The sequence below is a fragment of the Hetaerina americana genome, unplaced genomic scaffold, assembly GCF_022747635.1.
Source record: "Hetaerina americana unplaced genomic scaffold, ioHetAmer1.1.p SCAF_9, whole genome shotgun sequence".
In the NCBI taxonomy this organism is placed as follows: Eukaryota; Metazoa; Arthropoda; class Insecta; order Odonata; family Calopterygidae; genus Hetaerina; species Hetaerina americana.
Genome location: NW_027287538.1, coordinates 50391376 through 50535554, shown reverse-complemented (window position 1 = coordinate 50535554; position 144179 = coordinate 50391376). Strand labels below are relative to the sequence as shown.

The window sequence follows — 144179 nt, the reverse complement described above, 5'->3', positions numbered from 1 at the left end:
TTGGAGTTTCTTGGTTGTAAAATGTCACATGATTGGGGGCTTTAACTTCAAACATTCTTACTTGATATGGGAAGATTTGGCATTAACAGATTCCTAAATGATTCCCAGATCAAAAATACGACTATCAATTAGATCACAAAATGAGTGCATTATGCCCAAATAAAATTATTCAGTTTCATCACACATGCTGGCAACCATAATACCAAATTTTTCCAGATACATTCATACATTTTCCTCCAAATCTCTTTTGTCATTCCACCGTCATGTGATATAGAGAAGCTTGTGGAAAAGAGGGTCGAAAAGAATTCGGAGGCAGAAATTTGGCACAAAATGTATTGAGGTAGAAAGTACATGCTGCTACTTAGACGTGTACAAAAATTTGAGGCACAAATCAGATGTTAAAATTTTAAAAAAATGCCCAGAAGTGCAAACTTTGTCGAAATGACTTTGGCAAGTTTTAAGCAATAGTTTCGGGGTCCGACTAAGGACAAACTTAGACCATTAGGTTTCCACAGATGAAAATAATCATCATTAAACTTCCAAATCTAACTATTTTATCATTACAAATGGTAAATCTATGTCAACGTGAAATGAATTGAAGAGCAAATAAAATGAGGAAAACTTCCTTCACATCTATTTAAAATTTTCTCAATCTTATGAGGTGAACGTACCTGAACATGAGCGTTCACATGACTTCACATCTGTAGCTGCCAGTTTTATCGAAAAATAATTCCAGAAATTATTAGCAGGAGGCAGGAGACCCAAAGAATCTCGCCTTGTTTCGATTTTAGCTGTGGAATCCACGTTGTAACAGATGTTATTTCTCCTCATATCTATTCTCCATGGGAACTATCGCGCAGGACCAACATGGCGATATCTGCGGGGCGCGTTTATGTTAAAATTACTGGTGCTATTACGGGTGGACAGAGTGGGATGGAATGGGAAGGGAGAACAGGCGAAGATAAAGCGCATTAAGCGGCATACTCCCTCGTCGCGGACTCTGCCACTTCGTCGGATGTTTCCCCTAATCAGGTGCAGGCGTACTCTTGAAGGATTAATACCCATTCACTGTGCTCCACTTCACCACAGAACGATCTGAAGCAAATTTATTGGCATTGCATTTTCAATTTTTAGAGGAAAAATAGACGAGATGAATACTTATGTGTAAACACACACACATACATACATACATGCATATATGTATATATAAACCATAAACACAGTAATCAACCCGAAGGTCGGTGTATATATATATATATATATATATATATATAAACAAAAAAATAATATATGTATTATATATATATTTTTTTTCTATATATATATACATATATTAATTTACCTTGATTCAGACATAAGGAAAATGGATAGGAACACACATAAAGGACAAACACAGGAGAGGTGGGGAAGGCGGGATCGAGCAGATCACAAGTGAAAAAATGTTCCTCGACCACGACTTGAACCACGGATATTTCGACTTTCCGGGCCGGTGCTCTTGCCGGGCCAATGATCTTTCTCTTCCGTATCCCTGATGAAGGTATGAATTAGTTCTTCATTATTAGACGACATCCGAGGACTTAGAGAAGGCCTTCGACAAATGTCGAATGGAACAAAATGTTCAAGTTACTAGAAGAGCTTGGAATGGATTAAAACGACGGAAGAATAATCTATCGCCTCTACAATAACCAGATAGCAACCAAGCAAATGTAAAGCGGAAGGAAAATAGAAGCCAAAATAAACAAAGGAGTTTGACAAGGATGCAACCTCTCGCCAGCACTAATCAACGTATATCTAGAAAAGGCAATAAAGGAAACACAAGAATTGGGCATCAAAGGAGTCAAGGTGAATGACGAAAAAATTTAAATGCTGCGATTCACAGACGACAACGCAGTGGTAGCAGAGACGCGAGAGAACCTGCCAGCATACCTGAAAACTATGGACAAAGTACTTCTGGAATATAATGTGAGCATCTTCAAGAATAAAACAAAAATCCTTGTGTGTGGAAGAGAGAAGCTGAATGCAGATATCACAATTCGAGGAGTGAAACTAGAACAAGTGAAATCCTTCATCTGCTTGGGCAGCAGTATAACACAGGATGGATGAAGCTTGACCGACATCAAGCAAAGTATTCCCCAAGCAAATAAGGCGCTCATTCAGAAGACACGATTCACAAGAGCATAAGATTTCAAACAAGGAAGCAATTCGTCAAAACGTTCGTGTGGAGCATGGAACTCTACGGATTGGAGACATGGAATATTGGAAAAGTGGACCAAGGAAGAATTGAAGCAATTGAAACATGGTGCTGGAGGGGAATTCTGAAGATTAAATGGACAGACAAAGTGAGGAACGATGAAGTATATAGAAGAGCAGAAGAGGAAAGGACCATATAGAGAGCTCTACGGCAAAGAAGAACTAGATGAATTGGACATACCTTGAGACACAATAGATTAGTTAGAAATATAATAAAGGAAATATTGAAGGAACGATACCGCGAGGAAAGCCAAGAGACAAGTACATAGGGCAAATTAAAAGGGACGTAAAACAGGGATCCTTACAAAGGGTGAGGGAATTAACATTAAATAGGTAAGATGGAGGGCTGCAATAAACCAATCTTAGCATTGAAATAATGATGATAATATTAGATGACATTATCTTCATAGAATCCACTGAGTGTTCAGGTGAGTTTTTCAATAAGGCAAGTCAGAAAAAATTCTTTTTTCATGGAATCCGTTAATCAGTAATGTCATAAGCGTTTTGAGTTACGTGCACAAGTTATGAGTTTTCCGTAGAACTAGCTTTCACACCCGTTGAAAATGATTACTTTATTGTTGCAACATCCAGATCGTGGTATTCAGTCGTTTTTTCAAGTTTCATCACAGAGTTTATCCGAGTCATTTACGCGGGAACGGCATTGATATCTTGCTAATCAAACAAATAGTTGGTCGTCACGGTAACGGAGCTATTACAAATAGCTCGCTTGTAACCTGGGAAAGAATGAGATAAGAAAATCGTGGTGTGTGTCCAATAAGGATGGAAAAGGTTTCACATGAGAATATGAGTGTGTCGATCGGTACATACAGCAATAAGGACCCTGGAGATTGTAGTGTTGTTTCTGATAACTTAGGGTATTTATTTTTATTACATTTGGTTTTATATTGTTTTAAGCCCTTCAACAGATTTATGAAATTGATTTCCCAGAAACTTTTCTGTCCTTTCTCAAGATAAGTTGTTTTTAATTGAGGATGTTCTAAAAACCTTTTTGAATTGATGTCTCATCTTTGATGAATTAGCGATTCAGTTTTGAATGGAAAAAGTCTATGTAACGGTACAGCAATACTTTTACCTGCCATTCCTAGATAAACACAACCTGATACCGACACTGCAATACACTCCTCTTCAATCCTGCGTGCTTCCTTCCTCCCTTCATTACGTTCCAAGAGTATTCTCACCAGTTATCCAAGCAACAATAAATTCGCTGAATATTCAATGCCAGTGGATAACTTTTTCATTCGGCGTTTGTATTAAAATTGTAATTATAGCATTTTCTATGTATCTTAATATATCGTTGCAACATAAAAATGGAGCCAGCGTTGTTCCAAATCGCTATATTCTTATTCCTATTTGTAAAGAGGGAGCATCACTACGATATTATAAAAAATAAGCATTGCAGCATTTGAATTTAGAACTAATTATAGTGCCTAACTGTTAGCTTTTAAGGTGAAGGCGTGGATTTAATAAAATGAGAAATTTATAGACAAGAATACTACATAAAGACTGTTTCAAATTTAAGTACCGGCCATTAATGAAAGCTCTTTTCAGGACATTGTCATCCAAACATTTCTAGGCTCCACCGTCCGAGTTATCGTTATCGTTATCAGAATCGTTTATCATAATGTTCGCACTATACGTTGAAGTTAGCTATATTTTTTCAAGGTTACCGCCATACACTCTTATCTATCAGAATTAAACTTTTTTCCTGTGTTCGCTCGGTGTTTTTCGCAATTTTTTACTCTTAGAAACATATCACCAAAACAATAGATGGTGGGAGAAACTTCATATCATCTAAACTACCCAACTTGAAGATGAACTGGACATATAATTTTAGGAATGTATTGGTATACAGAAAAGTAGTGCAGAGAAGTAGGAAAAGTGAAAGAGGAACCAGGTGAACTTGGCACAATTCGAGAATATATTTATATTTTCATCTGCCAGCCACCATTAGATTGCATGGTAGGGATTTATTCCACACCAGGCACTCAATGTCAAAATTGAGTGGTGTTTAAATATTTGATGCAAGCAATTGTGTGAAATAACTCAAAGTATGTAAATATTTGCTTTAAATCTACATGGACTACGGCATCTAGACGTAAAATAACTTTCTACGAATGCGAGATAAACAGTTACTAAGTTGTGCAACAAGACAAGGATTAGATAAATTACTTAGCTTAAAAACCTTTTCCTATGTGCCATGGTTTGCAGTTAATAATCGCATTTCAATCAAGATAATGTATTTATTTAGAGCATTATAGAGGTGAAGGCGACACGAGGAAGATCAAGATACTAGCGTGCATACCATGTTTAGAGGAATGTTAGACGGCACACCCCTTGGGGCGCATCAAAGGGAATTAGCAATAGAAAAGAGAAAGCGAAGAGCTGCGGTGAACCAATTTTCGCATTGAAATACTGACGATGACGGATATATACCAACCTCATCCGTGTCCCTACTTCGGACGCGTTCGCGTATCATTACCCAAAACACCTGACCTCTCCCTGCCCTCATTCCAGGCTTCATCCTTCCCCCAATCCCTCAATCCCCCCGCCGATTCTTCCCGGAGTTCCAATCTCAAGGAAAGATGGAAGGAACAAGGGGATGAGCATGAAGAAAGTGGTATTCCTTCAGCGGAGAGGAAGTAAAAAGAAGCAGGCGGATCAAAGGAACCAAACGGAGAGGAGAAAAAAGGGGGGGGAGTGCGAAGTCCTTTGGAACCGGATTTGGATAGATATCTTTCGTTTTTTTGGGGGATGTTGGGGGTGGGTCATGAGGTGTATGTGGGGGGGGAATGGGTCGATTAATGCGGTATGGCAGAGAGGAAGGGGGTGGGGATAAGGCTTCTGGAAAGGGCCCGACGAAAACGGGTGAGGTGGGGGGGGGTGAGGACGAAGGAAGGGGTCGAGAGAGGGACCACGGGGGTGTTGAAAAGAAAATATTGGATGGAGAAAAAAATATATGTATAGGTGAACGAGAGGGAGACGCTGAGGACGGGTGACAAAAGGCAGAGCACTAGCTGGAGGAAGGCCGTCTCATTCGCCGAGGAGAGGGACCCTTTGGCCGTAGGTAATCCAGTCGCATGCAAAGAGATCCCATAAAAAGGCCAATTTCCAAGGGAGGAGGAGAAGGCGGATAGGGAGGGGGGTTTGATGGGTGATGACGGAAATGCGGGGAGATATGATTCGATATAAGGGTTCGTTGGATTCGAGAGAGAGGGAGGGAAGTATTTGGTTGTCCTGGGAGCGTGGAGGGGTAAGGGGACGGAAAGGGTCCGCCTGCACCCTTGGTTGAATCTTCAAAAGTTTTGATGGGGAGGCGGAGAGAGAGCTAAGGGAATGGTCGACGAAGCAGGGTGCGAAGCGGAGATCGGGATGCCTTAGAATGGAATTGACTTATTATACGGACTGTGAATGAAGGATTGAATCTAATATTTTTTTTAAGGATACCAAACAATTTCCCTTCCAAGAGTACCGGCGGGAACCCTCATTCTCTAGGGGGGGATTGGCTGGAAAATAGGTATTCGCACTCACGTTTAAACCCAAGAGAGAGGGGTTCATTATAGTGAAACCCTCCAACAATGCTCACTTCAGCCACTTCCCTCTCTGAGCCTCCACCTGTACCCATCCAGTCGTCACTCGGACAATTAGCATCCTTCTATCTCACCGTGTATATGTTAGGGATACGTTCAAAAAGTAAGGTGACTTTATATTTTTATGTATAAAATTTATATATTCTTCAATATATGAGTTGCCCCTTTAGAAATTATTCCCCCCCCCCCAGATATAATACACTTGTGGCAACGCCTTTTCCAATTCTTGGAGTAATTCTGATAAGCACTTTAGGCATAGCCTTGAACTCTTCCAGTAATGTAGTCTTTATCTCCTCAAGCGTTGAAAATCTCCATCATTTCATCGGTCTCTTTAGTTTTGTGAACAGGAAAAAGTCGCAGGGGGCCAAATCCGGTGAATATGGAGGCTGACGCATGATTGTGGAGTTGTTTTTTGCCAAAAGTTCTCTCACAAGCAACGATGATTGAGCAGGTGCATTTTCGTGATGTAAAAACCAAAAACCATGCATTATTTTTCCACAATTCCGGACGCATTTTTCGTATTGCTTCTCGCAAACGGCGAATAACCTCAGCGTAATACTCCTTATTGATCATACGACCTTGTGGTAAGAACTCCTGAGGTACTATGTCTCGGTAGTTGAAGAAAACAGTAAGCAAAACCTTGACATTTGATCGAACTTGGCGTACTTTTTTCGGTCTTGGTTCTCCTGAGTTATTCCATTGGTACGATTAGGCATTGATTTCCACGTAATAACCATATACCCATGATTCGTCACCAGTTGTGATCCTTTTGAGAAAATCAGGATCATCATTGACGTCTTTCAACAGTTCCTGAGCGATGCTCATGCGACGGTTCTTCTGGTCAAAATTAAGCAGTTTCGGAACGAACTTCGTTGACACACGTCTCATACCCAAAAGATCCGGAGAAACTGCATGGAAAAAGCCAACCGATATGCCAACATCGTCTGTAACTTCTCCAATAGTGATTTGACGATTTTTCAAAACAATTTTCTTCACTGATTCAGCGTTTTCATCTGTTGTTGACGTGTTGGGGTGCCAAGAGCCAGGTACGTCATTGGCATCTTCTCGTCCATCTTGGAAGAGCTTGTACCACTTATTAACATTTTTTAGTCAGAATAGACTCACCGTATGTCATTGCTAACATTTCAAGTATTAAGGAGCACTTAGATCGATTTTTTACACAAAATTTGATGTGATAAACAGTTGTTAAAGACAGAGCTAAATTCTGTCCTAAGTATTGAGAAATAACGTGTTAGTATTCTGTTTTTGTGTTCTTATATTGTATGTTGCTGTCCAAGTTATATATGTATATATATATATATATATATATATATTTATTTATTTATATTTATACATTCAATTTCGAAAGAACCACCATATGGTGAACAAATATTCATTCACATGGAAGAAACAAGGAAAAGGGATAGGAACACGCTCATATAAGACAAAGGAGAGGCGGGGAAGGCGGCGTCTGACGTATTTTTAAGGCGACGAATTGATGTCTGGTCTAAATTCCTTAAGTACTGCACGTTGTCTGTCGATATTTTTATTTCTCTGTAAATAACCATGTTTTCTATCATTAATCTAAGATTACTGCTTAAGTGGGAATTTAGATCGTCAATGTATAACAAGAAGAGTAGGGACCCTATAATAATTCCCTGCGGTACTCCTGTTCATGTATCTGCCTCTAATGAACTGATCTCGTCGTTGGCTACGTTTTGTTTACGGTAGATATATATATGGAGTCCCTCATCCAGTTAGTCACTTATTCGTTAGTAACAAAATATGTTTGTTGTTTATGCAGCAATATTTTTAAGAGACCCGGTCTAAATCTTTCTTAAAATTCCTAAATACAACATTCTCGTTTATATTTCCCTCCCCATGTTTCAGGATATCATATATAAAAACCCCTTGTTGTATTTCATATGATCTGCTTTTCCTAAATCCCAGATGGTTATGGTAGAGTTTCCTACTATATGCAAACTGTCTGCATCCTTCATGAAGTTTTCTCGGGTCTTCCACCGAGTCAGGGGTTCCATATTGGCCGATGTTTCGACGCTCGACTCGAATATCGTCCTCAGAGCAGATGAGTGACTCAACAGATCATACGTACTTAACGATGCCTACATCCTACGGTCGTGAAAGGCTAGTATACTGCTAACAATGGTATGCCCTGATATATTGCATGTTATTGGTCTGTAATTACCGGAGTCCTCCTTATCACTGACTTTACTGAGAGTGTTTATGTGGGCTATCCTCCAGTCTCGTGATAGTGAACCCTTTTCTATCGACTTGGAAAAAACCGCTTTTTAATTAATTTGCTATGTCTTCCGCAATTCTTTCAGTATACTAGCAAGGATTACTACCCAGCTTAATTTATTTTTATAGTTTAGTTTTAGTATTTATTCACTCCTCGGACCTAACTTAGTTTTATGTTTCGAAGCTGTTTTTCTATTTTTCCCTCGAACAATAATACTTCGCTCATGGTCTCTTCGGATGTGTGGGGTTTATGTTTTCTTAACATTCGGCCATAATTTATTTAGCTTGTATTTACCAATTTGCGAAAATATTCCCGATATTGGCTAAGGTGTTGCAAAATATGTAAAATACAGAGGCTGGCAGAGTAACGTCCTTGCAAGTTTACCCAGAGGTTATCAGTTTTGGAGTGTTTTATGTGGATATGAGGCTTGAGTGTTGGCTATTGCCGTAGTTCTAATTGCTTTTAAAAATTCAGTAAGCAAAACAACTAGGTTGTTTTGTATTAGTAGCTTAATATATTAACAAATAAGTATATTTATATGGTTACAATATAACAAATTGGCAATGCGTAGGTGGTATATGGATCAAATTGGGTGGCATATAGCGTTGATTTTGCAAAATGGCATGTGGGCATCGAAGCATACGTGACTGAAATGGTATCATTAGTTGGCGAGTGTGTCTGGTGACCATGCATTTCGCATTTGACCTGTTGGAGTGAGCATCAAAAGTTGCACGTATCGTTATTAATAGTCCACGCATGCAGACTTTAGTGTTAAATATCATTTATCGATTACATTAAATGCCGCTCAAATTATATAGTACAGGCGATATTTAACGTCAATTTTTTTAGCATCAATTTTTTTATTCTTCTTTAGCTTCTTCTTCTACTTCTTCATGTTACCCTGGAGGCCAACGCTAGGGTGTGTGGCAGGGGGTGGTGGAACAACAAAAACTAAGTGTTTTTTCATTTTTAGTTTTGACATATATTTTAGATAATTCAAATCATGTTGATCATTTCAATACACGTAAATAAAATACGGTATATAGGTGATATATACTTCTCTAAGCTAGATGAGCTATCAGTAACAAGGACTAATGGAACCCGCTCTGTTATAAGGATTGAGGTTAGATGAATTAATGACAAAATGATAGGCCATTTAAAATGAAAAAATATCCCCCCTAGACCGGCTTGATAGGGTATATAAAATACTGCCCACTGATAGTACATCCACAGATACGGTATATAACATGTCGGGTTGAACAACGGTTGAATGCAGTTAAGATATACCGCTCAGGCTTATTGGCTCCACTTCTTTGTACGAAGCCTACCTGTACAACAAAATGAACCTCTACATTCAGCAGATGAGTATAAAGGATTACAAATATTTTGGTACCTTTAATCTCTGTTATAGAACCCTAGTGGTAGTATGAGAGGTTTGTTAAAGAGTTGAGTTTAGCAACAGAAAGCGTCACATAACTATTGAAAATCCTGAGTTGGGAAGAAATTTTAATGATGGAGATTACACGGACGATTTAAACTCATAAAAAATGGAAACCATGTGATATTTTTCTTTGGCATTGCAAAACTGATTAAATCCCCACATTATTTCGAGTACTTAGGTTGTCGGAACCGCAGCTTAGAGTTGAAAAAAGGGAAGTTGCGAAGGAAAAAAAGGGAAAGAAAAAAATCAAAATTGACTTTTTTCCCTTGCGCCATTGTTGACCAAAGAGTTGGAAATATCACTCACGACAGTCCAAAATATCCGAAACTTCAATATATTTCTTCCAAAATTTTATATTGAGTCATTAATTTACTCTCTTTTTAAATGATTTTTGAAGTATAAAAATCTAATTATTCGGAGGGTCATTCTTGTCATCAAAATACATTTCAAACCCCAGGCATCCCTACCCATCTCAAAGAAGAACAATTGTACATTTAAAAAAATACATAAAACCATTTAAATCTAATATGGAAAAACTTAAAAGGCGAGTGATTAAATACAAAAAGGAACACAACACAACATTAAAGTAAGTTTAATAAAAATTAATATCAAAGAGACGCGGAATACTAATAATTAATCGGCAATTATCCTAAAAGGTTGAAGACCTAATACACACAGTCACTACCCTTGAGGAGACTTCACAGTAGTACGTAGTCATAAATAGATTCTGAAAAATGTAAATGTACACATAATGCCATTTGCTTATCATTGGTGAATAAACATGACTCACAAAACTCGGTATTCCTTGTGTTGGGGTTGGTGTGCGTGGCGTAATACGGTGTCATATGTGGGTCGTATTTCATAACCTTGCCCTCACCCTCCTCTATCTCTCTCGTTTTCACGTTCTCTCGTACCCTCTGCCATTCACTTTTGGACACACGCCTGTTATTAACCTGTAGAATGGAGTGGCAGACCACAAACATGAAACAGACACCCTTTCGTATGAAAGGCATGTGGATAATATATGGGCAACTATGGAACGACACTCCTTCTTCGAAACTCCAGCCAGGCTACGAATGCCGATGACGATGCTGAAGTTCGGAATGTGCGTCGGCCTTGTAGGTGGGAGGGGGAAAGCAGAGTTGAGAGCCCTGGGCTACCGGATGGCCCGGATTCGATTCTGAGTGATGGATCCCTACCACGCCTGGTTCACACAGCATCATTTGTCTGATACAAGAGCACCCTTGGGAATCGAACTGTGGAAAATTGTAAAGGACAGACTCCTCAAACGCCCTTTCAAAGTGTTTAATTTCACACGCATAGCAGGTGGTGGTTTACTGAGAGCATGAAGTTAAGATTCTTGATTTAAACTTCTATATAAATTCAAATAATTTGAGTTAAACAATAGCTTAGAGGGAAATATTACAGATCTACATTGAAATGATAAGTGATATAATAACGAGAAGTTATAAAGGACTTTGGCTCGGGAAGATACCTCACTAAGGAAGTCATTTTTCCTTGCACAATTAGTGATTGCAAAAGTAGTAAATATCCCATGTTTTCCATTATAAATGATGTCCAATACCATAATCATCTATTCCCCCACTGGTCGGTGATGGAGTACTTACTGCCACACGCTCTCATAACGCCTTGGACGATTCGTAATGCTTTAGAGGTGGATGTACTATTACGAAGTTTTTGAGCAATGAAAATAAAATGTAATCTTCACCTACACAAAAATGTTATTACCAACGTATTTGTTTAGGGAAATGCAAAATTTGAATCATGTTGGTTCGTGAACAACATTTAAAATATCTTTTATAATTTTCAATTTTCCTATTAATGCTGTTTATGGAAAAATGTTTTAAATGTTTATTGAACAATACGAACAGTATTCAAATACCCTAACAACTTCAAATACTCCCACCTAGGTTTGACCACAAATTTCCTTAATTAGTGGGCCTGTTACTTGACTTACAATTGTGAAATAATTTACATGCACTACAACTACGTCCCTTCAGTCAATCATTTCAGACTAGAGCAGTTATCTACATTGTTCCAATCTTAAAATATTTTCATCTATAATTGTATTAAAATTCTGAAAACACGAATATTTTATGTAAATATTAACCTTAGTTGCTATCTTTTAAATTATTTTTATCATCTCGGTGATTATATTTCAGAAAATAAATAAATACAAAAAAACAGCAAGAAGATAACATTGGTAGAGGTGGGGTATGAAAAAACAAAAGTTGTTTAAATGAAAACCGTATTTAATTGAAGTAACCAATTCATTAAGTAACATTTTGAGTAACAGATGCATAAGCACCTCTTCAATTTCGGTTAGAATCAGAAGTTCGTCGTGCTTCACCAAACACTAAATATTGGTCCCAATTTTCTATGGTGTTGTTCATAAAAAATAATCATTTATTATTGATGACACCATTCATCCACAGTAATCAATTCGAATTTTGAGACTGGTGGGTGACAGTAGGTCTCACCCCATACAAAGCTCCGTAGCGTAACAATGCTGAGGGGAGCCAGTCCTTTTTCATCTGCCACCTGCGATTTCCCACACATTATATCAGGCAAAAAAGTGCACCACTAAGATTTTAGATGGGGTCATCGACAGGCAATACCTCGGATTTGAATCCTGGACTTCCGGTCTGTAGCCAAGCATTCTATCCACTTGACTACCGCACCATCCTAGGGGGAAAACATTCTTTCAATTTCAAAGCAAATACATTTTATATTTTTAATTATAAATGTACATATATGAAATAAATAATATGTCAAAAATGACAGTTTTAAATGTGAACCAAACTTGAAAATCAAGCTACAGAGACGGTGGTAAGAGTAAATATTACGGATAAAATATTCCATACCAACTTTGCATCGAAAATTCAAATGATACGAAGCCGTACCCAGATATAAATATAGAAAATATTTACCATCGCTGAACAGAAATTGAAAATTTTAAACATGATTTTGATATCACTAAGCAGTGAAGTGAGCCTATGAAATAGGAAATTAACCCCGGGTAACGTTGAATCATTTTCATACCTCGGTTCATTAAACATATTCCTCTTCCTCGTTAATTGTTTACGAGGGGGGAGTCATGCACCTGACGCAAAATTGCTTCATCCCCTACAACTGATTCACCGACTTGGGGAATACCACCTATAATTAACCCACCCGACTAGTAAGGTTCAGCGGCACTTCTTGCAGCCCCACAAAAGAAAATGCCGAAACGATCTTCTTCCCCACCCGGGTCCGAGAATACGCATTCCGCCGCGAGGACCTCGGGTCTCTCCCGGGGACCGTATAATCGTCGGCCCGGGCCCCAAAATACCGGCCCCACCCCAATCAAATCCACACGCCCCGGCATCGAAGCACCGGAGTGCAAAGCGCTCCCCCTCTTTCTTCCGACCCCCCTCCCCCGAAGCTCTTCTTCATCCCCCTCCGTGTGCTCTCGCCACCATCCAACCCCCCCCCACTCTCACCCCCTTCCTCCTTTGTCCCCTACAACCCCACCCCCCTCGAAGGCAGTCGACAACAAAGCCCCGAATCCCTCTGCCCGCACCAGGGGGTCGCGGCGGGGCGGGAAACGGAGGTCCTAGACGGGGAGTAGGGGGGGATAAGGGGATCGGACAACTGCAGCTGCATCTCCAAACCCCCCCGGGCAACCCCTGTCGGCCCACTTCTACCCCCGTTACTTCTCCTGCCTCCCCTCTCCCGTTATGGTCTCGCCTCTCAACTCCCCCCCCTACCCGCGTCCCTTCCCCTCTGCGTCCCATCTCCCGGCGACCACGCTCGTCGACCGGGGAACCATCTGTCCCCCCACTCCCCCCTCCTTGCGAAGCACTGGCTGTGGGACAGTGACGTCACCGAACAGCTGTCCTGTCTCTCGCTCTCCTTCTGTCCCTCCCTCCACTCCTTCTTCCCCAAGCGCGTGTGTATACACGCACACGCGCGCACGCGGCCCAGCTCATTCGATGGGCCCCTGCGATGCGATTTGGGGCCCATCAGAGCAGCCACCCCCATCCCCTGTCAGACACGCCGCTCCTCTCTGCCCATATCTCTCCTTCGCATCTCTCCACCCTCTCGCCCCGCGCCCGGCCCCTCGGCTTCCCTTATGGTGCGCCGCACGTACGGCGTGGTGTGGTGCGTGCGTGCATATAAAAGCGCCCATGCATCTACGTTCGATTGCAGATGCCATTGTGTTTATGCGTTCGGGGTCAATAAACGCCGCTTCAGTTCATCGGCTGGAGGAAATATTTTATTCTCTTCTCCCCAGTTAGACCCGTTTCTGAAAACCTGCGAGTCAGTCCACAAGCCCTTGTAGTTAGTACACCAAGACAAGACCTGTGGTGTTAATGACGATTGACCAGCTATAACTCATATCATCACGTCTTCATTAAACATGATATGTGCTATAGCACACTTCATTTATCATTTATTTTTGTCTTCATAGGACTTCTTGGTTTAAACTGTGACCTTTGAACGTTTTGGTAAAGTTTTTCACCGGTTATCTACGTCTTTATCTATTTTATCCCTCACAAGTCGTCGCGAGGAGGTGTGGCGGGGGGTGTTAATAGGGGACAGAGTCTATTCATGCATAAAGAAGCGCTTATAAAACTATATGTCTATATATATATATATATATATATATATATATATATATATATATATATATATGTATATATATATATATATATGTATGTATATATGTATATATATATATATATATATATATGTATGTATATATGTATATATATATATGTATGTATATATGTATATATATATATATATATATATATATATACACACACACAAATCACGTACATTCATTAATGTTTATCTAATTGGCGTGTTTCACTTAAAGATAATGTTCTTTTCCGTGTGGCTATAACTCACTAAAACATCTCTTTCTCTCTCCTTAATAATCATTAAAATCTATCATATAATTTCGAAGTTTGATTTAGTATAGTTTACCCCATCCATTTTTTTCTTTCCAATTTTCTTGAGTCAAAATTATTCAGTCCTCCCCTGAAGTAATTCTGTGCATCGACGTGACGTTGCTTCGCACAGTTCCATAGCTATCTAAAGGAATCCAGGAAAGCTAGATACGTATATAACACCTCCAATTATTATTGTGGGATAGAGTGTTTCATCTGATGGATTAAAGATATCTATTAACATCTCGACCGGATACATCTCATTGAGGTTTATCCCTGAGCTTTCCATGGACATGTCAACGTGAAAATGGTTGCTTGGATATACATTTGTCCGTTAAATTTCCTCCAGACGGAAGTGATTCAACGTGCTTTACGATAAGCATCATTAAACAAGGGAGGAAAATTATTGATTAATTACAAGTATTTCTTCCACTCGAGAATAAATACAAGTTCGCATTTATTTGGTTAATTTCACCCCCTTACCGTTTGGAACTTATTAAAACGAACAAATAATTATCTTTTTGAATTACCGAATAAAATTTGGCGGCAGGGAATTTTCATTCCCCGAGACGATAATTCATGAAGTGTAGTACTTAACTGTTTGAGAAAACAAAGGCTCATTTTTCAGGAATCAGAACCCATAGAAACAGATTCATTAGGATAATGGAGTGCTATATATTCTCTTGAATATTGCTCCCAGAAAACAATTTTAGTCTGTCATGAAATTAAGATTACTTTGTAATTGTTCTTTTGTCATAATTTGAAAAATATTCTTTGTTATTATTATCCGCGTCACCTAAAAAAAATAAAATGAAAATCACTTAACCAACTCAGTGCAAATATTCTATTGTCCCGTTCTCAAAGATCGCCCAGAGCATTTATTACGTGAAATCGAGTAGGAATGATTTCTTATCTAGAGACCCTCGAATTTTAAGGCTCAGAATGTCCAGAATGTGCATGCGGAAGCAACTAGTGTTTGCAAAGTCCGGCCGGACGAGATGATTCCCTCATTTTGCATGGCTCCACCGAAAGTGAGCTGCAGGCCCGCAACTGGTTATACCAGATGTGGACTTGAATACCATCTCGCTCCGACAGGTAGGAAAACCGGGTTGCCGTGTAGCAACAGATGCTGGAAATCAAAATCTTGCTTATTGAATTCAAAATTGACGAGGAATCCAGGCGTAAATCTTTCTTTTGATATCACCTAGGCCTTATTAATTTTAATATTTAATCAATTGATACAGGACCTGTATATTTAGAAAAAATAATTTCACCTTTTGAAATACCAGTTTTTCTAAAAAATATAAGACCGTCTTTCCGAGGCCCCTTCATAAAATGAAGTAAACCTCCTAGAAAATAGTTCTCAATCAATATTTTTCTTGATTTATAGTGCACATAATTGGTGGAAATTCTTTTTAATGACTGTTCAGCGTGTTGAAGAAATTTTTAATATTATTTTCTTTCTGTAATTTGAAAATTGATAGAAAGCATCATTGCAGCATTGGCCCCTTTTTAACTGTGCGTCTTTCATTCGATAATCCATTCCATTCCATGTTTTAAAGACCTTGAGTAAAGGGATGACTTCGTTATGAGAGGCCAATCCGATGGCAAAGCAGTCTTTCTGGGCCATAACCGGATTCTTACGGAATAGTTCTCGCCTAGGTCTTCGCGTTAATAATTTTCCAATATTGAATATTCGTATAAAATAAATATCAAGGTGGTGAGGATATATCGGTATTAGGATAACTTTTGAGAATACGGAATAATATCCACCATATTGAGGATATTTCGATAATATTGTCATCTGAGTGATATCGCCCACGCCGCCTTAACGTGAATATCGTCTATGTCATCATAACGGTGAAAATTATCGACCCTGGATGCATTGATTTCTCGATATTAAGCTAATCGATCGATTTTGTATAAAATATATCGACAAAATGACGATGGATCGTCTTATCGCAAAGTTCTACCCTCACCCTCGGAGAGGTCTCGCGGATACGGATAACCACGTCAAGCGGGTTGGGCACCGTCCATATCTCTGCGGGGACCCTTTACGCTCGGACGAGAGTTTCAGTGATGTCTTCCTCCTCGGAAATTGGGAGGAGTCCATGACATCCGGCAACAAGTAAAGCGGCCTACTTCCCCTTCCATTCCCTTCTCCGCCCCCTCCTCCCTCCCCCAAATATCCAGAAATCCGTCTCGGGATTCTCTCCAAACTTACCCCTCCACACGTCTTTTCTCCCCCAGCGTAAAAATATTGGTACTTATTCATTTTATAGGGGAGACGTGTAGCTAAAGGTTAGGTTCATTACTCTATGTTAGTTACGTTATGTTGGGGTAATTGTAGAATAATTGACTTTGTGTAGTATTGACGCGTAGAAAATGAACCACTTCGTCATATTTCACAATTGTATTGAAATATGTAGATTTGTTTCTACAAAAAATCACGTCGCTTTCAAGAGGATTCGGCAATCTTCTTACTTATGTATGTACAGTCAATTCGTATTTCACCCTGAATTATAGAAGCATTATTATTACAAAAATGCAACAGATAAAATAAAAAAGTAACATATCAGTAAGCTAAGAAACTTCTTAAGTTTTGAACCGCCCATTATAAATGATCGATGCGGGGACTGCATGTTCAATGCTGTCTTGCACTTGGGGCAAATCGGGTTCAGTGACAAGATCTTCAATATAAGCCCAAATGAGAAGGTCATGTGGGGTTAGGTCAGGTGATTGCGGAGGCCACAGGGAAAGATTGCCATCTCCAGAAACACGTCCAATCCAGCGACCAGGAAGTCGAACATTAAATTAATAATGGACATTTCCATGAAAATGTGCGCCTAGCATTTTCATCTCCTCCAAACATATGAAAAACATCGCATTTGGTCTTCCACTCTACTGAACTTATTTTCACTATTCAACATCTTAAAAATGTCAATAATCTAATCTAATCCTCTTACCTTGCATACCATTTTTCAAATCCTCTACACATCAGATTGACGTCTTTAATAATCGTTTATTTAATTTTTTTCTGACTTTTATTAATTCCCTGCTGCTTTTGAATCGCTTTTTCACCTTGGCTATTCTTTTTCTTGTCAATTATAATCAAACGAAGGTAAAGAGAAATTGAAGAAATAAGAAGACTAAGATAGATGCCAAAGTTGAAGCGATTAAACTATTAGCAGGGATAACAATTTACCAATTTAGGAAATGTTTTAGAAGGTGAGCAAAATAGGAAGGACCTTTGAAAGAGAATTTATTTAAGTAATTGAGCTTTTTTATAAAAGACGGGGGTTGATGACTGGAACTTTAAAAGAAAATGTAAGGGAAAAAATGTGAAATGTTCAAATTGGAGTGTAGTTTTTTACGGCTCGGAAACTTGGTCGTTAATTAGATAAGTTTAAATGTGGGGCTGTTTAGATAAGGGCAAGGAGAAGAATTGAAACTAAAATAAAGAGAAAGGAAAACAAAATATTAAGTCTTCCAGGCATGGTAGTGGAAGAGAGGCAGCTGTTGGGAGATATACGAGAAGGGCGGGATAAGAGGATGCGGGAGATACTAAGAGGCAATGGGATGCCGAAAGCAGTAATAAAAAGGGGTAACGTTTTGAAAGCGAGACACAGGGGTGGAAAATAATAAAATTTTTAATGGAGTAAAGAGAGGTAACATTAGTCAGAGATAAAGAACTAGTTATAGCAACATGTACTGTGGGCTTTGATGGAATTTTCATCTTGTTAGCCAGGATTTAGGACTAGAGCAATTTGTAGTTCATGGGCCCATTGAAAACCCACATTATTCTGGTAGATTACTGCTGATGATAATGATAAATGTCCTCATGTTTTCCCCATTACGCTTCTCTTCCGCCAAAATAAAAACCTAACTGCCCAAATATGTAAACTGCTCCAGGTGGACCAGTTAATGTATCGCTAGTTTTTTTCACGTATCAACGTGAAATATCCTACCTTATTGTTTAAATTTTGTCAGTACTTTCATAAGAAATACGCACAGGAGTAGGTGATAACCTACTATTCCGTTTTCTGTTGTCTGATAAAACTATTCGGTTTTCATTAGGGAATTATTTCCCATGCAAACGTAAATTTATTCATTAGCATTCCTCGATCTGGGAACCTTATTAATTAGATAATACTCCGAGGTAATACGAGAGTGATTTCATAAGCCAATAACCCGTGGCGTTATCCTGTAAATTGCAAGATTCCATTAATCTGACTCGTACGTCCAGCCCTCGCTGAGGATTGTAAGCGCGACAATGGAATCTCTCCCGAGAAAGTCACCGGAGTTCGAAGGAATCAGTGGATGCAATTGCTACGCTTTTCGCGGGGCTTCCCGGAAATCCTTCCCGTTCCCAATATCTCGTATCTCCCCCTACGATGACATCGACGCGCTCTGCAGCGAGGGCCTCCGAGGGTAGCCGTTTCCATCTCGTTTTGACGAGCAATATCCGGATGAGAACGGCGGAAGGAGGAAGAGGAAAAAGCGTCTGGGAGTGCTGGGGATGTTTATCGTATTTCGCCACCTACCCATCATATGACTCCGTCCCTCATGCCTCTTCTCTCTCTATCCCTCTCTATCTCTCTCCGATTTTCCACTCAATATCCCTCCATTACGTCACTACGAAGACTTCCGCTCCGTCTTGTCTCCGTCGGTCTTGTCAGAATGGGAAGAGACGCCTGTTGTGCACGACATGGCTTCAATTTCCTCTTGGAATAAAATAATGGTATGTTGACATCAAAAACACACTGGCATCCACCTTACGTCCTTAGCAAGAGTTGCTACGATCGACGTGAATCTCATTTCACCGCCTAAAACAGTGGAGAATCAATTTCATTGCAAATAAAGACGAATTAGATTTTTTAAATTTTTGTCTACATTATGAACTATTGTCGCCTAATTCAACTTATTTTCATGTTTTTTTCCGTAAGATGTCTTTATGAAATTTATTGGTTTGAAGTGTTGGGGTAGAGCTCATCAAATATTAATTAATTATTGTGAAATTCACACATCAGGGTAGGGACTGGTGTTCCCTCTTCTTAGTCACAAGTGGTTCCTCAGAAAGGTCTTATACCAGAAAAAATCAATCCGTTTTGGTGAAGCTGAGGGTGTCTAGAAGATGTCCCATACTCGAAACTTCGAGTCAATAACCCAGTAGTCACTCTACCTCTACTCACTAGACTACTAAACCCTCGTTTTTATGCCAAAGTGATATTAAACTGTATTATAGTATTGTAATATTACAATCAGGAGCAGAAAATCATCTATAAAGCAATGAAGTTATTTGAGGGAGGTGTTAGATATATACAGTAACAGGGCACAATGGATGATATTTCTAAATGGGAAATACTTTTCCCCTCATGATGTAAAACCAAGCTTTTACGGACAGAATATGCACCAATATGAAACGGCGTGAAAGGTAATCTTCTTTCGTGTAAATAACTTTGCTCGAAGGCATGATCGAACTGATATCTGTGTAGAGGTTTAACGATTGCGAATGTGCATGCATAGCTCGTGACCGAGTAACCCCCGCCGCACGCCTCTGCGGCGGCTTGCGTGGCATTATGTAGATGTAATGGGTTATCCAACCAGCATTACATTTGATCTTGATGTCTCAGATATCTTTATCGATAATATTTGGCGTATTATTTGCTCCCATGGTTTACGTGAAGAATCAGGATTATAAATCATTCAAGTAATTAGTATTTTAAATAATTTAAAAATTCAAAAATCTAAAATTTGATCGAATTTTGATATGCCAATAAAAGATACTGTAACTCTCTGAACCTTTATTATTGAGCTCAGTTTATCTTGAACTCATTTTAAAGGCTTTCAAACATTTTTTTCCGAGTAACAACAAAAAATGCAACTGTTAAATATATCCAAATCACTATTTTTTTATTTGCATATAAAGGTTTAATTGACTAAAAAACCTACTTAGCCTCTTGTAAAATTGTAGAATAGGGCAGCAATAAAACCATGCATAAGAATGTTTTTAAAATTACCGCCACAGTGTAAAGAAGCAAATGAAATGGTTAAAGGCATGCAATGGATAATTTATTATGTAACTACACGTATATTTCTCTAGTAGACCCAAATAAGCTTTCAGAAATATCGAACATCTCCCAGCCGAGGTTTCTCACATCAAACGCGTATTTTCTTCGTGTTCTGAAATCAAAGGAAATTGATTAATTACACAGTATGGAAACCAATAGTAATACACATATATACAGATTTCCAGCTTTCAGTATCGTTGTCTATCCATCTTTGTTAGTACATAAAACAAACTAGCGCATCTTATTTTATTAAATGTTTAATTATATGAACTAGAGCTTTAAATAACGATTCCGTTTTACAAATTAAACAACTTTATTTGGATCAGGATGGTTCTATGGGTAATGTACTCGCTTCCCTCCGATTGGGCTCGGGATCGAGTCCTGAAATTGAAAGATTATTTTCAGTGGTATCCCGATCTGAGATGTTTTTTGGAGAGCACTTTAAGTTAGTACGCCGTCCGTCAGATGGGAAGTTGTACAGTGGACCCCTTAATGCCTTTCGTTAAGAGTAGGCTGATGCCGGCGCCGAGTTTCTCTCCACCCTTCCTCCTTTCTTATCCATCCCTAATGGAGCAAATGACCTCAGCTGTCGACCGTCTCCCCTAAAGCTACTGCTACCACTAGAATATCTTTATTACTTAAGCTGCCTTCTAATTAATTACATATAGTATGACATTCTCTAATCCTTATTGCCATCTCCCGATTAGCTGACTGCTATTGATAGACCAGAATCAAAGATTATTTAATGTCTTCGATTTGAGCATGCAATTAGGTAATTAACAAAATTATACCGTTGTTATATTATTTTTGAGGGAATGATCAAATTAAAGCCTAACTACAGTGAATATTCTATATCCCTTTTGTGTGTTATATTAATTTTTTAGGCTTGTCAATGATTAGCATAATAGTTTCAGGTTTAACTTTGTACAATTCCTTCATGATGGGGGTAAAAAAAGAAACTTTGCACTTCCACATAAAGATTTGATATTTCACGACTATGGTTTCTATGCTGGCATCACCTGATGATGATGCGAGACCATGGTCGTGAAATATCAAATCTTTATGTGGAAGTGCAAATTTTCTTTTTTAACCTTAACCTTGCCAATGATTATTGTGCTTCACGCATTCTCCAAATCCATGTACCAGGTAAATACATTATTATTAATGGTATCCAAAGAATTCTTTATTCTATGGTCTACACAAGAGTATTTAAGGAGGCTATAGTTGTTGATATGGATTCTCTTTAATGCAATGACAAAACAATATATTTTATTTACGAGAAACCCAGTTTTCTCATTCTTTGCAATACGATAAGCCATGAGACAGCTGACATCATGATGGAGAACGGGACGTCAATTCACGTCATGCATTGCTATCAGATCATGTTCAAAATGGTTCTTTCGATCTCAATGAAACACCATCACGAAAAAATTAAAAAACTCAATGCCAAGATCGGAAACATAATCGAATCATTACAACTAGAATTAATTTTAAACCATAAGTTTTCTTTTATTATTGGTAATTAATAGCAAGTCTGAAAGGAAAACTAACGAATAAAATTTAGATTTCGTTTCCTTTAACGGTGACATCACAATTTTATTTTAAAAAGAGTGCCCAATAGCCTAACCGATATTGCGAGATACGCGACACGTACCTGCGCCTGTGCTAAGATTTTGTTATGCAACCCGCGCAACGTCTTACCGCGCGGTTTGCCAGACCTCACGGCGCTCTGAGACGGTGCCTCCTCGAGATCTCGAAGGAACAAAATGGCGGATCCATCCACGCTGTTATTTTCTTATGCCCATTTATTTTGCGAAATAGCTGCATAATTATCAATTATTACAAATCAATTTGGCACCCAGATTCATCAAAATGTTTACACTAAACTATTTTCATTAGAATCTAAAGGGCGTCCTTGCTATTACATCCGAACCATTTGCGGCAAGTGTCATATTAATTTAGACCGGGTGACGTTTTCTTTTACAGTTGCAGTAGCGGGCGTCATCCGGATAGACTCAGCGTCAATACGTCTAACTATATCTTTAGATTCGAAAACTACTGAAGAAAGATGAAGAAGCTTAATATGCGAAGTATAGATAAATTTATACAGAGGAAAGTTTTCTTTAGGGTGTATAATTGTTTCTCAAAAAGATTTCACTCCCTACCCAGAAAGGAAAAAGGGGTCGAGGTAAAATTTGGCGATTCCTAGCCCAAGTCTCAACAGAAATGACTGAATACAAAATCCTGGATATAATAAAATAGTTCGCTGACTTATTTAAGGTAAGCTCGTAAATTTTATCGATTTCGTGTTTTCATGTTTATACAAAGTACTTTTTTCTCCCTACTTGAACTTCTGATGGTTCGTGAGAGTAAAATTTAGCATTATATGAATCGATCAAAACAAACGGGAAAATCCGACTGAAGGTGAAAGGAAGAAGGAAGGAAAATAAATACAGAGTATCACTCAGCAGTACACCACCTTATTAAATGAGTAATGGCGGTTACCAAAGCAAAGATTATGAATAGGTAAACAGATAAGGGAAATGAGAGCTGCATCAAATCACTGAATGATCGATGGCTAACGACGGTGATTAGTGCTTTTATGTAGCAAATAAATACCTCACACACTCCCTCTTCTTAATTTGGCTAAATATGTATATTTGTACTTACCCGTTTGTGCTCTAAATTCCAATAATTTGTTTTCACGAGTTGAGTAGAACTTAATTTGAGAAAAATAGATTTTTGAATTATTTTAGTTGGAGACAAACAGAGCCGTGGGCGATAAAGATTAAAGAAGAGTATATCAATGTTTTGAATTTTTATTGTGAAAAAAGAAGAGAAAAGCAGAAAAGCAGAAAAAGTGGAGGGGTAAAATGAGAAATGGAGAAGTGTTGAGAAACATTGGAGAAGAAATATGTGTGTTAGTCTGTATAACAAACTGCAAAAACACGGTTTGTATACATTAAGAAGGAACTACACACATGGACTAGGTTCTGAAGGGAATTTAGAATACATGTAGAGTAGAATAGGGAAAAAAGATTGAGCATTTTGTCAAACACAATAGGAAAAAAGGGTTTTGAACGGATGAAAATGGATTCTCAAAGAAGATTCGATTCAGTTAATATGTGTCTTCGAGCAGTTTTAAAAATGAATAAGCACGAATCAAAAAGTGAGGAACTAATTTTTTAGCAGTCAAAAATATTTCAAAGCATCTAAGAGGAACTTGGCTATCATATAGCTATTTAAAAAATAATAAAAATTTTATAAAATTTGAGCTCTAAACAGTTGTGCGCCAGGAAATGACATTTTTAGCAAAAGAAGCGTCTCTTATATAATATTACCTTCAGGTAGGATAAATCTCTCCCTGATTCTGCTGTAAAAATGATATTTCATTGAAATATCTGCCCTCCGACCACATAAATATTTCACAGCTTTACGAAACCATTTCCCAATCTCTCGGAACTATTCCTTGCGACATTAATCACTTCTGAAATTTCCAACCCCCTACGTTTTCCCTCCCCATTATATAGATACGACTCCCCCATTTCAGAGGAGCGAGGACATTTTTCCCATCCCCCGTACCTACCCCACGTCCACGCGGGAATGTACCTCGAGAGTCTCCATATAACATCTCAATGTCCGGCCGGGCCATCTGGCGATCCAAGGCTAATGGGAAAATTCCGACCCCACTCCGCAGCAGCCGCGACAGAGAAGAGCGAGGAGTAGGAGAGGAGGTGATGCATTATGCTCGGATCGATTCCCTCCTCACTCCGGCCCTGCCCACGCCCACCCACCGCACAACACTCCTCTCCCCCGCCTCCGTCTCCCCTCCCCCTTCATTCACCCTTTCCCCCCCTTCCCGACAAATTGAGAGATTCCTGGTGGGGAGGAAGAGGGGTAGATAACTCGACCCCTTGCTGATCCCCTTCGATCCGCCACCCCGCGGAACGAAGATAAAGTAGTGTCGTGTGGGGAGGTACGAAATTCGGGAAGAATTCGGGAGGGAAATTGTGACCCATTTTCCTCCTCCCCAGCCTTAAAGGTCCCTCGTGTGGCAAAAGAGTCCGGCGTTCATCTTCGTCACATCGTAGGCTTTCGTTCCGAAGACTGGTATGCCGTGGACCTCCAGGCTCACGCATCGCCTACCAATCTCCTCATTCCTCCGGAGTGCCACGCGCTGACGTCTTTCATCACTCGATTCTCGTGAATCAACCTTTCGGCATTCTCTTGTAATTCTTCCTCCCTTAAGGTTTCTTCCATTACGATCGCCATGAAACTATTCTGCTTCGAGGTGCAGAGCAAATTAGTTGTCCTCTTCTTGGTGTGATTTTACTCCATAGGCGTTTCTCTCGACAGACTATTTTTAAGATCTTCTTCCTTAGCTGGTCGATTTAAGCATGATCGTAACGGAAGACAATTACTCTAGTTAACACGGGCCACTTTGGGCATATTGGTGTAGAGATTAAAATTTATTAGGCAGACGCATTCACGCTAAGGAACTTTTCATTGTCTACACTCTTGAGAAAAATAACATGTGATGAAGTATATTTTTAATACTATTGTGTATTTCATTCCTCACTCAGTGAGCCTAAACCAAATTGATTGGATAGTTCAGTGAAACTCGTCGTTTTTGAACCCTCATAGCAGTTTAAATTTCAGATTTCTCATAGAGATTGGGCAAAATGATCATTACCTCAGAGCAGAATAAATATCAGTGCTTTCATCTAAACATTCTTGCTTATCAGTCAAAAATTCTTGTTGAAAAAACTCTTTAATAGTACGTTGTTGTAGGGTCTTTTATCACACGTGTGATCCTGGGGACTGGATCCCTGCATGGTGTGGTATATTTGTGGGTCGAGAAATTTAAAGTATGAATCACGCTTCGAAAAATGTTGGATATCTAACATTTTGCTCTCTCCAGTTTGAATTTCTCTCAAAATTTAAATATACGGTCGTGATGATCAACCTACCGAGAACGTATCAGTCCCAAGAAGAGACGGATAGGAATTTTATTTGATCCATTGTTATAAAATTAAAAAAATATACCTGAATCAAAAGCGCGGAAATCAATAAATCTGGGATAAATTTCGAGAAAAATTATTATACTACCTTGATCAAAAAGTTCCCGGAATAACCACCGTGTGGCGCTCCCATCGTTCCGATTTGAGTTCTGTTTTTGTTGTTAAATTGGTACATCTGTTGTTGATATTCCCTTTAAATCTTAGTGTCATAACTTGACATTTGCAAAAGTTACGTAGCCAAGAGTACATCTATCTCTGTGTGTGTTGGCGATTTTTTACAATTGCAGAAATGGATTTAAATTTGCAACAACGAACTTGTATTAAATTTTGCGTAAAAAACGGATTTAGTGGCGCACGGACGTTGGAAATGTTGGAAAAGTGTTTCGGCAACGATTCTCTAAAAAAAACGGTCGTTTACCAGTGGCACGAGCGGTTCAGAAGTGGTCGTGAGTCAATCGAAGATGATGAACGCAGTGGCAGACCATCGACATCGAAAGTCGGTGAAAAAATTGATAAAGTAAAAGAAATGTTGGTCAATAACCGCAAATTAACCATCAGAGAAATAGCGGAGGACTTGAACATTGCCTATGGATCCGCCCAAGACATTGTGGTTAATGATTTGGGTTTCCGTCGTGTAGCAGCAAAGTTGGTTCCAAAAGACCTCAATTTCATGCAAAAAAGAGACCGTGTTGACGTCGCAAAAGACATGATTTGCGAGGCTGAATCCGATCCCACATTCATCAAAAGGATCATTACTGGAGACGAGACGTGGGTTTATGAGTACGACACGCAATCCAGACATCAGGCAAGTGAATGGCGTTCACCAAATGAGCCGAGACCAAAAAAACCACGTCGTTTTCAGTCAAAAAAGAAGGCAATGCTGACGGTTTTCATGGATTACAACGGTGTAGTGCATCATGAATTTTTGCCAGACAGTAAACAAAGAGTATTATTTGGGCGTTATGAGACGTTTGCGTGAAGCAATTCGCCGAAAGAGACCAGAAATGTGGGCAGAAAACTCGTGGATTTTGCACCATGATAACGCACCGTCGCACAGTGCTATCATTATTCGTAATTTTTTGACGAAAAATGCAACAAATACCATCCAACAGCCACCGAATTCACCTGATTTGGCTCCCTGTGACTTCTTTCTGTTCAATCGAGTTAAAAAACCATTACGGGGAACGCGTTTTAGCAGCCGAGAGGAAGTAATGGAAAAATCGCAGGAAGCACTGATGGACATACCGAAAACCGACCGTAACTTTTGCAAATGTCAAGTTATGACACTAAGATTTAAAGGGAATATCAACAACAGATGTACCAATTTAACAAAAAAAACAGAACTCAAATCGGAACGATGGGAGCGCCACACGGTGGTTATTCCGGGAACTTTTTGATTAAGGTAGTATATTGGAGTGTAAAAAAATTAGAAATTTGCGATTTATGGATGTCTCATGCATTTATATGTAAATTCTCGTTAAAAGGGATTTTAATTAGGTATATATAAAAAATACGATTGTTTTGAATATCCTTCGTGGGTCGCCTTAATAAAATCTCTACTTCTTTGCTCTAAATAATTTTTTTGTGATTTCGAACGATAACGAAAATATTCAAAACAAAAACAAACGGCTGTTTTCCTAAGGCGGCGCCCGTGTCGATTCAAGTAAACTGCTCAAGTGTTTTTAATTACCCGAGGAGAAGGGCAGATGCCATGGGAGCCCACGGATGATTTGGCAGTTGCGCAAACTCGCGGGCGGAGAGGGGATATGTCCCCAGACGGAAGTGCGCTCTTGTTTAGTTTGCTTCCTGCCATCCAGTCGCACCCTTGCCCAACTCCTAACGGTCCTCCCGCAACAGGGAGGGGGCGTAACCCTGCTCGGGGGGGTGGGGGGTGAAAATAAAGCTCACGAATAGTCGGGCGGGACTGCGATTGGTCAGTCAGATTTTTGAATCGGCACGGAACAACGGTCTGCTCAACCTCTCCAGCCTCCGCCTCCCCCTACCTCCCCCGCCTTCCCCCAACTCTCCCACCCCATCCACTCTTCCCCTCACTCCCACACCCGCCGCAAACAACGCTCCTCTATACACACCCCGTATACCCTTTCACGTACGCACGCCTGGTGTGTCGCTGTTCATTCGCCGGCCGGCCCTGCCCCTCCCCTTCCCCTGCTCTCTGTAGGGAGCACATGCCTTTCTGCAAAGCCTCTAAGGATAACGGATTACAGAAGTCGAAATAAACGTTAGTAACGGTCTAGAGCGTGGCCTACATTGGGCCGTGAGGATTATTATAAAGGTTTTATTGGAAAATTCTGTAGCAATACGAGGTCGAATTTTGTCCGACGAAACGACTTAGGCGGTAAATAAAAAATTCAAATGATATGACGGTTAGTTAAAATAATAAAATATATCGCGAGTTTCGCAATTAAAAGGAATTCTGTTTCGTTTTTTTATGCTTGTCATGCTTTCAATGATTAAAGGATTCACAATTTTTGAAAACTTCATGATGGCTGATAATTAGCTCTTTCATGCGTTCGACGCTTACGTTTATCGGTACCATTATTAATCAATATTAGCTGAAGTTAATAATGAATATATTTATTTGTTATTTGAAATGAATCTCCGTCCACTTCTTTAAAATTTTGTTAACCCAATGGACTTCGACTTCCATTGTGCTCCAAAGGTACTCACTCGCCCAAAGGCTTTATTTCTGGTTCTCGTAATATCACTTCAGAACCGTTGAAACTGTTATGCTATTTCATCATTTTGTTTTTCTTTGTAACTGTTGAAGATGGTTGCATAATTTTAAAGTAAAATTCCATAATACACCTTATTTTTAAAAAATAGCGCTATCCCCTTCTTGAGCTAAGCTTGACTAAGGGTGTATTCTAAAATTTTTATTTTATATTGCTTTCATGTTACTATTACTTGCTCCATTATTTCAAATTGACTCATGGCTCTTGCTCATTATGCTACTCTATCTGCAAATCCATATTAAAAGGTTTATTAGGTTCCCTATTTACAGAATGATTTCTCTTGTTATAATTTTTAATTTGGTATGTTTTTAGTATGTCGATTATCAAGGACTCATTCTGTCGCTGAATATTATTTATCACTGAAGCAATCGTTGAACGCATTTTTCATGACATATTCTTCTTGGGATTTCCACTGGTTGTTATTTTCCGTTGCTGCCGATGTTTCAACCGACGACTCGTCGATCAACTTCAGGGTTGAATGCAATATCGCTGATTCTGGCAGGTATGCACGCATGATGCTGAAATCGATGATCTGATTACTCTTCGGAGTTCATCAATGATAACTGAATGCTTATGAATTTATCTTTAATAATTATTCCTAGAATTTTTAATATATCAGAACGAGAGATATAAGATAACTTTAAATTCAAAGTTTCTGTTCATATATGTGCCTTGTTCAATTTGATTGGAAATTAACGTACGTTGAAAGGATTTCATGTCGTTCTTGGACGTGTTTAAACATAATTGTTTCCCTCTTTACTCCATTTCGCGTAGTATTAACATCAAAAAAATTTTTTCGTGAGATGGCTGCTCAGGAACAGAGTCATGTGAGGAGCAGCTGCCCCCTAAGAGTGCCCATATTCACCGCTGATATCGCTCGCTACGGAAGACCCTATCACCATCCCGATCGGAGTGTACTGTCAATATACTTGCCCGACGCCCACGTCCATCATTCTGTTGTGATCCAATATTAAGTAATTTTACTGTTGCCGCAGCCGGATCCCTTTGCGTCAAAATGTTATCTCTCATCAGACCGCAAGCTCTTTCTAGGTTTGCGTTACCTGAGTTACCCGTGTAGTCCCATGTCATCCAACCAGCCGATTCCATTGAATTCGAAACACCTACATATCAGGCTAAGGAAGGTTGTATTTGGCCAATAAAAAACTTTAAAAACACCTGATCATGTATCACTCCTCCACAAATCTCAGTTCAATCCGATATGTAATCAATTCGAAGGTTAATCGTAGGTTATAAACACAATCCGGGCGATAGATGAGGTTAGAAATCACATTTTACTATTGCCGAGTGTGAAAAACACAGGGTCACAGAATGGAACCATTAACCTCCCTTATATGTTACCTGCGATTTCTGATGAAGGTCTGGTCTACAGAAAGAATCACACAAGGGTTGGGTCAAGTTATGAGGGTTCAGAGATACGTACCTCTAGGGATTTGAATTTAGCGACTCCTCGGAATGTAGCCGAAACCTTTGCCCGCTGACCTAACAAGGCTCTACGAGATAAAATTATATGAATTTTAGATCTGATGGTCACGTTAATAATATTCATTATGTGACATCCGAGCGTTACTGAAGAATCACTTTGATATCAAGTCTACCCCGAAATTTGTTTCGTTTTCTCATCTTTGATTGTGTCTACCAACTCTACCAATGAAGGTAGGTTCTTGACGAAGCACTTCTTCTTTTATAAGATTCGCCTAACAGGACTATAAACATGGCATAAATGACACAGTTTCAGGCATAGAATGGTGGAAATTCTTCGTGGTGAAAGAAGACACTGCTTTTCCACATAGATTTTTTTATTACGACTTAGGTTTCGTTACAGCGTAACATCTTCATGAAAATTTACCTGAAGATGATACGAAGTGACGAAACCTAGACCGTAATGGAAAACTTCGATGTGAAAAAGCAAAGGGTCCTCTTTAATCGACTATTAACATCTTAATGACCATTCAATAAAATAACCCATACATCAAATCCGAGCACTTTCTACTTCTTTCCGTACCGACCAACGTGGTGGCCATTCCTTTTTGTCTCGAATAAGTATATACTGATGAAGATGTTTCCTTAGATGAAAAATGATTGTATGGCAATTTTATTAGCTGTTTCATAAGTAATTAGGTGCTCAAAATATAGCTCTTTTCCACGGATACAAGTAGATATGCGGAATATGTGGTGTAAGTTGTCTTATATTTCATCTCGCTGCAATTTAACTCATATTACCATTGCAATTTAGCATCGCACGTTCGCCTCGACGTGGGCGGTGGGGTATCCAACAACCACCCCACCGTCATAAGTGGCATCCGAAAAGCTTTGGGCTGGGACGATGGCAACCCAGACGGATATCAAACACTTGGGTGCTTCGTTAGCATGACAATCCCGTGGATAACGAAGATTAACGATGAATAATCGAGAAGGAGAGTAATCAGCGCCTTTCCCGCCGAATCAGAGGCGACCGCACGCCATCGGAGCCAAACGACTCGTGAAAAAGGACTCCGCAGTCGATGATGGTACTACGGAGGGGAGAGGAGAGATGGGGTGGCGGTATCGGCAAGGGAGGATTTTTTTTCCTGGGAGGGTGGTTCGTGGCTAGGGTAGATGGTACGGGTGGAGAGAGATTGTGGAACCCTTGGGTTGCAAGGGTGGGGACAGGTTTCGCAGAGGGAGTGGGGGGCAGAGCGCCGAGGGTGTTAAGGACGGGAGGGGAGGTTGCAGGGGCAGCTGCCACGCGCGACCCCCTCCCTTCCTTCTTCCCCCCCTCCCCTACAAGAGGCGGGCCGGCCCTCGCGTTCATTCCACCCGTCCCGCCCCCCTTTCTTCTCGCTCGCTCTTCAACAAGCTCCCCCCCCCCCGGGGTACCCCTACCTTCCACCTTGCCTGGACGCGGCGGGCTGGGCCACGCGACGGCGACCTGACCCCGACGCGTGCCCTTAACGGCGCCGCTCCATCTCTGACGATCCCCCGGCGGAGGAAGGGTTGACTCCCTGCAACTTCCTGACCTCCCCTTCCCGAGTTTTGCTCGGGTTGCCCTTGGAATTACTTGACAGGGACCCAGAGTAAAGATGTAAAGATTAGTGAAATCTTCAATATGGAGTTCAGTTTTTTATGGTTCCGCAACTCGGTCGATGAGCCAGGAGGATGGCTGTCGATATAGCCGAAGCTTTTGAGATGTGTGTGAAGTGAAGAATGGGAAAAATATTATTAGCCGAAACAAAAATGAATGAAAAGCTTTGCATGGAAGAGAAGGAGAGTTATCCAGTATCTCTCTCTCTTATTTTTTACCTGTTACAGAATATATCGATATAATTTGGGGCCATAATTACTCCCTCTGTGTTACCAGAAAACTTAAGTGCCCTGCAACTTTCTAAAATTCAAAGTCTTGCCTGCTCTCATCGAGAATCGAGAGGCTCTCAGCCTAGATCCTTCCGTACAACAGTGACACATTCTTCTCGTAGCGATTTTTAACATGTCTAGCGAATTTTCCTTCGACCTAATCCTATTTCTTAAATTTTTCTCCCATAGACCTCAGATACTTGCCGCGTATTCCGAAGATGAACTACTCAGAAGTGTATTCCTCACAAGACCATGACATATTTTACTCATCTCAAGCTATCTTTGATCATTCCTCCAATCTATAAAATATGACTCGTCAACAAATAATTACCTTACAAAAATATATGGCATGCTAATAAGCACGTCATGTATATTTGCCGACCCCGGTGGCGGCGGGGTAACGTCCTCGTCTGCTATTCCAAGGGTCGCGGGTTCGATTCCCGCCTGGGTGAGTTTTCCTCCACCTAGGGCTTGGGTGTTTGTGAATGTGACCATTGTTATCGTTGTTAATAGTTCGATGTATAGGCCAAAATGTGCTGTTTTCGGACTTATACTGAATAAATAAATAAAAAAATAAATATTTTCAACTCGCATTTCTTAAATATAGACCGGATATTCTGGGTGAATTAATTTTAATTTTTTAATGATTATGGATTATTTTTTAGCAGGAGTAGTCAGGTTCGAAATGGTTAATGGTTCGAAAGTACTCCTTTTGAAGTCTGATGAATGTTTAATGTCTAAGTTTTTTGCATTGAGTATGTCACGGTAATTAATTTTTAATGTGCTAATTCGTAGGGGGTTCCACTTATATCAAGCAGCCTCCCTCTTTTCAAATCAGATCCTTGATACATCCTCTCAAATCAGATCTTAGGAGTTCATAAACTAGAGCAGGTGAGGTAAGTTTACCCATCTTAAAAGTGTCTTGGACCGAAATGTTCAGAGAATTGGGAAAATAAGGATTGCGTTAGTTACAGAAGCTTTCACAAGTTGTAGGGAATTGATGGCAGGGACGTTAAGTGAGGATGTTAAGCAACAACATGTAAAAATATTGATGTAGAGGGTAGTTTTGTACTGAGGGGAAAATGGTCATTGAGGCAAGATAATAGACGTAGGGTAGGAGACGTTTTGAAATATACGAGGTGTAGAAAAGGATAGAAAAGGTAAACAATGACTGAAAGGAAAACAAACGAAGAAGTGCTGGGCATTGTGGGGTAGGATAGGAGATTGTTGGGAAAAAACCAAAGGAGACAATATGGAGGCTGGGATAGAGGGTATAACGTTAGGCAAACGAGGAAGGGGTCGAAATAGGATAGGTATGTTGGACGGAATGGAAGGTGGAAGGAATGTGGGACTGAAGAGAGGCTTATTATGGTATCGGATGTGAGGTTCGGTTTTTTAGGAGAGTCAAGGAATTGTATCGCTGTAACGCAGTAAATAATGTGTGTCCATCCAAAAACCTATCTTAAATGGTAGACTAATAATAATAATCCTTGGAAATGTATTAAAACCTACCAAAGGAGAAATTGCAGGGAATCAAGTGATATTTACGGGATGAGGGTTTTCCATTACATACGGGTTGAAATAAATTGTCACGGAAAGTCTTGCTAAAATTAAAAACATGAAAGTATTATTGCATTTATTGTATTGAATAATTTACCACTAAAAGCTTAGCGTATTGAATAATTTACCACTAAAAGCTAAGCAGGTTTTATCATTATTGGGTCTACCGTTTGAGGTAGGTTTTGGACAGACAACAGCTAAGCATCGCCACATTTCTTAACAAGCCATACGAAAACATTTAAAAAAAGAAAATGAGTTCACAATTGCTGCTGATGCAAAACAACAACTCCTAGATGATTTATTTTTTAAAAATCTGTTAAGAGTTTGATGCTCGCCTTCATTTGGATTCGAATGACTGACTCATGGATAAAATATGCGTTGAACGCTTTCAGTTTTCACGTTTCACGGCTTCTGTCTTTCAGACGAGTTTTATCAAGAAATGAAACTTTTGTTGACTGCGAGTTGATTGTATTCTGTTATGCGGTACTATAATTCCAAAATTTACGAAATTGAAAGGTATCCTTAATTTTTAATATTCCGCCTTTGATAGGTTTCACCAAACGAATATCCTCTATTTCGTCGCCGCAAATACGCACCACACGGTCGTGCATCGATTTATTCAACTCCCGCGCCGCTTCACTGTCCTTCCGTCAGAAGTGCACCCCACACAACCCTCGCCCTCCCTCCATCGACGCCGGATATTAGTCACCGCCTTTCACCCCCATCCTCCACCCACCCTCCGCCGTCCCCACAACCCCCGACTGGCGGAGAGAGAGAGAGCACGCATCTTGGCCTTTGGACGGCGGGGAGGGGGGCAACAATGGTGCACGCGCGAACTCATAAAATGTATTCACAAATCGGCCCCAGACACAAACGGTAGGATTTCCAAACGGTGGTCCGAAGCAGCGGAAGCCTCTGCCCACCCTTCCTCCTTGCCCATTTCCCTTCATTTTCCCCTCCCCCGCAGTCCTCGCTGGGGGAGGGGGTGGGTTGCGGGTGAGAGAGGGAGGGACAGATGCTCCTGGTCCGCCGCCGAGTCGACCCGCAAAAATGTGGTCACACGATTTTTACGATCAGGATGCAATCACGATAAGACTCACCTAAAAAACCCGATGCCGCCACGTCACGTCACGTCATGATATGAGTCCAATACATTCACGATACGATGACGATACTGCCGCGATACTATCACGAAACCCTAAATGTTCGATCAAGATAACTTCACGATATGATCGCGATACCTTCACGATACAATCACGATACCTTCACGATACGATCACGATACGATCACGATACTTTCGTGATATTATGAAGATGCTATCACAATTCGATCATGAAAGTATCGCGACACATCGTGACACAATCATGATGCGATACGTCTCGCTGCAGTCGTGGTCTACAACCATTTACGCTTGACAGTCCCATTTCGTGAAAGTCATGGTTCAGATGATCAATTTTTCTTGGCCAGAGGTTTCAAAACCATGATATAAACAGACGTTCAATCTCCAAGACCGCCATTAAAATCAGTGTTATGATTTTAATTTCTCTTCGATAAATTTTTTGAAAGATAAACTTCAAAGGTTAAGAAAAATCTGAATTCCTTGAACGCAAACATACAGGTGTGATCTGTATATTTGTGTTCGTATGATCTGTATGACCAATTTACCAGATGACTTGTACATTATCAAAAGCGTATCTGTGTATAGAATTAATGCTTATTTTTTATTTTAACGAACGTCATTTACATATTATAACGTACTTTTACTCTGCTATTATAATGAATTCTCTTCTTAATGGCGAATCCTTTTAATGAGCCATACACATTAACCAGAAAACCTTCACATAATCAAAGGTAACAGAGTAGCAGCGAAAAGATAAAATATCGAGGTTAAAATGTACCTGCTTTTATTGTTGATGTATTGCTTCAATACCATAAATCTAAATCTAATCTTTGAAAGTAGAACCTTCTCCATTTCTCACAATATGAGAACCTTCTCCATATCTAAACTAGATCTAGGAGCAAAATTGTATCAGCTAATTTATTAGTAGCCGAAAGTTAATCGACACACGAACCTAAATATTTCCTTCATTTACATTCCCACGTAATTTATGTTTTTTTCTCATTTTCCCCGGATTTCTGCATACTTCAATACGAAATACATTCGGTTTATCTTGAAAGTTATACGTTTTATTTTGATATAAATATATTTAGTATTAACCGGATATCAGTCGCTATTCTATCGAGCATACGTTTTGAAAAAGAAACATACATCACAAGAATTAGCTCTTTCCGAGAATGCACCTACTTATGTTACTTACTTCATTCCGTGCTCACGATTCAATGGAGTTTTTTAATGTGCGTTGGGTGACAGAGTCAATGCGGAAAATACAAAAAAAACCGCGTGGGAGTCTCGCAATTCGCAAGGGGAAAAAGATGGAACATGAACTCCCGAGGTATTCCTCCTCGGAATTTTCATACTCAAAGTTAAAAAAAACGGTTAAAAAGAGGGAAAGGGGCACTTCGTTGACTGATGACTGTATTCGCACTTCTTTCACGCAATCGTTAAGAAAAATGGAACTCAAGCGCTATTGAATTCATTAATAAAAAAATAAAATTTAAAGATTTACTCAAGCATATCGATCCATGTTGTACGAAGGCATGTTAGTTTTTTGTGAGCGCACGTGTGATGATGAATGTGTGCAAATATACATCCATACCTATGTACGCGTGCAATTTTATGCATGGTCGACTGATGCCCAGATACCCTACGCGCCTGCGGAGATTTGCGGCGTTTCGCGCAGGTGAAGGTGCATTTCGCGAAATATTGGCACATGGATGCTGAGTAAGGTGCGGGGATGAAGACTGTCGTAAGAGCGCTTCAGACCGTCTTAATGTCGGGCTCGTCGACCTCCTCGCCGAACACGCGAGGCGTCGGCTTCTCGGGAAGAGCGCGCGGGAATTGAGAGCGTCACCATGGGCGCGCAGACAACTTTGGTGGGATTCCGACAAAAGTTCGGGAGGGCGCATTTTCCCGCCATACTCAGGAATCGTCCCTGCCATTCTCGCACGAGTCACCCAAGCCCACCCAAATGACCCCCCCCCCCCAGAATAATACTGGGTAAACCCCCGCGATCGTTGTTTAACCCCCCCCCTAACCAACCCCTCCACTCCTCCCCCACCGCAGCCCAAAGGAAAGGAAAACTCCCGACGCAACAATGCCTCATTTCCCTGCACACGCACCCACTAAGACCTTCCCTCCACCCTTTCCGTCTCCCGGGCCAAAACAAATCCTCTCTTTCTCTCCCTTTTTTTTACAGCGACCAAAGAGAAAACGGATAGGGAGAGAGAGAGAGGGATGCGAAGCCGCGCGCTCTGGAGATGCACGCATCACCTTCCCGCGCGCCCAATCCCCACGCCGTCCAATCCGCTTCCTCCCCCCCATTTCCCAGAATGCCACCACTCGCCTTCGTGTTCCGATGGGCGGGACTTTAAAAGGGAACGGTTCCCCATTGGCTCGCAGCCGCCTTCCCTCACTTACACACACACATACCGAGCACACACGCACCCCCACCCTCACCGTGCGAGGAGGGGTCGTGGGCGATCTGTGGAGTGCGCGGAGGGGGTGGAATGTGTGCGTGTGCGTCAGTGTGCTTGGCGTCCTCCCCTTCCAGCCACCCTTATTCCCTTCCCCCCTCCGCCGCTTGCCGAAGGGGGAAGCGTCGACTGATCCCGCTTCCCCTCTCCTCAGCCCCTCCACTTGTATACTTGCGGGGCGGGCAGGGTTGGTTTCGTGGAGGGGAGAGTGGATGCCCTCGAACCAGAAAGGTAGGGGACGAGAGGGGAGGTAGTTGAAGTAGAGGGGGGTCCTGAAAGGGGGGGGGAAATGGAGGGGCCGCGTCGCAGCCGGCAAGACGTTCAGTCGATGTTGGGAGCGCGAGTCGGACGGAAGTCATGCCTCGAGGCTTCCTCGTCAAGAGGCACAGCTCTCCCGCGGAAGTTGTAACCGCGACCCACCACCACCGCATGGAGACGGGCGGGGGACTCATCTCCCGGGCGGCGGCTGAGGAGCCCGGCCTGGCCGCCGCGAGGATGGCGGCCAAGAAGGCCCGACTGCTTGGTCCCCCTGCTCACTACTACGTGGTGGATCACGGCGGGGGCCTCTCGCCCTTCGCCCCCTCCGCTCCCAGGCCTTCCGCCTTCGACTTCCCTCCTTGGCACACATCTCCGGCGTCCCATCCCGGGCACTTCTTCCGCCGACACCGCCCGGAAGACCTCCACCAGCACCACCATCACCACCACGCTCTTCCGCTAGCGCTCACCGCCCCCAGGGGAGCTCGGTCCCCCCCGCGAAGTTACGATGAGGAGGAAGAGGACGATGAAGATGCTCACGACACCCACCAGCACGGCCTCCTCCTCGACCTGTCCATCAAGACCACTTCGGCGCCCATCACACCTCCTCCCACCCCGTCCCCCTCGTCACCTTCCCGACGGGCCAAGCAGCCCCCGCCCTCGACGGGACCACCGCCTGTCCAGAAGGACCCGGAGGAGGACTCCCTGAAGAAAAAGGCCTCACGGCAGCTGGCCTTCGGGGCGGAGGACGAGGAGGAGGGTGGCTGGGGGGTCCTAGACGACGATGAAGACGACGTGGACATAACATCACCAGTCTCCGGCACCCTAATCCGGCCCTACAAGGAGGCCCTTGTGGTCCGAACCGGGGACATCGACCCATCCCTCAACGTAGTCGAAGCCACCCCGGAGGCCCGCGCCGAGCTGGCCAAGATCGAGAACCGCATCGGGGCGTACGTTTGTCGACTTTGCCGCCGGCTCTTCGCCGATGCCTTTGCCCTCGCCCAGCACCGCTGCTCCAGGATCGTCCACGTGGAGTATCGCTGCCCCGAGTGCGACAAGGTGTTCAACTGCCCCGCAAACCTGGCCTCGCATCGGCGATGGCACCGGCCGCGGGCCCCCGCCGCCCCCAAGGGCCAGAACGCGGGGGAGGAGGGTGAGTGTCCAGTGGGCGGCGGCGAGGAGGGAGAGGATGGTGTTGTCAGCGGCGGAGGAGGAGAGGGGGGCGCGAAGCAGGCCCCTTTCCCCTGCTCCATGTGCCCCAAGTCCTTCCGGAGGCAGGCGTACCTCAGGAAGCACGAGGCGACACACCGGAAGGGTCATCTGGAGAAGGGGGTGGTGGACGCGGCGATCCGGCCTCCATCGGTTGCGGCGGCGGTGGTGACGGCGGCCCCCACACCTCTCGGGGGTGACCTGGCCCCGGCGCGGGTGGGGATCGTGGCCTCCGGGGGCGTGGACTGACGACGGCCCCAGGCCCCTGGGGGGCCCCCGACCCCGCGCTCCGATCCCGTGCGACCCCTAGCCGTGCTGTTGAGGTTCTAGCGGCAAAGTGGGGGCGGTGTCCACGATGCCGCCCCCGCGGAGGTCTGGAGGCCGTGGGGGCTCCCCTGATGGTGATGGACGGAATCAAAAGAAAGAAAAGAGTACGCAGCTTAGGTATCTATGTATATACCTACATATATATATTATATATATATATATATATATATATATATAAGACATTTATATATGTTCGCCCGATGTCTTTCTCGAGTGTGTCGCGAATGTTGTTTGTTTGTGTCCAGGCACAAACGTGGGGGGGGGGGGGGGGTCGCCGGCATCTGTTGCATTCATGTATGCCCATGTTCATTTTTGTTTCGTGGTGCTGCAGCGCCGGTTCCGTCCGGTGAGCCGGCACCCGGTTGTTTAATTTTTGGTGTATCTAGTCGTCCCGGTGGGTCAAGTCAAATCCACCATTCAATCCAGCAGTCTTTGTGGGTTCCGGTCCCTGGTCAGCTAAACATTTCGGCCACGTTCACGTTTCAACTAACGTGCTTTGTTCACGACCATTGTTCGAAAGGTTTCTCCATCCATCCTTGTCATGACAATATCACTCGTCAATTCGTCATGGATACCGTTCAGTATTTTGTGGGCTTCCGATTAAGATTCTTTTTTTTTAACATTTGGTAAAGTAATATGCATTGTAATAACCATTGTGCTTTTGGAAAATTCTAATTAGTGTCTTTGAGTGGAGAACATGTTCATTATTGCGGTGTAAACAGTTTTGTATCGCCATTCCGGTGGTGGGGTGCTTAAGCCAGAGCATTCCACTGCTGCTCCATGCGCCTAAGTCAAACAGTTGAATTATATTTCTATTTTATAACGCTGAAAGTCATTTCTATCGGCTCCATGCCCCTTTGCCACCTAAAATCAATTCTTTTTCTATTGAAATAATTTCATTTAAATTTTTTTACACCCCACTCATCCCGTACTCAGCATAAAATTAATTGTTCTATGCTCAAGAATAAATTATTTCAGTGTTTAATAGCGCATCATAACTATTCCTTGTCACTTAACGGCAAATATTATGGGTGCACAGTATTTGGCAATGCATATATGTTCCAAAGAAATAGTATGTAGCCTCACCTGGTTTCATGATTTGTTATTATTCTTAAACTCTTAGTTGTCCGAATATCTTTCCAGTGTTTTCTAATTCTTCTGAGGTCCTTTTGAAACTAGTCAATCCCAAGTAGTCTTGTTGTACCGATTTTGTTTACTGCTACTTATATTCTAGTCACTCAATCTAGTCATTAAAATAGTAAAGTAACTATGTTCATTTGATATGATTAATTTTCCGTTCAATTGCAAATATTATATTAAACTTTATTAAGGGTCTAGTCATGTTTCCAAAGTTTAGGTTTTTAAATTAATTTTAGTTGAAAGGTAATTCAAAGGTCTGTCTAGTCATTAAAAGTATTCCCCAAATTATCTATTCGTGTCTAGTCAACATCGGTGGCATTTCAAATGTAGCTTACCATCTATGTTTATGGAAACTTCCACCTGATGACATCAATTTCCAATTGCTAGTCCTTGTGAAAATGATTTCATTTAGTTTGCATCTAGTCAAGCTTGCTACTATGAAGCAGGTAGCTACTCGATGAAATCATCCTCATTCAAATCTAGTCATTTTAATGGGAACTAAATAATATTCTCATCTAGTCATGCATAGGCCTATTTTATTGTGTTATGAGGTACATTCTAATTTCCAGATGGCTCGGTTATTAATTATTCGATTTACGGTATAAACTCTCATAATTAATTTTAATCTAGTCATTTAACCTAATCATAATCATATTTTTATTATCCTTCGTCTGGTCATGTTTATTGCCGCGTATTATCTTTCAATCTAGTCAATGTAAATTAACAATCGTTTAATCTAGTCAACAAGGCTCGTCTAGTCATGCCGCGTATTATCTTTCAATCTAGTCAATGTAAAGTAACAACAGTTTAATCTAGTCAACAAGGGTCGTTTTATTCAAGTGTAATAATAACCTAAGGACTTGAAAATTGTCACTGGTAATTTCTTTACAGAAGCTTTTATTAAACATTAATCTCGGAACAGTTTAATCTAGTCGCATGGAAGTCTAGTTGGACAATTGATTTCCAGTCGTATATTATAAGCTCAGTGGTAAATTGTCGCCAATTTGAAATGAGTGAATTAATTAGTCAGAGCAATTATATTCTTTACAACCATTCAGGCATATTTTTTAGATTTTTCCGTCAGAATCAAAATTGAAGAATTCTTCTTAGAGATTATTGCCTATTTCCCCGATTTTTCTTCAATAATTACGTTTATATTATAAATCAGTTTCGCGCCAATGATAAAATTTTCAATATATTTCCCTGGCAATGATTAAATTCATCGTTACCGTGTTTCAAGTACTTCGACGACATTTAACATCAAGAAATACCCAAGCGTAGAAACAAGTTCATACTCACGTTTTCCAAAATTCACAGTCAAAATTCACATCAATTCCATATATATTCATATAATAATTCAATCTAGTCATTAAAATTTAACGAAATCTAGTCATTAAAATTAGTCTTTGTTTCAAGTGTATTGCTAACTGCAGGAAGTTTGCAGGGGAGGTTTGCTAACTTCATGCGAAATATCTTGCCATGCCATAGCAAGCTCGCGAAGTTGGCTAACTTTATCTATTTCAATTAGCTATTTCAATCAATCATCTAGTCATTGGCATTTAGTATTTAGCTGAGTTATTTTCTAGTCTTTTTAGTTTTTAGTTGCCATCACAGCCCTCAGAGTTCTACTACCCCCGTCCAACACCCTGGAGGACTTTTTTTTCGAGACTTAATAAACTAGTCATTGAAATTACCATAAACTAAATTGATACCCCTTCACCATTCACCTTAAATATGAATTTTTGATGCTGATTTAAGAAACTCCTTGAGCCGTTTATCTGAGATTCAGTATCTTTTTTAGTTTGTTATTAAAATTTATGCAAACTTTCTAGTCATGTTCTAATTTAGTCACCTATTCTAGTCATTCCTTTAGACCATATCCATATGATATCATGTAATTTTCAATTTTTGATAGTTTTTAGTGGGTTCTGTTGCGAACCGTTGAGTTTAATACTTTTTTCACTCAAGCCTTGGACGTCATCTTAAGTTGAAGAGCGACTTTATTCAAAGTGGTCTTCAGTACAATTATTAAATAATGTACGTAATATGAAATACCCTTAGCAAATTTCCGACCAGAAGAAAACTAAGGCTTGAATTAATTGTGCTTAAAAAATCTAGTCATTGAGATTTTGTTTAGGCATCTAGTCATTGAGATTTTGTTTAGGCATCTAGTCATTGTCATCTAATGATTGTCATCTAGTCATTTTCATCTAGTCATTTTCATCTAGTCATTTTCATCTAGTCATTTTCATCTGGTCATTTTCATCTAGTCATTTTCATCTAGTCATTGCTACCTAGTCATTAAAATCTAGTCATTGAAATCTAGTCACTACCACCTAGAAACTGAAATCTATTAAAATCTAGTCATGTGCATCTAGTCCCTGAACTATAGTCACTGAAATCTAGTCATTGATATTCAGTCATTAAAACCTAGTCATTATGTTTGAGTCGTTCAAATTGTGTTATTGAGATCTGGTCATTAACATCTAGTCGCTGAAATGTATTTGTTGATATCTAGTCATTGATACTCATTCATCGATGTCGGGTCAGTGAAATCTAGTCATTTGTATCCAGTCATCCAAATTAAGTCAGTGAATTCTAGTCATTCGTACCCAGTCGTTGAAATCTAGTCACTGTAATCTATTCATTGAAATCTAGTCATTGATACCTAATCATTCAAATCTAGTCATTTGGTATCTAGTCAACGAAATCTAGTCATTAATAATCACTTATTGAATCTACTCTAGTCAAAACTGGTACTTTTTTATTCCTTGGAAATTAAAAAAAAATATTTTCTCCTAGTCCCATGGAAAATTATTCGACAAATATAATCTAGCTATATGATTTACTTGAATTAGTGTATGAATTTGACTACGTCTAGCAATTGAAAGTTTTTAATTTTCCTTAGGATTAATTCTTTTTAAATTTTCTCTAATCTTCATATCATCTAAATCTAGTCATTTCATCCAGTCGTTTTGAGTTGAGTTGCACAAGATGGGCACCATAAAATAGCCAACTGATTTCTTTGAAACATAATTAGAGGTATTCAGTTATTTATAAATTTCTAGTCAACGTTTTTCGGATCTAGTCATGTCATCTAGTCTATTTTTGTGAACCTAAATGTTATAGAAACTTCTTGTACCTTTCTCGACTGCATCGTAAAGATTTGATGCTTGTCGTGAAGATATCAATTAAATGGATTTTTCGTCATTTACAAAACCCACAGGCATAGAAATTTTGAAACAAATTACATATTATTTATAGATAAGTTGTTTTCGCTATGTTTTATCTACCGCGGTACTGAAAGTGGCACTTCTTCCCTTAGAGACAAAAATATACGCCCCGAGACTGAATTTTACTATATCTAGTGAGTTTGGCCACACTTTTTTTAGAAGGCTAAAGCCGGGACCGAATGGACAATGCTTATAAATTATTATTACATTTTAATCGTTTAGTTTCTGCGATTTTTGTTGATATAATTAGTTTTCACTTCGGTGGATGTCTTAATTCTTAGTCAGTACTTTTATTCAATTCAACTACAAATATATATACATACACACACATACATATGTGTGTGTGCGTGTGTGTGTATGTCTTGAATTATATCTATGTAAATATTTTGGTTTGTATCAAACTATTAGTTCGGACAATGTTCTCGGGCTCTCGTGTATATAAAATATAACCATAATTTTATTTGCATCACATCATAGCTACGGAGGAAGGTCAGTTTTGCCGGAGGACGGTGACGTATGTACCTACTGAATACGCACTGGTTGAGGAAGGGAGGTTAGTTTGAAATTCCGTGGGAGGTAGGCTTCAGGGGGAGGATTGGACGCAGAACTTTCACCCTTTCTGTCGCGACACACTCCCCTAGCCGAGTGAGCTCAACGCTCTACGGCATGATCGATCTCTCCCAGCGGACTTATGCGTAAGTGCGCTCAGGGGGGCCGCCTGGATCCTCCAGAGGCTTCCAGTGGTTCCGACGATCGCTTAAACCATCCGGAGGTCTCCCACACTCCATGTTAACGAAATCAGCGTCGACTGCAACTCGTTATGTTTTTAATAGCGTCGCAGGGACGTAGATATGTTCCGTAACAGTTACTTCGGCGGAGTCATCGGCTGGTGTGCATATAAAACGCGAGGATTTCACTACGAAAAAATCTTTCGCATATTCGAATCCGGATTCCTCGATGAAGTGGATGCTTCGGTAGCTTAATTGATACTAAGCAGGATACATACGGAAGATGTTGAGGCGAAATATTTTTACTCCGTGAAATTCTCGCATTTGACGTGTATATATAGTCTAAGCGGAAGATCGCAATCCTCTCGCGGCTCAGAAAGGCCCTCTAAGGCTGGAGCGTCGATTGTGTAATCTAAAGTTTTCTTTTTTTCTTTGTTTCCCACATTTGTATGATTTCTTCCGAATAAAATGGCGATCGGTTTGAGGTGGAGCGAGTCGCTGCTGATCTAGGCCAACCGATGGCGCGCCTCCATCGGCCTCGACTCCCCCCCCCACAACCTCTCACCAACCGTTCGCAGATTTAACATCCCGTGAATTCTCTCGTTGCCATGTAATTTGTTAGCTCGACAGACTTCCTGTCATGTATTCGTTGTTTTCCCTATCGCCTTGACGACCGTCTCCCTTATATTCCCGTCGCAAACGGTGCTCCACAGCTCCGCGCCACGAAATGGGAATGCGGTCCTCCATTAGGTTGCACGTCGTTTTACTGCGGTAAAATCTTTCTTTAGCTGCAATCAGAGTGCGATTTAAAATCCTTTTTCTTCAGATTCCAATGATTAACGTGCCTTTGTTATCAATATTAATAGGTCAGCCATCGTAGTTTGAAGAAAAAACAATTAAATTTCGGTTACTGAGCTGGTCTTTGGAAGGTAGAGTGGCAGTCTTCGAGTCATGAAAGTGACATGAAGTCGCGTTCTGGTTCTCTAATCTAATCGGGAAAGTACATACGACTCCCATCAGTATTCACCCTCTAAACATCAGCTCAGGTTTGAAAATATAGATGAATCCATATCAATGTAGTTCAACCGGTTTTCAGTACGGCCAGGGCTATTCTGTAGTCTTAAGTCTTTGCCGACTCTAAATTTTCGGCATCCAGAAAATATTTTAAAATATAGCCTCCAATGTGGCGTGCGGTAGTCAGGGTGACGCTCTTGCTGAGCGTTGCCCGTATGCCTGGAGAAGCAAAGAAGAATACGTATTCTCCGGTGCTTAAAAAAAATTACCAATTGAAAGCGCACTAACTTAGTCCTTGATCTTCCGATGGCGTGAATGCTTTTCTGAAATACTTTACAAGTTTCCTTTTCTTTCCCTTGCGTGTGTGAGAATATATTCCCTGGTCCAAATGTAAATTAAATGATATCTTAGAGCCTATATGGAGAAAATGAGGGTGTAGCATTATGGAGTTTTATGTCCCAGTCCGTGTGTAGTTACGTGGGTGAACGTCCCGCGAGGACATCTCAACCCAGAGAGTGAGTTTCGGACCATGAATTTGGTACTGGGCATTGTTGAACAATTTACAAAGTGGCCTTATTAACAGAGAGATAAATATGTGGAAGATTGTTCACCTTTGAAGGAGTCCTAAAATTTTAATGATAGCGTTGAATTAGAATTTATGTAATTTTAGTGTTCATGTGTGTGGTGTGCGTCTGTGGAAATGAGTGATAGTTTTACAGGATTGGGGGTTGACCTCCAACCTGTTTGGTATGCATCCCGGAAAGAACAGTCTTATGTTCGCAGGGATTTGAGTGAATCTAGTCATCAAAAGTAGTAGTTAGGACCCATGGTAGCTTCGGCGATGGTCTGGTCACAGAATCGATCTCATGGTCCTGATAATATTAGTCTCCTTCACCAAAATGTAAAATATTGTCCAAAAATTTAATATAGTTAAATTTATAAATATATACATATATATGTAAATCCTATGTAAATAATATTGGTATACATGATCCCCAGAGGATTCAGTCATTGTGTTTGTTTAAAGAGTTGAGAAGTTGTAAGTTTTTAACGAAAATGGCCTAATAATAGCCTATTGAAGCCATTTATTTCAACGCTTGGAATGTAGTGAGGAATTTATGCCCTCTAGTCAATGTGGGCGAGGTCAAATGTTTGAAACTGGAAGAATGCGTGTGTAGAAGAATCCAACTAACTGTTGCTGATGATTCGGCCGTCTCTTTGTTTAGTATTAAGTATCGAGTTTTCAATGGTAAAGTGATTTTTTCATAATGTTCTAGAAATTTGACGGTGTGTACAAAAAATGTATGTAATATCTTATTCATGTGGAAATATTTTGTCTTCTGACGATATTTTCTCTGGCAACATTTGTTATATTAATTTGATGCTAGTCTTAATGCAAATTTTCTTGCGGTATTTTTTTGAAAAAGGATATTGTATAGGTTTAATTAAATTTTGGTAGTCAACTTATCACACATTTTAGTAGTTCATTGTATATTTTTTTGCGAAAATAATTAACCAATGTGTAAATAATACTTCATTTTTCTCATCAATATATGATTTATCTGTAACATATTACTGATAGTGCTGAAATAAAACGTGTTTAATATAAATATGGTTTATGTTTTTTTTTACCTTTTCTTCCTCCCTCTGAACCATTCAGGTAAGTCAAATATCATTACTGATTGCTAGCTGAATTTTTAACATAAATATTACATCTTTACTAATAAAATGATTTTTCGTCGAAATATGTTTCACTTAAAATTATAAAGCGACAATTTTTTCAATGGTTTTCTATGCAATAAATTACTTTTCTTGTCGCCTTCCTTTAAATCCATCTGACCAAAAACATGGATAGGTTCTTGAAGAAAAACTTCAATAAATATTTACGTTATCATTCCGTTCGTCGTTAATGACAAATGGTTTGAAGATACAATTACAACTATCAAGAGCTGAGAAATCTATTGAATTTGTGTTAACTTGAAGGTTCGTTAATGTTGAAAGAATACCTTGACGAGACGTCGAAAATAAACAAAATCGACTTATAAATATTTGCGAACAATTTTCCATAATTATGTACATCGAGCAATATTTGATTTTTGCGTAGATCTTTGCAATTACCAAACAACCTCAAATAAGCTTCCCTGATATCAATTCATACTTAATTACCGCAAAATAAAATGGTACGTACTCAGGATAAATCTGTGAAGGGACGGTCCGAGATTACTTTAGATGAAGTAATGGAAGCCGGAAAGAACGGCCTGTGTACGTCAGCAAAAAATGTCTCGGAATTTTCTTTTTCGCTGTTTTTTTCGTTTACTTAAATCATCGTCACCACTGTAGGGAGAAAACGTGTAGAGATAATACACTTAGCCCGCTGTTTAAGCGTTGATATAAATTCCAATTGTATATTTTTACTTTCCGATTGATAATTTAATAGTGAACGGAATATCTAGGAGGGTTAGGAGTCACTTAAAAATCTAGTCTGGCAAATAAATTCATTCACTCGTGAGGCATCTACCAATTAAAAATAATGTGTTAATTTGCGGAAAAAATAGCAAAAACCAACTTCTCTAGCAGCTGAAAATATCAAAATATATTCACCAAGTGTGAAAACATTTTTTGTGCTCTCTTAAATATATTTCCAATAATATATAACATAAATACATATTAGCCAAAGGTAGAAGATATGAAAAACTCTTAAAAAATCATTTTCATGGTGCAGAATAACTCTGGTAACAAAAAAAAGTGTAAAGAAATATAACATCTCAATGGTTGCTACTCATACTGACTTTTCTTAACTCTCTACAGATTTTGAAACAGTTAATTTCCTTCCCCGTGAATTCTTTTTAACTACCACTCTTAAATCAGGTATTTAGATAATGTACACACAAGTACAATTACTCAGTCATTACTCTTTCAAAATTCAAATTAGTTCTAGAAACACTTGTGAGTTGTTTGGTATCAGGAGAATTTTTGTGCATGACTACATCATTATATTTGACGTAAAATAACTAAGAAGGTTTATGATTAATTTTATACTTATCGCGTGTCTTGTCTATGGGCTCAAACGCCCAAGTCATCTGGGATAACTTGAATTTATCAATGCGGATTTTTCTGTAAGCTTAATTGCATTGCGTACGTGATGTTATGAGTAGCTACAGCTGTGAAACTTAACTCCCCAACATGTCCACTTTTCCCTTCAGGTCGCGTCCCAGCGCTCTGCATCTAATGCTCATTGTCAAAACAATTCACAGCATAGAGACGAAAAGTAAGGTTAACCAGAAAGCAGTTAATAAAATTCTGAGTGAACCGTAAAGGGTAGTTGTATACAATAGAATAAAGATGGGGATGGGTATCTTAAAGAAGGGATGGTGAAATCTACGAACAAAAAACTACGAACGACGAGTAAAGAAAGAATTAGATAGCCTAAATTTATATTAGAGTTGATTAGAAAGACAGATGAGAGAAGATATTGAAATACTGCAATTGAAATGACCAAAGAATATCGATCTACCCGAAAAAAATTTTAATATGCTATTTTTTGCATTTTAAAAATTTTTGTGGAATAAATGTTTCTTAGGCTATTTTAATCGCGGAGAAATTTCACTGACTGGTGTCGGAAACTATTTAGTTTAGAAGAACGTGAGCATACTCGTACAATCAGAAAGGAGAAATCACAGAAAACGAAAAATTGAACAGTGGGATGATACTACTAATAGGGATTAAGGCTTGTGGTGGAAAGAGCAGCGCGATCAAATTGATAGTTTACCGAGAATGGGTGAAATTGATGCGCTCTGGGTTGAAGTGAAAAGGTTGAAAATAGTAATCAGACAAGCCGGACAATCTAGACAATTCCTGGAGAGGAAGCACAGAAGAGTTACATGGAAAAATTTTTGGCTAGTAAATTTAGACACAAAATGTAGAACATGATTTCGACAATTATGGCTTATGTACATTCATACTCCAGAGAGCGAGATAATGTAAGTAATAGGAAATTCAAAGGAAATAAAAACGAGCAAATTTTTAGGGGCAGATAGCATCACTTCTAGATCTTTTCAAGGCTTGATAAAAAAGTAAAGGGGGCAATTTTTATGTACTCTTACTCGCAGCAGTCTCAATATATATATATATATATATATATATATATATATATATATATATATATATATATATATATATATATATATACATATATATTACAACACAAATAGAATAGCACAATTTCAAAGGACACTCACGCGGTAAATAGTTCGAGCTTTCGGCCCTCTCAGAGGCCTTCTTCAAGTGAGACTGAAAATGTCATATATATATATATATATATATATAATATTATTATTATTAGGTAATCTACCGGTTAAGGTAGGTTTTTAGATGGGCATAATTACTAATTAAATAATTTGTGACCCCTAGCAAACACCCTACTTTACTTTACTGTAGGTCCCTCTTCAGCTCTGAGTACTTTCTTCCTCCCTTCATCCCGTCCAATATCCCTATCCTATTCCTTCCCTTTCCTCGTTTGCCTAAAATTCTCCCCTCAATTACAGTCTTCAACATCCCGCTGCCGGTCAATACCCCCTTCAGCCACTTTTCCTGCCTCCATAGGATTGCTCCCAACAAACCACTCTCTTCGCCCACCATACCAAGTACTTCTTCATTTGTTTTCTTCTCTGTCCATTTCACCTTCTCCATTCTTCTCCACAACCACATTTCAAAAGCCTCCAGTCTACGTCTATCCTCCTGCTTCAATGACCACGTTTCCGCACCGTACATAGCTACGCTCCATATCAAAGTTTTTACGAGTCTTTTCTTAACATCCGTACTCAAAGTCCCTGTCATCGACTCCCTCCTCCTGGTGAAAGCCTCTTTCCCTAGCGCAATTCTTCTCCTTACGTCCCTACTACTTTGACCGTGTTGGTCCAAAACACTACCGAGATACGAAAACTGTTATACCTGCTCTAGTTTTTACCCTCCTATTTTAATGTTAAGCTTGGCCTTTTTCTTCCTAGAAAATCGCATAACCTTTGTTTTATTAATATTGATTCTCATCCCATACCTGTCGCACTGAATTTTTCCAATTCACTCAGCAATACTTGCAGCCCCTTGGCTGACTGACAAACTAAAGCTTGGTCATCAGCAAACCTAACTGATTTTACGAATTCCCCGCCCACTTTCATTCCTACCTCCAGCTCTTCCCATGTCTCTTTAATCATTTCCTCTGCATACAGGTTGAACAGCAACGGTGATAATGGGCAACCCTGCAGTGTTAGGAAGGGGTGTAAGACCCCTTCCTAACACTGCCCATTCTGACTCCCCGTTTCCCGCCCGCACCTGAGCAGTCTGAGACATGTACAGGTTGCGGATTAGCCTCCTCTCCCTCCAATATATTCCTATTTTCTTCAATATACTCATTAGTTTTTCCCAATTCACTATCAAACGCTTTTTCGAAATCTACGAAACAGGCAAATACCTCCTGGTTGTCTTCTATATTCCTCTCGATTAATAATCTCATTACTGCAATGGCATCACGCGTACCTCTCCCCTTCCTAAACCCAAACTGATCATCCCCTAAGTAATCATATGCCCTACTCTCTATCCTTTTGTTTATGATCCTAAGAGCAACTTTAGCTGCGTGGGATATCAAACTTATTGTCCTATAGTCCTCATTTGATGTAGCCTTTACCTTGTTCGGAATAGGAACTAAATATAATATATATATATGTATATATATATATATATATATATACACACACATACATATTTAATTGGGTAAAAGCGAAGGAAAGAAAGAATTGATGAGCATGATAGGTGAGTAGTGAAGTTTTGTCAGAGAAAACCTAAAGAAGAGAAGGAAATTGGATGCCTAAAGAAGAAAAACTGGAGTATTACGTAAATAATGCGGGATGCTAGGATGTTTAATGTCGTCTTCAGAGGTACTTGTAACTGTGGCAGAAGTTGGTTCATAATTTATTCAAAAACCAAACCTTGGCCAGTTAAATACTGCTAATAACAGTTTGATACCATGACATATATTTTTGACAACAAAATTTCATGACAATAACTTCCGCCTATTTCAAAATGAGGGAGATGCTTCCGTATTTTACGACAAATTACAGAAATGGAGGGAAGTATATATTCGGGTAATTTAATGGCATGTTGACTAAATATGAAAATCTAGGATCAGATTATTGCATTGATAACTATTTTCATGAAAAATTTCAGGGTTAAACCAATATTTTCGCAAATTTAAAGTAAAATATTTACACAAAAATTTCCGGTGTGCAGGTATTTTCCGGCGATACTATCAAACCAATTCCATTTTTTCATTTGTTTTCTTTGAATTTCAAAATGCCCATAACATAAATTTAATAACAACCAAAAAATGCCAGTACTTTATCTTTAAGATGGGACTATAAAGTTGGACCGATATCAAATATGAAATAAATAAGGCAAATGCCTCCGTAAAATCTTCCCCTTACATTTCTGGAAACTGTATAAGGGTTTGACGAAACGAATTTTTTCAGGTGGAATTTTTGCGCATTTCCCTCCTGCGCAATAAGTAAATGCCCCGAGGGCGAAATGGAGATACATTTATCATGATCTCCGACGAGAAAAACATGAAGTCATAAACGGCTGCGAATACTGACGCAACGGGGAAAGAGGATTTTTGGTGCGTTCACCGTGCTCGGTGTTCGAAGGATCAGACGCCGCCACACGCACCAAGCACACCGCCGATCCGTGGCGAAATGAAAAGTGAGGCAAAAAAAACCTCATTAACATTTTACGCATTCCAGCGGCTCAATACTTCATGGCCGACGTGGGCGCGCTGCGGGTTGCAACCTTCCAGGGAGAGAGTGCAGGTGTGGGAGAGAAAGAAAGAGAGAGAGAGAGAAAGGGAAAAAAGGTAGGAGGAGGAGGCGGGATAGCATGCCTCACGCAACTACTGGCGACAGAGAGTTGAAGAGGAAACCTCACCCAAAGGAAAACTCCGTGATGCATCCAAAAACTGAGTCACGAATTTCACTCCCATCTCTAAATTCTTTTTGTATTTTTTTTTAGCGACAGAGCAAAAAGGCACGCGGGTTTGTGCCGGAGTAATGCAAAAATATGATTTGAATACACGTTAGAAAAAACTTGAGCCTTCCTCAGGAATAAGACGTTGTGGTAATCGTGCGAATTACCTCCACAAGTCGAGGAAGGTAATCCAAAATCCCGGTCACTTACTCGGCTCAAGTTATAAACACGCTAGCGTCTTGGACAGGACGACGTATGGAATTGTCTTGCGAGACCCTTTCCTCAATAAATAAGGTGCAGTGAAACTTCCATTAGCAAGCATGTCCTAATAGCGGTAACCTTCCAAAAAAAAGGGATTTTATGATTCCACGCTCCATTTCCTGCATGAGTGTTTACGCAACCAAGATAGCGTAGGATACGCTTTAAAATTAACCAGACCAGTCGAGACTCAGTATTACTATTCTTCGGGAGAGTAAGCCTATCGCATGCAAACAAGCTTCAGATTTTTTCTAATTCATTCGAAATAAATACGTTTCCAGTTTCTTGAGGAAATTTCCGAAGGATATTTCCTGGCAACTGTTTAAAACACCCATACGGGAACTCCTGCCCCCTTCCACTAACATTTCTCATCTTTAGAATTTAAGCAGAGCCATTCCATTAAATGTATCAAAGACAAATCAGTCCTTTTATTTTCACTTCTGCGAAAAGTTTGGGACATGTGAATATGATTCCCTCTCACTAATGGGAGGGAACGGGAACTAACTCATTAGCGGAAAATTTAAATTCCCTAAAGGGCGGATATCTCTCAATGGCGAACATTATTTTCAATTCAAAAGAAACTTTGTCCAGACCAATTAAATTTCTCACTACGGCTTTCGATTTCGCACTTCTCTATTTACACAAAGCTAACGTCAAAATGACGAGTAATTATTTTATATTAATCAATATAGCCACTCTGTAAGGTTCTGCTGAGGAATTCATGTTGATTTCCAGAAGAAAAAAAAACTTTCACATGGCCACAAAAAAATTTTTGTTGGTAGGATCTCTTTTATCGTAGAAGAAATACGTACCCATGCGAAATTGGAAAAAGAGGATTGAAAAATTTCTATTATTGAAACAGTTTTGCTATGAAAAAATGTCCGAATGTAACCTTTTATGTGTTTTTAAATCATTGATGCACGATGTATTTGACTCTCATTTTTACTATGTATATTGACCTTGTAAGAAACTATATAAACGAGTCTTAGACGTGATATTTTTTGTGTTACCCTGTAAACTGAAATAGAGTATTATTGCATTGAAAGGTTACATACGATAAAATCAAGATGGTAAATCATCAGGTTAAAAAAATTACATCCCATTTACCCCACGCAAAGCGTGATTTGGAAACGTCAACTTGACATTGGCTATGAGATTGAGGCCGAGTGATTAGGTTTACCATGCACTTAATGTCAGAAATTTGAGGATTTGATTGATCGGATAACGAAGTCAACTTAGGACAGTACTGAAGACCTAGGGTTCTAAACCGGCTAATTTTTCGGAAAACCCTCCCTAAACTAAGATGCTAGGAATTCTTAGGGTAATAAAATTATTATAACTCACATACAATTCTCTGGATCATTTACTGACACTTACCCATAGCTTGCATATATTGACTAACGTTTATATTTTTCATGTATATTTTCGAGGAATGGTTGGCAAATAACAAATTAGCTCCAGAAACTTCTGCTTCCTTTGTTTATAAAACTATATTTAATTCTGCTCATGAGCAACACCCCCAAAGTTCCTGCATATTGTCTCCCTGTTACAGATTTCAGCGTGAATAAAATTTTGAAAAAAGAGTGGGCTTGGAAAAGAGAGATTTTTTTCTCTTTCTATCAAGCCTACTCTCGTCTTAATCGTGCCACTTTTTCTGCGATAACTTTTGACGAAGAGATCAAGGTGGTTCTGTTCCTCGTGGTTTAAGAAAGGCATTGAGATCATCAAATTATGTGCACAATTTGAGTCGATTGTCCCGTAAATAAGTGCGGTTGGTGTGTGTAGCTATCATGTATTACGGTGCAGCTATGCTCCCTGTACGACTAATCGCAAGAAGTAGAACTTAACTTGCGTGGAACTAAGAATATTTCTCCAAATGGATGGTTAATCATAAGGTAATATTCACTCTGTTTCCCATCTAGCATTTCTTGTGCCAATTTCGCTATTGCCAAACGAATCATTCAAAATTCAAGCTACGAGTTAATATAGAATACATTTCCATTCTCTTCGCGAGCCTTGACTAACCTACTCGGGGTCTCTTGAGTCTTAGGAATTGTAGTCACGTGTGGCAAGCTAGAAGAGGAAACATGACCTGATGAGTGAGTCGCTGCTACATACCATTTTCAACGAGCCAAGTCGCCTTTTTGACATTATTTTTATTATTTTTTGGGAACATCATCCAAAGTTTGATGTGCTGAAGTTCATTTTTTAACATATGATCGTAATCGTACGTGTAATGTAATAACGTAACTGTAAATTTGTTGACCAATTTTTGTTCTGTTTAGGCATAGTGACGTGAGTTATACTTAATGGAGCATAGGTTGGCAAGACCCGTATTTGTGAACTAGTCAGCCTTATCGTAATCGCGCTCAGCAATCAATAAACCACGAGAATCTAGGACCATTTTTTTTTTAATTATAGAACAAGTTGCCTAGCCATCCAGCTGAACATCTGGAGATTTACGGAAGTGGAGATCTCTTTTTAACATCTCATCATCTGAGCGGGATATTTAAGCCTGGCGATGTCATAATATAGTCAGCAGATTTTCAAATTATGGTATTACTTACTGCTTACTAAAAAGTTATATTTAATTTGACTCATTCGAATTTCAAAAGCTATTCAAATTTTAAAAAACATACGCGATTCTCCATATATTAAGCACGACCTATTAAACGCGTGTGACTTTAATTAGAAAAACTAAATATACATGTGATTGTACATTCTAATTCAATATTGAAACATCTTGGCGCACGAACAAGACTTTCCAATCATTTTCTACCGATTCCCTCATCTACTTTTGGCCCGAAACTCCTAACTAATAATGAATATTATCTATTTCTGATGTCTTTGACCGCATTGCAATCAAGCGGAGGTTTCTGTTTCAAAATCTGAAAAATTGCAAGTGAAAGAAAGTCAATGCTAAATAAAAATTTAAATTAGTTCCAAAACATTTCGTTTTGTAAAATGTCAGCTTCGGTTTTAATGAGATTTAGCCGTCCATAGCTGATGTTTTAAGGTAAAACCGCGATTCAAAAGCCCACTCCCACATGCTCGGACCGTCGCTCACCTGTCACATCGGGTCGAGATCATATACGTCAACATTACAAAGCCTCTGCCATCTAGTGAGTAGAACAGCTACCAAAGTGGGAGAACAATAGAACCTGTAGAACCGTGCGAATGTATCGTCCGAGTTTTTTTTGTATGGGAATTGTCTTTACTTTATAATGGTATTTTTCGACTATTTACTTCCCTAATAAAGAAGTATAATGTGGTCATTTAGTGTTATTTATTAAGTTAATAAATCATGTTTAGCAAGAAAATACACGCAGATGTGAAGAAGTCAACTCAAAAGATACAAGACTCCAAGAAAGACACTGCTACCCGATTGAAGCATATAAAAATTATCATCGGTAAGTTTTCCGTCATTATACTGGTTGACAGTCTTATTAGGCGGATTTAGCTCATGTCAATGACCGTATAAAGTGTACACCTTTCATGCAAACTATTGGATTTCCTACAAGATTTGTTATGTTGTTTCAACCTCCGGCATATCAATATCTCTCGAGTTGCCTAATTGCCAATTATCCTAAACGAAAGGTGATACTTATTTGACTTTATGTGCAGCCTTTCTCAGTTATAAATGCACTTGAGACCGTTTGTCATATTTTGAAGATATTCTACCTTGAAAGGTAAATGAACTCCCGTGTATTGATATGGTGCATGATAGTAAGTTTTTTTTATTTTGACGTTAAAGCAGTCCGATTATGGTGTCAAACATTTTAAAAATATTATGCAACGGCTCTGCAGTTTCGAACACTTGTATGGAACTTTTGGCGTCGTTTTGGATCCATTATTCTATGGGCTTTTGGAACTGTCATAAAAGATGATTCCGGTCCAAGTATATGGCAATCATCATTGAAAAAATCTGTAATAATAAAATATTAACAAAATGTATTCAGGAAAAGTTATATTATTCATTCGAAAGTTGTGCAAATTTTGAGAGGTAGTTCATGCTTCACTTAATCTATTATATCATGTTGCATGAACCATGTTAATTTCTATGAAATATTTATTATGATTTCCTTTATAAACAAGGAATAGAATTTCAAGCAGCACATCATATTTTCCAATATGCCCAGATCTTACCCCTATTTTTACAATCTTCAATCATGGTGGGGTACCTACCTGCCCTGATAGCCCTCACCCATGTCTAAAGTTATATTCTTTGCCATGTGCAATAGTACTCCCTTTTATTTTGTAGTGGTGACCGTATGATATTTTAAATATCGGAAAATTATTACATTTTATAGCTTTAGCCTTTGTATGGTTGCATTTCATTCTACATAAACATCTTTGTATACCAGTTAATTATACTTTTTCATTGAGTCCTTTGATGTATCCCATTATATCACAAAACAAGTTTGTATGCCAAATGTTTTGTCTGATGTCGAATGAGTATTTTTCAAGATGTTAGATACTGATTGTTTCAAAAAGCTTGAGACGTCTTCTTGTGTATAACCATGATGAATTCCTTTATAAAATCATTAATAATGAAAAACATTGATTGATTATATAGTCTTTCACCTATGTTTGTATCATGGCATTGACGTATAACATACAAGTTTCTCTCTTAGTATTCCATGTTTTTAATTGTCACCTCTTGGGTATTCAGCCCTATTTAACCAATTTTAAATTTCAAATAATTTATTTTGAACAGAAAATGCTGACATTGACGAAGCAAGGCACATTTTTGAGGCAAACTATAGTCACATATACTTTGTCCTCTATGAAAGCTTTATTAATGCAGAAGCAACCCTTAAACAGCGAGGTGAGTACATGATCCTATTTAATTTCATTTATCTACATTAAATTCAGAGGCATGCATAGCTGTATGCCTATTTTTCTTATTTATATCGTGTGAGAATAACATTCTGTCAACCATAATCCCCCAAAAGCCAACAAGGCTTGTTAGTGAGCATGCTTGAATATACAAGTGCATTGCTTAATATAATAACTAAGTTTGCAGTGTTCATGGTTAATCCTTTCATTAGTTTGGTGTCAATTAAAGTCATTTATTTAGGATTTAGTGGGATTTTCTCGTCATAATATTTCATTTTATTTTTTTATGCTTCAATAATGTAGAAGACATTATTTATTGAATGTACTCTGCAAGCTTTTGTGAATGCGTAGCTAGATTACTTAAAGATCAGTAACTTCCTTTATCAAGTTCAGTCCTTATCAGATGACATCCAGTTTTTTGTTCTCCAATAAGGGGAAGGTTTGACAGACTCCTAAATATGTGTATGTTTAATATGAAACAAATGTTAAATTTATTCTTGTGTAATGAATAAGGTTATTAGTTTTTAAAAATGACTTCATACCAGTGGTGAATGCAATGCTGCAGCTATACACTGCAAAAAGTAGCAATTCTCCAAAAATGTGATGTGGCTAAATGGCTTTTGGCAAGTGTTTTTGATATTGAAAAAAAATCTAACACAATGAGGACACCATTCTAAATGAAATCCTGTCTCTAGTGATTCTGATGAACATAATTACGAAAATAAATAATAGAATTATCTTGGCCAGAATCATAATAATTTTATTATTTCAAAGTTGCAATCTCATTGAGAATTTCACGATTTAATTGTATACTTAACAGTATCAGCAATTCAGTAATATACACCTGTGCATACATTCCTCGACCTAAACCGACAAATATGGATAAAATTGAAATAATAAAAGTAATAATTTTCCCAATTTTAATGTATTGTGGCTAAATGAGTTCTGTTCATGGTTAGTTTGTTCCGGTGCTTTATTTAATCATCCATCCATTCTTCCTAACTCTTATTACTATTCCCATAATGTTTTTGAGTTAAGGTTAATGTTCCACATTCAAATACTTTAATATGATCAATGTAGGTGGTCATTTTTCAATGCACTTAAGTATAAAAATGTTACATATTGTCTTATTAATATTATACAAAATAGTGTCATGAAGAATAAAATGTATCGATAAAGGAAAAGTAGAGAGAAAAAATTGTTTTTTATTGCATTATACCTATTTGGGTTAGGAGATTTCTAGTTTTGAAAGAATATATAAATATAACATGAAATTTTTGTGTGGTTTGTTTATGGTAGTCCCATCACTAATGGTGTGCTCTATTTCCTTATGTAGTAATGTTTGCCACGGTAATTTCTCTTTCTGGGCCATGTTCTCTATACTCTAGTCATTTTTCACATTCATCCTGATGTTTTGCACTTGATTCTTCACCGTATATTTGTATTTTTCACATATCTCTTTAAAAATATTACTTCCCTAAGTAAGTAATTTTTGGAAAATTGAGAAACACTCTGTTTAAATCATTCCAAATAGAACTGATATTTCAATGTGAAATAATACTCCATGATATAATATAACTTATCATTACAGTTACCTTTCAATATGAGGTATCTCCCTGCCGCAAATTCTTTCTGTTGGATTGGTTGCTTATCATTCTAGTTTTGGAATAATGAAACTACAACTCTGAATCTATAACAGGAATTAAATCTCAGTTTTTGATGCCTTATATAAATAAATGAATACGTGAATTTTATCACTCCATTGCGATTGCCTAAATGGGGATTCCTCTTCCCATAAACTAAAGATTGATTACCGATGGAGTATTGCTCAGTGGATCTCATTAGTCTCCCATAAAATACATTTCTTATGTAATGCATATACCGGTGAATGTTTTCCATGCGATGAAAAGCTTGCAAAGTTTTAATTGTCACGCTTAGTTAAGTAGTTTAAATACTCTCAACGCCTCTTCAAATCAAAACGAGGATTGACTGTATTAAAAAAAAAAGCTCTTTTGTCCCCGGAATCATGTTGGTAATATCAGCAATGTTTGGCAGTTGGCTGCATTTTTTTGTCATTGTTTCTGATGTTCAGTTATTTCTTTCTTTTTCCACTGCGGGTCCTTTTTAAAATACAGAGCTGCCCTTCCACTTGGGTGAGTAAAGAGTAGAAGTACAAGAATTATTTCTCTGGCATGATGCAGTTGACTTTTGCCATGCAGCTCTCCTTGTCTACCCTTCACCCGTTAAGTAGGAGGTGGAAGGTTTCTTATAGCATGCTTGAATAAATTGAAGTTTGAATTTGTATCATACAACTAGACTGTAGTTGTCTGTGGGTAGTGTAATTTCTTGGACTGGAGGTGTTCTGGTTATAGTTTAAAGGTTTGGTGAGCTATTCCTGGGATCTCCACAGGATTGTGTTGTAACTATAACTGTATTAGTTTAGACATGATATGTACCACAATTATGTGTGGATGTGGATCATGTTTGCTGCATGGGCCAAATTATTTGGGATTATCTGTGAAGTACTTGCTCCACGCTGTCACCAAGATCAGGTTAATGTGATTTACAGTTGTTGGTATTTTCTCGGAAAAGGTTATGCTTAAATTCAAGAAGTATTGGGTCTTTCTTTAGTTTTCCTCGAGTTTTTTTTTTCGTCTGAAGATTTCATATGAAACACACCACTTGTAAATTCTTCCTGAATCTCTTCTGCATGCCTATGCATTACCAGGGTTATACGTTTCTGGGTTCCATATTTTATGTCATGCACTTATCATGTTTTACAGACCCTACACAACTGATGCTTAGTATTTTATGTCATGCTTTCTAATTTTCAAATGCCTATAACTCGGAAAATATATTTTTTTTAATTAGTGGTCAACTGTAGTTTCCAAAAGGTAGTCTTCATTTGGGGCTCATTTATTTTTTTGTTTAAGAATATGCATTAATTTAGTTCCAATTAAACTTGTTTTTAGTTCAAATGAACTGCCACTTTGTAAATTTAAAGCAAATTTAAGGATGCCATCAGAAATGCCACAAGAGTTACCACAGTTGAGTCAATCCAATGGTGTGTATGCTAATGCAAGAGAGTTTGCAGTGCAAAAATCAGTTACCTCAGCTGGGATTCAAGGCCAGATCCCTTGATTATTAACTGAATGCCTTTTCAGTTTGTGATAGTAAATAAAAGATCTGATAAATTACTGTGACATGAAGTGATTAAAGTCATGTATATTTTGTCACAGTCTACTAAAGTTTCTCTTTGGCATTTTCTGTAGTATTCCTGAATTTGTAGAAAAGGCAAAGGCATATTGTGCCTAAATGTTAAGTGTTATGTGCATAACTATGACTACCTTTTGATGTTGTTAATAAACTTTTTTATCTGATCATCTTGCTCTATTAAAACCCTTTGAAAAATTCAAAGTATTAGAGGACACTTTAGTACCTTAACTGGCTAAGCACTCGGCCAGAAATCATGAGATCTGGGCGATTACATGAGTCAAAATGAATGATTCATCCCGCTGCAAATTTTCTCACAGTTGTGTCAGTTACTTAATCTTTCGTTGAAAATTTACATTGTAGTAGTTCATTATTAAAAAACTGTTTCCACTAAGTATGATCCTCAGATGATTTTTTACTTTTTTATTAATTAGTTGAGTAGATTGGTATAGGTTTGGAAGGTTTATATTTGAAAAATTAAGGGCCTATCTCATTCCTGGACAATATTTGTGATTCTGTTTATCTGGTAATATTGTTGTTTGAAAGCTGAAGTATAATCAATTTTAGGAAACTTAAAATCATATGTGCCAATAAGATGATCTTGTTTCACTATGCAGTCACTTGTAATCACGTTGCCCAGTTTTTATTTATTAAATAACATAGCTCTTGAGAGAGAAAACTGGCAATATAAATGGCATATGCATGAGTATTTAGTTGAGCTTTCTGTGTCTCAATGAAATATTCTGTTCTTCACTGTGTAGCAGCAGTAAGGGTGATGGCTTTTGGAATGTTTTAACTTTTGCGAAAAATCCCACTTTTGGATATATCTTATGAAAGGTGAAGTTGAAATGCTCATCACTATAAATGATGACTCAGTTCCATCACCAAATATATAAATAGCTTCATAGTGATATTTGTCTTGTTTTTGAATGAGGTAGTCAATAGGGTATAATGATAAAGGCTCGTGACACTAAGGACCAGTTTTATAATGTCTCTTAAAACAAGGGACGAAGACACTTTGCTTCTCCACATGAAGTTTCATTTCACAACCTAAGTTTCACTATGGCGTAACATCTTCAGGTAAATTACAATACTTAGACATCAAATATGTACGCTAATCCAGGTTGGACAGGAGGAGAGGATTAGTGTGTGTGTTGAAAATCAAAGTTTCTTCTTCCGTCATGTCAGAGTTTCCACCAAATCATGGTAGAAACTATATTATTTGTCTCGTTAAATCCAATCATTAATTCAGGTGAACATTAACTTGACCTGGAGATTACCAAAAAATATGATTTCATGAAGAAATAAGATTTCGCATTCATAAATGTGAACATTATAATCATTGTAACATTGTTTGTCAGTTTTTGAGCTATTTAACGGTTGATTTTGAATTTTACTAGCATTCATAAAACTGAGTTTTGACCTTAACCAGAGGTTAAAGTTAACCTTCTGTTGAACAAGACATCAAAAAACCTGGTCTAAATGAGTTAATAATAATATTTTCTCAAAGTTATGTGCTAAGTAGAGGTTTACAAGACAGGATTAAAATTTTACTCTATCCACGGTGTGTGCAACCAGTGAGTTTTTGGTGGTATTTCACTCACAGATCATCATAATTTTCATCCGTGCATGAGCTGGGGTGTTGTTCATTAAATGCATGAATTCATTGATCCATTAAATTCATGAATTTGTAATTGCTCGTATCTATTTCTTCCACTTTGAATGATTTTGACAATTCCTCATTTAATCCAATACAACCATTTTCAGATGAATGGTGCATAATTCTGCTCATTTCAAAATATTTTTGATTGAGTTAACTGCTAAGCATAGTGATGCTAAGTGAAAATATTTAATTAAGCTTTAGCTGATGGGTAGTACCAAGAATACATTGTAGTTATATGGTACTATGCACCATTTTTCCTTGAGTATTCGGTAACTTAACCTTTGAATCAGTTGAAAGTCTATGGATTGTTTTCTCCATGAATCATGTCTCTCAATTGCCATGAGCCTTGTTTCCAATGTGAATTCAAGGGAGTGATGTGCAAAGGCTCCCAATTGGTCGGCCAAGAATGGGTTGCTAGGCATATTGAGTGGGCCTTCCCTTGACCTTGACCCACGGAATTCTCAGCAACGTCTCCTGTTTGCTCCATGGTCGCTCATTTAAGGCATTGAACCCTAAGTTTCCAGTGATTGTTACTGTAGCACTTGCACACCTTGGGTGACAAGTATGTTGTCAATAGCTTTTCCCTGAGCAAGTTTTGTGGGCTTACTACTGCTGCCCCGTAGGAACATTTGTTCTTTGTGCAGTTTAGTGCCTTTTTTCAGTAAAGATGTACACTTTCATAAATTCAGTCTTGAAAAGGGGTGTTGTGAATGTTGTTAATTACTATGAACCAACCCTTAAACATTCAAAACTGTTAGGCATTATTATTTTGTTCATCGATGGTTAATATTTCTTTTATGTATATATTGCTTTTCTTTAACTGAACGTTGCTGTTTGATGCCCTTCGATTAGAGCTAAACATTCCCAGTAGGTATATATGTTTTAATCTTATACCTTGATGAACCATGCTCATGTTTGTAGAAAGCCCTGATAAATGTGTATGTGTGATGAAAGTTTTAAATTTATATTTTTGATGTCTTGGTAATAAATTTTGGAATTTTGCAATTGAAACCTCAAATTTTATTGTAAGGAAACCCCTTGAACTTCTTTTCTGATGGAAGAACTTTACAGTGATCTAGAATTTATTCATTTTCCCATTTTCATAGAACAGATTTTATTATTGCTGACACTGAGCAAAGTTTTTGATGTACTAGTCTCTAATCCAACTTCTTAAATTCAGTGAATAATGCAATTTTAGTCCTCCTGAGTATCTGAAATGGATCAGACGGTGTGATTATGGATATAGCATAATGATTTGTGGAAATGGCAGGCAATTATTGTCCCCAGAAATGTAATATCTCTGCAACAGCTCTTAAATTGTGTCCACATTTTTCTGTTGGCTTATTTGGTCAATGGAGGTTAAATCTTTGTATTTCATTTAAAAATTATCTCTTTGTGACCAAATATACCTGATAGACGTAAAGAAACCAATTAGAAAGAAGATAGGAAATCTCCTTGGCTGTTGCTTTCATCTCCCTTGAGATTTTATGAGTGCTTTTCAGACTTTGACAGCCCATTTCACAGGCTCCATAGTTTCTTTATGCCGTCAGAATTATACATTTCACTAGTGTGAAAGCTCTTGATTTAATATTGTGGCAAGTTTTGCATTCTTTTTATATGCCCTTTACATCAGAGCTTTAAATATTGACTAGGGCATCCTTCTGTGCATTCTTGTTCACTTGGACAATTTTTACAGGCAATAATAGCTGGTTACTTTCCTGTCAACACCCTTAATTTACTATTGTAAAATCATTCAGTAATTCTGTGTGTGCATTTCATTGCCTTTTGAGGATGTATTCATTCATTGTTCTGTATGTTTGATTATGTTCTGGGTGTTCAATCTTACATTGTACTGGCTTTGGATCTTTTGTTCTTATTGTACTGTGTGATGGTTCTGGTTTGAGTGGCATTTTAATTAATATTTCCTTTCTCATTCCCATATTGTTGAGTAAAATAGCCATAAACTCAGAAGTCAAATAAAATTAATTTATATCTGTGATGTCAGCCCAATTTGCTGTATTGCGAAAAGATTTATTGGTGTGACCGGATGTAAAATTGGCCATTTTATAATTTAAAATCCTCTTTTTACCCTGGAAATTATTTGAAAAATTGATTTTCTCTAAATAAATTACCATATTCAGTCAGATGTTTGTTTGTTTTTATGTAGGCCATTGTGTATAATCTTTTTCCAACTATTTAAAAAAAATAGTTGTATCTGGCTTTAATTTATAGAATTTGCTTAGCATATTGAAATTAAATGAAATTATTGACTTTGTAATACACACACTTTATTTAAACCAGGGTCGTGTTTTTAAATAAAGTGTCTGGAATTACATAGTCACTAATTTCATTTCATGCCACCTATTTTACTTTTAATGTTTCACAAAATTTGTAAATAAAAATATGATTTGTGTTGCTTGCCTATTTCAGAGTTGTTCCATAAAATTCATATGGCTGCAGTTAATTGTTATAATTTTTGTCAGGGAAATCTATCTGCATGATAAAAATTTTGAAAATACGTAAAGAATGATGATATTTTTTGGTGCCTTGCTCTTTTTGGACATTATGTCTGACAGATTAGATTAGTTTAAATTCAACATCAGGTCTGATAACAGTTCAACTCCGATTTCCAGGATATTTGCATAAGTATGTCATCTTTACCTCTTTATGAATCCTTCTCCTTGGCTTCTTTATCTTGATTGTTGGTTTATGCCTGTCTGTATCTGTGAATGAGCCATGAATGGGAATGCATTTTTAACAATGTTTTTTACTCAAGACTACTGCATTTAACTAGTTTATTTCTGTATTTTTGTTGTGAGTTTTCATAATGGAAAGCTGCTGTGCTGTTAGATGTGCATGAACAACTTAAAGTTAATTCCTTATTTTTTTTCTTAACCAGTTATTTCAGTTGTTGGTATTAATATGAACAGTTTTTTGGCCTCCATTTTGGATCAATTCATTAAGTACTTACATATATGTTACCTTAATGTTTTTGAAGTCTCACTTTTATATTTTATCCAGCTATATATTTTCATTCCAATATGGGAATTTGGTGAGGGAGTAGGCTTTACAAATTTTTCAAAGCCTTGCGTTTGACCACTTCCTCCAACAATTCTAATTTTTACATTGACAATTGGAGTTGGAAAAGTAAGTATGCTGAAATTCTTGTTGGAAGACAATCATTTTCTTCAAGTTCATCTTAGTTTGTACCCAAAATATTCTCTTAACTCTTTGAAAGAAAGCTAATTCTTCATTTGTTATTCAAAATTTCTGTTTAAATACTAGAATCTTTGAGAGACTGTAACCTTTTAATTGTGGTGGCCTGTCTTTATGACACTTCTAAATGTTTCTGAAGAGTGAATCCATGATTTTTCATTGGCAGTACACAAAGCTCATCGGGAAGAGGTTGACTGTGCCTTGGCTACTCTTGAGCGTGTGTTTGTTTTGCTCCCGGAGCTGGTGGGAAAAAGATGGCAGTGTCACAGCCTTACTCGTATTATGCACAAAATTTTACACCCAGGGAATTCATGGAAGCTTCGCCGTGATGCCACCAGGTAAGTGCTAATTATTTTGTATTCTCCAATTGATTGGTTGTGTGGGTCACTCTGAAAAAATTGATGAGGAAAGATAACATAAGAACTAATTTTGTTAATGTTAAAATTCGAACGAGTTTTCATAATCTCTCAAAACTTCATGTAATATCTGTTGTAATAGGTGGCTTACTGAAGATAATAACAGGATAATTAAATCAATGTTTTTATTACCTACATTGCTTGACAAAATGAAAAGTACAAAAGGAGCTCAATGTACTTTTAGGAAAAAATGATAGTTGCATATTTCAATAAGCGATTTAAAGATACTTTGTGGCGAAAAACTAAAATTGTGAATCCTCACAGTCTCTTCTTTCAATCCATTCAAAATATCCAGTGTTCTCCAGGCTTCCATCCTACTGAAGTCCTCAGTTTATATTCAAGATGCATGCTCTAATGTGCAATGTAAATTGTGACAAGCTGTTTGGAAGTAGATTTTCATGATTGCTATAATCCATGCATTTATCAAGTTGAGTAATTTTTAAGTTTCTGTTTTCACCTCAATGTGAAATAAACACTACAATGATTTATTTTATATGATATGCTGAGTTAACATTCTACTGGATTGTTGTATTTTATAAAACTTATTTACAGTGACACAATGGGGTAGGCACTTCAGGCAATAAATGATAGGCTGGAAAAGTGGATGCAGGACATTTTGATTGTCATTGTTAATTACTGTGATGTTAAGGAGAATATTAGGAAAGCTAGGTAGGGGAAGAAGAGAATGGACATGTTGAAGAGAATAAAGGGAAGCAGAATGCATAAGGATATAAGGAGAAGGTATTCTAGAGTAAGGGGCCAAATATTGTTGGCCAAGTATTAAATAGGGGCCAAGTATTATTGGGGAAGAATTATGATGTAGCAGTCTTTAGTCATGGTGCCCATCCACAGCTTACCTTAACCAATAGGTTATCATTGATAATGACAGTATGATGTGTATATTGAAGGCACGAAAGGTCTATCCTTAAAACTATTCTAGGAGAGACAGTTTTAGACAGAAGTAATACATAGTTATGTGAATTGGAGTACTGCAGTGCACCATTGGAGAAGTGGGGAGTAAATACATCACCATGCACACTGTCGGTGAGAGATCCAAATGAAACATGACTGCTCATTATCTTTGATTCCGACGTTCCCTTTGAACCTTCCTCTCCTTCAATAACCACTCTCTGAACTTTACTAAAACTTTGCAGCCTCTACCTAAAGTTACAGAACTTGCAGAAAAACTACATTAATACGTACAGCAATAGTATCTAAATGAAGGTTGTACATTTCTGGCCAGTAGCCCTGATCCTTATGTGATAATAATGTAAAGGAAATAAAAAAGATGAGGGATGGGGAAAGAAATCAAATGAGAAAGAATGGCAGATTACATTATCTCGGCACAACCTTATTTGCTGAGTGTAAGTGATAATCTTTTTCAGAAGAAAAATTAATCAAATAATGCCCTTTTCTACCACAAAAGAAATAATCTTTTTAGTTTATTACCCATACACTAATACAATTCTGTGTTCATTAATGAGCGCATCATTTGTGACTGCAGTTGATGTGAGCGACAAAAGATAAGTGTATATTTTACCATGCTGAATTGAACGGTATAATTTTTTTTTAATGGAAAATTTTCTCACCCTCCCTTAGGCTTTTCCTGCTCTGGTATCAGGCATTGGGTGACAGGGCCCCTGAATCTTTGCACAACATGTTTGCCACCCTTGTACCTGGATTTCCTGTAGGAAATTCAGCTGGAAGGCCTTCATCACACCCTGCCACTGGAAATGCTGATCCAACCCGCGGTGGTTAGTATAATATTTTACCTTTCATCATAAATTGTGTTTGATAATATATATGGGTCACCATGCTTGCTCTTTTACCTTTGCCGCATTGGTGGTGGGGGATGGGTTGCTGCTTCATCCTGCAACCCAGCCCCCAGACATCCAAACAGTCTTATTAGAACTGGTATTGATGGTTAACTTTCTTTCACATGTATTTTGAGTTCATGTACTTATGACTCTGGAATGCAAGGGAAATTTCTGAGCATGGAAGTTGGGTTTTACCACGTCACATCATTTTTCAGTAACAGAATGGTTTCCATTGAAGTTCATGTAAATTCCTTCAGCTAAAAACAATCTGAATTGATCATTGTAAAAATTGGAAGTATATGCATATAATAGTCCTAATGAGGGTAAAAATGTAATTGTTCTATGTAGACTGCCTTCTTTTTAGTTTAGTTTTTAAATAGTGTAAATCATTGATGTAGACTGGTTTTGTGCATGCTAGATCAGCCACGCTCACACCTCATACTCTCTTTTCAATGTTTTTTTTTCATTTCTATGGTTATTTTTATTCTCAAGTGGCTGTCTTCCTGTAGTATTTTCTTCAGGGAGATATTTAAAAGTATTCATAAATTATTATTCAACTTTTACCAAAATATCACTAATATATTCTGAACTTGAATTTGTAAAAATGTGTGATCACTAACGGCATTAACGCTAGCAGAATGAATGCTTAACGCAAACTGAAGCAGCAGGTGGACAATCATTCTGGAAAATCTGCTTCCCCCAAGTTTTTTTAATAAATATTTTTTGCTTGTCATGTGAATAACTTATCATGCAAGCTGTTTGTTAAGCAAGGTTCCACTGTATGTGAGTTTTTTGCAGGCACAATCACTCAAAAACTATAAACAACAAAATCGCAAGGTTTAACGTACTGTAGCATTTTCATTAAGAGTAGATGGTACGAATTAAACCAATTATTACAATGACTCTGTATAATTCATAAATTTTGAAATTTCATTGGCAATGTTTTTGGATCCTTTCTCAACCCCTATCTTTTTTGTTTTTCAAGTACACTTGAAAAATATTAAGGACGAATGTTCTTCATAGACATTCGGTAGTAGTTCAGTGTGCCTCAAGTTGTGGTGGCAAGAACACATGCCATGTAGATAATTCAGCATGTGTAATAGTGACATTCTTTTGTTCACTTTTCTGCACATTTCCTCAAGCAGTTTTCATGATGGATATTCAAAATGGCAGTATGCTTGCATGGAATCTTCTGCCAATCACAGGTAATGCTCAACGGAGACATGACATTAATTCAGCAACTCTTTGGTGAACTCATGAACTGAATTAGGTGTTGTTTATCACCAGACGACCCCACTAATATCATTCCCAGTTCAAGGTCGATTAAATATCATGATGTCAACCACAAAAGGAGAACTTTGTCCCAAGCAATCCAAAATATTTCTACAATTGGGCAGCTTTTCCATGAGGATCAATATTCAAACGTTTAATACTTCTCTGAGAAGGTAGGCATTGTTTATGGGACATTTTATTGCACTCTGACTGAAGAATTTGGCAAATTCCATTAACTGTGGGAGGTGCCACGACAGTAGCTTAAACGGAGTGATCAGCTAATGTGCATTAAAATGCATCAATTTCAAAGTCTAAAAACACCATGTAATATGACACCTCAATGGTTTAATTGGTCAAAGCACTCAGCTGTATATCAAGGGATCAGGGCTCATATCCTGGCAAACAATTTTTGCCCTGTGAAATTGATGCATTCGGAAGAATTGGAATTGGAGTTTGTCCTCAGGCAGCTGATTTATGATCATGAAATACAAAATTTATATCTGCAATGAAGAATTCAGTGTACATATGCCCAGAAGTTTTGTGAAGAAAGAATTCAGAATATTGTATCCTTACATATTTGAGGGAATTACTTTGAGGAGGGATATTGGCCAATGGGCTATGGTAAGTTTTTAGTTTGCTGTGGCATCTGTGCAGAATTTTTTTGAATTCCTCCTCATAAAACTATTCTCCTTTCGCCGCATCCTATCACCTCCACTTGTGACATTCTTCTATCTGTAAAAACCCCTGTAATTGCAATGAAAATAAAAATATTTTTCCTACACCTCACAAACTGGAGTCTTTATTTGTTGTGATTAAAAGTTTTCATGTTTTATAATGGTTGTGTGTTTTAGTGTGTCCGGTGACTGCAGTGGAGATCCATCCCCTTCTGCCTCCACAAGGTGGTGAGAAACAACCAGATGACCCCACTCGCTTCTTCCTTGACCTGCTCTTAGAGTACATTGTCTCCGAGGTGAGTTGCACAGGAAGACTTAATCATACATGACCTCCCTATTAGGACGTGTCACTCTTTTGCAAGGCATCCTTTGTAACTAGTTTCTTTTTTTTGTGAGTGCAGGTTTCATTCTTTTCTGATTTACATATATAAGATTTTAGGTTCTGTGAATTTTTACTTCTACCTCATGACTTTCTACCATAAATCAATGAATGTTTAGAGTACACAGAATTGTAATTTTCACTCAAAAAGTGAAGAATATGTGCCAAGCAGTGGGTTTATTTATCTATTAAAATTCCTCACAACCATCAACAACATTTGTATCCGAAGTGTTGCAAGTTTTTCATTCATGATAAGTTTGAAAAACTTGATTCAACTACATTTAATTATTTTTATATCTCATTGCACTGGTTCTCTCCTGAAAACCTTTCATCTTTAGCACTCTGATATTCTGTGTATTTCAGTTTGCTTTGCTACGGACACCGCAAATTTGGATTTCTGAAGGTTGAAATTATATGAAATTCCACCATTCCTCAGAAATGGCAAATTGAGAAAATATTCAAACCCCCCGCCTAAAATCTGAAATGCACACAAGCCAGCCCCATGGGTAATGTCCTTGTCTGCCAACCCAAGGGTCGCAGGTTCTATTCCCACCTGGGTGGGTTTTTCTTCACCTAGTGTATGAGTGTCCGTAATCATGTCCATAGTTAGCAGTATTAATAGTCCAACGTAAAAGGCCAAAAGTGCTGTTTTTGGACTCGGGCTAAAATAAATATTTCAGGCTAAAATAAACCTGATTTAATTTTTCCTCTTTTTCTAGTCCAACATAAACCGTAATTACAGGTTACACTGGACATAGTTCAAGGCAAATAGGTATGATATAATATTTCCCCTTGTTAAAATTTGTATCAGTCTAATTAAATAGATGCTAAGTTATGACTGGTGAATATAATGCATAAAAATGTCTTTATCCACCTAAATTGGGATTTTTATTACCAGAATAACTTAGGTTTCATTCTTGGACTATTTGGTCACAATATGTTTTATTTTAAAATATGTGGTTTCTATAAATTATCATTAATTCAAAAGTAAATTAGATGATGTCACCATTTATTATAATGCCAGCTACAATGAAACACACATTAACCTAATTGAAAAGAATCCATGTCCTGATCTAAAGATTTTGTTCATCCCAAAAAGGGATTTGACGTAAGGCAGTTTGTTACTAAGGTTTTATTCAATGAAATAAGCAATTTTAAATTTGTTGCATATTAGTTATTTTGACATTGCATGCCTTCAGAGAATGTTATATTTGACACAAAAATCGCTACTCTCTAAGCAGAAGTAAAATGTATCTGCTCATTTGAATTAAAATTTTGTATGCCTTTGCATATTCGAGTTACAGAATGGCCTCTCATTCCTTAAGTTGTGAAAATACCACAAATAAAATGGTTTTTAGTATAGATATCCTTGATTGCATAAGATCATAAGATTGGGATTACATAATATGATTGGGTCTCAATAACATTAGTCAATCAGTTAGTTGATGTTCCTGCAAAATGCTATTCAATATTGATTATATTACTTCATGTGTGTTATTTTTTTTGGCTCCATTAATTGTAAAATGGATGTTTCCTTTGCAGGTCACAAAAATTGAGTGGGAGGATAAAGCCAGTCAGCAGCCTAAGTGCTTAAGTTTCCTCTTGGAGAGGTTTAAGCAGTATTATTTACCTCATATATTTCCCAAATTCTCCCACACCACGACTCTTTATAAGCCCATTTTAGGTAAGAACCCTTTGGAAAGAACCATTTTCAAATAAAAGTTGTGGCTGCAGAGATGTAAATTTCAGGTTATATGTGTACTGTAGTGAATGGTCATTGCTGTGAATACTTTCAATTTTCTAGTTGAAGTGTAGAAAGTATTATCTATGAGTTTTCATGGCCTAAGCATTATATTAAAAATTAATTTTAACCACTTCAGTTTTTTTAAGCTTTTTGTTAGGAACTATGTTTGGTAACAAAGTTGCTATCATCTCTGTGTGTTTATTTTGTTTCATAAAAACTGTCAAAAGTTTAAATATGCCCACAAAGTGGTGTTTCATTAAAATTAAATTGTTTTCTGAAATGTCATCACCATTTCAACCAGTAATTTTCATACTTAACTGTAGATCTTCCAGAACTTCGACAAGTGTCTCAGGGTCGAGTGGATGCTGATGGTAAGAGACGCCAAGATCCACTGGTGCCATGTAGAGTGGCACTGGTCAAGTGGGTCGCCAATTACACCCATGTTCTTAAGAAGGATGCTCCACCGCAAAGCAGTACACATTCAGCTAGGAGGTTAGCAAACTTCCCTTTTTTGGAAAAATTTGTAGTAAGACTTTAATACCTTGTTCCATTCCATTTAACATGAAATAAGTGTTGAGAAAAGAGAAATATTTTCCCATTTCATGTTTTTCTGGAAAGAAAGATTTTATGCTCTAAATCTGGTGGAATAAATGTTCAGATTTTCATATTTGTCCATTTTTTGTCTTTTATGCATTTGAAAAGGGTTTTCAGGTATATTTTGTCATGCTTACAATATCACCAGTGGCATATTCTTACTTAAGTGATGCCGTTAATGTCAATCTTCCATGAACAAATACTCTTCTTACAATGAAATAAAAAAATGTTTTGAAGCATACTGGCCAGGGAAAATTGCAAATTCAGAAATATTTAATGTGAAAAAAATTTACAAAACTTTATTAGGTTGAAATCGGAATCCTAAGAAACAGTTGCTCTTTGTTTGTCAAGGTTAAATGGTCATGATTATGGAGTCAGTTGAACTGTGTAGTTATAAGCTATGAGCTTAAGCTGACTGAAATCATATAATGTTGCCTACATGTTAGTGTTAATTCTTCAGTTCTCATTTACAATTAAATTTAATGTGAACCTGTTATTATTTACAAATTTATTATTTGCCTACACAGTTTATTAACTTATGGATTTGGCAATTTTATGTTTGCATATTAAAAGGCCATCATATTATTTTTCAAACCTACTTCTCCCTGAAGAAAAGTATTTACTCTACCCCATTAACAAGTTCCATGCCAACTATTAAATACCCATTGTAAGGTATTTAATAGTTGTAATCCTACAATGGGTATTTAATAGTTGGTGTGGGACAGTATCAGAGGTGACAAAAATGGAAGCAGGATCTTATCCTTGTAATACTATATGTACAGGGAAATATTATGAGGCCTCTAAGTTCCTAAAAAAATCAATATATTAAAGTTTTCTATTACTGTTGGTGATTTTATAATTAACGATTAGTTAATTCTAATGATGCTCCAGCAGGTTATGGCCATCACTTTAGGTATTTCACATATTTATAGATCAAAACATATTATGGATATGATATGGAGTGGGGGACCTTGCATCATCTGAGCCAGTCTTTCCAGTGAGGGGACGTCATTTCTATCTATCAAGGATATAAACCAGAAAACTATTAATTAATGACTGGCCAATTCTTCAGTTCCCATTACCAACAGTACTTGAGACTTGAGTTAGAATTGAAGTGAAGTAAAGAAGAATAAGCATTGGTTCCACAGCCAGTATTTATTCTAAGTTAGGTTTATTCGTACCCTAAAACATTTTATAGGATTGTAATATCCGCCACTAGTTTTCAAAGATCCAGTGAAACCTTTTTGGTTGAAGTATTATAGCATGTTGCCTTTATACTTTTGAGTAGATTCAATAATAGGGATGTGGATTAACCAGGATGCCGCATATAAAGCTTCTTTCACAAAACTATGTTAATAATAATAATAATAACTGAGACGAAGACTATTACAATTTTCCACTTTATAATTTAAGTTATTAAGTGGAAAATTGTAATAGCCATTGTCTCTGTCATCATGGAACAGTTCCACCACATCACACCTGAAAAATTGCCAGGCTATTTTTATGAGAGATTCAGATGTTATGAAAAATGCCTGTAAAATATTATTTATAATAATTTGTTAAATTTTACGGTAAACATTCTATCCTTTTGTAAGCATTCTGCATTTTAGTAATGAAGCAAAAATATTATGGCAGGAAAATTATCATGCTGCTCCAATGCGGAGAGAGATGAACTTTCGTTGTGTTTTAGGCCCACCAGGGGGATACCGTGATAGCCAACGTGTTACTTAGCCTTTCGCAGTAAATGCGTGCCCCTCATTCAAAATGTTTGGCTCAATGTCAGAGTGTATCAGGTTCTAATCCCTCCAGATTGGGGGCCTAATATTTTAAGAGTGCCCTGTGATTCTGTAGACTGGAACCTAAGATGAGTGTAGATGCAGTGCTTCTAATTTTGTTGGCAAACAATTTCCCCTCACTGGAAAGACTGACTCATTGCCAGATGATGCTAGGTTTCCCACTCCATATTATATCCATAATACGTTTCTATCTTCCCAGATAAGGGTGTCACATGCCTCAATGTGTTTCCATTGAGAGAGCAATTCAATACTCTGATGAGAGACTGGAAAAAAAATTTGCGCCACAAGGTTTGTATATAAACCATTTACCAAGTTCATCGGTTCTGCTTTTACCTCTATATTGTTGTTGGTTTTTGACATTGACAGATGTCAAGCACTGGAGCCCTCGGCACAAGCCGTCTTCCACACTCTCTTGGCCATCTTTGAAGAGCTTGTGCCACTTAAATACTACAGTTTGTGACATGTATTCATCCTTGCATACTTGGCAAATCATGCCAACATGCTTTTATACTAATCAGTTGTGAAAATTTCCATTGTGAAAAGCTTCCTCATCATGCAAACTGCATAGAGTTGCAGTGATTATTGCAATGGTAATTGAAATTAAAAGGACCATTTAAAATGAAAGAAAAAATTATAGCAGAATTGATATAGCAGTATGTAAATAAGGATAAGCTGGTATTTTTCAGGAAAAGTCGTCAGCATCACTCACAGCAACCTAGGCACGTAAAATGTTGAGAACTTCCAATCTATACCTATCCATTCATGAGAAGCATTGGAACTGGTACTGAGAATCAATTTTGGAAATGAACCATACCAGAACTGAATAAAATGCAACTAACCCATAATGTTTTCATCACCACTACCATCTAATGCCAAACATGGGTACTTCGCAAGCATCACCCGCGGCTGATCTGCAGTGCTAAAAAATCATAGACTCAGATTGCAATGAAAAATGTTGGTCTTTTTGCAAACCTCTATTTTATGTGTGAAGTTAAATCCACATCTGAAGGCGACATGACAAATAATTTATCGGAGGCTCGTATCAATACACTGTATCTACAAATTTTCAGTGGCCCATTATTATACTCATGCATGGTCTCAGCCAAATAAAATGCCATCATTTATCCCACATGAGTTGTTCCTGGATGTAATTAACAAGTGAGTGTCTTCCTTTCCAGTAACACACCAGGAGAGGATACAGACCACTCCCCGGACACTGAGCTGAGGCGGGTTAGTGTTAGTCAGGTTGGTTCAGGGCCTCAAGCTGGCAACAGTCCTCCTCATGAAGCTCCAACGAACAATGCATCCTTGGATACATCCACCCGACTTGGAAACAGGCTTATCATTGATGGTCATTTGCAGCAAGCAAGGTACCTGACTCATCTTAGGAATGTAAACCAACTATTTAATTGTGATGTGAAGGTAAAATTTTTACGGTTCAATGCAATTTTCTACTCTAGCGCGTTAAAAATAAAATAAAAAGGCTTATTGAGTTATTCTATGTTTTTTAAGCCATTTATAAAAATTAAAATAGATTAATACATTCTGAAACTTTAAACACTGGGATAAAAATTTTTCAAACCTCTTCAGAATGAGCATTCATAGAGGAAAATCATGCCATTTAAAGAAAAAAATTATGGTCTTCATTTGCCTGATGTATGTTATGTGAATTTCCTCTATCCTTTTGACAAACTTTCATCAAATGGATATTATCTGTTTAGCATGATCAATGCTCCAATGATGTTTTTTAACCTCTTATATATAATTTTTAGGTGTGTGGAAGTGTGTATTGAACAGCTATCAAAATGGTTGAGAGTCTCAAAGACTGATATTCAATTATGAGTATTCATAGTATACTAAAGCTGCAGTGAACCTGCAGCTTCTTAATGAGCAATTCTAAAGCACAGATAAGCAGTATGACTTGTTTGTGCAGTGTTAAAATATTGAAGTTTGTTTCTTGTGGATACTCAAATCTTTTAGCTAAAGTCCAAGATGAGTATATAAAGGATGGAGTATTTATAGTATTCAACTTGTCATCATACGTGGTGTATTAATTATAAGATAAAATAAGTATAGCCACTACCAGATGAAACCAGCCAAAACATCATTATTTAATTACTATTGCAGTAGAACCTCACACAACGAGCATAAGTCATTTCAGAATCTTTCTCACTTTAAGTGAAATGCTTGTTTAGTGAAACAATTTTTCAATAAAAAATATTGCAAAATATGTTAATATGTTGCATTCCAAAAAATAAATTATGTTCAAGGTTAATTCAAAGAAAATTGTTTAGGATTGTAAATCATCTTCAATTTTCTTCAATTGCAAAATGAACCTTTCTGGAATGCAAATTCGATTTGCAGGAAAAAAATAAAATCGAAATAATTGGTTTATTATTGATGATACACTCCTAATTCTTTTTTACTTGGAAGATCTGAAAATATTGAATGCATATTAGACCGTACCTTTTGAAAATCTCATCGCGTGCATCATTGAATATCATTGAAAATAATATTCATCACAGAGCAAAAGCTAGCAATTAAAAAGAAACCCTGACAATTAGATGAAGTAAGGGAACAATGCATATTACTGCTACAAAACCCTATCATTGTCATGAGCAACTTTGAAACCTAGGAAAAGAATTGACCGGAACATAGCAAGATAGCAAATGTGACCAGAACCTATCAAGAAGATGGGTGAGGTCACATCTAAATACTCACAGATCTCACTGTTCTGCCAATCATCAAGGATGAAGGTGACTTTTTTTAATTATCTTTTTGTATTTATTTTCTTTCCAGTGTGGCAGAGCCTAGTGCTGTTGGTGCACGAATAGTGAGGCAGGTGCTATATGGGAACAGGAAAAATGTTGATTTTGTTCATGAAATTTACCGCCAGGCTTTCCTTCTTAACTTCACACATTCGCCTGCAATCAGGAGAGCCATTGCAGTGTACAAAGATTGGATACAGATGAATGTAAGTAGAGAAAAGATATGGATGCATACTTCATGTTGAATGAATTATGATGCAGTTGATTTTACAGTATGTTAGAGAAAGTCATGATTATTGAAATTGAGGACTGGTTTTATAATGTCTCGTTAAATTCAATCATCAGTTAATGTGGACATTACCATAAGGTCTGACAAATCTCATTTTATATGCAAATAAGATTGCTTATTAGTGAATGCAAAAATTGTAACTATAAGTTACATCGTCTGTGAGTTATTGAACTGTTTAATAGTTGATAGTGAGCTTAACCAAAGGTCATAAAACTGAGTCTTGGCCTTAACTAGAGGTTAAAGTTAACCTTCAGTTAAATGAGACCTTATAAAACCTGGCCTTAGCTAAGTAAATTATGCTAATGTGGAGAATTTTGAAATTCCTAAGTGGCTGTTTCTTTAAGGTTGCTGAGGTGCCTCTTTTTATGCTGGAACCAACTGATGGGCACAAGGAAGAGTCAGGTATTTCTGGCTCATCATCATCATCGGAAAATGCAAACCAGGTATTGTTTGCTTTCTTTTGCTTTATTTCCGTGCATGGCGTGGAATCAGGGTTGTGGAATCAGGGTTTCAAAAATTTTACTACCCCAATATATTCTATTGTTTCAGGCTTCACTTCGTGGAAGTATTTAATATCCATACTAAAAAGAAAGACTTGTACTTTTCCACAGATTTTATTATACGGTACAACGTGTTTCACCGACTTGTGGCATCATCAGGTACAAATCTGCCATGATCAGGTTGCAAATTTGTACCTGATGATGCCGCAAGTCGGTGAAACGCATTGTACCGTATAATAAAATCTGTGGAAAAGTATGAGTCTTTCTTTTTAGTATGGTTACTACCCCAAGTGTCTATGTTGTGTACACTGTATCATTGGTGCCCAAATATTTTGCTCAGTGAGGCAGGTTCCACATTAACCTAGGATAGGGAGATCGAGATGGTGTGGTGGCTAACGTGCAGGCTTCCCACCATGAGGGCCCGGGTTCAAAACCCAGAGGTGGCATATTTTTTCAGTGTAATATATATCCCGATCCCTACATGAGGTGCTTTGTGGAGAGCACTTTGATTGAGTACGATGTCCGTCATATGGGATGTTAAACTGCGGACCCCTTGGCACCTTTTGACAGGAGTAGGCTAATGCCGATGCCAGGTTTCTCCCCACCCTTCCTTTGCCATCCATCCCTCTTGGTAAAAATGACCTTAGCTATCAGTCGCTCCCCAAAAAACAACAACCTATGATAGGCAGTTCACATTTTTTTAGAAATTTCATTGACATTACAAATTATGATAATATAAATTTAAGACTCAATATAATGAAAAATAATACATCAAATAGCACAGATAAGGGTAGCAGTGGGAGAATTGGGATTGTCAGTGATTGGTATGGGAGTGGGAGAGAGGTTGCCTGGTATTGGCGGTACTTCTTAACCTATATGCTGAGAAAATGTTAAGGGAAGCTTTGAGAAGGGCTGTGGATGGGAATAAAAGTATGCGGCGGGATGATTAAGCCTGTTAGGTTTGAAGATGATCAAGCAATAGTGAGTCAGACAGCCAATGAATTGTAGTTACTATTTTGTCCTGTACAGGAATCATGAGATGTATGGGATGAGAATAAACTACAAGAAAACAAAAGTAATGAGATTCTCAAGAAGTAAGAAAGTGAAGTTAAATATTAAAGTAGGAGGGAATAAACTAGAGCTGGTGGAGTAGTTCCTAAATTTTGGCAGTATTTTAGATGAAAAAGGGCATTATAATAGGGGCATTAGGAGAAAAATTTCATCAACAAAAGAGGCATTTGCCAGAAGAAGAGAATTGGGGATAAGTACAATGATTTAAGATATGAAGAAAAAATAAGCAAAGACTTTAATGCAAAGTGAAATTATTTATGGATATGAGACCTGGTTTTTGAGACAAGAGGATGAGCCTAGATTATGGAGACTTTTAAGATATGAGTGCAGAGAGGGTGACAGCTGAGAGCAGAGACAGAGAGGAAGACTAGGGCCGATGTTTTAAATTGTGTGGTGAAGAGTGGAAGTTACTGGAGGAATCCAAAAAAGACTGAAAAAGTAGGTGGATAAAATATTGTAAGGTAGTGGTATGCTGAACGCCTAGGATAGGAGGGTGAAAATTGGGTAAGTGGGGTATAGGAAAGAAGAGGAAACGTTTTTTATGCAGGATAGAGACTGGCAGAAGTTACCAAGAAATGAAGAAGGTAATAGGAAGTTCCCACAATACTTAGGATTAATTAATCATTAGGACCTGCCAAAACCTATTTTTAAAATAGGTAGAATATGAATAGAATTGACTGATTTATGTGTAGTACATTTTGAAAAAAATGACGTATTAGTTAATCATTCCTTTGGTTTGAAAAAAGTGAGGAAAAGTGAAGCATATTTGGGAATTATATTTTTTATGAAAATACTCATTATTTAATGTTTTAAAATTTGTTTTCCATTTAAAATTCAATTTATTACTTTTTTACTTAGAAGTTAATTACAATGTATTAATATTTTCCCATGTGCATATCTGGCTGGGAAGAATCTCGGTGTACATAATCAATAAGCTATACACTGTTGAGCAGTTAGTGATTAATTATACTTTCACATATTTATTGTTAGAATCTTCATCATGCATGAAGAATGCCTGATGAGCAGTTAGCAAAAGTGAAAACAAGTGAGCAATAATTTTATACCTGTTGGCATTAGTATAATTGTAATTTTAAATGCTTTTTCTTTTTATTACTTATATGCTAATTTGCATCAGGAGAAAAGGCAGCTTCCTATCTTTGCCCATCATATTTAAAATTTTATCATTAGTGTTCTTATCTGTTCAACGTATTTTCTTTATTCTTTGCTACATCCATATCTCAGAAGCCTCTCATATACACTCATCCTTTTTCCTTGGGTCCGAACAACACTCAATATTAAAGTCTTTATTGATCTTTTCTTTATTCAATATATTTGTCATCAACTCTCTGCTTCTGGTTAATTCTTCCTTTGCTAATGCAATCCTTCAAATTTCTCAAGTACTCTTAAGACTGCCCAAATATGTGAATTTCCCCACTTACCCTGTTTCATTCCCTTCAACTTTAACGTTTACCTTTGCTTTCCTAATTCTCAAATACGATCAGGCTGTCGGGCTGTCCAGAAAATAACCTCCATTATGCTGTAAAAATACACTGGTATAGATACAGAAAATTTTTTATTTTCATATCAAAATTACCTCTCTACTATTTTTATATATATTTGCCAAACAGATTTAAACATTTGTCTTATCCTTGAACTAGTTTTCAGATTCCTTAAGCATAAAATTCTGCCGCCTGAGATCGCAGCCAACCAATGGCGGCATATTGAAATTCCTTGTCGAGGGGAGCACAAAACATGTACTAGTCTTCTTAAGCGGATAAAATAATAATACTTTGTAATTCCACAGATTTACTGTAAAATGCTACTGCTAAATCTGTGGAATTACAAAGTATTATTATTTTATCCGCTTAAGAATGAACCGATTCCATAAAATAACGCCTGAAACCATCGATTATGTACTAGTCTTAATTTTCAGTCGTGTTTCTGTGCAAAGAACCAATAGGATCTGTGGAAAACTTTCTAAATATTTCAGATATTGTAAAATACGGTTTTCACAAACTTTTCATCAATTTTCTGGTGTTGCAGCCAACCAATGATGGCATCTTGAAGCTGCAACAGTCGTAGAAATTCATGGAAAACTTTCATAAGATTTCAGATATTGATAAGCACCAGTTAGCGCAAACTTTTCGTCATGTTTCAGGTGCAATTCATTGTTCACCACAAACGGGCGGCAACATCTGTCATCATCATGGAAATTTATGTTCACTCTTAAACAAACAACCCTGATGTACATTTATTGTCAATCATCTCATTTGGTCTGTACAGAGAAAGACTTTTCCCAATCAATGTCAGCAGTTTTGAATATTTTTATCAGTAAAAACCTTGTCTCTCAACGAATTTCACATATGGCTGGAATTTCAATGGTATTGTTCATTTTGACTCTCTATTGTAAACAAATGACAAGTGGCACGACCTTACAACCACTGCAGCTCGAGCCATACTGACCTACTGTGTGTGTCAATACAGTTACCATTCGGCTCCCTCCATTGATTCTCACGCTATCCTAAAATGGAGGTTACTTTGTGGACAGTTCTCATATCTCATGACTGTGGTCTTCTTATGGTTTATCTTCATCCCATACCTCTTGAATTGCTCCTGTAAATCCTACCTCTTGGTTTTCTGACTAACAATTGTTTGATCATCTACAAATCTAGCAGACTTATTCATTTAAAGTTATTGATAGTTTCTCAATATTATAAAATTTTATTTGATTACAACTCAAATACTAGAATCATAAAGTAGAAATAGAAATACTAAATTAAATATAAAATTAAAAGGATTTAGAAAAATTTAAGATTTATATTTCATCAAATTTTGCATCTATCCCACCCCTAAGAAAGCCTTTGTGCCATGATGAGTTAAATATTGTTTTATTTTAGGAACAGCAGCCTAGCATCACTGTTCTACATTCCAGTAGTGATCCATTGGAAGAAAATATATCTATCCGTGCTGGTTCTCAGGTGTGTTTAATGTAACAGTCTCATTTTATTTGGTGTATTGATTTGAAATTATTCTTGCTAATTGCTTGAGTTGAGATTATCTATATAACTTAAAATTGCCCTACTAATAAATTGTTTATTTTCCATCATTTTTGCTTGAACAAATAAATGATGATGGAAACTTGTTATTACTGTTGTAAATTATATCCTTACAGCTATTTCCTATTACTCTTATTAGCTAATACCTATGAATTTTGAGATAGTGATACCATCAACTGCATGAATTTTACATTATAGGTATGGTGTATAAACTGGTAACTATTAATGGTGATTTATTGTACATTTTTCTGAAACTGTATATTTTTATAGCAATCTACCAATTGGCTGCATTATGTTGAAATCAGGAACATGACATTAGTTTGGCTATAGATTATCCATCATTTCTTGGAAATGTTTGATTTGTAGTATGTTAATAGAAAAACTAATATTTTGGACGTTTTTTCTCTATGAAATTGTTTATAAATTAAAAATTTAGAAATTGGTTATAGATTTATTTCAAATATAAATCTGAAGTTAATCTCTTCTGATGTTAAGTTAATGACTAAACTAATAATAGTTTGCCTATGCAGTGGAAATTAATATATGAGAGGTTGAGGATTTCAATACTGTATTTTGGAATTGTCATATGAGGTTTGGACTCAGTAAAAGTGGATTTTGCCTCTCCCTAGTTTTAATGCACTTGATGTTCACTTATATTGCCAAACTGTGTACACAATGCTTTGCCTAAAGAATTTTTTTTGTATTTTAGCATTTAAGCAAGCGTGTTTTAACTTTTCCATTTACCAAACTAGATTTTAAAAATGTATCTGTTACATTCTTAGCTCATTTATGTTTTTGATTGCATTTTTTTCATCAAAAACTCTCTTTCAGTGTGTTCTCCAAGTGTTCGTGACACATGCTGCCAATGTATTCCTATTAGAAGTCAGCCCCGATTACCCTTTACTGCTCGAAGAACAAGTGGATATTTGCAAGAGAGTTCTCAACATCTATCGTTATATGGTCATGCATACACGAATGGAGTCAGCAACATGGTTAGTGGAAAAGAATCACTGTAGGAAAATCAATATTTTCATATTTTTTGCTGTCCTGCCATATCTAGTGACCCATCTCCCCCTGGAATCCTAATAAGCCATTCCTGACATGTCATCAAGTGTCCTAAGGGCCAAACCATGTGAGTTATCACTACATCCGGGCCTGAGGTGGTTCTAAAACCTTTGATTTTTAGGTTAGCAGGTAGGAACATTACCCACCCAACAAATGACTATTCTGGCCGCCAAATAAATAACATAACATATAATAATCATATTAGTCATTTTTATCATAAAGTATGATATAGTGTTAAATAATTATAAGTTTTTATTAAATTTTAAATTTGTAAAAATCAACAATATTAAGAAAGAAATTATGAAATAAGCCTACAAAATAATTCTGTCAGAATAAATCAGTGAATTTTCTTTTGCTTTTGTAGGGTAAGTGTTTGAAGCCACGCATCATGATCCTATCATATTTTGAAACCTAACATATACTTGAATTTGTTTTTAGTGTTTGGCAAACCTGGGGATTGTTTGGGTATCCCTGTAATTTTTTTTGCTCTTCAAATCACTGGATTGGTCGGCTGAAAAATAAGGAAAAATTATCCCACAACCAAGGGGATAGGGGGTAGATCAAACCAAAATGATAAAATATTCATGCCAAAATGTTTTGTGTATTAACTGCCGAAGTTATTGATACAATTTTGAGAACCATTCAGTCTTCTTCCTCAAAATATGGCATTGCAACATTTTGATATATTTTGTGTTCATCAAATAATACAGATTTGTATAACATAGTAGTTAGTTATGTCTTTCTAGATTTTTAAAGCTATCTCAGTGGGGTGAATTACTCAATTTTCTTTTGCTCGAAATGCTCATAACTGTTGAAAATTGAGTTTAACCACTTTTTTAATGTATATACTACCTTTTATGATTAAAATTTATAATAACTTTTCCAAATATCGCATTCAGTATTTGTTTACTGTCTCAAATTCAGTTCTTTAATTTAGATTTTTTAGGAATCAAAATTACAAATCCCTGAACCTTTAAGCTCATGTATCAAAGTTCGAGTAGAATATTGCTAAACCTTAATTTTTTCTTGTAAAATTTCTAAATCATTGCATTTCAGGGAGCAGCTCCTTCTAGTCCTTCTCCAAATAACCTCGCTCATCCTGAGCAAAACTCCGCCGTCACACAAAGAAGAAACTCTCGGCGGAAAACTTGCTCCTGCAATATTTCAGGTAAATGATGCTTCTCAGCTTATTTCTTTGGAAAAAAGTTTAGAACCAAGGTACAGTAATGATAACATTAATGAACCAGTGGATGACATTTTCTGTGTGTCTTTTAAAAATAATGGCATCATGGAATGCTGGAAGTCAACTGAAATATCTAATGAATAATTGGGATGAGGATAGTGAACCAAACCAACCAAATAAAAACCAATTTAAACCAAATCATCACATTTGTTCTGATGAAAAATAGAATGGAAACTCATTGATGATTTAGATCATTTTTTAGTATATCCAAAAATAACTTTTTTTCTTACAAGTTAATTAGTAAAATTAATTAGTCAAAATTTGGAAAAATAGCACCTGTTTGAACATTCTGACTGTTAATTTTCAGCCATAAATTACTACAGTATTAAGTTCTGGCAAAGGCTCTAGGCAACAAAAACTGTCCTGCATATAAAATATAATATTAGCGTATTTCTTTAGTAGTAACTAGCCTTATTATCCAGTGTGTATATAAACTGGGATAATATTTTTTTTCCATTTTATCTCAGGCAGTTTAGATTCTGTTGCACCGCAATTTAGAAAGTGCTTTGAAAGTTTAAGGAGCCATATCAGCATCTGTTTTTTTTTCTTTCGACAGACTTTAATAGTTACCTGGATCAAGGCAAATTTGAATGTGGTGATATCTGCTGATCTGTGGGACCGGTTTCTACATGTTCTTTCATCTCTCAACCAGTGGGAGGAACTTGTGAGAGAATGGGCTGTAAGTTGGATTTATTCATTTAAGAAAACCAGCTTAGGATAACTCTAATGGGGGTTATAAAACTTATAAATAATTTGATTATCAGTGGGGCTTTGTTTTAGTGTTTACAAGGTGTGAATAGAATTTAACCAAGCAATTAGGATGTTAATGTAACAATTAATCTCTTAGTGGTGGATGGAAAATGTCACAGAAATGAAAACAGTGGAACCTTGCTTAACAAACAACTCACACAGTGAGTAATTCACATTACGAGCAAAATCATTGTTCCCAAAAACAATCTTAAGGAGCAACTTTTTGCAAAATGAATGACGAGGAGAGGGGAATTCCTGGATTCATTGCGTGCCTGCTACTACAGTTTGTCTCTAGCACTCATTCTGCTGGCATCTTAATGTCCCTAGTAAGCACACATTTTTCCATACTTGTGTTCAAACATATTATTAGTGATGCTTTTGTGCATAGTTTTAAAACTGACCCCGAAGAAAAATCCATAAGAACAAAGCCATGAGAGAATATAAATAAATAATAACAGTAGAAATGAAAAGTAAAATCATTGAAAATTGTGAACAAGATGTGAGCATGGCTGATCTAGTATGCACATAAAACAATCGGTCAACTTCAACGATTGGCCTTTTCTTCTTGAACATGGACAAGACTAAGGAGCTAGATGCTTCAGATAGAGTGACAAGACTATCTACGCAATGGTTATGTATTCTCAACGATGTTGAAAGGTTGATTCTCATATGCATAAATGAAAAACAAATGCAATGCGACACCATTAACGAGTGTCAATTTGTGAGAAGAAGAAAGTGATTTTCTCTTGTCTTGTTAATAAGATGCCAGGATCATCAATGGCCAAACAAGTATTTAAGGGGAGCTGTGCGTGGTTCAAGAAGTTAAGTAGAAGAACCATCATCTATGGCATAATGAGACATAGTGCATAGTGAAGCAACAAGCTCTTAGTTGAGAGCAGCAGAGAATTTCATTGGTGACTTGAAAAACCTTGTAGATTCTAAGGGTTACCTGCCTCAGCATGTTTTTAATTGTGAAGAGACAGTCCTCTTCGGGAAGTAGATGGCAAAGCAGACCTGTATTTGTGTACATAACAGTAGAATAAAATGCATTACCAGGCCACAAGGTTATGAAAGGCTGTCGCACGCTGCTATTTTGCACAATTGTAAGGGGCAATTTGAAAATCAAACCCCTGCTTGTTTACCATTTAGAAAGTCCACCAGCCATCATTTAGTGTAAAGTCCAAAACAGCAGGCTAAATGAGATGTGTAGGTCATGGGAAACTTTTGCATCGTTCTATGAATATGAGGCATCACCCTAATAAGGCTGTGGTGATACATGCCGTAAATTTTTTTAACGACCATTCTGAGTCACACTTTTACCAAATTTTGAAGTGTCAGCGAAAACAAATGTCTCCAGACAGCTTTATAGTAAAGATGAATTAGGTACATATCATGGATAATTAACAATTTATTTTGATTCTTTTTTACTTTTACAATTCAAGTTTGCATTCCTGGTTGCTTCATTCTGTGAGAAAAGAAAGGTCAACGTAATCCATGATCCTCAACAATCTATACGTAATATTCTTTGAATAAACCTTGTGCATAATTTATTTTTTTTGCATAGAACGCATTATCGTATTTAACAGTAATATTTATGCAAAAAGTTGTTTTACTGAATGAGTGTTTTGCTTTATGAGAAAGACTGCAGAATGGATTTTGCTTGTATTACGAGGTTCCACTGTAATTTATTATGTATTTTTAGTATTAGTGGCCTTGCATTAAAAGTGTATGCTAAATTTTCTAAGACCTAATTCGTTAGAAACATTACATAAAAGAATAGTTTGTAGTATATTTCTATGTTTAAGTTTTTAACTCCAACTTTGGTTGTTGTATCAATGAAACCAATCCATCAAGATTCATGTGTGAAAAAGTAATTAGGATTGCATTGTTTGCATTATTGTACGTATATACAAGTAGAAAGGACACTCACATATTTAGTTATAACATTTCGACGGCATGGCCACCATTATCAGAATCATATGATTCTGATGATGGCGGTCGTGCCATCAAAATGTCAAAATCTCAGTTATTGTTGAAAATAGAAGTAGCAACTATGTGAACAGGTATGTTATTACAATTGGAAACTCTATGAAAACAAAATCATCCTGCTAACTCTTGCAGTGGGCGCACCTAGCTTTGGGGTTGATACCTAAGGATCAGTATGTTAAATCCATGTCAATAAACTCTCTGGGCTAATCAGCTTGCTACTCCCATTCTCAGATTGGATGTACTTCAGACTTATCTGAGATCATTTGGTAATCATAGTGAACATTTCAAATCACAGTCATTGTATTTGATGACGATTTATGATATGTTGGAATACCCCTTTTAATCATAAAACTATTTGGTAGCGAGGAAGATATACAATATGCAAAATGTCTCCAAATGCTTTGGCCCCTGAGACATCTTCTCTCATGAAAATTCCTTGTGTGTATTCTGTAGAAAACGCTGGAGACTCTCACTCGAGTCCTGGCCAGGCATGTCTATGGATTGGACCTCACAGACCTTCCGTTAGATCGACTGACAGAGCAGAAGGCAAAGAAGAGGCGTGGTGGGGACGGGGGAGGTGGTTTGGGGTCAAGGTGGATGGGGATGGGTGGCGATGGTGTCAATTCTGGTACTGGGAGGCAGCGACGGAGAAGAAGTTCCACGGAGGTTGCCTCTGCCGCTGCTCCAGCATCTGCATCTTACAATCATGGTGTGGCCGGCACACGGCGGTTAGGGGAAGAAGGACCTATTCCAGAAGACTCCTTCCCGGGTAACAGACTTTGATTTTCTTAAGTTTTAGGAAAGGAGTTTCAAGGAAAGAGGAAAATGTAATTTAAAATATTTTACAGTAACTGTGGTGATTTTTCTAATGTTTGAATTCTTTTCCTAAGAACTAGCTGAGATGACTTGTGCATTTATTTTAATGAAATAATTATATTTTCCAATACTTATAAAAGCTATTTAAATTTTTAGCTGATTTCCCTGAAATTGACTGATGTGTGCCTCCTATAAAGCCTTTTTAATTACATGTTTTACAAAGCTTGAGAAAATGTTTTGCAAAACCCTTATTACAATTGAAAAAAAAATGAATCTAAAACTCATTGGGGTTTGAACTCATGCAGTTCTTTACGAGCTAATAGGTAGATGAAGAAATGAGGAATTAAATGAAAAGTTAGCTGGGAGATGAAGAGAAAGAAACCCTGACTGAAGCTGTAGATGCTTCCAAACTGGGAACATTCAAACTTCACATACAGATAATTAATACAGTGCCTATTGCATGTTCCCAAGAATCAATGCTTACAATTCTAGTTATAAATTGTTTTCGCATCATTTCCCCGTACTAGTGGTTAGTTTTGTATTCATCCACATGGTTGCGTACCAGTTTTAAAGATCAGACACTTTATAAAATCCATCTGAATTCATTGGATGTGGTACATTTCTTCTTAAGTAAAAAACACAAATATTTACTGTGATCTTGATTTGCTAATAAATTTACCCTCTGCTTCTCTTTGCCCACAAGTCAAGGTTTAGTATCATCAGAAATAGTGTATTAGATTATTATCTATATCTGATGATCATGATCTATATCTGCATCGCTTATTCTTCAAAATAAGGCCTTTCACTTTTGAAAAATAAATTTCACGTTTCAAGTTTTTACATAGTTTTATTATGATTAGAAATACACTGTTGCTTTTATTCTGTACTTTATGAAGATACTTGTAAGTGATTTCTGTAGTTATGAGCCAAAGACCAATATTTCCAAAGTGAATTAGCTTAAAAGTGAGAAAAAAGTTGATGGAATTTTGGAATATCTAAGGCCAGATGCAAAAACATTTTTAGTTATGATTTGGGTTATGTTCATACATTATTCCTTCAACCTTCACGAAACTTCTAATGAGATATTATTGAGATTAATCTATTTAATTTGTCATGGATTTAAATTATTTGGAATTGTTTTGGTTAACATTTGTATATTATTGTATTAGAAAACTTTTATTAATGTTGATTTATTTTCAACATTTCCTAGAGATTTTTCACATATTTAACTTCAGTGCATTGCTTGAAGTGAAAACATGTTGTTTTGCCAATGTATGAATGCCCTATTCAATTTTAATTATTGGTTCACATATGATCACATGTATGCACTAGGATAAAAGTATAAGTCGGATTACTTGAACTAAGTGTGCATCATTTCAACAAATTCTTATCTACTATCACAAAACACCAATCAATAATATCAAAAGCATATTAGAGCGCCAACTTTTCATGTTAATTGAGTGTAAGGTGGCTGCATATAATTAGATTCAATAGATTATTGGTAATATAAAAGTTCTGGGCTAATATGGTCAAATTTTCACGGGCATATTATATGCCTTGCATGTAGTGAAGTGTGTTTTATTTAGTGTAGATGGTTTCCATCTACACCTTTATTCATTGAATCATGATTATGTAATGCATATAGAGTCATTGTTTAACAAATAAGTTTTATGGCAAAATTGGAAATTGAGTCCTTTCTTTTTTTTAATCTTTCTGAAAAACACAAGCATAAGATAATTTGTCATAAAACCATGTGCATGGCAGGTCATACTAACAAAGAGCAGTGGTTTAGAAGACTCGTCATGGTGAAATTTTTTGCTTACATGGATAAAGTACTCGACCGCAGATGAAAAAAATTTTACAATTGATTAAGGCCACTGGTTATAATGTCTCGTTAAACAAAAGGTTAAAACTAACATCCAGCTAAAGTGAAAACTCAATTTTTGAGTGCTGCAAAAGTTCAAAACTGTGAAATTGTTCAAAAACTGAAGGACAGTTTTACTGTGGTTAGAATATTCACATTCATTAATGAGTAGTTTTAATTGTTTATAAAATCAGTCTTGTTGATAATCTACAGTCAGACTTCCTGCAAGCTATTAAGTTAACTTCCACAGTTGTTATTGAAACAAATGGATTTAATGAGACATTATGAAACTGGTTCTAAATGTCTTACCCATTTACATTGGGGCAAGAGGGGAAGGAGCAAGTGGATAGGAGGATAGGGAATGCCTATTGTGAGGATCAGTAGATAATTTATCGATTGGTTAACCTCGGATAATCTCTGCTCTACTGCATTCAAACTCTTATTGTTATCAATGAATAATAAGAGGGTTGGCTCTACTTGTGAATAGAAATAGTAGTCAATGGAAAAGAACTAACTCGAAATACAGCTTTCAGCACATGCAAACGATCCTTCAATAATGCTTGAGTAATGTTTTTCTTAGGTGTTGTGTCACCTTTTTCTAATAAAGAGGATTGTCAGATTTTGAACCTTCATATCCCATCTCTTCCCCGAGCAGATGGGAGCCCTCCATCCCTCATACAGGAGAGCCCCAGGGCACGAAGTGGTAGCGGCTCCGGTTGTCATTCCTTTGGCCACTCAACGACAAGGAGTGACAGCGTTGGAGGGGGAGCGCATGGAGGTGGCGGAAGCAGCCCTCATCCCAGTCGGTGCTATCGCCACAAACCATCCAGTGCTCAGCACCCATCACTGCGTTCAAGAAGTTTGAGTGAGGGGGAGCTCACATCGCTGCACAACTCACACAGTTCCTCAAGCAGGTCAAGGCCTTCTCCGTCCGCACTTCCAAGTGTACCAGGTGAATACTCTGCAGTTTTCAATGATTCCTGGTTTTGATGCCCTCAGCCTAATATATATGACACTCAAAGGCATTTTCCACCCAACATTTTTTCCTCTTTAGAATTGAGTTAAGTGAGATTGAAAAAAAAATTGAAATAATTATTACACACATTGATGAAAATGTAACGTAAAAATCTTTTCTAAACTGCCTAAATTCACTTTCGTTTCAAACTCTCAGTGGATATTAATCTAAAATCAGCCGTCAGGGTGACTACCAATGATAAAATATCCATTTAAAAACTATCATAATATTCATAACATGGCAGTAACATCATTGTAAAAACTCTGGACCTAAGATTTTTAGTTCATTTTTATCATACTTTTGTGTTTATTTAATTATTTTTGTTCTAATTTATTATGCAAATTTAAAGAATGTAATGCATAGTACTACCATTGGAGTAGTTAAAAAGGAAATATCAGGTGTGTTAATGGTTATGATCATTATTTTCTTGTAGTTCTTCCATCATCCGTTGAAAGGGAGGTTGCCCGTATGTTATCATATCCTCCTTCCTCCGAGAGTGACTACACATTCAGAACAGCTCACCCACTGTTAAGGAGGTCACAATCATTGAATTCTTTTCTAAGGCCTAGAGGTAAGTCATGCTTCCTTCAATATTAATATTATCTAATCTTGGTATGTTATTATGTGATCATATAATTTTGCAGAGGAATTATACATGAGCATGGTTTTGCTTAATTTTTGTGGTGTAATGCTATTCAGTTGACTTCAACTTAGACTTGTTGCCTTACTTTTTGAGTTATTGAAAGCTCATTGTGAGGGTTTGGCCTTCATTCAATCCTTAAGCCATCTCATTTCATTCATTGGCCCAAATCCTAGGAGATGCACCAGTTCCATCAATTCAGTCATAGATTAAGTTTAGTGTAAAATGACTTTGTGCTGCACCCTCTCATAGAACTTCTTAAAATGGGCACATTTTTAAGTGCTTATTATGGAAATTATTACCTGGCACCTATTTCTCCTTTTTCTCAGTTATTTTTACCTGTTACCTGGGCAAGAAGGCATGTGTCCTTGTCATTTGTTTATGGAACAAGAGCATTTGATCACATCATTATTGCATAAGTTTTTGTTTTTGCAGAATAAATAATTAAATATGCTTGATGGATGCTAAGAGAATAATCATCTTAACCTTCAATCCGAAGTCTTATGTCCCATTTCATTGACATGGGCAATGCTATTGAGTTCTCATAAGCTATCATGTTAGTGAAATAATAGTATCTTGTGTATTTCCTCTCTTAATTCCTGACTAACTCCTGTTTCTGGTGGAATTTAAAAAACTCTGAAGATTTATTTATATAGCATTCTTTTGTATTTTAATTATCTCGGTGCTGTTAGTACTATGCCATTTGGTGATTACCTACAGGATTCCACTTTTGGGACCCTCAATTCATGTGAAAAAGTGTTCAAGATGCAGAGAAGAATTTTTAATGTAATAAAACAGGTTCCATTAAGAACTCCCACTAAATTGATATATTCCGAATTCAAAATTTTGCCAGTAGCATGCATTAATATGATAGAAACAGTGACCTTGTGCACAAAAAATATAATTCCATCTTTCAAAAATCAGATTTCCATTATTACAACAAAATATCATGTGAAATTATCCATTGAAACAGCTTCTAAACAGCCGCAGAACTTTAAAAGTCTGAATAGCATCACAAAGGAAGGATGATAACTCTTCAAATAACTGCCATCTGAAATTAAATGCCTGGAGCATAGGAAATTCAAACTATGTGTAAATGATATTCTACAAAGAAACTTGTTCTACTATGTTATTGAATATATGGAAAATAACATGTAATAACTTTGTTTTTGTCTTCAAATCTGTATATTGTATTTTATTTATTATATATGAGGTGTGTTCAAAAAGTAAGGTGACTTTTCAAATGTCGCGGGCAACATACATTCAATTTTAGATCTTTTTGTTTTGTTTTTTTTGTACAGATGTCCCAAACATTTGTTTACAGTTTCAAAAATATTGCCTATATAGTTTGCTATCAACAGATACAACAGTTAGACGTGTTTTGTGCTCGACGATTTTCTGCTATAAGAAAATGAATCAAAGAATTTGCATCAAATTGTGCGTAAGAAATGGAATTAGGTGCACCAAAACACTTGAAATGTTGGCATTGGCAGACAGTGAGTCTGCTTAGAGTAAAAAAAATGTTTTTAAGTGATGCAAGCTCTTCCAAGATGGCCAAGAAGATGCCAATGATAAACCTCGCTCTGGACGCCCCAGCATGTCAACAACAGATGAAAACATTGAAGCTGTGATGAAAATTGTTTTAAAAAATCATCGAAACACTATTAAAGAAGTTGCTGAGGATGTTGACTTATCGGTTGACTCGTACAATGCAATTTTTCCGGATGTTTTGGGCATGAAATGTGTGTCAACAAAGTTTGTTCAGAAACTGCTGAATTTTGACCAGAAGAAGGGTTGCATGAGCTTGATTTTTTGGCCAAAACAATGTCGCAATTATGCCTCAGCCACCATATTCAATGGATTTTGCCCCTTGCAACTTTTTCTTGATCTCAAAACTGAAGAGACCTCCGAAAGGATAGAGATTTGCAACGATTGAGGAGATAAAGACTGCATCGCTGGAAGAGCTCAAGGCTATACCAAAAAGTGCTCATCAGAATTGCTTCGAGAATTGGAAAAAGCATTGGTAAAAGTGTATTATATCTGGGGGGGGTTACTTTGAAGGGAACAACTTGAATATTGAAGAATAAATATTTTTCATAAAAATATAAAGTTACCTTACTTTTTTAACACACCTCGTTTATAGTATTTCATGTGTACTTAAATATGTAGTTCTATTTTCTGTAGTATACCTTTTTTGTGTTTCCCTCTTGATGACTCCATGCAGGTGTATTTTGCTTACAAATAAATAAAACCACTACTAATACCACCACTACTACTTTTACCTCATAAAATTATGCTGTGGGAAATTAGGAAATGAAAATTTGTTTAGTATACGTACTTAGAAATATTTGAGGTATTATAAATGTGTTAAAAACTATTGTTTAATATTTATCTGTTTACCATTACCTTTCAGCTGGAATTCCATTAAGATGTTGTGAATCAGAAGGCCCTACAAGATCACCATCACCTTCACCCTCTAGTGGGGTTGAAAGCAACTCAATTAAAGATTCTCCAATGCAGATTGACGTTATTGGAGCTGACAACACAAGTACAGGTGAGCATCTCTCTAGAACATTGGCATTCCCATTCGTGAATTTTTCCTCTTTCAAATATGGCTACATTTTGAATAATCCTAAGTACGTAAGAAATGCTTATTTTCCCATTGTATTCCCCTTATATTCAGTTTGGCCACTATACTGTGAAACATTGAATTCACCATGGATATTGATAACAGAATATCAGGTTCAAACATGTCATTTGCCCATTCTGTGTGCTAATTGTTCATTTTTAATTTGCATTGTTTAATGATCCAAAATTACCAGTGTGGCACTGGAGGTCAGCAATGTTATTATATTTAGACTGTCATTTCTAAGCTTCGGTTTTCTCTTTTATCGAGTGTCATCATAGAATCAGAGGTGACTGATCACGATGTATGTGGTGGTGATATTCAATAGTGTTAAAGCCACTATTTATGCGTAAATCTATTTATCCTGGTATTGAATCATCTTTTTATAAGGCACACAATTATCATGAACCTTTTTCTTCAACAAACTGCATAATTCTTGAAAAGTAAATGTGTGATGAATTTAGCTTTATTGACTTTTAAAAATTTTAATAAAATTTTTGCATCGAGAGACATTTCAAACCCTTGCCGCACAAGCACATAGCAACAGCAGAATAAAAAGGTTTATTTTATCTTGAGCTAAATGTGCCAATCCCCATGATCTAGTGTATAATAACTAGCTATATTCTTTTCCAAATCACTGAAGTTAGGTTAGGTATATCTATGTGGATTCCCATCCCATAGAAGTTTGTTTTGATATTTTAGCTATATGGAATCTACTGTTTGCAAAACTATTCCTAGGTCTTATTTTCTCTGAAGTTAGTGAGAATTTCCACTTATTAAAAGCATTATAGCAACTAAAATTTTGCGGTTCTGCGCAAATTTTCCTCCAAAAGGTAATGCTCATGGACTAGCATATTACTGCAATGGATAGACACTGGTTTTAAGTAATAATGTAGATAGTATATGCCAGGGTGATGGCCTTAAGATTTGAAAAATCAGTTATAGTGTTTGGAAAATGATGAATACCTATGTAAATACATAGTATCTTACAAGTACTGTCAAATTGTCACTGCTGTGAATTCTGATTGTCAGATTTAAGCCTTATTTGTGAGAAGATGGAATCTTTTAATGAATAAGAGGCAAACGTAATGCTATTGATGAATGAGATTGTCTAAAAATGTTGTCTTAAAGCAGAAATTTGCTGATGTTTCAATATTTATGTATTTTACTTTTTTCCATAAGGAATGGAAAATCTCAGTAATTAACATTTAAAATGTCTTCTACTTGTCTCAATAATACAGGAAGTTCTGATTCCCAGCCAGAGCTCCAGGTGCTCACATCTTCTAGCTTTTGTTTTGTCCTCAGCTCTTACTATATAAGCTTATTGATAATGAATTGACTCAAATGCTGTAGTCTTACCTTCCAAATGCATCTTTAATTGAAAGTGGGGATAAAGAAAGGGGCATGCTCATGAAGAATTATGAGAAAGTTATTATCCTCATCCACTGATGGGCAAAAAGGTCATTTTCTCTGCAGTCTTAGCTGTAAATGTTTAATAAAGCATCTCTGTCCTACAGGTTCACACCTGCATGTTCAATGACATGTGTACTATATCTTGATGCAATTTCATGTGCAAGTGTTGTTGTGTCTGATGGCATGATATAAATAAGTTCATTCCCCTAAAATTGTTGGAATTTTCATCACCAAATACTCCATGCCAGCTGGTAAATTAAGAGTTTTAAATGTGTATGCATTTCCATCTGTTGGCAGTTTCTGTCATAAGAAAGTTCACATGACAGGAATGTGGTCTATTTTATAAATCAGCCAATCATGTCATATTTCTTTTCATACAGCATGCATTTCTCCTCCCATGTGTGAAGTAGTTTATGTAAAAGTCTCTGTTACACAAATACTATTTCTTAACATTTTGGTAGTTTTGGAATGTGAAATGCCTCCTATATTCTCCAAGTGTATACATACTTATTAAATCTTTATTTTGCAGTGGAGAGTTATGATTTTCAGTCTGAAAAACTTAATTAAGTTTCAAAACTGAGAAGTGCAGCATATGGCTCTTATTTCTTTTCATTTTTTTTCTGTTCATGAAATTTTTATTGAAATGTATCTTTTGTCGGTAAGACTGCTCTTTTAACGTAGCCCTACAGATGATAGATACTGGTTTGTACACATAATTTCTGAATCAATGTTGCCGGTTGATGATAATCGTGTTGCAGGGGTAAATTCATCATAAAGTAGTGGTTTAGAGGGTTGAGAGAGGCATAGTTCGGTGCTTGAAGTGCTATTGTTAACACCTTGCCACTATTTTTTCTTCTCTCAGATCTGCCGGATGGATCTCTCAGTGCTGTTTCAGGAGTTGGAGGGGGCAGTTGGCCTGGTGTTGACTCAGGCCGCCATTCTGTGATGGGTGGGGGCACTGTTCGGGGCTGGCTCCCCGACGTTGCAGTTGTGCTGTGGAGGCGAATGCTTGGTGCTCTCGGAGATGTTAATGCCTTAAAAGACCCCATGTTGCATGCCCGTGTCTATGAACACTTCATTGAGTTATGTGAAACTCTCGTCAAAGTGAGTGCTCCATTTGTGACTGCCATGTTTTCACGGTATGGCCATGTCTCTCAAGTGTCAATCAACAAAACTCCTACACATACATACACATGTCGCCATAATATTCTGTTTGAAAATGGGATCCAGCTTGAACATATTAGAACACATATTTATTAGGGTCAATTATTATGGTAAGCTGGCTTTGGATATTCTTCGCCTTGTTTTGTGTACTCAGGATTAAGATTTTATTCAAAACTCTTGAGAGTATTCTTGATCATTTTCGTGGTGGTAATTATGAATAATAAGGTAGGATTGAACCGTGAAAACATCACATTTACTAAATATTCTATATAAAGAATTACTTAATGTGCTCGGTATTATTTGGCTATTTTGATCAATGAAAAATAGGGTTTATAAAGTTTTATAGCAGTTTCTATGCCATGTTAAACATTCCTTTCTATCATCATGCCTCTTTACTGTTAGCCTCGGTGCCCAACTGTCAGCATGTGAAACGAAATACAAGGAAACAAAAAAAGAATTCTATTGGTGCCCCAGTCCCGCTATCATTTTTCTAAAATAGCGAGTATCTCTTCTGAAGGTTATGCCTTGCTAACCAGCTTACCATTGCTATGCCCCACCACTAGGAGGTGTACAAGGTTTGTATAAAAAGTATCGGGAACATTTTTGGGAAAATAGATTTATTTCAGGTATTGCTACAATGCCTTAAAATTCTTAAAAGTACATCCATGGAGCATCGACTCAATTTTGTCAGTGGCTTTTCCACGACTTGAAGCCTCCCTGGTCGGTGGATTCCAGAGGGTCCTCATCAGGGTACACGTGCAAGCTTCTTGGACAGCATTTAGGATTCCATGGTTGTGTCCTTTGCGGGAGGATTTCACTTTTGGGAATAGGAAATAGTTTGCTGGTGCCAAGTCAGGACTGTAAGGGGGTTTGGGAATCATCAAAATGCCATTTTTCAGCACGTAGTCAATTACCTTAGAGGAGGTGTGGCTAGGTGCACCGAGTGTCTCTGTGGTTGATTTTAGCGCAGATCTTTCATATCACCAAATTTTGAGTGACAATATCGTGCACTGTCATCTTATCAATGCCAATATGATCTATGTTCATGGACACACACTACCAATGGTCTGAATTCAGCACTTAACGCACACATTGCAGTGGGTTCTTGACCTTGATGGCCGTCCAGCGAGGGGCCATCTTTCAAGAGCTTGTGCCATTTAAAAACTTCAGTTTGTGACATATTTTCATCCTTGAAAACAAGAATGTCTTGGTAGCTTAAATGGCTAAGGCACTCGACTGGACATTGAGGGATCCAGGTTCGAATCTCAGTCAAGGCAAATGATTTTTACTCTCTGAAATTGTTGCATTCTTGAGTTTATTGGGATCTATTGGCATTTTAGTCCTTCAGTGCATTGGTTGCCATCATGGGGCCAAGTGAGATAGAGAACTATTGTAAATCGCATTGTATGGAGAATGCATTATGGAATGATTGTGGATTATGGTTCTTACTTTCTTCTTTCAAGATTCGTCTCAACCAAGGTGTTTCAGGTGACAACCAGACAACACCACCACCTCCTGAGCTCGTCCCTCCAATTTCCATTGTTGTTCCATGGTGCTTTGAGGTAAGCTGAAACCAACTTAAACATCTCTTAAGACTGATACTTCTTAAAGTAATTGGCGTGTGAGCAAAAAGCCACGAGTTGGCCTGTGTACTGGAGTTATTTGATCCACTGTTTAATGTGAGCAACTGCTGGTCATAATTAAGCTGCATTTTCTTATGGAGCACTTTGTTTTATTTTTTAGGCATTAAAACTGCCAGATAGTCACAGAAAAGGAAAGTTGTGTGCTTATAGACTTCTCTGCAATATAACTGTGACACCACAAGATATTGCTCCGCCCAAGGATTACCTTATAGAATTTTATCGAGTTCTTCATAAAGGCCTCACTGGTGATGATCAGGTAAATTTCTTAACATGATTATTTCTGTTTTTCAGAGAAATGGGTGTATTTCATCCTACCCTCAACTTCGTCTACCTTTCTACTATTTAAAGATGATAGTTGAGAAATGCTTAATGGCCACTTAAACAACTAAATAGCTACAGATATTTTGGATATAGCTTCAAGTGAAGTGGAAATAATTCTGTGAAAGAGTTCAGTAGCGGTAATATGTATCAAAGTGATATTAAATTTTTGTCATATTATTCATTATTTCCTTGAATTTAGTGGTTATAACCACATCTTTTTCATGATTCTATCTTAACATTCATGATGAAGTTTACTGGAATATCCATGCTTCATTTATGCTGAAACTGAAACTAAGTTGAAAATGAGCAAATTAACATAAGGTATAACGCAGTAAAACCTTGAATTTAGGAATCTCGACTTGGTATTTTCAATGAACTTGAATGATATTTTACAGTCTTTGCGGCTGTTAATATAAGTTAGTGCAATGAAAAATCTGAAGTATATGTTCCTGAAATGCAGAATTCATATAACTTGCTGCCCTCACACTGAGAATGAGCTGAGTTTTGTATTACGTTTTGACCTTACTTTTCGAATCACCCTCGTATATTATCTATATTGGGTCGCGGTAGTCCATGCATTGAACTACTGACCGGAGGGCCCAGGTTCAATTCCCGGGCAAGCCTCTCTGGGCACCTACCGCTCCACCCAAGCTATGTGATTATTGGGTACCAGATTTTCCTAGGAAGCCATAACCGGTACAGGGAAAGGAACTGGCCCCCCTACCCTGATGTGTGAATTTCACTTGCCGTCGGTCTTAGTGCTGGGTGAACTCCGTCATCACCTACCAAACTGACCTTCCAGTCAATTACTGTGTTTTTGGTTTATGTATTTTTCTATATCAGCTAATTAGTTTTTGCCAATAAATTGTATGTTTATCAGTTTCTAAAATTACCATCTGACTATTTCTCTGATGGCATGGTAACCATAATTGTGCAAAACCTGATACTTAACTGTCCATAATTATGGCAGTTTTCTGCTACATTTTGAAGTATTTATTTTGGCCTAGGTTTTAAAGTCACTACTTAATCACCAGGTGAAGGGAGTACACAATTAAGTCCCTGTATACTCTTTTAAACCAATGATAAAGCAGTGACTTCAAAATAATTAGGTGCTTCTGTAGTGAAAAATTGCTATTGTTTCAAACAGTATTATGGCCCATTTTCACCATGCAAGGCCTGATTTTTTACAACTAGTTCATTGTACTTTTTTCCAGCCATAATTATCTACAAATGACTTAAAGTAACACTGCCTGTTGATTGAACTTCATGTAACATGTTACTCTAATATTGCTTTAAAAAGGTTGAAAGAAAATGCATAATAAGTCAATGCCAAGTCACTGTGGTAGAGAGAGGACAGCTTAGGTCAAGTTTATGAATTATTTGAATTTATAAACCACGAACCGGAACATATTGAAATATCCATTGTGAGTAGGATGCAGAACTCCGAGAAGTGGACCTAATATTTTTCATGGCTTTCACCTTCCTGGAACATTTCTTACTCATATTTTCTGCAGAGTAGAATTTTTTATTTGCATTGATCGTTACACTATGAATGACAATAAAAGTTTCATTTGGGCCTAGCTTCCAATGCTCCACTTGCAGTTAGTTGTGTGATTCATAGATATTGACACATTTTTACTTTCACTGCAAACTTCACTGCACATCAGAGAGGTTATTTATCATAATTTATGTAGTCTGCTGCTACCATGGCTAGCCAGAAAATCTCAAATATTTCATAGACATAATGTAAAGTTGAAACCTATGGAATATTATTTTTGTTCAAAACTTACTCAATGAAACCTTGTGTCAGTAAAATAAAGTGTCAGCATACTGGTAGTAAGGAAACTGTATACACTCCAAATGAATCGTGATTAATCTTGTACAAATTATCATGAGAATACACCACTTAGTATATGTAGTTTCTAATGATTTTTTGAGGGAAAGAGACTTGAAAATATTCTTAACATTATTCCTAGACATACTCATATATTTTATATATATACAAACATGTAATTTCATAGGTAAGAAATTGACAACTACAGAAAAAGTGATTCCTATTGTAGAATTAATTACAATGACCTTGGAAACATATTTAATTATCCCCAACCTGAATTTTCTTTTACCTTAAGTTTATATCCTTCCATGGAACTTATCAAATTTGAATTGTATTTTTTTTTATCTTCTTTTTGCTAAATAAACTCACTAACATAGTGAGTGCCATGATAGAATTTTACTGGTCACTGTGAAATGGGATCCTGTTTTGTCGTACATTCTCCTTTCTACATTAGTTTAGTTCACTGAACTGAATGGATCACTGAAGAAAATTAGAAATCTAGTTTCCCAGAATTAAAATCACCTGAAAACTCTTAAATGTACATGACTGGTTAGCTAATTTCATGTTCTTTTTTTTTTTGCAGGGTGTTATCAATACACTCATCCGTTATTGTGGACCTAGGTTTTTCTCACTGGTTCTACCAGGCTCATCAATACTTCTGTTGGATTTCATTCATGCTGCTCGAGAAGTTGCTTCCTCTTCAGATGTTAAAGGAGTGGGTCAATATTAATGTTCTCTGCATTAATTAATTTATTTGTAATGATATCAATCATGCGTGCCTACAACCAACTTTTTCTTTTAGTCATTTCTTATGATTCAGGGTCTCAGGATCATGACTAAATTAAAATTCTCTCTCTCCAGACTCCTAGGACAGAAGCTTGCTCAATCCTTGGTGGCCTCTTGTGCTGCACAGATGCAATGTGTGATGCACCTGTTCTGAGGCCCGAGGCTGATCAGTTCACCTTAACGCTCTCAACTGGTGCAAAGGTCAGTTGTTTTAAAGATTGAAAATGCTTTGTGTATTGTTGTGTACCACAAGTTTTCATTATTTTTTCATATCTGTACAAGTATAGGCATATTTTAACTATCCTGAGTCCTTTTCCCTACTGCTAAGTCTCCATTTACATTGGTCAAAGTTCTCTTAATGTAGGCAATTTTTTTTATTTACTGGTAGTGTATGACTTACAGGTACTATGATGAATATGATGTTAGATACAATGTAGTGGCTCAGTTAAACAGGTAGGGAAATGGTCATAATTAATTTATTTTTAATAATCTAGACTTCTACATATTATATAGAGGCCATCCATAGACAATTAAATGCCATTCTTCCTGCTTTTTTGCACAGACTGTCTCTGTTTAATGGATCTGGAAAACTTTGCAATGGCAACATCTTGTAGCCCCATACGTTCTGTGGCAGCTTGAGCATATAATAAGGCACCTTAGCAAGCCTCATTGTGTTAGTGCACTCCTATATCAGGGGTCTCCAATTAAAACTTGTATGTGCTACAATCTGTAGCTGCCATTGCATGGAAATCAAGCAAAACAATCTGTTAATACAGCCTCAAAATTGCAGTTTCCCCTCACTGCTTGACAGGTTTCCCATTGACACTTCAATTTCAATTTAACTGCTTCGTTCCACCCATTCAAAATCATTTCTTATGGCCCCCTCTCACGATTAAAATAAAAATTGTAATTGTTATGCCCACCTCTCCCTCCATATTTCCTGCAATTCCACACCTGCTTATCCCTCACAATGGATAGGTTCTGGAAGTAGCAGTATTGCGAACGATTGCGCCGTGTGTTGTTTCCTATTTCTCAAGCAGTTTTGTCTTGAATTTTAAATCGCCCATCGTATATTCAATCCTTAACATTGCTCGAGGACTTGCAGATGAATTGAAGTTCGCGGCGTAGATGAATTATCTGGGGGAATCAAATGTTTACGTATTGGCAAAGGCGTATAAAGCAAGTCAACGGCACTATTTCTCAAACACTTAATTGAATGATGGCACTATTCTCACGAACTATTTTGACCACTTATAGAAACAAGGTAGCACTCTTTTAAGTTCAGTTAGTTTCTTGCTAATAAGTTAACGTATCGTGGGCTTATTTGATTTTCTGCCCAATATCGAGAACAAAACACTCAAAAATATACCTCAACTAGTTAAATGTACATTAATAATTAATTATCACCGCAGTTTGATTGTTGGGTAAATTACTCAACAGACACAACATGCACCTCGAGTACAGTGGGCACTGATAAAGGGGCGACATGAAGCCGGTTGGAGTACTCACGTTAACCCGCAAGATGAAATATTTAGTTAACTATTTGAATTAACATTAACCCAAGTATTTCATGAGTATATACATCACAAATTACAAACTTATTAGTATCGATAATTATAGTGAGGTGTGTAGGCAACCTGAAGTGTTGCTTCCGTCTCGCAGCCTTCCATTTAAAAGAAGCCTGCTCCGAAACAGGAAGCTAGTTTGCTATTGCTCAGAATTGCACATTTTCGTGCAATCAGGGGACGTCAACAGTGACGAGCACAAACTGGACACCGAACATCCCCCTTGTAATAGAATTCAATATAGTGAACTCCAAGTGGAAGCAGAAGTATACGAAACTGATTTCGTCTTTTTTTGGAAGAAAAAGACTGAAAAAACTCGGAAAGTGTTTGGGTTGGGTTGATATAGACGCACGCATGCACGCGTACGCCTGCAGTTTCTAGTTGCTCACCGGGAGCTAGGGTGGGTAGGATGCGACCGCTCGACAAACGCTGAGTTGCAGCGACGCTATATTTTGGAGCGTAGTCAACTGTTGATCGGCGCGATTTCAAATAGTTTTTCTGTCTCGTTTTCGTAATCCTTTGAAGTCATTTAAAGAAGAAGGAGACTTCAAATGAGTAAAATGTGGGAAAGCTTTGCAGTGTATTTATAAAATGCCATTGTATTGGTTGAAGCGTCAGAAAAAATAGTTACAACGGTATAATTAGTTAATATGCACGTGGAGGATGACCGTATTTATTATTAATTTCAACCAACGTTATTCGTTATCCTTGGCATTATCACTGCCTTAATAACTCTCTCATCTTTTAAAAATGTTGATGCTAAATACATCTACCGCAGCCGCCTGGTGTACCCGTTTCAGAAATAGGTACTCTCTCAAGTTTGAAAGTAAATACTTCGACAGTGGCAGCTTTTTTAATGGACAGATTGAAGATAATTTCATTTTATTCTGCACTTACTTTGAGTAAGGAATAATTCAAATGAATAAAATGTGATGATTTGGAGAGGTAACTGAAAATGAACTATTTGAACACAGTCGGGAGAAATGGATCTGAACTTCAAAATACGAGGGTCATCCGGAAAGTAGTACCCGTTCGTGCCGCATGAAGTGCTGACGACGCGAGTAGCCGCTGGACGAGGTCGGATAGCTTCAGTGGCTTGTCTGCCTTCTCTGGGCCAAGTTGCGTGACGCTAGCATTGCCTGTGTTGTTTCTGTGATTGTTTACAATGTTTAAAAAAATTGAGAACGCCGCCAGTTGTGAAGTGAGGGCAGTGATTAAATTCCTCAATGCAAGAAACGTTCGCCCATGTGATATTCATCGCCAATTAAAGGAGGTGTATGGAGACAATGTAATGGACGAGTCGTCTGTTCGGCGGTGGTGTCGCAACTTCAACATGGGGAGGGGGAACACACACGACGATGAGCGTTCGGGGAGACCGTCTGTCATTACAGACCAACTGGTGAGCTCAGTTGACGAATTCGTGAGGAACGATCGGCGCGTCACAATTGATGACATCTGTGAGCATTTTCCCAATGTTTCTCGAACAATTGTTCATGAAATTGTTAAACACCATCTGCATTATGCAAAAATTTGTGCAAGATGGGTCCCTCGCGTATCTCAATGAGCTGGCGGCGAAGGACTATGCAGCAGGAATACAGAAACTTGTCACACGTTATGACAAATGCCTTAGTTTGCTTGGAGATTATGTTGAGAAGTAGTTTAAAGTATCCTCTTTCAAATAAAATTTTTTATGTTTGTTAATATTTACTTTTGTGTCTTTATTTCACGAACGGGTACTACTTTCCGGATGACCCTCATAATTAAACGAAGGGTATATTTAAAAAGTGACACTCTTAATTTAGATACCCCCAAACCCAAATAAGATGAGGCAGTAGACATCACATATAATGGTTTTTGCATAAAATAAAACATTACACAAATCTAAAGAAATATTCTACAAAACATGAAAATGACCAAATTTCAATGAACCCATGACACACAATGGTAACAAAAACATGTTTTCCATGACATATTGTTGCAAAAACATATTTTCCAGACTGGCAAATAATGCAAAATGCGATTGTTTTAATATTTAAAATGTTTTGAAAATCATGAAAAATCAGTCTTGAAATTTACTTGACCTCTGTAATTCCTCTAATTTTTTCATCTATGTGGCATTGCCATTAAACTAACGTTTTTGAAACTAATCTCTTTGAAATACCATAAATGCACATATATATTATGGTAATAGAGTGTAAAAGGATATTGTGACTGCATTTACAATTTACAGTGTTCGTGTGACCAATTCCAGGCATGTGATATTTGTATTCATGTTTTTTTCTAATTACCCTTGTCAATGTGAAACCCATCCACTAGACCTCCCTCCCTTACCTTATAAACCTTCACCCCCTCACCAATGCTTATCTTTTTAAACAAGAAGACAAACCTGTGGTTCATTGATGGTGATGCATTGGAATAAAAACCATTCACCTCATTTCCTTAAATTCTTTAGAATAAGTGCTTTCTATTCAATGGCTTGTTATTTACCAACCATGAATTTTATTCTTTGTCCTTCTTTGCAGCTTTTGCCTTGCTTTAACATTGAGAAACACTGCATTGCAAATGCACAAGTTGATGCAATGGTTCATTTGTATGAGAGAATAAGGATATAATCATTTTGTTCTCTGAATATTATATAGTATGTTGTTCTAATTTGAATGTATTTGTTATTATAGCATGTACTTATGATTTTTTTATTAATTTTAGGAGTTATTATATTTTGTCACTCGACTCTGTTGTTATAAAGGGGTGATTTTTCTTATGCTTGTGAGTGATTTTTAGACTTCTTGTTGAGTGATGGGAATGAAAAGTTTGTATGAAACTTTATGATAGACTGTTGACATTCTTATTGTGTACAAATTTAGTGAAACCAAAAGTATGATCATTTTTTCTGAGTATCAATTTCATTTCCCAGAAAGTCCATGTTATTCTAATAAGAGGGACTACTGTCAGTATCTTGTGATTACAAGAGGGTTTCTGATCAGGATACTGTACTTACTCAATATTATTCATGTATTCATGCATATCATATACATGGTATACAGAAAGGCATTATGTTATGCATATGGTATCACAGTGAGATTACCAACCATTCCTTGTCATTTTTGACGCCTGCAGTCAATGATTACTGTCACATTATCAATATTTGCCCAAATGTAGATATTTTTGGGAAAGTGAAAAACCCTGGAAATTTTGGAAAACTGGAAATTTTTTGACGGTTGGATAAGGACACCATGGCAAATCTATTACTTATGAATAACAATTCATTAGATGTCATTTCCAGAGTCAATGTATTTCTGTCATTTAATGTAAAACTCTCAAATGTATGTGAAATTTAATTGAAAATAAACCTTCCTCTCCTACCTGCAGGACCTTGTGTTGGATGCTCTGCTTCAGTGTGGGAGGCGTGAGCCCACAGGGGTGGCCCGTTGCATTGCCCTCTCTGGGTTGGGTATTTTTCTCCAGGGGCAGCTGACATCCTCATCACCCTCATCTCGCTCCTTTGGGCCACATTTCCACGGCCCGCATCCACGTGTGAAAGAAGCAATGAATGTCCTCCTGCTTGCTCTTGGGGTGTGTTTTCTTAAGTATCTCCAAATCTCTCTGAAAAGCCCCCAAAGGTTCATTTAAAATATAAATGTTTGGGTGTGCCCCTCAGAATATGTACATAACATGGTGGACACCCATCCTTTAATACTTGAAAAAAGGAAAAAAAAACCTGGGATGGGAAAAACTGGAATTGATCGGTCAAACCTTAAATTTCTGAGAACTACTGTTATTTTGCTAGAAAATAGATAGTGGGCAGTACAAGGAAGTAGGAATAATGATTTATGTGAATGTAATAAGATTGACTTATGAGCATTAGGAATAATTTTGTTTCCATTCAGCTAAATGTCTATTGATATTATCGTGTCAAATTGTTTAAGTATGTGTATTTCCTAAATCTAAGCAATGAGAAAATGCAATACTATGTCATGTTGCAGTTAATTTTCATATAGATGATCTAATTCATTAGATGATTAAAACTGAATCATCTAGATGCTTAAAAAATGTTTTTAAAACTGCTGTGTGCAACTCTAAAACTACAAATGAGGTAATCTCTCTTCAGTAAGAAAAGTTTTTTTTGAAGCTTGATTTATTAATTAATAATCTACCATGAATGTTTGTGCCATTGGTAGGAATGTCAAAATATTTGAGCATTTACATTTAGCTGTGTTTGTTGAATTATATCAAGGATTTGATACTGCAAAATGGTCTCTCTTGGAAAACCCAGGAAAAATACTAGAATCTGAAATCATTTAATTGTTGACCACCTTGTATATGTGCTAAATACCTATGGAGTTATACTATCTTTTAGAGGGTTGGAATATCAATTTTAAAATTATACTTTGTCTCTTTTGCATTGTTTTCATTTAAAACAACCAAGTTGCTATAAAAATTTTAAAATTGCATTCTGATTACCATGGGTCACAGTAGTCCAGCATAGTATTATCTATATCAGGTTGCGGTATTGCATGAGTAGAGCGTTGAATTACTGACCAGAGGGCCCTGGTTCAATTCCCTGGCTAGCCTCTCTGGGCACCTGCAACTCTACCCAAGCTATGTGATTTTTCGGGTACCAGATCTTCCAGGGAAACCATAACTGGCACAGGGAAAGGAACTGGCCCCCCTAACGTGATGAGTGAATTTCACCCGCCGTTTAGGGCTTAGTACTGGGTGAACTCTACCATCAGCTGCCCAACTGACCTTGGGGTTGATTACTGTGTTTATGGTTTCTCTTAATTCTGAACATAATTGCTTCCTTTTCCTTTTGGTATGATACAACCAAGTTGATGTAAAATGTTTAACATCTACCTAAAGTAACAAATACTGTTAAAATACAGCAAATGTTTTTTATTGGAAAGTCTTATTATTATAGTTTTGATTTTAAATTGCATGCATGTATAATGCTTATTATCCTTTTCCAGTTCAACAGCAACATGGTAGGCCAAGTTGCTTCTGACATCCTTTTGATGCTCTGTGATCATGCTGATAAGTTGATGGATGGTTTTCCTGACATTCCTCCAAGAATTGTGGAGGTGAGATTAATGTTCTTCACATTCAGTGTCATTCTAGGAAGTGAAGAGTGTGAAATGATATAAAATGGGTGAATCATATTGTACTGGTATATAATGTTGAGTTATGTATTCAGTACCAGAGGTATTTTATAGGGGTAGAATTTTAAATATTCTCCCTTTTAAAAGGGCTAAATAAAAAAAGGTTATTTTTCAGACTGGTATTTTTTATAATGTGAAAAGTCATATCAATTCACATGTCTTGTCTATGCTGACATTAAACCTATTGCTATTAGATTTGTGCCTTAATTAAGTGCATGCAAAATTGTGTCTAGCCTTTTGGTAAAATTTACCACTTTTTTCCATTATTACTGTACAATTTTCAAATCATGCCAAATTAGATGCTGTGCCTTTTCTTTTTTGTTTAGACCACAAATTTTAGGCTTTCATTTCTTAAAACATTGTCTATTTATTGTTAGGCAATACAATCAGACATTTTATGTTTGTGAATATAAAAACAAAAAACGAAATATATGTTCTGAATGAATTTACATTTTTCTAAAACTTAATGGATTTTAACTTCATTTTCAATTTCCAAAATGAAGGGAATATTCATGAATAAGATCACAGAATTGTATATACCTTTTCTGGAATATGAGTGGGGTCCTATAGGGGATTATGCAAAAATAATTGGTATTTTTCCACTCTCATTAAATGAAATAGTCTACCAGTTTCAACATTTTCACATAATTAGCCAAAGTGCATGTCATTCTTTCATAATGTTAATGATTTTTGTTGTGCAAATGGCAAAATGTTTTGGTTCTGCCATATTTTGAGTTAATGCAGCCCTTTTTCAGAAGAGCATTTTTCAGAAGTATTTGATGAATTGTATAAATATTATTATTATGAGTAATCTGCTGGTTAAGGTAGGTTTTGGATGGACACAAACTACCATTTGGTGCTGTGACAATACCCTTGTCTCTCCTGACAAACAACCCAACATCTTACTCTGCGACAAAGTCTCTATTCATCACCGGATACTCCATTCCTACCTTCCTTCCGTCCTATTTGCCTTCCCTGTTTGCCTAACATTCTCCTCCTGGAAAGGAAACAAACTATGCAAATTTCACTTGAATAGAGATTTATTCACGACCCGGGTTTCAAACACTTAATGTCATCTTCAGGTGTCTCATCTGTCATCTTCATCATTAAGTGTTTGAAACCCGGGTCGTGAATAAATCTCTATTCAAGTGAAATTTGCATAGTTTGTTTCCTTTCCATCATGGATAAATTTCACAGGGTTAACCCTAATACCGTTCGGTTTGTTATTCTCCTCCTATCACAGTCTTAATTAAATATGCCATGATATAATTAAACTTAGGTCATTCTCTGAAAAGTATTGATAAAATCACTCATACTGAATGTTAGCTTATTAAGTTTCTATTGTTATTCTGTTGGTGAGAAAACTGCTTGCAAAAATGGCAAGATTTGCTCAGTGCAGAAATTATTCACCAAATCTCGGATTCAAAGTTGAATCCCTTGATTTTTGACTGAATGTCTTAATCAGGGAAGCTGTTCAGATGTCCTATTACATTCCAAATATTTCAAAGGAGCAAAAATGTTGTGATTAATTACTGTATTTGCACTGTATCACATTAATAATGGTTGTGCATTTTGCTGCTGTCTACAATGTTACAGACCGCTTTCAAACATAAAAATGTATGGTTTTTTGACAAAAACAAAGAAACTGCTGGAAATGCCACAATATAACTTAAGCAGAGTCACCTACATTACTTTGAGTTAATTTTGCACCATTTCCCGCAGTTTCTCAGGAACACTTTCTCAGAGTGAGACCGCTATTACAAGTGTTGATTTATGTGCATATTTTTGTTGCAGGTGTTGGTGTTGACACTGGAGCACCTCTCTCGAAGCTGTGGTGATGGGCCTGTGGATGATGAACTCCGGCGCCTAATGACATCACTGCTCTTCTGTATGGGAGAGTGGTGCATGCGTTTGCCTCTCGCCTGTCTCCTTGACCCGCCCCCCTCACTCTTAGCTGGCCCTCCCGCTGCCACAGTTGGCGTCTCCCACATGGGACCCTCACTGCTCCTCATCATTTTCCAGGTTGTTATGCACCTGCTAAAGGGAAAATCATCAATGTGTACTGAAGTGGAACTTAACTTCATATTGAAACAAAGTTTGACTTTAGAATGCTTTTGTAAGAGTGTAGTACACCTCGGAAATCTAATGGTAAAGTGTGTGTCTATTTTAGAAGTGCAGAGCAGATAAATTATTGTGTTAATGCATCCATATAGTAGAAATTATTGCTTTTATGAAAAATTATGACTTTGGGCTTTTAAAGGAAATATGTCTTTTGGAGGTCCCATTAACATTTTTAAAGCAATTTCTAAAAAAAACTATTTATTTTAGAGATAACTGTAAGATGAGATAACGGCAATACTATTCCTTCATTTTGCTTTTCAAGGGTAAAAAGGAAAAGTTTAATAGATCTGAGTAATGCAATATGTTACCTTAAATTATTAAATGCTTCCCTTATTATTGTTCATGGAAATGTAAATCATATGAAGGAAGTCATATTTTGGCTGCAAGAATTTTATGATATGTATCCCATGTAAAGCTGCACATCCTGGTGATCAACTGTCTTTAATTCTCTGCCACTTCTTGACATCCTACAAAGTTTAAATGCCATGAACTTAAACTCTGCTGCATGCCTGTGAGAAAGACTTCTTCAAACTCATTTAATCCTTTTTCTGATCTAGTAGATAGATCCCACTTGTACTAATTTCTTCCCCTTGGGTGCTAAGTTTCCCTTTGGTTCTTTCTCCCTCCTACTAAGGTATCAGTTTTCTTCTCATGGATTATCATGTTATATCCTTAGAGTGAATGAATCTCTTGGTCAAAATTCAATAAAAATAAAAACTTTAATGAAAGCAAGATAGTTGGCATTATTGTGACAAAATTTCATGAAATTAATCCAGTTCTGGCAACTTTTTGCAGGTATTAGATGCCATTGTTGCTGGAGACATGAGCATGAAACGGCTGGAGAATGAGGAGTGTTGGGAAGGAGCAAAGAGGAGGGGACGCTGGCCAAAGGGCCTCTTTGAAGACTGTGAAATTGATGCCTTTGTTCCTGACTTGCTCTTGGACAATCTCCGAGTGGGAGGGGCCTCAAGTCCCACGAGCACACCTGCCAAGAAAGTCCACAGCATGTCCCCACCACCCAGTTCTCCAGATAGTGGGGAGACCCCTGCATCCAGCAATTCGGACCTTGGAAACCGTGTGAAACTTGCGGCCAAAATGGTAGGCACATGTCGTGTGATTCCAACTTTAGTTTATGTTAAGTATGCAGCTTTTCATCTGACCCAACCTTAGTAATGATGGAAATATATGAGCTATTGAGTGGGAAGTTTATTGGTGAAAGAATCATAAAGCCATTGTTCAATATTTTGAAAGACATGATCACCATTTGATTTTCAACACAGATGTCTTCCTATGTAGCCAAGTGACCAATTAGACTTTCCTCCTCTTCCCCCATCAGTCATCATCCAGCTGACCGAAATATTGACGTGGTCTTTCAAAACATCAAATGTTGGCCTTAGGATTTTTTCAACCGTAAACCCTTCTTAATATGGATAATTTCTTTTTAAGTAAATTCGTACAGCATTTATATCTGCATGCTCCTGGGTTCTCACTGTAAGCGTGGGCTTGAATAAGAAAGGAATTCAATAGTGACATTTGATACCCCAAAATAATGCATGGAAAATGGTAAAGAAGCTGGCCAATCTGAGTGTAGCAACAAGGGAGCCACAGCTGTATAATGTTTGCAGAAATTGCAGTTCAATGCCCTCATCCAGGAGATGCTAGCACAACTGTTGTCTTTTCTTGCTATCAATTGTGGTAAGAAGTGGAAAATATATCGATGTCTAGGATATGTACTTGTTAAAAGTATCTAGTGATTGCTTGTAATAAGAAATAACTGAATAAGTTAAAAAAGATCAAATAACAGCAGTATTCATGAACTACCAGTACAGACATCATGCTTTAGAAATGTGGTTTTTGATCTGGGGAATGAGCCAGTATTGCTATTGATTCAGTCTTTGGAGTGAGGAAAATGATGTCCATTGCATCTTTCTTTTCTCCTGCTCAATTTCATCAGCTTCAATTTTATCCAAATTTCTCCATCGTTGTTGGTGTAGTATCTCATGTCAGGCTTCATTTCATCCTTCAGAGCTGGCACCATGTGAATTTTTTTGCCATGCTGTATAGTTAATTCCGCTATTCAAGCTGATTACTTCTAGTCATTTCCTTCTGTGGGCTCTATGCCTAAGATATGCTAGTAGAAAATTTAATAACTTCTCCTTACTTTTGATAGTTACTTCATCGTAGTGCTCCTGAGGTACCACTGAACCCCTCATCTTGTAAAATTTCTGACTATCGCCCCTGAGCAGATAGGTATTGGGAAAGGTACTACAGGGTGCGGCAGCATAACTTCCTTTTTAAAGGGGTTTTGTTTTATAAAAAAGGAAGATATGTTGCCGAACCCTGTAGTAGCACTAAAAACTTTAATGTAGAGGCCGGTTGAACATTTTGAAATAATTTCATTAATGAAATTGTCCATTAGAGATGAATATTGAAGGTTGTCTATATGTCAGACGTACTAAAGTTATTTTCATATCAGAAATTGGATTAATGGATACAAACATGAAACTGCATACTGCAAAGTAAATTTTGTGAGTTGGAGTTGCAAGAACTAGATCAATTCGATGAAACATTACAATAAATAATACAATTTCACTGCATGTTTTTACTTGAAAGCCCTTTGTCGATGCTTATTTTGGTTACCTCAGTAAATATCACTGGCAAGGCATAAAACTGCCATTCTCAATTCCCTATCATACTTATATTTGAAGAAATACTTACATTTTTTAAATTTGATCAAATCTTTAGATGCAAAGAATATGCTGCATCAAATGACTGCATTCAAGTGGTGTTTATTTGAGTGGTTCTTTCTGGAATTAGGCAAAAGTGTATATAGAAATGAATAGAATCAGAGTCTGAGTATGTAAGAAGAATGAAAATTTAAGAATTGGAATTACTCTGGTTTTACAATTAGCCCACCTTTATTTCTGGTTTATCATAACAGGAAGAAATTGGTTACAAATATCTACTTATCATGCAATTGTGAATATCTGCATCTTTCATTGGCACGTTGGTTACCATACATCTTAGTGGAAATTGTGAGTTTGGTGTAAGTTGTGAAGATTTGCAGACAGAGCTTTAACCTGTTTCCATAATTCCCATAATACATAAATGATTTGAGTATCTTCTCTAATCAATAGGTGTGTCACTATGCCCTTGGTGAAGGAAAGGAACTATTAATGTTTAATTGGTATTGATGAAAATATTGACTCTGGGTGCTTCATTTCTACGCTAGGTGAGGGCTCATTTGGTCAATCACGTGGGGCACTTTCCCATGTCAGCAGACGGAGCTGCAAGACTGCCATCGCTGGTTGTGGAGCATGATGACGTTCCAGGTCTTCCATCTGATGAACTTAGCGCACAGGTGTTCTCTGCACCCAATGTCCAAGTAATTATACCTTCTCTCTTACTCTTGACCTATAGAAAGTTTTAAGTTGTGCTATAATTTTATCATAAGCAATGTCTACATTTATTTAATCGTTTTCTGCCTACTCGTTTGATTCTGGTAGCTGAAGGATGCATTGCACTCATTTTTTTCTTTACTAAATTAATTTGCAAATGAAAGTACATTGTGATTGTGTCAAACACTAGAACTCTTCTTTTATCATTAGAGGTTAATGCATTTATTTATAGTTAATATAAATGGAGTCAGGTTCATTTTAATTGAGTCCTAGTATTTCAGTTGTGTGTTTTGTTAAAATGCATAGAATAAATATGTTGGTTCTTCACTAATATTTTTAAACAAAGTGGTGTTATGGCTGGTAAAGTGAGAATATCTCAAGAATTATTATTAATTCTTCAAGATCTTTGAAAACTAAATGGAGAAAACAGAATTATTTAAATTTAAAATGGTTTGTAACCTTTCCTGTAATCTAGCATTTCTTTTAGATTTGATAATGATGCCCACTTAGTGTAGGTAGTCACATGTGTAAGTACAAAAATGCAAACAGTCATATAGGTGTCTCCTGTAATCAAAATAGGAGCAAAAAGCTAATGAGGTTGCCTTGTACAGTTTTGTGTGCTTCATCTTAGCTTCTGATTGGTGAGTAGTATAACCTCAAATTTATATTTTCGAGGGAATTTGCATGACAGTCAATCCATATACATTTACCATTTATGAGTTGAGCATTATAGCAGTGAATGTGTTAATGGCCTGCAACATATTCAAATATTTCATAACATCAATTTTCATCAGTCCCATTATTTAATATGAATGTATTTATCATTTATAAATGAAAACCAAAAGTGTAAATGATGATTCTGAAAAAAAGCATGTATCGCCAATTTTTAACAATAGAATCATTTTTAATACTGGTTTTCTTGTCTAATCAGTTAATAGTTTTCAATTTCAAATCAGCTTTCAGTCATTTAAATGAACTTTTCCAAATGTTTGCATCATTGGATCTGTAGCTGACTCCTTTCATTTATTTCCTTCCAAGCTTTTTGTGATGAGTGGAACTTCCCAGCTGATGTCTCTGGTGGAGCTTGAAGCCCTAGACCAACAAAGAGGGGATGAATTGTTGCCTGGGACATCAGAAGTACGTGTCCTCCTCCGTGGGATTGGAGGGAAGGCTTGCTGGGATGTGTCTATCCTACATTGTGCTGCTTCAGACTCGCCTTATCAAGGAGACGATTTTGAGCAAAGGGAACCTTCCTGGTGCAGTGATCAGGAATGCAAAGACAATTCAGGGAACATGGATGGAGGTACATAATGGAACAATGATTTGGAACCCTCTTTAATTTAAACAGCTTTTAAGAAACCTTTCTGGCTTGTGTATTATTCATTTTTTCAGCTAACTCCTTGCATTATTTTAAGTATCCACATTTTGATGAGGATAATACATGTTTATTTTTAATCACCTTCAAGAGCCTAACTGTAAGTGGTAGACTCAACGTAATAATTGGGTTTGGTATTTGGGAACGTTAAAAAATATTTTCCTTACTTAGGCATATGTCTAGACCTGGTAAGTGTAATGAAGCTGTTTTTTTTCAGAATGAGTAAAGAGACAAAGAAAGAAAGAAAAATAATGGTTGAAATATAAATTCAGGGAATGCTTGTAATTGAAACTTTTTGAGTTAAAAAATGTAGCTAAAAGCTACTTGTCATGAAGTAATTAGACATACTACGGTAAAATCTGGAAAACAAACTGTGAAAATGAGTTTGTTATTTCTGAGGGGTGGTAGGACATAGCATAGTTTTTAGGCTTTTTAATGCTTAGGTTCATAACAAGACCAATTTGCATGTAACAAAATTTCATGCATTTGAGGTTTATGTATGTCCTTTTGTGATGGAGAAAATAGAGGCTTCACTTTATCCCACATTACAACCAACAGGTGACAGCATTTCCATGTATGGAGTGGGCAAATTCCAGGCTTTGTCTCGGAGGCAAGGGGCTGATGACTCCCAGCAATCTCTTTCGTCGATTCCCCCCTCCTCTCGGCTTCACCATCCCATGGTGGGCGGAGGTTTGGGGCGTCTGAACCTGAATGGAGCACCCCCACAGCACACACTGCGCCACCGACCACCAGACATGCTGCCCACATGGAACAATGCAGCCGAGGACATGGATAATTTGGATGATGTAAGCAAAGTCGCTAGGTGGTCACTTTTGCTGGGGAAATCAGGATAAAGGTCACAATTTCTGAAAGATTAAGGAATGTGATATGCTATTCAGGAAATTTTTTCTGAATTATTTCTTTTTATTCGTTTCAATTAACATCAGAGCTAAATAGCTTTCAAGGAAAACTGAGAAATAGAGGGTGAAATATTGCATGGTCATTTGGAAAATTGGAACAAAGTCAGGAAACCTAGGATCACCAATCCCTATTTGATCTTAAAATTAGTTTCATCATGTATTCATAGTTTTACCATCTAATACCATACATAAATCTCACTTCAGTGTAAAGATTACAATGTTCATTTATTATAGACAAACATTGATTACATAGTGGTCTTAATGAAGTCCAGTGTTAGTTTGTACTTAAAGTTTGGCATTCTTTATCTCTTTTCAGCTTCTGCAATATATTGGCCACACTAGCCCAGAGTGCCTTGATGTTTTGGATGGTTCCTTAAACATCCCTGCACCACCGCCACCTCAGCTGGTGCCTGGTGCACAGGAGGATTCTATCTCAGCTTTGCTTGGGCAGCGTCATGCAGAACGGGAGCACTTAAGGGAGCACCTAATAAATCAGTCAGTCATTCATTGTTTACCATTTAATTTTGTCTCCTTTTGCTATATCTCATAGTTTAAATATTTCCTTAAGAAAAGCATTTTCATCAGTTGAATTAAATTTCTTTCTTGATTGATACAGGATTCTGTGTACCCATAAGGTTTTTGGCTAGGGGTGGGTAGGGATTAGCATTAAGGCATGCACTTAAAGCATTTCATGTGGTTAATGCTATTAAGCAGGGCTGTCACTATTACTTTTGTATAGATTTCAGTGATTTCACACTTTCGGTACATTAAGTTAAATATATGCTTTCAGAGAATGAAGCAATAATTTCAATACTGCTATGTCCTATTACGCAAACTTAGTTTCTATAAAATAATGAATTTACTGAAAATTAATAAATTAATTATGTGGCCCAAAAGCTTATGGTTTTTGGTCATAGTTTAAATTGAGAATAATTCTTACTATAGTGTTGCAAAAATACTAATCGTAACCTTTATATTTTTCAAATGATGTTACCATAAATTAGCAATATTTCTTATTTTAATGGAAAATAAATTTTTATTTGATAGTTATATTTGCTAATTGAAATGTTAACCTACAAAAAGGAAGAAACAGTCATTTTAAAATAAACATGTTTTCGTACCCTTGTGCAAATCATCCATTTTATGAATTATCCATGCTATTCTCTCTTCCCTGCTCCTCAAAATTTTAATGAAATTACAATCATAAAGATAATGCTTTGAAACTTTGATAAGAGTTTTTTAAAAAATGCAAATTTGAAACTTTCTTATAAGTTTATAATTTTGATCACAAATCATAAGTTTTCAATAATATTTAATGTTTTTATTTAAACATTATATACTTTCCCATAATTGTTTCCCTTGCATTCATTAGCCTGCAGAGTTCTATATTCTCCTGTTAAGCTAGCAAATCTCTAGTTGACCATGCAATAAGTTAGCCATTAACTATCCATACTGCATTATTCAATTGTAATTTAATGAAAAATATTAATCTGCATTTCAGCAATCCTTTGTCAATATTTGTCCTTCTCCAGTTATTTGCTTTTCTCTGGCTACGTGATTGGTTTAGCTTTCTGACAATATGTTGCTTTTGTATTGTTCACTGGATGATAGTTTTGATTTATTGTAAAATTATAATTCCACTCTCTAATAAAAATGGCTGTAAAATGAAATCAAATGTAATTTCCATTGCTAAAAAACTAAAATCAATCAAGAGGCATGAAAAAAGAGAGTTCCAATTGTTTTATAATCACAGACACTTGTTCGTTAATGGACCCCTAGTTTTCTGGGTGTGCACTTGGTAATATTCTTCTATAGTTTTGCAAATCATTGGGCTTCTTAGGAATGTCACCCTAATGATCGATAGGGGATACCCAATAGCAATCAGTAACTGAACACCCCCTCAGTGAGAGTCGTTGATGATGTACTACGGATTGCCCTTTTTTCCATAGGAGAGAAGAAGACTGTCCGTTGATGACCAAGAGTGGCGTCCATCGGCCCCATCCCCCAAAATCACTCACACCATTCCAACATGCACGTCTCCTCTTCTCACGCCTTGGACTTGCCAGCTGGGACAGACGGCCTAACCTCCACCTCCTCAACAAGGGAGAAAAGTTACTTCGGGAACTTAGAAATTTGGATTCACAGGTGAAAGTCAACTGTATAAAAAATAGTAGTGTATGTGGTTACATATTGTCACATTTTACTAAGAGTGAGATGTTTACGTGGGTTGAGTACTGGGCTACCTACTGGATTGCCTAAGTTTGATTCTGGTTGATGCCTCAGGGTACCAATTACATAAACTTAGGGTACATAAATTTTATATCATGTTTATCTGGTGTTAAGCTGGAGTATGTGAAAATTAATCTGCTGAAGTAACTTTTGGCAGTTAATAGCAGCCGATTCAATTCAGGGATAATTCATATTGACTATTAGGTTATGTCCTGGCACTAAGCGCCCCACCATCTTCCAATTTTGGCGATGGTCAACGTGACTGGGCCGATACAAGTTTTTTTTCTGGAATACAGGCATACAGTTGACAATAATTTGACTTTGATCAAGTTATTATTGCAAATGTTAGCCTTCAATATTGATTTAATGATATACATAATATTACGGTGAGGACAGATGACAAATCAGCTAATTCCTCAAATTATGTAATGGCGCATCTTGCTTGATATCCTGAAAAGTGTTGACTATAAATGCTCTTGGTATTCCATAGGTGAAGATTATGGGTAGAGGAAGACAATAAATTGCCATAGAAAGAGTCATAATAATCAGTTTTGCCCCCTCCAGTATGGAAAATGTACACCAAGTCAAATGAAGAGTATATTTAAATAGTTTTCATTATGATGTAATGAAAGAATTATTTCTTTGGAATAAACTTAAATGAATCAATTCTTCTATCCTTAGTTAAACTTTTAAAGGGCTATAAGTTTCACACTATTGACTTAAAAAAATTTTTTTGTTCGAAAATTTTTATTGACAGTTTTAGTTTACTACTAGCCTACTTCACTTTTCTACGTAATCGCTTTTTACTTCTATGCACTTTTCATGATGCTGCACCAACTTCTTTAATCCCTCAGCTTAAAGTTTGCCTCCTGTGTATCAAGCAAGTGACCATTTCAAGTGGGGTCTTATCTACTCTAACAATGTGAGAAAACTAGTCCTATCTGTCTTGTTGATAGCAGTCCATAAATGCTTGTCCACTCAACGTCTTTTCTCTTGGTGTTGATTGGAAAGCATTTTTGTTACACATATTGCACACAGTTTGTGATAGCTGAGCTTTTCCATAAAAATGGTGTAAATAGTGGTGTATCTAACATGAAGAAATTCATTAGCCAGACCAATAATTATCTAACATCAATCAGATCACAGTTCTTGGTCCACTTGTTGAACGATTTCATCTGTCTAGATACTGGGCCTGCCCTTTTGCTCTTCATCATACACAGTTTGCAGCCATTTTTGAAGTCTCGACATCATTCATTGTCTCCATTTCCTTCATTATCACTGTAGGTCTATAAGCTAGGGACAAGTCCTGATGAATTTTGGCAGCTGATTCTTTTGCATGCAATGATCAAATCCTAGCATGCACTTTGCAGATGGCTGGAGCAACAATTTTCATGGACATTGATATCTACATTCATCAACAGTGAAATGACTATTGAATCAAAACAATAACTTCAGTGGCTTCAGAAACAATCAATAGATGTTACTGCATGCAAACAGTTTTGTTCTGACCCAACAATGTTTAAATATAATGAAATGGCACTTACTTACAAATACGACGTGTGTCTGAAAACTATCTGACCTGCATTCATATCTCGGCATTTGTGCTAATCTTTGTTATCCAGGCCGTGGCATCCTTTGAAGTAGTCCCCATTTGATTGAACCACACGCTCCCAGCAGTGCTTCCACATCTTAAAGCAGTCCTCGAACGCAGATTTTTGAATGGCCTTCAGCTTGTGCGTCGCATTACTCTGAATCGTCTCGATGTCGTCAAACCGCTTTCCTTTTTGCCATTTCAATTTGGGAGTATCCAAAAGTTGCAGGGAGCTATTTCAAAGCTGTATGGAGGCTGGCAAAGCTGTGCAATCTTATGTTTTGCCAAAAATTGCTGCACAAGGTTCGATAAATGTACTGGTGCGTTATCATGGTGAAGAAGCCAGTCACCACTTGGCTAGAGACACGGTCGTTTTCTTCTCACGGCATCATGCAATCTTTTCAGAACTTCAACGTTACATTCTTTGTTGATCCTCTGACCTCTTGGAGCAAATTTGTCATGCACAACAACCTCACACTAAAAAAAATAATTAATGAAAAAATGCAGGTTGGATGATATTCGGACTGGTATAAGGTCTGTCGTAGTAAAATGAACCTTGGAAAATATGCATAAAATTATATTTTCCCCTTTTTTCAGCGATGTCGTGAGACTCACAAGATTGCTGTTATTTATGTAGCTGATGGCCAAGAAGACAAGAATTCGATACTCTCCAATACAAGTGGAAGCCAGGGATATGAAGAATTTATTGCTGGCTTGGCTTGGGAGGTAACCAGATTAAATTATTGTTTATGGAGACCTAGTTTTTTTTTAAATAGCTGTGTCACTTTAAAAACTTTATACTTTATTAATGATATTTTTATACTGGTTTTAGTACTGATTTATACTTTTTATAATGATTAATATCCACTTAATTTAGTTAAAAATTAAACCATTACTCTAGGTATAGCTTTAAAATATTATTTCAATGTGGTTATGGATAATTATGCATTTCATGAATGATTTCTTCATAATTGCTCTGGTTTGGTTGTTCTGTTTACAGGGCTCTCTAAGACGTATTATTTTGACTCTGAGACTAATCCCCCATAATAATAAATAATTATTCTCTCTATATGAACAAAATATCATTTCTTGATCTCCATAGGTTGGAATAAAACCTTGGGGGTGATTTCCCATTCATTTTCTCATGTTTTAATGGCCAAAATTCTACATAGGTGGAGTTGGAGAGCCACACTGGATTCTTAGGAGGTTTACAACGCAATAGGAGCACTGGAGAGACTGCCCCCTATTATGCTACTTCATTTTTAGAAGCCATGTTCCATGTTGCCACACGAATGCCTTCATCAAGCCAGGAGTCTATGCTCCAAAAGGTGAGCTCACATCATCGGGTGCTGCATCATCGTCTTTTTATTGTGTTGTAATCCTGGATACCCTAAATTTATTTACCATCATATATCTGGGTCCATCCCAAAAATAAGTAGAATAAATGAGAAAAAATATTTTCCAGATCAAAGTACAAATTACTGAAATTCTTCAAAATAGCACCCTTATGTATTGACACACCGATGCCAGTTGGGGTATGCTATCTAGAAGGTATCAATGGGAATCTTGGTCAGGCACTTTGTCATGGCCTCTTTGACATTATTCATTCCAAAATGGTTGCTTTTCAAGCTCCTTTTTATTCTTGGTAACAAAAAGAAGTCCACAGGTAGGGCAGCTAGGGTAGCGTTGCCACGTTGTGCTTGGCCAGGTACTTGGACATTGCAAGGTGGTGTGGGATGGTGCTTTGTCATGGTGCAGCCTCTGGTTGGCAAAGATCTCCATCCTGACGAGTTGAACTCTTTTCTGCAGACTTTCAAGGACTTGAAACTTAATGTTCACTGTCTGTCATACAGAGGCAAAAACTCTTTTTGGATAATGCCTTTTGAGTAGAATAAGACAATGGAAAAATACTACTTATTTTTGGGACAGACCCTGTATTATTTAACGTTTATTTTAATATTTTTTTGATGGATGAGTACTCTTTTAATTGGTTCATAATGGTATTGACAACTTTAACATTATGTTGCTGTGTGCTAAAAAACACAATATTTCTAAACAACTCTCAAAGCTTAAATGAGATTTGCCCAACTCTCATTTCATTCTTTGGCTTTACATAATGTCTACATCTCTTTATATCATCTAAAGTACTCATCTTTTCCTTCCTCTTCCATTCTCCTTTTGAGCATTGCTAGTTGCATGCGCAGTGAGAGGTTTTACTGTGAATGCAACTGAAAAATATGACAAATTTTACCCAGTTAAATATCTTTATTTTACGTAACACTGATTCCTATAGTTGCTTGATACATAAACTCAAGACTGCTGCATGAAGGACATTTTCAATTGGGAGTATGCATCTATGATTGCATTAGCTTAAGGAATTGATTTTTGATCCACTGTCTTAGGTGACCTTGATCTCTTTTTTTTTACACTAAGCATTAGTAGCAATTTTTGGTGCTTTCTCTTGTGTTATAAATATTATAAAAGGTTTGGTAACATATTTTCTTTTCATTTCAGATGCGTCATTTGGGCAATGATGAAATCCATATCGTGTGGTCAGAACATGTAAGGGATTATCGGAGGGGCATATTACCTACTGAATTCTGTGATGTACTTATTGTCATTTATCCACTTTCAAATGGTCTCTTTCGTATCCATGTATCACAAAAGAAAGAGGTTTGTATGAGTCTTACTATTCATTTCTTTGACATTCCCTAACAATTAATCATCCATTTTGTTGAAGTTACCTTTGAATTTAATTTCAAAATTAATAAGAAATATATATTGAACCAAGCAAAGTTATTAAATATCTAGGATTAGGAACTAGTGCACCAATAGATCTTGAAATATCAAAGATTGAAACTCATAATGGGCAATTCTGATTAGAAATTCACTGAACTGTTGATCCAGATTTTGTGGGTCCGAGCCAAGTCTCCAAGTTTTGGCCTTTTGCAATCCCTGGTCTCTCAACCTCTGAGAAATCTTGGGAGAAGCCATAAGCAGGCTTTTTAAAGCCACAAGTTCCAAGTACCATACATCTTATAGAAGTTGACAAAAATGTTTTCATTTCATGTCTCCCATTATTTTTTTGCTTTAAAAATAAAATCAACTTGTCATCAGAAGTCAAACCTACTTTTCAGGTTCCTCACTTTGGGCCTTTATTCAATGAAGCAATTGTGGACCACAAGGTCCTTCCTGGTTTGGTGAGGGCTACAGCACTAAGTGCCTCTCGAGCCAAGAGAAGCATGCTGCCTTTCTATCAGAATTAGTGAGTGTTTCGCTTCATGCTTTTGCTATTAAGTTTGAGATTTTTACACTTTTTCCATTATTTAAATTTCTTGAATCAACTGACATAAGTGCCAATTGTTCCTTAAAGATATTGTTCAGATTCATTAATAGAATATTGAAAATTGCTCTAGCGTAAATATCCTTATAATGAAACATGGCTATTGCATATGCTGTTGTTGGTGATTGGTCATAATTCATGATTAGAATTTTCATTGCCAGCTAATCAAGGCGTATTAGTTTTGAGTATTCTTGTGCAGAAGTGTCTCCCTCCTCTTGAACATCATTGTTTTGTGATAGATAATTGATGGAAATGAAGCAGTGAAAGATGCTTTATTCAAGATTTCAACCTTTTCTATCTCCTTGTTTTCAGCTATGAAGAAAGAGCCAAAGCATTGGAGGTAGTTGTACAGAATCACAAAGAATCCTCCACATTTGAGGATTTTATAGCTCAGGTATATGCACCAGTGATGGGGTCATCTCCATTTGGCCATGGAGCTGCCAGATCATCAGGTAACCCATTTATGTGAAATAATCAATGAAGTAGAATTGTGGGAATTAAATAGAGGTCTTTCCCCATCAGGAAATGTGTACCCTGTCACCCAGAGTAAACCGTGCATTTCAAGTAATCATGATAGTAAATATGCTGGGCATTTCACAAAGATAAGATATTGCTTAGTGTGCTCATATTTTAGGAATTTTTGGATGGAGTGGAATCCTTTTATCTCATTGTAATGTAATCACACATATGCGGTTCGTTATTCAAAACCATGTACAGGCAGTCCCCAACCCGAGTTGTACGGATTTTCTTACTATATGGTGTAGATGATTCAAAATACTTATGAATGAAATATGGTCCCCTTACATATCAAAAGAACTTGGAACCCAAAAATTGTTCATTACTTCAAATTCATATATCTAGATATTGACAATCTTTAAGATATTTGACTATTGTTAAGTATGCACGTATTTGACTTCGGGACAGCATTACATTTTTTTCTAAGTATGAAAAGTCACACTGGTTATAAAACAGTTTTTTTCAATTGAAAGACAACACTTGGTTATTCCACACAAATTTTTATTGAAGATAACCCAGGTTAGCTGTCATAAATAAAAAAATTTGGACGGATTACCTAGTGATGTATTTCATTGAATCAATTTTATAAAGTTACACACCTGATGCAACAAACTTCAGGAAGTATTTTTCATACTTCTGTAATAGTTAAAAATAATAGTGGAAATTATTTATAATATATAATGGAAAAGTCCTTCATGTTTAATGCTGATTGGGTATTTACATCTTCTTCCCATACATCTCTGCAACCTAATACATCATATGGTTTAGATGGAACCTATGAATTACAAATGTATGTAATGATAATACAGTAATTAAATCTTTTCCAAGTGTAAAGAAGAAAGGGGAAGAAAACTCCAATGGCCGTAAGAATTAGTTGCCAATCTCTCGTCAAACCAATTGTTGTGTTGGTGTGACGGGAATCACGTCAGGGACCAACCACAACCTCTCGACCAGAATACCCTCTGTGGTGGTTTACGGGAAATTAATCCGCGTCAGGGACCAACACACAGCCACACGCACACTATCCTGACTGAAATCCTTCACGAGGCTGTGAGACCCTGTTAAAGAATTTCAGATGGAGATGGAATCCTTCACGAGGCTGTAGAGTAGACCCCGTTAAAGATTCCAGGATATTCTCAAGCACACACTCTGTGCCAGTCACAGAGTGTGTGCTTGAGAATATCCTGGAATCTTTAACGGGGTCTACTCTACAGCCTCGTGAAGGATTCCATCTCCATCTGAAATTCTTTAACAGGGTCTCACAGCCTCGTGAAGGATTTCAGTCAGGATAGTGTGCGTGTGGCTGTGTGTTGGTCCCTGACGCGGATTAATTTCCCGTAAACCACCACAGAGGGTATTCTGGTCGAGAGGTTGTGGTTGGTCCCTGACGTGATTCCCGTCACACCAACACAACAATTGGTCTGACGAGAGATTGGCAACTAATTCTTACGGCCATTGGAGTTTTCTTCCCCTTTCTTCTTTAATTGAGAGGCCGTAGAGCTCATTATTTCTTGCTTTTCCAAGTGTGTTTCAAAAGAATTAATTTTTTCAAGTCATGGCTGTTACTTTCCCTTTACATCGATTCTTTTACCATTTTATATCATTAATTTGTTTTGTAATTTTTTACTTACTTTGGGTATGATAGTCATTGCTGGGAAGTGACATCAGTGCCTAGCATTCATATTTGGATAAAATTATAATCCAGCACTAAAAATTCATCAACGAATAACCTTAACACAATTTCAGTTCTATGATATGTATTATTTTAACTCATTGTATCATGAAATCAATAATAATTTCTACAGTAATGGTCACAAGGATGAAAAAAAACTCATAGCACTATTCATTTGTCAACATTTGTTGATTTGGTTACTTCATTTGTATGTGGAATCATGTTACCATCAATGAAAGCTAGCAGGATTCAATTGCAAAAAAACATTCTGCATTGTCTCATCAAAAACCATCAGCTCTAAAATTCTTAAATATTTAAGTAGGATGATTGAATTATACACATAAGATTCAGATGGAATAATTAAAGCATGCCTTAGAGCAGAGTTGAGCAAGCATTGTGTCAACACTAGTTCAATTTACAAAAGAAAACTAGCACAATATTGTGAAGCTATACTCTCGTTTATTTATTACAAACCAATAATAGTATACAGTGGTCACAGGTATGAAATCCCTTGTTAATCCAGAGTTTACTTAACCCGGACCTTTGGCTCCATGCAGTCTGTATTAGCCAGAGTTTACTGTAGAAATATTTGTATGCTGTATTCTAATATGATCCATTCTTATTTTTTTGTCTTCCAAATGACCTAAAGGACTAGTCACTGAATCTTTTTTAAATGCCCAGTATATGAAATGGGGTACCCCTTGCATCATTCAGATTATATACTAATTTAGAAATTCATGAAGGGGGAAGTGTTGTCAAATTCTTTATTGTCAGAAAGTTAGATTTCACAGAACTTCAAGTAAGATTACCAGTTAATTATTAAATTATTTAAGGGGTGCTAGGAGTAAAAAATTCCCGATGAAAGAAGTGTGTATGAAATGGATATGTCCATATTGAAATGGCTTGACTATGAAAACCTAAATGTGTGGGCATTGAGTTATGGGTAACCTCAATGAAAAGTCAGTGGATACGTTTGCATTTGTCACTCCTAATACATTCTGCTTATTGTGAACTAACTAATTAAAAGTTGATGTGCAAGTTAATTTGCAAAAGTATTTTTTCTTGTGCAACTAACAATTATCTGCTGTTTTCATATTCACTTACTACTGTTTTTTCTCTTTTTCTTTCACCCTCTTGAACCTCTAAAACAATCCTCATCTCCTGATCACTTTGGGCTTTGTGTTTTCTCTTTTGTTACTTCAAATTTTGTCATTTCTCGCACTTCAATTTTGTTTTTGCTTTGAAATGTTCCCTTGTCCACCATTACCTACTAACACGGCCAACCCGAACTGTGTGGTAGGTGTGGCTGGGCATGGCCACAGCCCCGAACCAGGACCCCTCGGGGTCGTGGCCTCCAACTCCTCCCTCCTGCCCCACTCCCCGCCCTCTCCTTCACCCCCCCCATCCACCCTTGCCGCTGCCCTCTTGGACCACCACCACCACCTGCGCTTCGGGGGACTTCGCTCTGTCCGCGGTGAGGCTTCAAGGGATCACAATGAGCTCTGTGCAGCAAATCCCACCTATTTGCTGTCATTTAATCAATGATTCTCTCTATCAGCCTGAATGTAAAATGATTGCTCTTTCCTCCCAAAATCCTGTCTGATTTTTCAAGTCGTAAGAAATCCCATCTCCAAAGTATGAGGTTCATTAGTGGTAACCTGGTCTACACTCAGTATGATGCCGAGGAAGTGGCTCTAGCCCATCTCATATACAACAGGTGATTCTCCCCGATGCTTCTCACTCAAGGATGGAGGCAAGCAAATGAGTAGCAAACCATAAGGAGGAAGAGTATATTGGGAGAGTAGAGGGAGGCTCATTTCTTCCCCTCCACCCAAGTAGACAAATTGATTTGCTTCAGATTACGTGTGCCTATGTCATGTGCTCCCCTTTGAAGGGCGGCATTCTATTATAGCACTCTCCCGGACCAATATCAGACACTATGCATCACGTATAGCTTGCATGTGCCCCTCAAACTTTCACTCTCTCTTGTACTTATTTCCCCACTGGTGTGATATTATTGGCCAGATCATCACAAATAGACCATTGTCAAAAATCTGTACCTATAAGTTGCGGAAGTTGCGAAAGTGTTGGTGATTCTGTGCATGGAATTTGTTGGATCATGCATTCAGCTTAAATCTTTGCATGTTAATAAATAGAAAAATTGCTATGTGTTACCTGCAAGTTGTAGCATGATTGATACCTTTGCTTATAATTTTTATTTACAATAAATAAACTTATGTTGTTGTAAAAGTAAACTACAGGTGAAATGTCAGTCTATGATATTATGTAACGAAAGAACTAATTGGTTACTTTCCTGGTGGAAGACATTTGGTATTGTGGAGGAATGGAATTCAAGACTTTTAGTGGTGGCCCAATTGGGACGAATTAGGTATGGGAGTGTGGTTGAGGAACAAGGAATGACAGGTGAAGTAAAACAGGGTTGTCTATTACTCCATATGATTTATTTATATGTTGAGGCAATGTAAGATAAGCATGGAAAGGAATGGGAATATGAAGGAAAGGAGGTGGGGAGCTGATGGATATGTTCCAATAGCTGATGGCACATGGTGAATCTTATTGCACATCAATTATTTTTTATCATGTTATAAGTGGTGATGTACATGTTTGTACATATGTGGGTGATAGTATTTTTATCACTCAATAGACTTTTAATTATATGCATAAATGAAAAAGGTATTGCATATGCAGCTATTTAACTTATAATATAGTTGTAACCATGTACAGATCACTGAGTGGTGACGTAAGAAATTTGATAGCATTATTGGAAATAGCCAGCGCAAAAGATGCAATAAACCAGGACCAACATCATTTGTGGTAGCATAAGCCTAAATGTTATTTTTCCAACAAAAGAGCTTACAAATGTGTAAAATGTACAAAGATAGTGCAACTTTTATTGAATATTCAAAGAGTTTCCAACAGAGGGAAAGTCTAAAATTTGTTGTCTCCGGTGTAGCTTTATGGAATTTGCATAACATATTGAAATAAAATTATTGTCTTCATAAAGTGTGTGGAATTACAAAATCAATAATTTCATGTCATTTCAAGAGGAAATGTATGTCTGCAAATACAATTACCACAAAGAACAGTGATAGTTGGAGTGTAGTGAGAGAATACCAAATGATTTCAGATGACAAATTACTTTGAAAATGCTCCAGTTTAAAAGCAACATGACTAAAAAGGGTTATTTACTTGGGGTGTACTCGGCCACAAGAAAAATAAAGTAGTGAGATTCCTGGGAATAATAGATGACCTTCTAATGAGAGAGAGCATAAATTATCGTAGGTAAAATGCTACACATTAGTGATGAATAATTTCCATTTTGTCCAGTCCTGGTGCCACTTAGGAGCTCAGTTTCAGTAGGTTTTATTGGGTTTAAGCTTAGGACCTTTGCATCTTAAAACCATATTCCGATTACTATCGAGGGAGGTATGGTAGCACTAATACATACATAGGTCAGTAAGAAGAAATCAATGATCTAGAACACAGTGTAGATATAACTATGTTAGTATGACATTCTGTCTATCATTACTTACTGTCATATTATTGGAATCCATCAATCAGATAAATGTTATTGTTAATATTATTAATTAATCATGAGTATTTTTCTATATTACTCCATTAATGCTAGTAGCAAAATTCATGATGTATTTGAATTTCAGGACATGCCTTTCAAATGACCTGAATATTTCCTCGGAATCTGAATTTTTCATGAGAGACTATGTTTTTGACTAGGACCTACAGGAATTTGTTTTACTTAAACCCTAATAATGTGTATTCAGTGGTCCAAAAGATGCCATCTACAGGTATATCACTCCAAGGGTAGTTTCAAAAATGAAAATGCTTTTCACACATATTTTAGAAATTGTAGTTTAGGTCATCATGTTGAAAGGTATCATAAAACTTGCAATAAATGAAAAATGCCAATATGTGTTTGCAGATCAAAAATATAAAAAAGATATTGGGAATCTCAATGAAAATAAAATGGTAGTCCTGTGTTAATTTAACCTACAATGAGAATTGTTTGTTGAAAGTTGTTTGAGTATAGGAAAAAATTACTTACCTACCATTAAATTTTCTGCTATTAATATTTTGTCAGAATTTTGAAAAACCATGGTTTTTTTAAATTTGGGGCCGATTAATGGTTGACAAATGCTAATTGATATTGAAAATCACAGTGGTATGGTTATATTTATGTGGTGCTAAATAGATATATGAAAAAGATCCTTGTCACCCTTGATATCCTCTCTCCCAAATTTCATGGTTCTATTGTATTAGAAAGTGAATTGTGAGCTTTAATAATAACTGGTGATAGTCTTTGGAGACTGAATGCTGATTGTCAATTAAAAATTAAGTCAACCTACCTGTCAATGCTAAAATGTAAGAATGTTCAACTCTTTTTATGGTTTCGTCTATTGTCGTCATTCTTTATTTCTTTTCTTGTTAATTGTATCCTGGAACAGTATAAGAGAGTCTTTTATTTAGATCCTCCTCCTAAACAATCTGTTTACGTTAGTAATTCAAATAAAATCAAAATGCACAGGATATAATATGCCTTTCACAACAATTTTATTAAACTTTATTCTGCTACCAATTATTTACCAGGAACACTATATGTATGCTAAATAATTACTCTGGCCTTTGACTATTGCAGTTGTTTTTTTCAGGGTATTATTTGTTTTTTATGGGCTTACCAATACCTGAAGTTGACTCGGAAAAAGAAAGGGACCGAATTTTCATGCTCGAGTGCATATATGTTGAACTATTTTTGTGTGCACTAAAAATTACCTCATTTCTAATTTTTTTCCTTATTTTAAGCTGGATTTTGTGTTGCTCTAGTTTTTTTGATTGAATCATTCACTTCAAAGCATTAAAGTAGCCATAGTTTAATCATCAAGGTATTATTATAAGTGATTTTTTGTTTCATTCATTGCTGAGATCAGAAATGTCCTACCAGTTGTAAAATGATGTAATTAAGATGATTTAAATTGTTGATAATTAGTAGATAATTAATTGTTGTATGCTAGTGGATGCTTTGTGACATTGAAAGAATGTTTTTGAATCCTTTTTGTGCTGTTGGCTATGGATTAAATTTTGCACATGGATGCATCATTTGAAACACACCCTTTTTTTATCTTTAGGTTCTGATGGCATCAGAGTATGGTTTGGTGGTGGGGGCAGTGGAAGTACATCATCTGGGGGAAATGCAGACACTTCGTCGAGTGCGGCCACCGCTGGGGTCTCACCCAGACCAATCAAGAGGCCGGCGTTCAAGACAGGAGGAGCCATGCACCAGAGGAAGTCTTTTTCTGTTCGATCTGACTCTGTGCCTGTCACTCCACCTGATAGCCCAACCCCACGCAAACAGAAATAAATGAGGTGCTGACTTCTTTGTTCATCAATTATTCATAGGCTGTTAATGATTGTTACACAAGCAATGAAATTTCACCTTGTGATGGTGTGAATGTGCAAGTCCCGTATCAGTTGAAAGTTTTAAAAAGTTGTTAAAAAATTTATATTTTTCCTTACATTTATGGTTGTTATGTTTTAAAAAACGAAGATGCAAGGAAAGTTAAGTGCTTGGTTTAGGGCTAATGTTATTTATTTGCATTCTTTATGCACGCGAGTATTTCCATCATTAGCATCAAGTAGTTTTTTAAAGTATTTTGTAATTCAGACCCAATTTGATTAGAATTATTTGCAATGTGATTACTCCAAAAAAACATTCATCAGACCTTTTATATTAAGAATGTATTTTCACAGATATAACGGTTGTGCTAGATCCTCAGCAGAGAGTTCTACTGGGCCCATACGATTTCACATTGCTTTCAATTGAGTATGTACAATGTGTGGACAAGGATTTCCGTATGGCTTGTATGGTATGTGAGTTACTAAAAATTGTACATTCCATTAAGCTTTGTCTGTGGTGTATGGACTGATTTTAATATTGTCCAAATATATTTGATATATGATATATATCACATATATGCTGATGCTTTTGATATTGCTGAATCGAGAAAAAGTGTTGTCAAATTTCTATCAGAGGTTATGGCTAGAAATAATGCCTAATACAGTATTTTAATACCTTGAATATTAGTTTATTTTGAGTCTTCTTTTTACATTTACTGAAAAATAATAATAATAAACACCAATGCATGCATGACTGATGATTTTATGCATAGTATATTTAAGTTTTATTTGAATATGAGTTTATTTAATCTTATTTTATTTGACATTATATAATATGAATGTAATGCAAATTGTGCATTTCTGAGGTAAAAATCATTCTTATTTATAATTTTTAGTGTTGTATTTTTGGGAGAAAAAGGAGTTTTATGCATGTATCTTTGAAGTGGAGGTCATATTCTGGAAAATATTGGTAATCTGAAAGCATCGAATATTTTTCTGTGAAATTTAATTATTTTGTGACTCTTGTATAATTTTTTCCGTTCAAAATGAAATGATCCCAGTTAAAAATATGATTTGGCATTTAACTTAAGAAACTACAGAATGCGTTTAACGCTCATACTCTTGCTCAGCCATTCCTGGCATAATAATTGTTTTCATTAATTGTATTTACATTGTTGAGAAAGACAAGGTAATCACAATAAAAATTGTTTTATTTCTTACGATGCCATTATTTGTTCACTACATTGTTTAGTTTAAAGAATAAACTAATATATTTCACCATCCTAAATAAATTATTCCAATGAAGTATTTGCCTTTCTCCTAAGTTGATGTCCAATTCTTTTTTCTGGATAGCAATTGGGTTCAAATTCCAAAGAAACTGCGGGAGATGCCGCAACAGTAACTTTTAACGGAGTCATCCGCTAATGTGCATTTCAATGCAACAATTTCAGAGCGTAAAAATCATTCGCCTTGACTGGGACTCGAACCCAGATCCCTCAATATCCGGTCGAGTGCTTTAGCCACTTAAGCTACCGAGGCGTCCTCTTAAACTCTGAAATTTTGGGGCTTTTAAAGGAACTAGATGTTATGACGAAATACCGTACATACAATGTCACATGTATTCGTAGTCGTGCGCGAGGCGCCACTGTCCACGAGGTTAAAGCCAACTTTAAACACGTATGGTGTTTTCCCTTTGACAAATTCCAAAGAAACTGCGGGAGATGCCGCAACAGTAACTTTTAACGGAGTCATCCGCTAATGTGCATTTCAATGCAACAATTTCAGAGCGTAAAAATCATTCGCCTTGACTGGGACTCGAACCCAGATCCCTCAATATCCGGTCGAGTGCTTTAGCCACTTAAGCTACCGAGGCGTCCTCTTAAACTCTGAAATTTTGGGGCTTTTAAAGGAACTAGATGTTATGACGAAATACCGTACATACAATGTCACATGTATTCGTCACATATATTCGTCACATGTATATGTCACATGTATTTGTCAAAGGGAAAACACCATACGTGTTTAAAGTTGGCTTTAACCTCGTGGACAGTGGCGCCTCGCGCACGACTACGAATACATGTGACATTGTATGTACGGTATTTCGTCATAACATCTAGTTCCTTTAAAAGCCCCAAAATTTCAGAGTTTAAGAGGACGCCTCGGTAGCTTAAGTGGCTAAAGCACTCGACCGGATATTGAGGGATCTGGGTTCGAGTCCCAGTCAAGGCGAATGATTTTTACGCTCTGAAATTGTTGCAGCAATTGGGTTCGTATAATTGGGTGGCCACTAACATCAATGATTTTGATTGTTTTTTATTTCAGAAATGTTCTTATTTTTTGGAGATACCAGGATAGTCGTGTGAAATTAAAACTTCTTTTATGTAGGATATAAAAATTAGAAATATTTGGTAGGCAAATCATTTTCATTCTAATAAATAGGTCAAACTTAACCAATTTCCATTTGTGCGGGTGGTTTATGCCGTATTAATACCAAGGAAAACTTAAGTAACATATTGCAAGTATTCTTATATTTCTGGATAATATAATTTATGAACCACTGCCAAAGTTTTTACCTGTGGGTACTATATTCAGTCCGTTTGTATGAAACCATTAAGAAGAAAACCACAAACATTCGGAATGTAAGATTGGGGGTTTTCCCGGGGGATGATTACAGTGAAGTCTTTGTGTGTTTTCTGCTTGGTCAGGATGTCAGATGTGGTCATTTCTATGAACTGCTACGTCATCATCCTCAGGGCTTTGATGCTGGGTTATAATTTTTGCCATCATTATAGATCCTCTGGTTGGGCTCAGGCCACTCCTGATTGTCTGTTATTCACTTTCTCCTTCTTCTTGCTGTCTTTATTTTATGGATGACAGAAAAGGCCAAAATCTCCTACAAGAGATCCCTAAAGAAGCCTCTGTTCCCAGAAAGGACCTTTGAGGAGAAGGAAGAACTGATTCCTGAGTTTATCTTCTATACATCTCCACCATTGAAGGAAAAATCTCAAGGATATTGAGTAAATACAAAATAGAGACGATCTACCAGCCACTGAAGAAACTAAGAAATCACATTGTCCAGGTGTAGAGCCATTTGGGACTCCAGTAGTTTACCAGATATCATGTGAGTGCAGAGAAGTAATTCAGAGGAACATAGAAATGATAATTAAAGTGCATAAGAAATGCATCAGACTGAACTACCCTGAAAAATCAGCCATTGCAGAGCACAGCTCCACCAGGACCATCGGTATCACAAAAATTATTAGCAGAGCAAATGGCTACTGGAACCTCCTGATGAAGGAGGTGAAAGAAATCCATCCGGAGGGGAAAACACTTCAAATAAAATACAGGAAACGCCCTCATCCAAGTGTGGAAGCCTGTGCTCCAGAATATAAAGACGGCATACAGACAACAGCAAAGGTGAAGGAGATAAAATGTGAGCAATAGACAATCAGATGTGACCTGAGCCCAAGCAGTGGAGATGGCAGGAAGGTTAAAAAGATGACCAGAAGGTCAGAAGCTGACAGCTTGGCCTGTTGGAGAACCCTCAAAAACTTCATTGCAGCCTGCAGAATGTTAAAACCAGAGTATCTAGTGAGTATAAATTTTGTTTTCCCTGAGCATTTACAGTCAAATTTTCAAATTTTTCCAGGGTACACAAATGTGGTCAAGTTTTGAGTAAAAGATCTAAGGGAAATGCAAATTGTGTCACTATTAACATTTCGTTACCCCATGACATACACTGATTAGAAAGAAGCAAATGAGAGCCAGAAATACTGTAGTTGTCCTGTCTAAGGATGAATAGTATATACCAGCCTCAACAACTGAAGGAAGTGTGACCTGAAGTGACAAGCCAACTAGTCAAGGAAAAATTTGCAAATATCCTTGCCACTCCACAACTCAACTAGACTCACCAGCCACAGCAGTCTGTGCTGTGTGTCTCATGCAGTACTGTAGTGAGCACTGCCCTGAATTCAACCAACCAAGGGGTGAGTTAGAAGAGTATGAAAATATGCTAGAATATCACTCTACCCCAAAATAAATTTTCTTATTTTTACCAAAAATACTTGAATTCCCTTAGTTTCCCAAGTTGCTAGAAATCCCGATACACAAACACAAAGTCCTCTATGTGGAAAGAGCGTAAGGGAGCTAGATAGATGTTCAGGAAGAACTTTTAAGTATTGTATTTCCTGCCGTTGCACTTATTTTACACCAAAATGTGATTTACAATCAGCCTGCATATTATGGGCTGGGGATATAAAAACATAAAATTAACCTAAGCGCAAGTGGATTCACAACAAAAATACTAACATTTTTATTATACTATATTGATACTGACTTTTTCCTGCATAAGGTATAGAAAATTGTTGCCTTTTTTGACAAATTTGTACAAGGTCACTGTGTTGAGTCAGTAAGCAACAAGAGTTTTAATATTACATTGGAACTACTTCCTTAAAAAATTACCATATAAATCATAAAAGTATACAGTAGTATGTTTATTTGCATTATACATGTGGTCCTGCTACGAAACATAATACGCAGTTGGTAAGTAGTTGGTAGGGTAGCTGATTGACTAGTCGTCCTTCTGTTAACATATTGTATCCCTCCCAATAAAATACATGTTGCATAAAACGTTAAAATTAGAATAACATCATGGGATATAAAGAGAGAAGATTTTCACACAGTATTGCGTATCAACTTGAAGTCTTGAATTATGCTTCAAAATATGGAAACAAGGCGGCTGATATGGTAATAGAGGGCGCATAAAGATGGATTTTGTAAATTTAGATACAAGTAAAAAAAATTACATTCATGTGCTGCTAAATGGCCAAATCTTGAGGAATAAGTTAGGAAACTGGATAATAAATCACAGGAAAAACAGGATTGCTGTTTTAAGAAAATTGATTTTTAGTTGGAGGGAGATAATGACCAAATGGTATGTCTATAGCTGATTTTACTTGGACCTCATGGTGTAACGGATTCATGAAGAGAAATGGTGTCTCCATTTGTACCATATCTACAACTGCACAAAAACTATCATTTGAATACGAAAGAAAGGTCATAAGACAACAACTCATGATATCACACTGATGGGAAGAATGAAACTGCTATTGATTTGCAGTGTTTCTGGTCGTTAAGGTCCTGACGGAAATTTAAAACTGAAACTACAATGATGTATTTTTTAAAATTCGAAATTAGCAATACTTAAAATCAACACAGCAGTTATGTTTCTCAAAGATTGTTTTTTGTATGGATAAATGGAAAGTAATTGTAATGCGAAACTATTAACGAGAATATCATTTGTGTGAGAAGTCAAAAGTGATTTTTGCCGACCTTGTGAAGAAGGCCAGAGGATCATCAATGGCTGAAGAAGTAGTATTTGAGGGAAGTCATGGGTGGTTCAAGAAGTTAAATAGAAGAGCGGGCATGTACAGTGTTGTGAGGCACGGTGAAGCAGTGAGCCCCAACTCAAAGTCAGGAGTGAACTCCATTGGTAACTTGAAGAAGCTCATAGATCCTGAGGTAAGTATTTTAATTATTTTTAAATAAGCGACCGATATATGTACATGTAGCAGCAGAGAAGAATGCATTGCCAGGTCACAAGCCAATGAAAGGCTGTCTAACGCTGCCCTTTTGCACCAATGCAAGTGGCAATTTGAAAATGAAATGCTCCCTTGTTTACTATTCTGAAACTGCATGCACCTTCAAGAAGTGTAAAGTCCAGAAGAACATGTTAAATATGTTGTGGAGGTCATGGGATAGCACGGAAAGCAGTTCCATCATACCATTCATATGAAGCATCACCCTAATAAGCCAATAGCTCTCTGTGCTAAAAATTTATTTAGTGATAATGCTGAGTTCCATTTGCAGAAAATTTTGAAGTGTTGGAAAAAAATTATATCCATTTCTAGACAGCTTTCAAATAAAAAATAATTGAGCATGTATCTTATGTAATAAACCAATTATTTTGATTATTATTTTAAAAAATCGAATTCACATTCCAGGTTGGTTCGTTCTACAATAGAAGAAAAGATGATGATGGTAAACTATCTCAAACAATGTATATTTAATTTTCTTTGGATAAACCTTGTACATAATTTATTTTTTTGGCATGACAAACAAGTGTTTTGTTTTACAAGAAAGATCCAGGAACAAATTATTATTTTACAGTGGAACCTTAAACTATGAGGTGCCTAACAAAACACAGTAATCAACCCGAAGGTCGGTTTTGTAAGTGATGGTCGAGTTCACCCAATACTAGGCCTGATGGTGTGTGAAATTCACACATCAGGGTAGGGGGGCCAGTGCCTTTCCCTGTTCTGGTTATGGTTTCCCAGGAAGATCTGGAAGACGAAAAATCACATAGCTTGGGTGGAGCTGCAGATGCTGAGAGAGGCTTGCCCGGGAATCGAATCCGGGCCCTCCGAACAGTAGTCCAACGCTCTACCCCTGGACTACCGCAACCCACTATAAACCTTGAACCAGTAATCAACCCAAGGTTGGTTTGGTAGGTGATGGTGACTAAAAATCAGAAAGTAGTTAACAATATCTCCTAAACTAGAACATATTTTTTCTAGCATTTTGACATAAACACTAATCACAACTTCCTCTATCTGCAGGCAATCCTTACCTCATGCTCATTGCCTAGTTTACGATCCAGGGCCGACTATCGTCACCAGAGTCATCCTTTCTCAACAAAAATCAGAAAGTACTTGAAACATTTTTTTCTTGCAATTACTGGGATATAACGACTGGTATTGGTTTACAATTGGCACACTCTCTTAGGTGACGGAAAGAAAATGAATTAGGCAAGCGTTAAGAATTGAAAAGAAAATTTAAAATCGACGAAAATGCAACCCGATTAACAAAATTAAAATCGTAGTTAACAAATTGGAGAAAATTACGAAAAAGAATTGGGAAAATATCGTACCCCGTTTGATATTTCCGTCCGGAGAGGTTTTAAGTGCGATGTCCAGGGCATCACGCGAAGACCTTTAGATTGTGTTCGGAATGTATGTCGACCTAAACTTAAAGACGACGCTGAGTGACACCCTTATTCTCGTTCCATCGTCGGGGAATCGCTATTCCGGAGGATTTTTCCTCAATTATCCAAATTCATCCTTTCGGCGACCATCATGAGAAAAAAGGGTAATGCAACAAACGAACGTCTTCGAGGCACTTTATTTTTCAATAGCGATGTTTCCGTTAACTGTCAGCGTGACGTGCAAAGGTGATTCCCTATTCCCTCTTACCCTTTTAAACCAAATGCTTGCAACCCCTGCCACATACCGTTGGTGGATTGCGGGGTATTTATGTTGATGTAGATTCTAGGGTTAATTTTGAGTTCTATAGTGACGAAGGGAACAGTAATTTTCGCTGCCGTGAATTAATTCCATTTGATTTTTCGATACCACTGTTGCTAAATCCATCAAGGCGACAACCAACAAACCACGACGACCCAACCCCATTCCCTCTTCTCCGAGTCAGTGGAACAGTACCCCCGGCCAACCCCTCGCCCCCACTCCCAGGGGGTTGGCCCGAGGATTATGACCCGTTTGTGGAGTCTGAGATTGTCCGTATGGGACGGAGGGTGAGGACGAGGGGGGCACACGAGCCCCGCACGTCCTTGGAAAGTACAGTCAAACCTAGTCGTTGGAACGGAGAGCTGACCCACGGAAGAAAACAACAAGCAAAGTGAGGTTTTTCTAAATGGTTTCACGTTCTTCGGGAAGGACAGGCCTAATTGACATTGAGGAACAATATTAATCTCAGTAAATTCACATCTTGGCAGTCGAGGAAATGAATGCGATGGCAATGACGTAGAAAGAGTTTGGTGCAACGTTATGGACTTAAACGGCAGATGCCTATTCGTGTGCTCATTTTACAGTTTACCAGATTCCATAATAGATTTTTTACAAAAGCTCGACGAACAAATGTCCACATATCCACACCCGGCAACAAACATAGCAACTGTGTATTTATAATCGCTGGTTATATTAGCCTACCGTCAGTTAATTGGGACTCGCACTGCCTAGAAAAATTGCAAAAGAAACGAGATTCAACAATTGCCTATTTATTCGCAAAGCACCCTTTAGAACAAGTAGTAAAACCAGCAACAAGGGATCTGAGCATACTTGATATATTTGCGACGTCTATACCCGAGATAACCACAAAATTTGAAATAATGGATGGCGTCAGCGACCATTAAGCTATTCTTGTAGTGATAATAATTTATTCGCGAACGTGATGGAAATGCTCAAGTTTACTTTTTCAAAGAGGCAAAATTTATCGGACGAATTCAAGATAGAAACCCAGACCGCCGAAACAGTGACTCCCGCTTTTATCATTGCTCCTGCCAGCACAGTTGCTTAGACATCTGGCCCCAGTTATGCAGCCAGTTAGGGAGGTTGAGTCATGGTGTCACAAAAAGAACACTATTGAGGAAGGTTAATGGGAAACCACCTCAGTTACTAATCCCATGGTTTTCATGACGGATAGTATAGAGAAAATTAGTCCTGGCAACTACGGGACACGGCCCAATCGGCCGTGTGTTGTGCCTGGCGGCGGGAAAAACGAGGCTTCGGCAGTCGTCAACTCACGAAACCCTATGAAAGCAAAACGGACAGCAGTAACACAGAAGACGACCGAATCAGTTAGAATATGAACTTGGAACGTTAGGACAATGTTGAGGACTGGAAAATTAGAGAATATAAAGGCAGAGATGGGAAAACGATATATACATACGAAGATGTTTCAGGTCTATGCAAGGTGAGATGTAAGGGTAGTGGGGATTACTGGAGTGATAATTATAGAGTAATTTACAGCGGAGGGGATGAGACAATTCACACCTTCCACCTATAAGAGAGGGGCTACTTACTCATGGTATTATGGACTAAATATTCCCGCTGTTCGATTTGCGAGAAAGCGAAAGGGGAGGCTCAGGAAACTTCTCAACAAAAAGTAAAATTGCAGCGAGAGGTCACCGACAAACAAAGCCAAGAGTTGTCTGCTCGCGATAACTTGACCAAAAACACTCGATTGTCTACTTGCGCCTTAAGGTCGTCCAGTCCAATTGGGATAGCGCGAAAGGTGATGTTTACTCCAGGGGGGCAATGCTGAAATGGGACAGAGAGGGAAAGGGAGAGCGGGGGAGAGGAAAGGCCAGTTTTCGCTCTTGCCCCCGAGTAAGCGAGCTTGTTCCCATCTGCTCGATTGCACCCAAAATTTAGCCATTTAAAAATTATTTAAGGCTGAACATGAATTTGGCTCTCTTTTCCCCGGCGCAATCATCATTGTATCGAATTTGTACCTTTCTCCAAAGAAAAATAAAAAAGCACAAGTTTGATGGAAGCGCTTTTCACAGGAATCATCTACAGCAGATTTCAATTATTTTTTTTATTAGATTAAATTTTACTTTTAGTTTAATTTAATACCCTGCGAGCCATCACTAGGGTGTGTGGCGGTGGGTGATTATACACCAGACTACCCTTGACCCAAAACACCTCTTCTCTCTACAGCGGTCCGGCAAATATTTTATTCAGATCCCTTATCGTTGGTGGGAATAATTACATCTTGCATCTATTTCTTCTGCACTTAATCTCTCCAATTTAATCGACATGATCTCTCCTTCCGCGAAGCGATGGGGCTAGTTACACAAGTACGCTACCTAGAATGATATTTTTTAATTTAATGAAACAAAGGTTTCTTAACTCTTTTGAAAGGTTTACAAGTTCTTAAACAATTCTGAGCGATATTTTCGTACATAAACAGTGGGCCAACGTCATTATTTTTTGATAAAAGCTCATAAATATTTTCTTCATTAAAATTATTGAAACAATGCAGTAATAAATATATGGTAAGATTTTAGGCCCGTACCGAGAGTCGCTCTAAGTCTTCGCACTCATTTGCCATGATCGCTTGTACGTACTTCCTACTGAGCGTAGAAGAAAGCCTTATTCGAATTCGAAACTGCCTTTGTTTGAGCGACCAAAGCAAAGGGAACCTTTTCCACCTTCGCGTAGACTACCTTCGAAAAGAAGACAGAAATCCTTCCTACATTCTCACCTGTGTCTGTATAGGTACCTGTGCTCGCTTCGAAGGAACTACTCTCGGCACGGGCCACCCCCCACCATCGTCCGCAGCAAGGAGACTTAATGAAATGGTTCCCACCACCGTTCTCCAGAAGCCTAGTGTCAAATATAAGCACAGCAGCCCCAACTAACTCCATTTGCAAGGGCAGCCTTAACTTGTGACTCGGATTGAACCACGCTCGATCGCTGCATTTGCCATGGTCGAATGCACCCGCGCTCATGGAAATCACTCCCACCCCTCCGCTTATTTCCCTCCCACGTGCGAAGCCATCGGATAGGTCAGCATGAACTGACCTCCACCTCTACAAACTTATCCCCCCGTCCTCCTTTACTCATTTCACCATTCAAACCCTCTCATCGGCCAGGTCATCTAGAGTGGAAGAGTTTTTCTCTTCTTTCATTCTTGACCCCCCCCCCCCTCTCTCGTCCTAACCATTCTCCCTCACTTCCACTCCCTGTCTCGGGCGGGCGTCATAGTCTCCCCTAACACTTGCTCGCTCTCCGCCACTTCCCGCACACGCATTTTCCAGCTCTTCATTCCCTGTATTCCTCCATTTCGCCGTTTTGCCTATATTGTTTTCTTCTATTCCTGGCAGCCTTCCTACTCTCAAGCTTGAGTGGAGCTCTCTAAAACCATTCTCTTCGTAGCTGCGGAGGAGGGTGATGAGTGGATGCCGGAGTGAGGGAGGATTGAAGCGCTCCGGATAGGCCAATGGAATTTCCTGGATGCTGCTCCGCGTATTCCAGGTGGGCTTAAATGAGTTATACCAACGCTCGCCGTCGATTTATGTCTTAGTAATTGATCAGAAGGGATGTTTAAAAGATTACCATGATTGTGCAGCTCGCGAACTCTTAGCCCGGGTGAAACTCTAGAATCCAGTGAATGGGAACATACAAGCCATTTCTCTGTCCTATAATATCGTTTGCCTCAATTTATGAATACCATATAATATTTCTATTTATTTCAAGATTTCTCCAAATTTATCGACCAAGATTTCATTCCCGGGACCACTTAACAGTATGTAAAATTTCTGTTTTCTAGACTTACACGTTGTATCATTTTATTAGGAATATTAATGTGACACGTCTATCAAACTTTTGGAGCACTTGCTAGGCAAGGAAAGAACCAGGCAGAGAAGTTGCTCATTATCTCATCTCTTTTCATGAACTTAAGGGGGATCGAGATGGTGCGGGGGCTAACGTACCGGCTTCCCACCCAGAGGGTCCAGGTGTAAATCCCGGCGGTGTTGAATATTTTTCAGAGGTATCTCAATCCCTTGAGGTACTTTGTGGAGGGCACTTTGAGTGAGTACGCCGTCCGTCGGATGGGACGTTAAGCTGTGGATCCCTTGGCGCCTTTCGTAAAGAGTAGGCTCATGCCGACGCCGGGTTTCTCTCCAACCTTCATCCTTTCCTGTCCATCCCCTATGGTGGGAATGACCTTAGCTGTCGGTCGCCTCCCCTTAATACTACTACTACTACTTAAAATTCGTTCTAAGTGAAGGTAATTACTCCTCGTCGAGTTAAGCATGTCATTAAAAACTGATTCCACGAAATTATGACCTGGTTAAAAATTTTTAACTTATAGCAATTGTTACATAATATCTTTTAGCTTTCTTAGTCTCTAGATAAATAACATCACTTCAACGAAGGTTAAGTTGGTGCGGCAACTAGTGTATTGCCTTCCCATGCTAATGGCCTGGGTTTGAATCACAGTGGTGGCATAACTGTTCAAAGATATCCTGATCCCTTAGGTGCCATTTGCTATAATGGTGTAGTCCGTACTTTAAATGGAGCATTAAATTATTTATTTATTTAATTGTGTGACCCCTTAGTATCTTTCTCTTATAATAGGCTAATGCTGATGGTGTCATCTTCCCAACCCATTCCCAGCTTGATATCCTAGGGTATTTATTAAAGCACAAATGGGAAGATTCATGAGCTTCTACCTGAAATATTGGTCATGGAGATGAACCTACTCTGTGATCCTTATGTTTGCTTTTCTTCAAATGATCAACAAGGCTCAAAATGAAATATTTCAGATATTTCTATCAGGTCTAAGATATATCATATCTGGTGTATCTATCTGTGCAAATTATGCAGCTTATTTTTCACCGGAACTCTGTCAGCCCAAATGTATGTACTGAGTCATAGCTTGCACCATGGTTTGTACCATTCCACCATCTTTTTATTACTGTATATCAAGTATTTTCACATTATTATGCCATCTTCAGGTACATGTGAGCACACATGGATAAAGGTGCCTATTACTACAGTAATACAAATATAGATAAACCCACAAAATGACTGGAAGAAGTGCAGTACTTCATTGTACTTGTCTAAGTACTTGTTAGTCATCTTGGGAAAGATTTTGTGGAAATAATTTTATTGAGCAAATCATACTGTAAATAAATCAAAATTTCATGAATTTTTATCATTGCTTTTCATAGTAATTGAAAATAGTGATACTAACAAACAATGTAATCAGCATGTAGTTTTTTCTTAATTAAAAAAGTTTTAATAGTAAATTACTTTCATATAGGTATTGAACAGTTTAGAGAAAAAAATTCAAAACTCTCTAATCATACCCATCACTTATGATATATGATGATATCATCAGCACTTGAAAATCTTACTTTTCTTATTTAGTTTAGTCTTATTTTTAGCTTTACCAAATTCATTTAACAGTCTGCCATCCAGTTCTGATGCCATATATAGAAAATGTAAAAGTAATAATAGTTCAACCGCACTAATCCACGAATAGGTAGATTTTTTAACCAAATTTTCCCTAGTTCCATAACTTATTGTTGAATTTTTTCTTTGTTGCCTTGATCCCCAAACTGTTAAGTGGCTGAATGATGCTTTTTTAAATCACAAACTCCCCCATGCTGCCACCCCTCTCATTGTTGCACTTTCCTAAATTTGTTCTTCCTATCTAGAAATAAGATTAGACATAAACTCATTCCCCAAGCCTAGAATGGACTCAACTTGGGAAGAACCTGTTTTTTGATGTCAGCAGCATCTCCTATTCATCATCAGCCCCCCTTTGGCGTCATCATTTGTGTGCTCTCAACTGAAGGAAGCCACACTCTGATGTGTGCTCGACCACATGAGGTCTGCTGGGACAGATGAGGGGAAAGGGAAGAGAGCAAGATTCAAACTGCAAGTAGTGATGTTAGCTATTTTCAATCTTTATATATTTTATCCTTTCCGTGAAAATTTGGAGATTTTAGACTTCAAGATATTTGCAGTGTTTCTGCAAGCAGCAGTGAGCGTTGTATGTAGAGAGTGGTATGTCTCAAGGCAAAGATGATCATTTGTTCCTCAATAAATTGAAAGCATTTCATTTTATTATTCCAATTTTGATTTTCTTTTTTCTTTCTCAAATGCAACTTACAATCGAAGAAAAACTTAACCAAATCGATCTCATATTTCCCTTTAACTGGCTGGATGCGAGTCAGCTAATATGCTCTGTGAAATGGAGTTATCTTTGAACCTTGGCATAAATTTGTTAGAACACAGGTGTGGTACTGCCTTTGCCTTTTAATTTATTTGAAAAAACAAAGTTAACCATATGTTGATTGAGGGATTGTGGTTAGGATGTTTTATCTCCAATGAGTTGGATGGTTGAGGCACTTGTTCTTATGAATAAAGGAGCTGGTTTGTGTGAGTTATTTTTAGAAAAAGGTTTAAATAATCAGAGCATATATTACATTAAATAACCTTGGTGGACACATAGTGATGAATGATGTGAAGGTGGTATCTCTGGTTTTCCTTAGTTGTGGCCATTTGAATTTTCACTACCATGAATTGTTGGGCAACCTCTGTTGAAACTCGTAGTTTATTTGTATGATTTCTGTGGCTTCTATGATGAGTTTAACTTAGAATCAACTCTCAATGGCCATTGATTTTGCCTCTCCGCATTACATGTTGAGCAAAGGTCACTCCGCACATATCATGAAATCACCGAAAAGAGAATTGCTTGATTTTTCAATGTCTCTTTTGTGTTATGGCAAGTGGCAATTGAGTTCTGTATGAATGGACAATGTAAGAATTGCCACATTATCCTTTCGCCTTGTAAATCCCTCCTGGGATGTTATTAATCAAAAAATTCTTTGGATTAATTGCAAAACTGCTTTCAGACCAGATAAACCAAAGCAATGGAAAACCCAGGAAGACTAATTCATCATTTCCCAGTCATTGCCTAATCCGCTTTTATTACAATTAAAACCTTAAACCCTTCTGTTACCCATTTTCTT

General features: G+C 37.4%; 2 protein-coding genes across 2 annotated transcripts; both read left to right on the top strand.

Moving 5' to 3' along the window:
• The first annotated feature begins 29165 nt into the window (after window positions 1-29165).
• Window positions 29166-38581, top strand: LOC139699071 (insulinoma-associated protein 1a-like). Its single transcript, XM_071598072.1, has 4 exons — window positions 29166-29189; window positions 32578-32609; window positions 33824-34096; window positions 37258-38581. The coding sequence occupies exons 1-4, from the start codon at window positions 29166-29168 to the stop codon at window positions 38579-38581; spliced, it is 1653 nt and encodes a 550-aa protein (XP_071454173.1).
• A 16648-nt stretch (window positions 38582-55229) lies between these two features.
• LOC139699070 (probable Rho GTPase-activating protein CG5521) lies at window positions 55230-131069 on the top strand. The gene is made up of 40 exons (XM_071598071.1): window positions 55230-55453; window positions 56761-56871; window positions 59018-59035; window positions 65141-65312; window positions 66990-67144; window positions 69331-69449; window positions 71075-71216; window positions 71600-71768; window positions 74845-75036; window positions 76466-76640; window positions 77068-77166; window positions 81192-81272; window positions 82182-82342; window positions 83472-83583; window positions 84215-84337; window positions 86851-87166; window positions 89733-90029; window positions 90526-90663; window positions 93146-93286; window positions 95634-95875; window positions 97399-97497; window positions 97679-97834; window positions 100317-100448; window positions 100595-100720; window positions 105454-105657; window positions 107052-107162; window positions 109035-109262; window positions 110157-110459; window positions 112594-112746; window positions 113798-114062; window positions 114693-114940; window positions 115371-115549; window positions 117004-117199; window positions 119472-119600; window positions 120047-120202; window positions 121389-121547; window positions 122012-122139; window positions 122530-122669; window positions 125706-125879; window positions 129565-131069. The coding sequence occupies exons 1-40, from the start codon at window positions 55348-55350 to the stop codon at window positions 129795-129797; spliced, it is 6588 nt and encodes a 2195-aa protein (XP_071454172.1). The 5' UTR covers window positions 55230-55347; the 3' UTR covers window positions 129798-131069.
• The last annotated feature ends 13110 nt before the right edge of the window (window positions 131070-144179 follow it).

Coding starts and splice junctions, on each gene's coding strand:
- LOC139699071 (XM_071598072.1), top strand. CDS start 29,166: ATGGCTGCTCAGGAACAGAGTCAT. Junction 29,190..32,577: donor CTGCTCAGGAACAGAGTCAT/GTGAGGAGCAGC, acceptor CTCTCAAATCAG/ATCTTAGGAGTTCATAAACT. Junction 32,610..33,823: donor CATAAACTAGAGCAGGTGAG/GTAAGTTTACCC, acceptor CGCCTTTGATAG/GTTTCACCAAACGAATATCC.
- LOC139699070 (XM_071598071.1), top strand. CDS start 55,348: ATGTTTAGCAAGAAAATACACGCAGATGTGAAGAAGTCAACTCAAAAG. Junction 83,584..84,214: donor TTGCTCCTGCAATATTTCAG/GTAAATGATGCT, acceptor TTCTTTCGACAG/ACTTTAATAGTTACCTGGAT. Junction 97,498..97,678: donor TTGTTCCATGGTGCTTTGAG/GTAAGCTGAAAC, acceptor TTTATTTTTTAG/GCATTAAAACTGCCAGATAG.